Raw genomic sequence first — 137,273 nt, forward strand, 5'->3', positions numbered from 1 at the left:
AAGCTCATTACTCCTCAAACCTTCTCTCACACTTTCTTCCAGGCTCAGAGGACAGAAGCTCTCCTCAAAAGGGACGTGTTTTTGGAAGGAGGAAAGGGGGATTTCTTCCATTCTTTCCTCTTGAGAGAATTTTTTAAATTCCCCCCGTGAGGGAGGCTCTTCTTCCCTCAGGATTATCTCATAAATCTGAGCAAAAGTTCAGCTTCTATGTCTTTGAATTCAATTTTTCCCCACTGGGGCTCCTTGGTCTCTGTGGCAATTTCTTCCAGCCCTCCTTAGGGTATCCTACGGAGCTCACTTTCCAGCTTTTAGATTTTTTTAAAGTGGGCTTTGTGACTTCTTGGTGTCCGCGTGTGGTGTACACACGGGCAGGCCTTCCATGCCACCCTGTTTAGACACCCACCGTGCCTCAGGTGAAAAGCCAGAGGAGTCTTGGAAAGAGAGCTGGATTCTGCCACAGAAAAAAATGGCTCCTGGTTGTGTGTTTTTCCGCTTGCTTTCCTCCCTGCAGTCAGGTGGGAGAAGAGCTCGGAGGCGGTTTTTGTGTGTGAATATTCATTCTTTGTATTCATGCCATTCTTCCAAGTGGTCCTTGAATCCCACCCCATCCCAAGGCTCACCTGCTCACCCACCAAGGAGATTCAGGATCAAAATGGCATTACACCAACATGCAGGCCTTTAGGGTTGCCACTTGTGTGCCTCACTCGGCTTCCAGTCCACGGGTGATCTTACACTCTACTCAGGGGTTGTGGACATAATGCTTCCACATCCCACCCTCCATGTCCTCACAAATCAATTACAGGTGTGGCCAACTTGGCTTCTCGCCCACTGGGGGGGGTGAAGAGGTCGCCGGCCCCTCATGACCCCCTGCCCCCTTCTCTCTCTCTCTCTCTCTCTCTCTCTCTCCATTTTTTTCCCGTTCCCTCAGCAGGGATCTGGGAGAGGCAACCCATTTAATCAGCACTGGGGCCCTCCTATAGTGGAACAGACTGGGATTTTCTCTCCTGTATTGGAGGTGTGTAAAGAGAGGAGCTATTGCTTCTACCCAGGGATGACTTGGGGTGGATTTGTCACCTTTCGATTAGGCATCCTTCAGTCTCGAGAGACTACAGTAACGTGCTCTGAATAGAGGACTTGGAACAGCATCTAGTCTGGCTGAGAAGGCCAATTCGAGAGTGACAATCTCTTCCACACTGAAGACAAATCCAATTTGTCCCCTGAAAAGCTTCCTGATTTTGCTGCTTTCGGGACTGCCTCTTTGCCTTGGCCTGCTGAACAATTGGGAGAGGCCATGATGCACCACCTGCCTCCAGGCTGAACGCTCAGAGGTCAGGGTCTCCCATCTGTTGAGGTCCATTCAGATCCCACTTGCAGATATCCTTGTATCGCAGCTGTGGTCTTCCTCTGGGGCAATTTCCCTGCACTAATTCTCTGTACAGGAGATCCTTTGGAATCTGACCGTCAACCATTCTCACAACATGCCCAAGCCAACGTAGACATCGCTGTTTCAGTAATGTATTCATGCTGAATAATCCAGCTCGTTCTAGGACTACTCTATTTGGAACTTTGTCCTGCCAGGTGATACCAAAAATGTATTGGAGGCAACGCATATGGAGCGTGTTCAGCTTCCTCTCCTGCCATGCACAAAGGGCCCAGGACTCGCTGCAGTACAGGAGTGTGCTCAGGACATGGGCTCTATAGACTTTGATCTTGGTATATGCCGTCATCCTCTTATTAAGCCATACTCTCTTTGTGAGTCTAGAGAATATGGTATCTACTTTCCCAATGCGTTTATCCAAAACACACACACATACACACAAACACACACACAGGAAGGGAGGGAGGCAGGAAATCCCTCTATTCAACCACCCCACCTCCTTCCTGCAGGGGATCCCCAGCCTGGGATCTGGTCGGGAGAGGGATCCGGTCGGCCCTTCCCTCTTCCCTCTTCCCAATCCAGAACCACTGAACCAAGTGCTTCTGAAGAGTCTCCTTCAAATACCAGAGAGGGAGGGGGATCCAGAAGAGGCTCAGGATGGCAGGCCAGGCATGATGGGCAGGAAGGGAGCCTCATTGCCCCCAGCTGCCCCCCTTATCCCCCAAAGCTCCATTTCTGGGACTCCCCCCTTTGCAACCCCCCACCCCCTGCCTCCTTCCCCCTACATCTCATAGTCCGCTTCCCACTTGGGGGTGAGGTTTGGGGGGTTTCCTAAAGGAAGAAGAAACTGATTTGGATAAAGGGCTCTGAGCGACGCTCCTTCCTTTCCCCCTCTGCCCCCCCCCACAAAAGGGTGCCTGCAGAATCTCAGGAAAGAGGGGGTTTCATCACGGGAAAGCCTAGGAATTCCCACTGACTGGGACACAGAGAAAGTGTATTTCTGTATTCTCTGTACAGGAGATTTTTTGGAATCCGACCAGCAGCCATTCTTACAACATGCCCAAGCCAACATAGACGTTGTTGTTTCAGTAATGTATAGATGCTGAAAATTCCAGCTCGATCTAGGACTTCTCTATTTGGAACTTTGTCCTGCCAGGTGATACCAAAAATCCGTCGGAGACGACACATATGGAACATGTTCAGCTTCCTCTCCTGCCGAGCCCAAAGGGTCCAGGACTCACTGCAGTACAGGAGTGTACTCGGGACACAGGTTCTATACACCTGGATCTTGGTACATGCCGTCAGCTTCTTATTGAGCCATACTCTCTTTGTGAGTCTTGAGAACATGGTGGCTGCTTTGCCAATGTGTTTATCCAGCTCGACATCTAGGGAGAGGGTGTCAAAGATCATTGAGCCGAGGTACACAAAGTCACGAAGAACCTCCAATTCTTGTGTGGAGATGGTAGAAGATGGTCACCTCCCTGCTATATGCTGTAGACATATTCTTTGTTATCTTCAGTAAAGCTTTTGACCAAGTGGTCCACAATCTTCTAATTAATACACAGTTGGCTACATAATCGTACTCAGAGGATGATGATTAATGGCTCCTTCACTAATTGGGAGGAGGTCACAAGTGGGTTACCCAAGCCTCAGTCCTCGGCCCGGTGCTCTTCAACATTTTTATTAATGATGTGGATTGGGGATGCAGGGGATGCTAATCAAACTTGCAAATGCTGTATGACAAAATTGGGTGGAGTAGCTAATACACTGGACGACAGAAGAAATTCAAAATGAACTTGATAGGCTGGAGCCCTGGGCCGAAAGCAACAGAAGGAAATTGGACCAGGAGAAGTGCAAGAGAAGGCGCAGGACGGGGGGGGGGAGGGTTTCCGAGCCCTCTTTGGGGGGGGTTCTCTCGGCGGGGGGGGGGGAGGGCTTGGAGAGGAGGAAGGGGGGCGGGGGGGGGCTCTCTTCCCATCATCCTGAGAAGCCGGGAGAGGATTCAGGGGGGGGAGGGGGAGGGCTGTCCATGGGCTCTTCTCTCTCTCTCTCTCTCTCTCTCTCTATCACACACACACACACAGACACACCATCTCCTGGGGGGCCCCCCTCTCCCGGCGCCCCCCCTCGTGGACTAAACGGGGGATGGACGGGCAGGAGGAGGAGCTACGAAAGGGGGCGAGGAGGAGAAGGAGGGGCTGCTTCCGGCGCTGTGTCCTTCCCCCCCACCGGAACCGGAAGTGGGGGCCGTGCCCCCTCCCTCCCCTCTTCCCCCCCCTCGATGTTCCTTCCGCCCTCTTTCCCGCCCGAGGATCCGGACGCAGGTGGGGGTGAATTGGGGGGGGCTTTATTTGGGAGGGGGGGCAGAAGGAGGGAGGGAGGGAGGGGGGAGAGCAGTGGGGCGAGGTTGGGGCGCCGTAGCAAGATATTCCCCACCAAAAGTAGAAAAATAGACCCCCGCTCCCCCCCCACTCCTCGGGGGGGGGGCTGGCAGGCAGGAGGGGCCTTTCCGTTCCTTCTCTCTCTGTGTGTGTGTATCTGGAAAGAGAGATGGGAAGTCAGGGCGGGGGGCCGAGATCCAGATAATCCGAGCCCCCCCCTCCCAGCAAGGCACCTGGGCCCTCTTTGTGTGTGCGTGTGTGTGTGTGTGTGTGTGTGTGCGTTTGGTTTCCCCCCCCCCCCCGGAGTCCCCTCAGGCTCGCCTCTCCTTCCCCCCCCCCTCGGACCTTCTCCAGCCGAAGTCTGAACTTGAGCCCCCCCCCCCCCGGAACCCTCTTTTGTTGGAAAGCTTGGGGGGGGGAAGTTCCTGGAAAGTCCCAAGTGGGAATTGGGGGCCTTTTCTGGGGGGGGGGAAGAGAAGGGGAAAGGGGGGGGCTGCAAGGGGGTGGGGGGGATAGGAGGAAGCCCAAAGAAACGGGGCTTGGAGGGAGGGATGCTGATGATGGTGATTCATTTCTATGCGGCCCATCTGGCAGCCAAGGCAGTTGATGCCCCTGCAAAGGAGGGAAGATCCGGGCCCTGACCTGAACCCAGACCCTCAACACACACACACCCCCGCTCTTCCCACTCAGGAAATTGTCTGAATCTTCCTCTTGGTTTCCAGGAAGAGACTTTCTTAGAGGCAGGAAATTCAGTCATTAGATTCTTAATTAGCTTAGAAGTCATTTATTTATTCAAAATTACTTTTATCCTGCCTTTCCCCGCTTTGCTTCTTTATGTCTTAACTGTTTTCGTTGGCGCAAGGGATGGTGGTCGGCTGGATGGCCGGACCTTGGGGCTTGAGGGGCTGAGCAAAGGTCCTCCTGGAAGGTCTTAGAAAGCAGGCGGAAGTTGTGTGTCATCATCACATGGGGGGGGCTGCCGGACCACCACATTCTTCTCCATAGCCTCTTTCCGGTTTTTCATACTTCTGTGCAATAGTACGGGGAATTAATGGAAACCTGAAACCCTCCACAGGCTGAGGGTCGAGGGGTTGAACAGGAGTCCCCCCCCAGCACCCCCGCCGTTCCCAGAGTGACACCACGCGAGGGACCATCCCAGAAGCTGACTCCTCTTTTCGTCAAGTGACCACTCCTCCCCCAGGCACAAAGCCACGGTCAGGGCTGTGAAGGGCAAAGAGCAGAAGAGGGTCTCCCGCAGAGTCCAGGGGTCCCCAACTTCATGCCTCCAGAGGTTCTCGGACTGCAACTCCCAGAAGCCCTCACCTCCGCCTCTCCTGGCCAGGATTTCTGGGAGCAGAAGTCCAAGAACATCCGGAGGCCCAAGGTTGGGGGGACCCCCTGCTTTAGACCCTCTGGGCGGCTGCCTTGGGTGTGGCCACCCTTCAGCTGCCCTTTGCTCTGTCTGGCTCGGCCTCCTTTTTCCAGCTGGCAAGGCGGGCACGAGATTGTGCAGCAGTTTTGGGCTATTTCCTGGCTTTTGGAATCGTGGGCATAGAAGCACACAATCTCCCCCCCCCCCCACATTCATAAACCAGAGGATATTATTTAAAAGAATTGCATTCTCCAGATTGTCAGAAAGACAAAGGCTTCTGTGCTAAGGGAAAGCTTTTAGTTTTGTCTATCCGAGAAGCCTCCAGAATGATTATTTTTTCCTTTTCTCCCAGGGACGGGGTGAGGTTCAGCTGATGCTCTCCCAACTTTTCTCTGGACAAAAAAGAGAAACCCAAAGCCCCCCCTTTAAAGCAGGTAAGATCTCTTTCATTCTTTGAGATCAGATGCGACGCTGTGTTTGTTTATTCATTAAATTATAACCCTATGATTAGCAGGACGTGAGATGTTGTAAAGCTGACATCAGTATTTCAGAGAATTTTAGCCCAATCGCAGGAGGCATCGGGAGCGTTTGGAGGGCGCCTTCCACCAGACCTTCCGTGGCGCCTGGTGAGGGCAAGAGGGGCCACCGAGATGGGCGTGACAGTGCAAAGGAGACTGAGTTGGTGTGAAATGACAGGGTTTGAAGCGTTATTTAAATACATAAACGGTTGATCTCAATGGGATTTGCTTCCTGTGATGGACTCCGTTTATTCCCAACCAATCATTTAAGCCCGCCCTGATGAATGAACTGAATGCGTTTGTTCACTGGTCTGTCCCTGAATTGATTGGTGTTTAATTTAAAACATCTGGTGGCCTTTGGAGGAGGAGGAGGAGGAGGAAGCAGCTGGCATCTTTGTGAGGAACCAGAAAGAGTGTTCAGTCGTTTAGTCGTGTCCGACTCTTCGTGACCCCATGGATCAGAGCACGCCAGGCCCTCCTATCTTCCACCGCCTCCCAGAGTTTTGTCAAATTCATGTTGGTTGCTTCGATGACACTGTCCAACCATCTCATCCTCGGTCGTCCCCTTCTCCTCTTGCCTTCACACTTGCCCAGCATCAAAGTCTTTTCCAAGGAGTCTTCTCTTCTTATGAGATGGCCAAAGTACTGGAGCCTCAGCTTCAGCATCTGTCCTTCCAATGAGCACTCGGGGTTGATTTCCTTTAGAATTGATAGGTTTGTTCTCTTTGCAGTCCAGGGAACTCTCAAGAGTCTCCTCCAGCACCACAATTCAAAGGCATCAATTCTTCGGCGGTCAGCTTTCTTTATGGTCCAGCTCTCACTTCCATACAACACTACAGGAAAAACCATAGCTTTGACTATTCGGACTTTTGTTGGCAAGGTGATGTCTCTGCTTTTTAAGATGCTGTCAAGGTTTGTCATAGCTTTCCTCCCAAGAAGCAGGCGTCTTTTAATTTCGTGGCTGCTGCCTCCATCTGCAGTGATCATGGAGCCCAAGAAAGTAAAATCTGTCACTGCCTCCATATCTTCCCCTTCTGTTTCCCAGGAGGTGATGGGACCAGTGGCCATGATCTTACTTTTTTTGATGTTGAGTTTCAGACCGTTTTTTGCACTCTCGTCTTTCACCCTCATTACAAGGTTCTTTAGTTCCTCCTCACTTTCTGCCATCAGAGTGGTATCATCTGCATATCGGAGGTTGTTGATATTTCTTCCTGCAATCTTAATTCCAGCTTGGGATTCCTCCAGTCCAGCTTTCCGCATGATGTATTCTGCATATAAGTTAAATAAGCAGGGTGAGATGAGTGCAATTGTCCGGTAGTTGGAGCATTCTTTGGCACTGCCCTTCTTTGGTATTGGGATGTAGACTGATCTTTTCCAGTCCTCTGGCCACTGTTGAGTTTTCCAAACTTGTTGGCATATTCAATGTAGCACCTTAACAGCATCATCCTTTAAGATTTTAAATAGTTCAACTGGAATGCCATCACCTCCACTGGCCTTGTTGTTAGCCAGGCTTTCTAAGGCCCACTTGACCTCACTCTCCAGGATGTCTGGCTCTAGGTCAGCAACTATATTGTCTGGGTTGTCCGGGATATCCAAAACTTTCTGATATAATTCCTCTGTGTATTCTTGCCACCTCTTCTTGATGTCTTCTGCTTCTGTTAGATCCCTTCCATTTTTGTCTTTTATCATGTCCATCTTTGCACAAAATTTTCCTCTAATATCTCCAATTTTCTTGAACAGATCTCTGGTTTTTCCTTTTCTGTTATTTTCCTCTATTTCTTTGCATTGTTCATTTAAGAAGGCCCTCTTTTCTCTCCTTGCTATTTTTTGGAAGTCTGCATTCAATTTTCTGTAACTTTCCTTATCTCCCCTGCATTTTGTTTCCCTTCTCTTTTCTGCTATTTGTAAGGCCTCGTTGGACACCCACTTTGCTTTCTTGCATTTCCTTTTCTTTGGGATGGTTTTTGTTGCTTCCTCCTGTACAATGTTATGAGCCTCTATCCAAAGTTCTTCAGGCACTCTGTCCACCAAATGAAGTTCCTTAAATCTGTTCTTCACTTCTACTGTGTATTCGTAAGGGATTTGGTTTAGATTATACCTGAGTAGCCCAGTGGTTTTTCCTACTCTCTTCAGTTTAAGCTTGAATTTTGCTATAAGAAGCTGATGATCAGAGCCACAATCGGCTACAGATCTTGTTTATGCTGACTGTATAGAGCTTCTCCTTCTTTGGCTGCAGAGAATACAATCAATCTGATTTCGATATTGCCCGTCTGGTGATTTCCATGTATAGAGTCGCCTCTTGTGTTGTTGGAAAAGAGTGTTTGTGATGACCAGCTTATTCTCTTGACAAAACTCTATTAGCCTTTGTCCTGCTTCGTTCTGAACTCCAAGGCCAAACTTCCCTGTTGTTCCTTTTATCTCTTGGCTCCCTACTTTGGCATTCCAATGCCCTGTGATGAGAAGAACATCTTTCTTTGGTGTCAGTTCTAGAAGGTGTTGTAAATCTTCATAAAACTGTTCAATTTCAGTCTCCTCAGCAATGCTGGTTGGTGCATAAACTTGGATTATTGTGATGTTGAAAGGTCTGCCTTGGATTCATATTGACATCATTCTATCATTTTTGAGATTATATCCCATTACGGCTTTTCCCACTCTTTTGTTGACTATGAGGGCTACTCCATTCCTTCTACGGGATTCTTGCCCACAAGAGTAGACATGAAAGAAAGAAAAGAAAGAAAAGAAAGTCCTCAAAGACTGAGTCGCCTCAGGCTGGAGAAGGTGCGGGGGGGCGGGGAGGAGGGAGAGGCGAGCCTGAGGGGACTCCGTGAGAAACACACGCAAAGGGGGCCCCCGGAGGGGGGGAGGCCTTGCTCGGGGGGGGAGTCCCTCCTGTCCCTTTGGAGTATTGGGATCTCGGACCCCACCCTGACTTCCCGCCCCTCTTTCCCCACACAAACACACACACACCACACACACAAAGGAAGCCCCATTAAAGATCCCCCCTCCCGCCGAAGATTCCACAGAAAGGCCCCCCTCCTGCACCCCCACCGAGTATTTTTCTCCCCTTCAGGGGGAATGTATTTCTAGGGACACCCCTTCCCCCTCCCTCTTCCCCCCCAAAAAGGCCCCCAAATCGCCCCCCCTCCATTGGGATCCTCAGGCGGGGAAAGAGGTCGGGGAGGGGACGGAGCGAGAGAGGAAAAGTGGGGGCAGGGAGGGGGCACGGTCCCCCACTTCCGGTTCTATTGGGGGAACGCAGCGCCGGAAGCAGCCCCTCCTCCCCCTCCTCTAAAACTTTCGTAGCTCTACGTCCTTCCGGAGGATGGAGACTAAAAGTTACCGAATCTATGCCCCTCCCACTCCTGCTCCCCCCTCCTCTTCTCAACGGTGATTCGTTGAGAGGAAAGGGAGGGGGGAGAACGTAGAGCTACAAAAGCTGTAGAGGAGGGGCTGTTTCCGGAAGCCGAGGCCGTGCAAGGGAGTGGGAGGAGGGGGTGGGGGGAGGAGGGGGCACAGAGAAATGGGGCTTGGAGGAGGGAGAAGACAGGGGGTCAGCTGGGAGGGAGGGGTGTGGATGATGAGGATGATATTTCTATGGCAGCCAAGGGGGCTGCTGAACCCCTGCAAAGGAGGGAAGTTCCTGTCACGAGAACCAGGCCCTGACCTGAACCCAGACCCTCCACCCCCCCTTCCATGCTTTTCCCACCCACAGGAATGGGGGCAGGAGAGCCCCTGGGGGGGAGGGGCAGCACGATTCCTACACTGGGAAAAGTGTGTGTGTATGTGTGCGTGCGTGGAGTCTTGTGTGAGGTTTGCTGATGATGATTTTGGGTTTATAAAAATATTCTCAGGAAATTGTCTGAATCTCCTCTTGGTTTCCAGGAAGAGACTTTCTTAGAGGCAGGAAATTCAGTCATTAGATTCTTAATTAGCTTAGAAGTCATTTATTTATTCAAAATTACTTTTATCCTGCCTTTCCCCTCTTTGCTTCTTTATGTCTTAACTGTTTTTGTTGGCGCAAGGGATGGTGGTCGCCTGGATGGCCAGACCTTGGGGCTTGAGGGGCTGAGCAAAGGTCCTCCTGGAAGGTCTTAGAAAGCAGGCGGAGGTTGTGTATCATCATCACACGGGGGGTGCCGGACCACCACATTCTTCTCCATAGCCTCTTTCCGGTTTTTCATGCCTCTGTGAAATAGTACGGGGAATTAATGGAAACCTGAAACACTCCACAGGCTGAGGGTGGAGGGGTGAACAGGAGTCCCCCCCCAGCACCCCCGCCATTCCCAGAGTGACACCACGCGAGGGACCATCCCAGAATCTGACTCCCCTTTTTCATCAAGTGACCACTCCTCCCCCAGACACAAAGCCACGGTCAGGGCTGTGAAGGGCAAAGAGCAGAAGAGGGTCTCCTGCAGAGTCCCAGGGGTCCCCAACCTCTGGCCTCCAGATGTTCTTGGACTGCAACTCACAGAAGCCTCCACCACCCCCTTTATTGGACAGGATTTCTGGGAGCGGAAGTCCAAGAACATCCGGAGGCCCAAGGTTGGGGGGGGGACCCCCTGATGTAGACCCCCTGGATGGCTGCCTTGGGTGTGGCCACTCTTCAGCCACCCTTTGCTCTGTTAGGCTTGGCCTCCTTTTTCCTGCTGGCAAGGCGGGCACGAGATTGTACAGCAGTTTTGGGCTATATCCTGGCTTTTGGAATCATGGGTACAGAAGCACACAACCCCCCTCACATACACATTCATAAACTAAAGGGTATTTTTTGAAGAATTGAATTCTCCAGATTGTCAAAAAGACAAAGGCTTTTATGCTAAGGGAAGGCTTTTGGTTTTGTCCATCCGAGAAGGCTCCAGAATGATTTATTTTTATTTTTCTCTCCCAAGGACGAGGTGAGACTCAGCTGATGCTCTCCGGCTTTTCTCTGGATGAAAAGACAAGAATCAAACTCCAAAGCCCCCAAAAAACTTGAATAGCAGGTGAGATCTCTTTCGTTCTTTGGGACTAGAAGCACCACTGTGTTTGTTTATTTATTAAATGATAACCCTATGATTAACAGGATGCTAATCCTGAATTACATCAGTATTTCAGAGAATTTTAGCCCAATCACAGAAAGCATCAGGAGCGTTTGGAGGGCGCCTTCTACCAGACCTTCCATGGTGCCTGGTGAGTGCAAGAGTTGCCACCAAGATGGGCGTGACAGTGCAAAGGAGACTGAGTTGGTGGGTGTTTGTGCATTTATCGGGCCCCAGGCATGGATTTTAGAGATGGTGCCACTTGCTTTAAGCAAGTGGTAGATGGAGCACGTGCACACACAGAAACACACACACACACACATACATGCATACGTACATAAATGTGGGTTGAGGATTTCTCCCCTAAGGTTCCCAAAGAGTTTTTTAAAAACATTGTCAAGATCTTTGTCCACCATTTCCCCAAAACTTACTGAATCTGTGGCAGAAACGTCATTGAAATAAAGTTTGCGGATGATCTTTGGTCATAAGAGGACATCAAAAGAAAAAGTTTCCATTTTGAGTCCCAGCATCAGATGAAGGGGTGAAAGATACATGGAGACAGAGAGTATAGGATCCGATGGACCTCTTCATTATTGAGGAAAAAAATGAGAGAAGGAAAATAAAATAGGATGCAAGTCATTTCATTTATGATCCCCTTTCTGTTTTTCATTGCCTCTAGCTTCAGTCTTTTTTCAATGGTCTCCTCATTTTTCCTAATTTTTTACCTTCTTCCTTTCTTTACTATTCTTTTGCCCATTTTTCTGATGGAATTATGTTTAGTCGTGACATCCTCTCTTCTCCCACTGTCTTTCCTATTTGCTTGCTATCTTGTATCTGTTTCATCCAAATTTTTATAAACCCATTAAAAATTTTCTGGATAATTTCTCAACCACTTTGGTCAGAGGGGAGATTGGTGGACTTAATACTTCCCTACCAACTTCCTAACATGCTGTAATTTTCCATGTATAAGATGGTATTTTTTCCACACCTCACTGGTTACACAGAAGTAAGCTGAGAGGATGGAGAAAACAAAAAAGGGCACGTATGTTGCCTCTGTAAACAGGCTTCCTTCAATCATGAGGCTTAACTTCCTACAGTCAGTAAACTTAGCTTGATCCAATCACGAGTCTTGTGGAACTAACGTCAGCTGATGCTCTATAAACCGATTGGGACACACCTCATTGGAGGTGGAGACTGCAGGCTCAGAAGCAACAGGGACTACTAATGTCCGAGTATTCTGAACCCAGAGGCTGAATACTCAAAGCTACATTTTTTTAATTTTGGGGTTAGAAAAGAGTCTGTGTGGGTCTTATGAACAAAGGTGTCTTATAAATGGAAAAATACAGTATTTTGTAAGAACAGGATTATCAGTCTTTTTAACCAATTCCCCAATGTTTTCTTTGAAAAAAAAAATATTATCCAAAATTCCCTCCCTTCCATGCATTTCTAATTGTTTTCATATTAAATATTTATTGTTGGTTATAAGCCTAGAGTGGTCGTTTTGACCAGATAGGCGGGGTATAACTAAAATAAATAAATAAATAAATAAATAAATAAATAATACCTGAAATATATCCTATTTGATTTGCTATATTTGATATTGGTTATCTGACAACCTTCTTTTTGTAATATTTACCGACATATTAATCCTAGCTTTCTTACTATTATTGCAATATGTATTATTCATCACTCGCCATTATTTTAACTACTGTATTTTTCGCTCCATAAGACACACCTTTCCATAAGACGCACCAAATTTTTAGGAGAAGAAAACAGGAAGAAAACAATCTGCTTTCTTCTCCTAAAATTTGGTGAGCCTTATGGAGAGGTCCATCTTATGGAACACACCCTAGGGTCCTAGGGTGTGTTCCAGGACCCTTTGGAGACTCACCCTGCCCCCCCAGGGGCCAGAGGGGGTGAAATTGCCACCTTCTGGGACTCTTCTGAAGCTTTCCAAGCCTCAGAAGAGCCGCAGAAGGTGGCAATTTTGCCCCCTCTGGTCCCCGGGGGGGGGCGAGGGTGAGTCTCCAAAGGGTCCTAGGGTGTGTTCCAGGACCCTTTAGAGACTAACCTTGTCCCCCCACAGGTCAGAGGGGGCAAAATCGCCACCTTTTGGGGCTCTTCTGAAGCTTCCCAAGCCTCAGAAGAGCCCCAGAAGGTGGTGATTTTGCCCCCTCTGGCCCCCAGGGGGCAGAGGGAGTCTCCAAAGGGTCCTAGGGTGTGTTCCAGGGTCCCTTGGAGACTCGCCCTGCCCCCCGGGGTCCAAAGGGGGCAAAATCACCACCATTTGGGGCTCTTTTGAGAGTTGTGAGACTTCAGAAGAACCCCAAAAGGTGGCAATTTCACCAGCGCTGACCCCGTGCAGGGGTGGGGGTAGCGTCGCAAGGGTCCTGAAAGGCTGACCCGGATCCTTGGGACGCTCCCGCCACATCCCCCACGGGGCCAGGGGGGTGAAACTGCCAGGTTCTGGGAGTCTTTTGAGGCTTCCCAAGCCTCAAAAGATGCCCAGAATCTGGCGATTTCACCGGCACTGGCCCTGTGCGGGGGTGGGGGTACCGTCGCAAGGGACCGGGTGAGCCTTCCAGGACCCTTGCGACGCTCCCCCCACCTGGAAGCTGGTGATTTTGCCCACGCTGGCCCCGTGGGGTGGGGGGAGCATCGTATGGGTCCTGGAAGGCTCACCTGGACCCTTGCGACGCTCCCCTCCATGGGGCCAGCTGGGACCGAATTGCTGCCTTCGCTCCATAAGACTAATGGACTTTCCTACCCACATTTTGGGGGGGAGTGCGTCTTATGGAGCAAAAGATACGGTACTTACCCATAATCTTTATTGGTAGCATCCAGAATAGGAAATATAATTTAGGGATCTATTTCATTTTAAGTAATGCATTTCTGCCAAACTACAAAATGTTTCATGTTTTATATTCCTTTATCTTTTTACTTATCTTGTTCTTCAACCTATCCGAATTGATTTTAATTTCACCTTGTAATTTCCAAGTAATCTTTACCCAAGTGTGCTAGGGAAGAAAATAAATAAAAAAGGTCTGTTCCATGGACAGAGTGTTGGTGGTTGGTCGGGTAAGCTTTTCTTCATTCCAGCCTGGTGTGCAACCTTTGGAGTCCTCCAGAACTCTTCATCAGCTTCAGTAGTGCTTATGTCAGAGTGTCGCAGTTTTTAGCAGTGACTGTTGCCGAAGCCCCATGTTGCAGTCCCAGAGACACTAGACTTCTAGCAACTAAGTCTATTGACATTTATATACAGCAGCAACAGCATAACAGTCCACAATCATCTCCATTAGCCAAGAGAAAGAAGTTATTACCCAGTGTCCATATAGACTATCACACTGTCCAGTCTGTGGTCAGAGACCTGACGTTATCTTCACCCTTAAGTTGTGTGTTCCCGTGTCCTTGTCGGGCACACCTGCTGAACACTTTGGACATGATCTCTATGCTGAGTGTTCATGGCTATAAAATTCAGGTTCTGTTTTCTTTGGCTTATTTTATATAACTTTACAGCATGAATCTGGGATATTTGCTTCTGTAGCCGGGATTCAAAAAAAAAAGTTCCAGTATTGCTGCACAATGTTGTGCCTGTGTTGCCAGCAGGAGAAAAAGTTGCCAAGATTCCCATAGGTTTAAATATCTGGTTGCAGAACCAGAGGATGCCTGCTGTTTCTCCCACGGATAAGGTCAGCCTGTATGGCCTTTGGAAAACAGGGAATGGGGAACGACTTTTGAGTATTCTCTACCTAGAAACCCCCCAAAAAAGGGTTGCCATCAGTCAGAATTGACTTGATGGCCCATGTTTAATAGTATTTTGGATAGTGGTTAATATTAATCAACTATATTTTCCCGTCACTGGCCCTTTGGGAAGTATCAATTCAGGCAAGGGGAGTCCAATGTTGTTTGCACAATACGGCAAATTTTTCAAATGTTGCCAGTCAAGCCTTCAGGAGACATATGCCTTTCAAAGGAGTCAAAGACAGAGCAAATTTTTGGTTTGACCTCCAGTTAGATTCTGCTCTCTGCTATATTCTCAAGACATCTCCTTTTTTCTCTATCAGGTAACACACGATGGCCAGAATTATACTTCTTCTGGCCCCGAAAACAGTCAAGTGTGAAGCTAGGAAGAAAAGCTTGGAAAAACCCATGAGCTAAAGGAGAAATGGCTTAAACGCCTGAAGTGTGGAGAAAGCTTCAGACCAGTGCCACTAGTTCAGTTTAAAGAACTCACCCTGGGGAGAAATGATACAAAAACATGAAATGTGAAAAGAGTTTCAGCGGGAGAAGAAATCTGCGTTCACATCAAAGGACCCATACTGGGGAGAAACCACATAAATGCATCGAATGTGGAAAGAACTATAGTCACAGTGGTAATCTTAGGTTACATCAAAGGACCCACACTGGGGAGAAACCACATGAATGCATGGAATGTGGAAAGAGCTTTAGTCGCAGTGGCAACCTTACGTCACATCAAAGGACCCACACGGGGGAGAAACCACATAAATGCACGTAATGTGGAAAGACCTTTAGTCACAGCGGTCATTTTAGGATACATGAAAGAACCCACACTGGGGAGAAACCACATAAATGCATTGAATGTGGAAAGAGCTTTAGTCACAGTATTCCGCTTAGGTCACATCAAAGAACCCACACTGGGGAGAAACCACATAAATGCATGGAATGTGGAAAGAGCTTTTGTCGCAGTGGTGACCTTACGTTACATCTAAGGACCCACACTGGGGAGAAACCATATAAATGCATGGAATGTGGAAAGAGCTTTAGTCGCAGTGGTGACCTTACGCCGCATCTAAGGACCCACACTGGGGAGAAACCACATAAATGCACGGAATGTGGAAAGAGCTTTAGTCAGAGTGGTAACCTTAGGGTACATCAAAGGACCCACACTGGGGAGAAACCACATAAATGCATCGAATGTGGAAAGAGCTTTAGTCGCAGTGGTGACCTTACGTCACATCTAAGGACCCACACTGGGGAGAAACCACATAAATGCACGGAATGTGGAAAGAGCTTTATTCACAGTGGTCATCTTAGGTCACATCAAAGGACTCACACTGGGGAGAAACCACATAAATGCATGGAATGTGGAAAGAGCTTTAGTCGCAGTGATGCACTTACGTCACATCAAAGGTCTCACAATGGGGAGAAACCACATAAATGCATGGAATGTGGAAAGAGCTTTAGTTGCAGTGGTCAGCTTAGGTTACATCAAAGGACCCATACTGGGGAGAAACCACATAAATGCATGGAATGTGGAAAGAGCTTTAGTCACAGTGGTAATCTTAGGTTACATCAAAGGACCCACACTGGAGAGAAACCACATAAATGCATGGAATGTGGAAAGAGCTTTAGTCTCAGTGGTTACCTTACATCACATCAAAGGACCCACACTGGAGAGAAACCACATATATGCATGGAATGTGGAAAGAGCTTTAGTCGCAGTGATGCCCTTACATCACATCAAAGGTCTCACACAGGGGAGAAACCACACAAATGCATGGAATGTGGAAAGAGCTTTAGTGACAGGGGTCAGCTTAGGATACATCAAAGGACCCACACTGGGGAGAAACCACATAAATGCATGGAATGTGGAAAGAGCTTTAGTCTCAGTGGTCACCTTAGGGTACATCAAAGGTCTCACATTCGGGAGAAACCACATAAATGAATGGAATGAGATTTAGTCGCGGTGATGCCCTTAGGTTACATCAAGGAATCTGCACTGGGGAGAAACCACATGAATGCATGGAAAGTGGAAAGAGCTTTGTCATGGTTTACCATTTGTTTTAAAAAATGCCGGTGCTTCATTTCAGAGGATAGACAAGCTTTTGCATGGTCTTACATTTGCTAGTGTTTATCTTGATGATATTGCAGTTTTCAGTTCTGATTTTGAATCTCACATGTCACACATTGAAAGTGTGTTGTCTAGAATCCAGCAAGCAGGATTGACAGTCAAAGCGACTAAATGTCAGTGGATGCAGGGAAAAGTCATGTACTTGGGTCATTTAATTGGACAAGGAGAAATCCAGCCTTTGCAAGCCATAAATGATTGGCCTATTCCTACAACTAAAAAGCAAGTTCAATCCTTTTTGGGCCTATTTGGCTATTAAAGAAAATTCATTCCTGATTTCAGTTATTTGGCAACGCCTTTGACGGAGCTAACTAAGAAAAGACAGCCTGTCAAGGTAAAATGGACACCTGAGTGTCAAGGTGCTTTTGAAGCCTTAAAGGCAAAGATTAGTGCTGCACCTATACTAAAATCACCTGACTTTGACATACCATTCATTCTACAAACAGATGCTTTAGATTTGAGTCTTGGAGCTGTACTGTTACAGAAAGGGGAAGATGGGATTCCTAATCCAATCTCATATTTCTCCAGAAAACTCTTAGAAAGAGAAAGAAATTACTCAGTTCCAGAAAAAGAGGCCTTATCTATTATCTGGTCTCTTAATCTTCTTAGGCCTTATCTGTGAGGATGTAAATTCACTCTGCAGACAGATCATAGAGCTTTGGTTTGGTTGCAGAAGATGAAATCTCACAATCAGAAATTGCTGAGATGGCATTTGGCATTACAAGATTTTGATTTTGAAGTTCAGCACATTCTTGGAAAGTTGAATGTTGTGGCAGATGGTCTTTCCAGAATGTATTGTGAAGATCAAGATGTGACAGACCGTTGAAACACTGTTAATGTTTCACTGTTTCACTACTGATATGTTCCTGAGCACATGTAGAGTGCGTACTGTATTGAGTATTACTAACATGACTGTTTTTCTATTTTTCAGATAGTAGAAGTGCTTAACCTAAAGAATGTATTTACATGTTGCTGTTAGAATGTTTTTCTACCTCAATGCTTTGCTAGATTAAATGCTATTTTGAATGTGTTAAAGTTCATCATTAATATTTGCACTATGTAACCAGCTAATTACTGCTTATTATTGTAATTAGTAGCCAAAAATGGAAACTAGATTTCCTGTTTCAGATTTTTGGAACTCCCAGAGGTGGCATGTCATGGTTTAGGTTATTAAGACTAAAATGTGATTTACTAATGGGATTTGAAGTCATGGAATTTTGTAGAAGGAATCCATATTGGTCTGTGTTAGCATAACTGGATGCTTCGCGAAGCTGTTTCTCCTAGAGCTAACTGGAATTTTCCATGAAGCTGCCTTGGCCAGAGACAATAAGGAGCCAAGACACATCATCAGGACAAAGGACAACAACACCTGCACATCCCATGGGAAATGAAGGTGGAGTGTGAAGAGACAGCCCTTTATGCTGATTGGTTAACATCACAGAACAGTGGAGAAGAAGGGTGGTCCCAGCATGAAAGAAAAATGGCGAATGGAGACGGAGAGAGCTTGGATTTTTGGAATGATTTTAGTATTGATTTTAGGATGGAGTTTTGAGTTCCAAATGCTAGTTTTTGCTGTTATGCTAGGATGTAGTTCAGAGAAAGCATACAGAAAAGGGGACTATGCCTAGCTTACTTTCTAAGCTAGTTTTAGAGTTTTTTATTTTATTTTTGTAGCTGGAATTTGCTAAGATTCTAACTGCTGTTATTCATGGAAATCTACTGGAATGCTATGCTTTTGCAACAAACTGAATATCTCTAAATTCTTTATTTTTCTAATAAAACAATAATTCTTAAAATCCTAAATTTGGTCTCTTGAACAGCAAATCTGAAATACTAAGTGACAGGCCACAGAGATGCTACTTGAGTCCATTACCACCGTGAGTTTTGTTTGTCTTGACAGACTTTAAAACTCATGATTTCTAGCTTTGGTTGTTCTCAATTAATTGCTCATTAGAACAGACTTGGGAAAAGGGTAAGTGGTACTGCCTGGCTGGGTTGCCTGGACTCTGCTCAAATGTTTTAGGAGTACACTTACACCTGGAACCTCTCTGTTCAAGCATCAGGTGTTCTTTTAGAAGCCCCTGGGTGCTCGCAAACTTTATTCAGAGTGGTAAGCTTAGGTTACATCTGTCATGATGTACAGTAGGTTATTGAAGCTAGAATGTAATTTCTAAATGGGATTTGCAGTCATGGAATGATGTAGAAGGAATCCATTTTCGGTCTGTGTCATTTTTACTAGAAGCATCGAGATGCTGTTTTTCTTCACAGCCAGCTAGCAATGTTATCTTGCAGTTAGCTTGGCCAAGGCCAAAGAAAGAGCCAAAACGTAGGGAAAATGGAAACAGCACCTGCAGTCCCATGCGAAAGGAAGGCGGAGAGAGAGACGAGCAGTCCTTTGTCCTGATTGGTGAGCAGAGTGAAGAGAGAAGAAGGGGGGTTTCTTATGGGAGTTTCCAGTATTTTGCTAGGATGTAGTTCTTAGTAGGAGAATGGAAAGGAGGGCTCTGCCTTACCTATTCCTTATCTAGTGAGTATTTTTCTTAGATAGTGATTTTATTATTTTATTTTTGTAGCTGGAGTTTGCTAAGTTTCTAATTGCCTTAGTTATGGAAATGATTTTGAATGCTATGCTTTGCAATAAACTGAATTCAACTAAATATTTTTCTAATAAAACAATTATACTTAAGAACTTTTGTTTGGTGTCTTGAACAGACAACCTGTTACCATACTTAATTTGATTTTCTAACAGGCCACAAACTATGGTGCTTTGAGTCCAGTATTTTCTTGAGTTCTCGGAGTTCTGAATGACTCTAAGACTCATGATTATATTTTGGTTTCTCAATGATTTTAAATTGGGAATATGTAATGAATTTGATTATGAAAATAGAATAGAGTTGTATTTCATAGGATTTATTTCAGAGCTGCAACGAAAAAGCTAGAAATCTGCTTGTGTCCAGGTGCTAATTAGAGAAAAAGTTGCCAAGATTCCCATAGGAGAGAGCATCCTGAATATTGACAGCAGGACTGGCAGTTCTTCTCCAGCTAAAGAAAAAAAAAAGTCAAGATGACCGTTATCTTATCAAAACTCCAACTAACAAGGACACAAAGGCTTAATTTAAGAAAGATGGGCGAAGAAGGACTGAGAAGGAGAGGACGGAGAAGAGAGATGGGGGAGAGTTTGCTTTCACGACAGCCAGAGACGACACACGGAGAGAGACGCGTCTGGCAGAACTTTAAACAGAAGACTGTGTAAGAATGTTTATTTAAGATATAGCTAGACTGTTTATTATTTTCACTTTATAGAGGAAATGACTGGTGGCTAAGGCTGGGGGTTATTTTGGAAATAATTTGGAAATACTGAATGACGTTAAAATGAGCTTGTTGAAATGATACCTTTTGTAATAAAATATAAAAAGACAAATTGTCTGTAAGCTGTCTCCTTGTTTAGACCAAGCTACTGTAGTAAATTGGATATTTTAGAACTAGGATTGTTTTGATCTGGCCACATTACGCTACCAAATGAGGGTCCTAAAGTAATAAAAGAGGAAGAGCAGACCTTCCAGATTGTTTAATTAAAATCGAGACAGACTTGGGTGAAGGAGTGAGAAGTCGCCTAGAGCAAAATTACAGGACCCGATTTTGCAGGCAATAGGGACTGATCATTCTGAATCCCTCTCTGTCTCATGTAAAGGCAGTTCTAAGGAACGCTTTTACCACATGGTGGCATCTTGGGATCTGAGTCTCACGTGCCGTGTTTACAGTATAGTAGCAGATGGGATTTGATTTACAAGCCATCATGGCTGTGTTTGGATACAAATCCATGTGCTGTGTTTATGCCATGCTGACAGCTTAAATATTTGCAGCTTGGGTTGCGCTTTGCTCAAGGGCTGAATTAGCGCTGGTAATTGTTTTATGAAGGCAGATGTGTGAGCAAGCAGATACACACTGCTAAATAAAGGACAAGAGAAACTTCTCTGGCGTGAGCTTCAGAGCAAAGCAGGGAAGGTTGTAAATTATTGTGACTGGAGAAGACTCCTATGCAGAAAGCTCAGGCTAAAGTGATGCAAGGAGAGATTCTGCCAGTGGCTTAAGAGTTCTAAGGAACAAGCATTGTGCTGTTTAAAAAGTGCCAGCTCGTTTCACTCAGGTGACAGAGTGGCAAAATTATTTTGAGTGTAGCAGGAGTCTATAAGGAGCAGCCAGGATAATAAAAGTAATTTAAAAGTGATTAAATAAAGTTTAAAAAGGAAAATTTCCTACCCCAAGCCAGAGCCAAAAGGATTTCCTGAAGGGAAAGTAGGATTAGTCAAAGCTGACAGTTTAATTGTTTTATTGCTCCTCCCGTGCTTTGGTGGATAAGGAGATGTTGGAAGCAGTGGAACACTGGGAAGTAGATAACCCAGAGGATGAAGAAGATGCCCAAAGAATAATAGAAGCAAATCCAGAAGTTGTTAAACCTAAAGTGAAGCCAAGAAAGGCACAGCAGTACACTGGGGCGGAACAAGTTCCAACTCAGTAGGACCTGCTAACAGGAGAAATAACCATGCAGAGGGGAACAGCTGGAGCAGAGGCCAGCAGCAGTCCAGTAGATGCAAAGGATATAAGTCTCAGGTTGCAAGAATAGCTTACCCTGATGATGGCAGACTTCCTGAGTTGCCAGAAACAATGGGTGAATGCACACACAGCTAGTGAACTTCAAGCAAGAAGAGACCACGAAATGAAACTACAGATTTTAAAGACGGAAATTGCTGAGAAACAACAAGCCAGAGACTCAATATCTAACATTGACAGGAGAAACCTACCATATTACCAAGAGGGCGATGACATTTTTTCATTTTTATCACTTTTTGAATTTTTGTGTGCTGATCTGAATGTGCCAACACAATTATATTTAAAACTTCTACGATCTCAAGTTTCCTTGGAGTTAGCCACCATTTTAGCAAGAAGTTCCAGCCAAAATTTAACTTGGGAACAGTTTAAAATTTTGGTTTACCAAAGAGAAGGTTTTACACCAGAACTGCTAAGGCAACAGTTTAGAAAATTGAGGAAGACCCCTCAAATGAGTTATTCTGCCCTTGCTGATCAAATAGAGGTGTTAGGCGACCGTTGGTTAGAGGCTGCCAAGGTCAATACATTCAAGGACTTAAGAATGCTACTGTATATAGAACATTTTCTAAATTTAGTACCACCAGAGTTAAAGAGTAGCTTATTGGAGAAAAATTGCACAGACCTCCAAACGTTGGCGCTCAAAACCGATGAATTAATTTCCTTCAAGAAGAGTGAACCTATTACCAGAGTTAGGCCTATTCCAGAAGTGCCTAGGAGGCAGAGCCTATATGAAGCTAAGAAAACAGTGGTTCCTGAACCAAGACAGTCTTTTGCTGGAGAGCAAAGAAGCATGGACACTAGCCAGATTAGTTTACCCTTGGCTTGTTTCCATTGTGGAGGAGCCCATTTAAAGAAAGATTGTCCAAGACTGTCCATATCAGATAACCAAGACGGGAAGCAAGTTGGTAAACCACCCTTACCTGCCCCACGAAAATTCCGACAGACACCCTTACCCACACCAAGAAAATTCAAGAAGGCACCCATACCCACTCCACGGAAATTCAAGCCAACGACCCCTAAAGTGATTTATCTCAGTGCAACATCTCTAGAAATACCAGAAGAACAACCAGCAGAACCACATGTAATTAATCAACTATGTAATGTGCCACCCCAGAGACAAGGAGTCGATCCAAATTTTTCTGAAACCAGTGAAATGCAAGCAACGGAGCCAAGGTTTGTGCCAAGGATAATGGGATTACGAGTAGCTCAAGTCTCTACAACAGTAAACCAACAGACATCCTCAGGGGAGAAATTTTCAGTTATAGAGCCCAGTAGCATCCTACCGGAAGAACAGTTATATTGGTCACTGAAAAGTTTTTCGGAACCGGTAACCCTACATTTTTCTACAGGAGATTTGACCATAATCGCCTCTAGGGATACCGCCTGTCGCGACTGCCACCTCCTCCTACGTCACCACAAGAGATGACAGGTCACGATCCTTCACACACACACACACAACTTCGCTGCCACCAACCACACATAAACCTGACACTTCAGACTTAGTATGGATTTCAAAATAAAAATGATGATTTATTGAATACAAAAATAAAATGGAAATCACTGAGTAAAAGAATCACTTGTCACACTATATTTCTCAGACCTTAACCCTGCACAGTTCTTGGTTACTTAACACTCTATTACTCAATTACCTAACCTATATCTAACCCTGTCTACAGATCTTCTTTCAAGCCCTCTCTCAACCCTCTCTCTCTCTCTCTAACTCTCCAACTCTCCCAACTAACTTTCCCCTCTTTGCACTCCCCCCTTATATACAAAAACTCCACCCCTTTAAGACCCACCTCCTGCCCTGCCATAGGCTAGGAAACTCCAGCCTTAGCCAAGACAGGCAGGTGACGTCATGGCACACATCACATACCTTCCCCCTTTAATAAGTTGTTTTGTGGGGGAAAGCTAAGGTGCTTTTTCCCCAAAACAACTGCAACCAACATCAAGCATTACATTTATTAACACAGTTTAATATAACTACAGTATTCAAATATACTTACACTTCCGCCATACAGGTATATAAAAACATGCAATGCATAACATTTATCATAACACAACACATAACTGTCCAAACATTTTACATTGCCATATACCATGCACAGAGTCCATAAGTTCTTCAGATGTCGTCTTCCGGTCTTCTGGATAAGGCGTCAGCCACACAGTTTATAGTCCCTCTGACCACCTTAACCTCGAAATCATAGTCCTGCAAAAGAAGCGCCCACCTCATCGGTTTACTGTTCTGTGATTTCATAGTCCGCAACCACGACAGAGGTGAGTGATCAGTGCACAAGGTAAAATGTCGACCCCAGACATAAGCCTTCAACTTCCGGATCGCGAAGATGATCGCCAAACATTCTTTCTCGATGGTAGAAAGATTCTTCTCCCTGGGAAGCAACTTCTTGCTCAGGTACGCCACCGGATGTTGGTCTCCGCTGTCATCCTGTTGGCACAGTACCGCTCCCACACCGGCATTAGACGCATCCGTGTAGATGATGAACTCTCTGTTGAAGTCAGGAGCATGCAGCACTGGATGGTTGGTTAGAGCATCTTTCAGCTGTCCAAACGCCATCTCGCACTTTTCCGACCAGGAAACGCTGTTGCTGCTCTGCTTCTTTGTCAGGTCTGATAAAGGTGCCGCAATCTCACTGAAACCGGGTATAAACTTTCTGTAATACCCTGCCAGACCTAAAAAGGACCTCACTTTCTTTTTAGTGGTAGGTCTGGGCCAATTCAGGATTGCTTCTACCTTGGCCTCTAAAGGTTTGATTAGGCCTCCTCCCACTATGTGACCTAGGTACTTCATCTCTGAGTTACCTAGCTGACACTTACTAGCTTTAACAGGGTATACCAACAGATATGGCTAGGCTTGTTACTGTAATCTCTAATGGCTTCTGCCCCTTCACCGGGCCTCTTGCCAGATTTAGAGCTACTTTAATTTTCTGCCCTTGGCTCTACTTCCAAAATCCACCACAGCTTCACCTTCTCTCAGGTTCTGTAGTTCACTAGAGAAATCCCAAATCTTCGCTGCCCTTGGTCTGTCTGTCTCTTCCGAGTTCTCCCAACTCTGGACTCTCAGACCAAGTCACAACAGCCTCCTCCTTTGGGCCAATCTCCCTCACAAAATGGACCTTCTAGAGCTCATAGTTCCCTCACTCTGAAGTTTAGGTGCCTCTCTACTAGATCTGCTCCCCCCTGGAGACAAATCCTAGAGAGTTACCCACACCCCACTTCAGGTGCACCTAACTGAAATCCTTTTGCTCTGGTCACACTAGCCAAGGCTTTTCTGGGCAACTGGGCTACTGGACAACTCGTATCCCACACGCTGGCACCAGTTTTGTCGCGACTGCCACCTCTTCCTACGTCACCACAAGAGATGACAGGTCACGATCCTTCACACACACAACTTCGCTGCCACCAACCACACATAAACCTGACACTTCAGACTTAGTATGGATTTCAAAATAAAAATGATGATTTATTGAATACAAAAATAAAATGGAAATCACTGAGTAAAAGAATCACTTGTCACACTATATTTCTCAGACCTTAACCCTGCACAGTTCTTGGTTACTTAACACTCTATTACTCAATTACCTAACCTATATCTAACCCTGTCTACAGATCTTCTTTCAAGCCCTCTCTCAACCCTCTCTCTCTCTCTCTAACTCTCCAACTCTCCCAACTAACTTTCCCCTCTTTGCACTCCCCCCTTATATACAAAAACTCCACCCCTTTAAGACCCACCTCCTGCCCTGCCATAGGCTAGGAAACTCCAGCCTTAGCGAAGACAGGCAGGTGACGTCATGGCACACGTCACACCACCGCAGATATCTCATCAATCAACAAACCGTTTGTAGATTCGGAACTAATCTTAAATAACCTGAGATGTCCAGTAAAAACTTATGGATCCGTAGAAATAATCGAGAGATTCGTACCATTAGTCTACGTGCAAATTAGCTACAAAAATTGGAAAGGCGCAAAATATCTATTAATGCATGAAGGTAAACCCGATTTCTTGATAGGCAACGACCTGGGGTTTCTTAATCACCAACATACTGAAAAATCCACATCAATACAAGCTGTAACAAGGTCTCAAAGCAAAACAATGCAACATGTACCAACTGAAGAAGACTCGGAGGATGACTCAGAGGAACAATTAACACAGCTGCAGCAGCACCTTGAGAACGAACTAGATAGTACAACCAAAACAATAACAGAACCAGAGGATCTACCTGTAACAATGGGATCCGAAGTATTCAAACAGAAGCAGATGGTAGACCCTACGTTGGATTCTTTGAGGTCACAAGCCGACGATTATGCCAGACAACCGGTACAACAAAAAGTATCCTTTTTGTGGGGGGAAAATGGATTGTTATACCGGGAATATTCCCCAAAATCGAACGAACAGGCGGAACCAGTACAACAACTAGTCATTCCAAGAGAGTACAGGGGAAAAATTCTACAAATGGCTCACGATAATCCAAGTAGCGGACATCTGGGAATCCAAAAAACGTTAAGCCGGATTTCACAACATTTTTATTGGCCCGGAATTTCTAAAACCGTCAAGGACTGTGTTAGTACCTGTGATTACTGTCAAAGAACAGGGAAACAGACTGATTGTACAAAAGCTAATATGCAACTAACTGAAATTCCCGATCAAGTGTTCCAAATTCTTCAAATGGACGTACTAGGACCTTTTGTACCCACGAAGTCGAAGAAAAAATACATAATATCGTTCATCTGTCAAGCCAGCAGATGGATCGAGGCATACGCCATCAGCAATCTTTCGGCCCAAACTATTGCTAGAGTTGTAGTGGATTTATGCTCTAGAATAGGGATACCAACTCAAATTATTTGCGATCAAGCCGGTGCTTTTAAAAGCGAATTGATGAGCCGAATTTGTGAGATTAGCGGAATTAAATTTAACTTTAGCATTCCTTATCATCCAGAATCTCACGGAATGGTGGAAAGAGGACAACAAACCTTGTTGAGGATGATTAAAACCCTAGTCCAAGAATATGGGAACATTTGGGACGAACTATTACCTTTTGTTTTGTTTGCATACAGAAGTGCACCTCATGTTTCTCTGGGAGGTTTTTCGCCGAGTGAGGTAGTGTTTGGGAAAAACCTACAAGGACCATTAGATCTACTGCGATCAGACTGGGAAGGTGTGGTCAGAAGTAGCACGGTTCCAGTTGCGGATTTCGTCCGGAAACTACAAGAAAAACTCCTAGCAGTGCAAGAATTAGCAAGAGACAATTTGCTGAAAGCCGAAACAAAACAAAAATACTATCATGACAAGAAGGCCCGTCACCGAGAGTTTGCAGTGGGTGATTTGGTATTGGTACTAAACCCGCTCAGACCTTCAAAATTGGAAGTAGTTTGGGAAGGTCCAGGGGAAATCATACAAAAAGTGGGAAATTTGAATTATCTTGTGAAAATGTTAAATTCATCCAAGAAACCAATTATGTATCATGTAAATTGTTTAAAAATGTATAGAGACAGATCAGCAATGGTGTATCAGTGTCAGGTGGCGTGTTTTAAACCAGATAATGAACCTACGGACATGGTAACTAAATGGGGTAAAAGTCAAAAGATTGTTCCTAATAATTCTAATTGTAACAATGTGGGGAGAAAAATCGAACATAATGTAACAGATCGTTGAAAAATGGTATGCTGTTATATGGTTACCTTGAATCTATGGTTAAAATTAACTAACTTGCTTATTTTTCTGTATACTCATAGAGAACAAATGTGTTACTGGTTACTATTAATCAACTTATTTACTTGTCTATATATTGATAGAGATAGGCATTACTGTTATGAATTTAATACTTTGTTAAGATAGATTTAAGTTCACATGTAGTCTTGTTAACCTTTCATAATCAAATGTTAAGTTAGTAGCAAAATAAGAACTCTAATAGTTCTGTATTTTCTATATTTAAGGGGGGGCGTGTCATGAATTTGATTATGAAAATAGAATAGAGTTGTATTTCATAGGATTTATTTCAGAGCTGCAACGAAAAAGCTAGAAATCTGCTTGTGTCCAGGTGCTAATTAGAGAAAAAGTTGCCAAGCTTCCCATAGGAGAGAGCAGCCTGAATATTGACAGCAGGACTGGCAGTTCTTCTCCAGCTAAAGAAAAAAAAAAGTCAAGATGACCGTTATCTTATCAAAACTCCAACTAACAAGGACACAAATGCTTAATTTAAGAAAGATGGGTGAAGAAGGACTGAGAAGGAGAGGACGGAGAAGAGAGATGGGCGAGAGTTTGCTTTCACGACAGCCAGAGACGACACACGGAGAGAGACGCGTCTGGCAGAACTTTAAACAGAAGACTGTGTAAGAATGTTTAAGATATAGCTAGACTGTTTATTATTTTCACTTTATAGAGGAAATGACTGGTGGCTAAGGCTGGGGGTTATTTTGGAAATAATTTGGAAATACTGAATGACGTTAAAATGAGCTTGTTGAAATGATACCTTTTGTAATAAAATATAAAAAGACAAATTGTCTGTAAGCTGTCTCCTTGTTTAGACCAAGCTACTGTAGTAAATTGGATATTTTAGAACTAGGATTGTTTTGATCTGGCCACATTACGCTACCAAATGAGGGTCCTAAAGTAATAAAAGAGGAAGAGCAGACCTTCCAGATTGTTTAATTAAAATCGAGACAGACTTGGGTGAAGGAGTGAGAAGTCGCCTAGAGCAAAATTACAGGACCCGATTTTGCAGGCAATAGGGACTGATCATTCTGAATCCCTCCCTGTCTCGTGTAAAGGCAGTTCTAAGGAATGCTTTTACCACAGAATAGACTTGGTGTATGAGTGCCAGTGGGACACCCTGGGTGAGACAAGGACTCATCTCAATCCAAATAGGGGTACATTGGACTTATAACCTCTCTATTCCGGCTTTCAGATTCTCTTAGGAGGACTGTTGAAGCTTACAACATCCAAGAACCCGCATTGGGGCGAAACCACATAAATGCATGGAATGTGGAAAGAGCTTTAGTCAGAGCTCCTGATAAGTTAAGAAGCCATAAGGAGCTCATTCAATTTTGTGCTGGTTTCCACTGGAAAGAATAAACAACAAAATGCTGAAGTAATGCAAAACAGAGAAAAAAGAGAATAAATGGAGTACATTTTGAAGTGCCTCTTGTGATGTCATCTTCACTCTTAAGTTGCGTGTTCCCGTGTCCCTGTCGGGCACACCTGTTGGACATGATCTCTATGCTGAGTGTTCATGGCTGTAAAATTCAGGTTCTGTTTGCTTTGGCTTATTTTATATAACTTTACAGCATGAATGTGGGGTATTTGCTTCTGTAGCCGGGATTCAAAAAAAAAAAAGTTCCAGTATTGCTGCACAATGTTGTGCCTGTGTTGCCAGCAGGAGAAAAAGTTGCCAAGCTTCCCATAGGAGAGGGCAGCCTGAATATTGACAGCAGGACTGGGAGCAGTGAAGATGGTCTACCCAGGACACTCTCTCTTCTGTTCACTGCCACCCACACTTGCTGAAAAACAGCCATGACCTTTGAACTTGGGTTTGGGAGAGAATCGGTGGACTGTCAGACTGTCAGCTTCTGGGATTTCCCCTTGTGGGATGTCACTCTGTGAACGGTAGTGGTGCTGGAGGACTCCTGCTCCACCTCTTGGCCACTGGAGTGTACAGAACATATGAGTGTTTGCTCACGAGTCCACTCTCAGCCTGACCACCCTTAAGCAAAGGGGCAGCAACGAATGCTCTGCCTGACCTGCTTTTATACCAACTTCAGCCCCTACAATCCCAGGCGCCTGCCCGTGGCTACAGCAGCCTCAAACTTTCCCAGTGAATCAGCTTCAGGGTTTTGGCTGACCTACACGCAGTTTGTTTCTCTGGCTTTCCTATGTGAGTACGTTGAAGAATTAAATTTACTGAATTTCTCAGTGACCTGATCTATACGAACATTTTGACATAAAATTCCTGTACGTAACCTCCACCTCCTAGCTTCTTTATAATCACATGTACCCTTAAAATTCATATTTACCAATATGTGATCTGCTACTTTTATTAACCCTACGTCTGTCTTACAAACTCTAAATCACAATCACTAGATGCAAATATATATAATCTATCCTAAAATAACATAGATGCTGATGAATAAAAAGTAAACTAATTTACATCTCCTTTCACTTCTCTCCAAAAATCCTGCATGTCAGTTCTATTTATCAGTTTATTTCATATGATAATATTATACCTTGTTTCATTCTTGGTAGGGTTTAATTTATCTTCCTCTTCATCCATTAACATTTATCTTTATTTATCAAGACTTTAAACCATTCCATTTTAGCATCCTATCTCCATTTGGTCCCATACTCTGATGACATACCCCAGCAAAGCAACACCCAATTTTCCTTTAAAAAAACCCTAATCCATAAACCCTCACTGCAACATTTAATAATATTTCCCCTCTCTTTTTGGCAGGATCCTACCTGGCCACGGTCAAGTGCAAAGTCCTGCACCTTGGAAAAAGAAACCACTTGCACACTTGGCTCAGAAAAACTATGAGCGAGAGGGATGTTGGAATTGTTGTAGATCTCAAGCTAAATATGAGCCAACAGTGGCTTTTTATTAATCCAGGTTCTCCAGCTCTTCCTTCCCTTTCTCTTTTCATGGGTTCACCATTTTCAATATATTTATGGATTTGCAATGCCTTTAAATAAAGTACTGTACAGTGGAAGAAATTTGCAAGTAAACCATGGAACTTTTCCAGTAAAACCTCAATTCTAATCAAACCCTCTCCTTGTATTTCTGAGTAAGCTGGCTGGATAGCTCTGTGGTTTAAATATCTGGTTGCAGAACCAGAGGTTCCTTGCTGTGTCTCCCACGGATAAGGTCAGCTTGTGTGGCCTTTGGAAAACTGCAAGGTCCCAGAACCAGGGAATGGGGAACGACTTTTGAGTATTCTCTACCTAGAAACCCCCGAAAAAAGGGTTGCCATCAGTCAGAATTGACTTGATGGCCCATGTTTAATAGTATTTTGGATAGTGGTTAATATTAATCAACTATATTTTCCCGTCACTGGCCCTTTGGGAAGTATCAATTCAGGCAAGGGGAGTCCAATGTTGTTTGCACAATACGGCAAATTTTTCAAATGTTGCCAGTCAAGCCTTCAGGAGACATATGCCTTTCAAAGGAGTCAAAGACAGAGCAAATTTTTGGTTTGACCTCCAGTTAGATTCTGCTCTCTGCTATATTCTCAAGACATCTCCTTTTTTCTCTATCAGGTAACACACGATGGCCAGAATTATACTTCTTCTGGCCCCGAAAACAGTCAAGGGTGAAGCTGGGAAGAAAAGCTTGGAAAAACCCATGAGCTAAAGGAGAAATGGCTTAAACGCCTGAAGTGTGGAGAAAGATTCAGACCAGTGCCACTAGTTCAGTTTAAAGAACTCACCCTGGGGAGAAATGATACAAAAACAGTCCCGATTTGTCACAGATTTTACCTTCATCCAAACAGCTGCGGTTGGACTCATATTTTTCACCCCGTCCTTCAACACCGACTACAACACCGTCGTCACGAAGAGCTCCTTCTACCAACATGGCCCAGAAGGACCATATCCTTTCATCTACTCTTCCTCCCAAACAATCCTGTACCAAGCAGCTGCCTAGTGAGAATTCTCTCCTGGACTGTGATGTTATAGAACTTGTGAAACATTACTCTACATTAACTGCAAGAACGGTTTCCCAGATTTTTTCTCAGCTTACTTTTCTTACAGATTTCTTAAAGGGCCCACGCCCTAGTTTTCCACAGTCTCCATCTTGCCTCCATAGAACATCGGACAAACCTAACTCTGACGTTTGCAAGGCAATTCCTCCTTGCCTCCTTCCTGATGGATGTCTTCCTCAAGCTCCTCCTAAATCCACAATGCACTTGGTCTATGTTCCTTATGCTGCTGTTATTACAGTCTGTCCCCCTAGCGGTTTCACAAGCTGTCCACGCTGGTCTAGAACCTTCCTGGCGAAGAGACATCTCGCCTTCCTTTTAAAAGTGAATACCCGGAACATCGATCTCTCCAGGATTGAGACTTTGTCAACATCCTATCACTCAACTAGACTACTGCTGACCTTTCATTCGAATTATGTTCCTGGGATGCTATTCTCGTCTGTGAACCTATTACGACATTGGGGTGTTACCCCTCACCGCTTCTTCAAGAATACCATCACTGCCAAGCTTATTTCAACGAAAGCTTCTCTGCAATCTCCTTCCATTGGCGCCTCTCCCTCGCCCAAGAGGACAAACTCGTCTCGAACTCTCAGATCTATTCACCCTCCCTCGGATTCCTTGCTGCTTGCCTTTACTTCGCCGATCCCTCCATCTCCAACGAGTGATGAAGCACCCCATGCCTCTAGGCTGATGGACCACCTGACATCTCCCTTGATCCCCTCTTCCTCCATCCTGCAACACTCCTCTATTTCTCAGGAGAAGCCTCAAGACCTCATCTCAGATCTCCAGCCGGACACTGTGTCTGCCTCAATCCAACTGGAAGCTTGTGACTGCCTTCCTGCATGCTCCAATCCTCCTGCTGCTTCTCCTCCCCATATTCCCCTATCTCCCGCATGTATTGTCAACCGGGGTGCCTCAACCAGCTCTTTCGCATTGGTCGACGCTATGTCCCAGAAACCCCCTCCACTTAATTTTGATTTTACCAACCTTATTCCTGCACTAGATGCTCCAGCCTCACCCTCTGACCCTGCCCGTCCTCTAGTCCCTGACCCCATTCTGCCTTCTGTGAATTCCTCCCCTCTTCTAGACTCTAACACTGCCTCCTGCTGACTGACTGTTCCCCCCCTGGCCCCCCCATCTCCCCAACCCTCCCTCCAACTGATCTCTTGGAATATAGGTGGCTGGAGAAAAAAAGCCTCGGATAAAGATCTGCTTAAGTTTCTCTCTAGCTTTGATATTATTCTCCTACAGGAGACCTGGTTATTAGCCCCTCCATCTATCCCGCGTTTTTCTACTTACCATCTCCCGGCTGTTAAATCTAAATCAAGTGGGCGCCCCTCCCCAGGTCTTTGTTGCTTTTTTAAACCCTCCTCCCTATTTAACCTCATTTCCATCCCTTCCCCCTCATCCTATATTCAAATTTTCCTCCTTCAGTACGGCGAATTTAAAATTCTACTTCTTAACCTTTATTTCCCGCCTCCATCCTCTTCTCTGAATAGCACCTGGATGGAGGTAGAGAATCTTTTCAATCTTAATCTGGAAGCTAATCCATCTGCCCATATTTTGATCTTGGGGGACTTTAATACCCGGTTAGGACCCAATAATTCTGCTCTAACCAAACAAATAAATTTGGAGTTTGATGAGTCGTTTCCCCCCTGGCTCAATTGCCCAAGGACTTCCAGAGACAAGATTATCACTCCTCATGCTACCTTTTTAATCAATCTCTGCCTCAACCTTCATATTGCCATCCTCAATGGCACATGGGGTAAGGACATTCCTGGGGAATATACCCATCTTTCTATTAGGGGACCAAGCGTAATTGATTACGCCATTGCTTCTCCAGCCCTCCTCCCTTTTCTCTCTGATTTCTCTGTTGGAGCCCGTGCCGACAGTGATCACTTGCCTCTTCTTTTGTCCCTAACCTTTCCCTCTTCGCTTCCCTCCCCTCTAACCCCCCCTTCACAACTTTCCTCCCGTCTTCAATGGTCTCCTAAAACAGAAACTGACTTCTTTTCTTGGACTCTACTACCAGAGATTTCCAATCTTAACCGTACCATTGCTACAACTGACTCTATCTCTACAGCTATTACCTCCTACAACACTCTTCTTGACTCCTTAGTTATCTCTCTTAGCAGTCCAACTAACCTCCCTTCTCATAACCGAGCTACCTCTTGGTTTGATTCTCACTGTTGGCAGGCTAAGAAGCAAGTTAGGTCCCTCTTTCACTCCTTCCGCCTTAACCCTACCCCAGCCTCTTTACATCTCTACCTTATTGCCAGAAGATCCTGCTTATTATTCCTAGACTCAAAAAAACATCTTTCCGCCCAACGCAAGTGGTCTGACCTGCTTCAAGCAATTCTATCACATAATTACAAGTCCTTCTGGTCTCTGGTTTCTTCCTCCACTACTTCCTTTTCTCCCGATCCTTCCTCCTCTATCTCTTTGGAGGTATGGATAGCCCACTTCTCTACAATTTTTTTCTCCCCGAATTCTAACCCCTCTCCCGATTCCTCACTGCAGGCCCTCTCTGATTGGCCTCCCGTTACCTCTGATGAAATATTGGATTTAATCAGCTCATTGAAATCTGGTAAGGCTCCAGGCCCAGATCAAATCCTCACTGAGATTCTGACCAGTAACCCTCACTGGTGGTCTCACTACTTGGCCAATCTCTTCACTTTAGTTAACCACTCTGGTATCTTTCCCAACTCCTGGTTAATTTCCACCCTGATCCCAATATTTAAAAAAGGTGATCCCTCCCTACCCAGTAACTACCGTCCAATCAGTCTTTTATCCTATATTGGCAAACTCTATTCAAAACTTCTTCTTTCCAAACTTTCTGCTTGGGCCTCTTCCATCAATCTTCCGGGGAAAGAGCAAATAGGCTTTCGCTCTGGAGCCTCCACCCTTGATCACGCTCTTCTTTTGTCTCATCTAGCAGAAAAATACTCCATCCACCATAAATCTAGACTGTTCGCCGCTTTTGTAGATCTTCAAGGTGCCTTTGACTCCGTTAACAGATCTCTTTTATGGGACAAACTATCCCAATGGGGCATTGACCCTCGACTACTCTTTCTGCTTAGGCGCCTTCATTCTTCAAACTCATGCCAGATCCGTCTTCCAAACTCCAATATTCTATCTGATAGGTTTCAAGTCAACAGGGGTGTCCGTCAAGGGTGCATATTAGCCCCCTTAATGTTTAACTTGTTCTTAGCAGATCTTCCCCCTTTCTTATCTAAAGCTGCCAACTCTTCCCCTTCTCTTAATGGTGCCCCTCTTTCAGTCCTCCTTTACGCAGATGATGCAGTCCTGCTCTCCCTTTCCAAAGCCGGCCTGCGTCTCCTTTTAGCCAAATTTCAAGATTACTGTTCCGTTAATGATCTTTGTATAAATTCCTCCAAAACAAAAATAGTTGTTTTTTCTAAATCTAGTCCTTTGTCTTTTTGGTCAGTCGGTACACACTCCTACCAGCAAGTGCCAACATTTAAATACCTTGGGCTCACTTTTCACCACAAACTAAACTGGACTCCACATAAAAAACTGGTTATTTCCACATCAACTACCCAACTCAATGCAATTTCAAAATTTCATTATCTTTCGGGCAACCAATTTATCCCAGCAGCCATGCATATTTTTCAGTGTAAGCTCCTATCCCACCTTTTTTATGGGGTGCCCATCTGGATAGAGGCCGTAAACCATGACATTGATTCCATTGCTGCTGCTTTTTTCAGAAAGATCTTAGGTGTTCCCAATATGATCCGCCTCTCCACCATGGTACTCGAATTGGGAACCCACCTTCCGTCTACCCTTGCCTGGGTTACCACCTTCAAATACTGGCTCCGCATCCATCTCCACTCTAACTCTCTCCTTTTTGATCTTCTTAGTGATTCTTACACATCGAAATGGTTCCAACTGATCGATTCTAAACTTCTCTCTTTAGGACTGAATCTAGAATCCCTTTTCGATCTTGGATTACAACAGGCCCATTCCTTGATCAAACACAAACTTTGGCAGCTCGAGTATGAGACACTTTCAGCCGATTTGAACCCCACCTGTTCTCCCCTTTTTTTCAGTCTTCCTCCTTCCCTAGGACGTCCTTCCAACTACTTCTCTTTACTGACTAATCCTGACCAGAGAAGAGCATTTATGCAAGCTCGTCTGAATATCTTCCCATCGGCGGTCCATGTAGGCCGTTTCTCCAAGATTCCCCGTGCAAATAGGCTCTGTTTCTTCTGTCATACTTTACCAGATTCCCTGGATCATATTTTATTTCACTGCCCGGCTCATTCTTCTTTGAGAAAGCTCTGTCTTGAACCGTGGCTTTCTCTTTTTCCCAACTCCCTAGTTTTTTTCCTGAGCGATTCTTGTCCTTTGATTACATCTGCCGTTGCTGGCTATCTATTGGAAATTTCTGTTTTAACCCATAATCTATGATATTCCCCGTTGCTTTGAGAGTATTTTTCACCTTACTTTTCCCTTTGATTATTGTTTGTTTGTACCTATGTTTTCCTGTCGTCTGTTCATATGCCAATAAAGGTATCGAAATCGAAATCGAATCGATACAAAAACATGAAATGTGAAAAGAGTTTCAGCGGGAGAAGAAATCTGCGTTCACATCAAAGGACCCATACTGGGGAGAAACCACATAAATGCATGGAATGTGGAAAGAGCTTTAGTTGCAGTGGTAACCTTACATCACATCAAAGGACCCACACTGGGGAGAAACCACATAAGTGCATGGAATGTGGAAAGAGCTTTAGTCACAGTAGTGACCTTAAGGTACATCAAAGGACCCACACTGGGGAGAAACCACATAAATGCAAGGAATGTGGAAAGAGCTTTAGTCACAGTGGTGACCTTAAGGTACATCAAAGGACCCACACTGGGGAGAAACCACATAAATACATGGAATGTGGAAAGAGCTTTAGTCACAGTGGTAATCTTAGGTTACATCAAAGGACCCACACTGGGGAGAAACCACATAAATGCATCGAATGTGGAAAGAGCTTTAGTCGCAGTGGTGACCTTACGTCACATCAAAGGACCCACACTGGGGAGAAACCACATAAATGCATGGAATGTGGAAAGAGCTTTAGTCGCAGTGGTAATCTTAGGTTACATCAAAGGACCCACACTGGAGAGAAACCATATTAATGCATGGAATGTGGAAAGAGCTTTAGTCTCAGTGGTTACCTTACGTCACATCAAAGGACCCACACTGGGGAGAAACCACATATATGCATGGAATGTGGAAAGAGGTTTAGTCGCAGTGATGCCCTTACGTCACATCAAAGGTCTCACACTGGGGAGAAACCACATAAATGCATGGAATGTGGAAAGAGCTTTAGTGACAGGGGTCAGCTTAGGATACATCAAAGGACCCACACTGGGGAGAAACCACATAAATGCATGGAATGTGGAAAGAGCTTTTCTCAGAGTGGTCAGCATAGGGTACAACAAAGGACCCACAATGGGGAGAAAACATATAAATGCATGGAATGTGGAAAGAGCTTTAGTCGCAGTGGTGACCTTACGCCGCATCTAAGGACCCACACTGGGGAGAAACCACATAAATGCATGGAATGTGGAAAGAGCTTTAGTCAGAGTGGTAACCTTAGGGTACATCAAAGGACCCACACTGGGGAGAAACCACATAAATGCATGGAATGTGGAAAGAGCTTTAGTCTCAGTGGTCACCTTAGGGTACATCAAAGGTCTCACACTAGGGAGAAACCACATAAATGAATGGAATGAGCTTTAGTCGCGGTGATGCCCTTAGGTTACATCAAGGAACCTGCACTGGGGAGAAACCACATGAATGCATGGAATGTGGAAAGAGCTTTGTCATGTTTTACCATTTGTTTTAAAAAACGCCGGTGCTTCATTTCAGAGGATAGACAAGCTTTTGCATGGTCTTACATTTGCTAGTGTTTATCTTGATGATATTGCAGTTTTCAGTTCTGATTTTGAATCTCACATGTCACACATTGAAAGTGTGTTGTCTAGAATCCAGCAAGCAGGATTGACAGTCAAAGCGACTAAATGTCAGTGGATGCAGGGAAAAGTCATGTACTTGGGTCATTTAATTGGACAAGGAGAAATCCAGCCTTTGCAAGCCATAAATGATTGGCCTATTCCTACAACTAAAAAACAAGTTCAATCCTTTTTGGGCCTATTTGGCTATTAAAGAAAATTCATTCCTGATTTCAGTTATTTGGCAACGCCTTTGACAGAGCTAACTAAGAAAAGACAGCCTGTCAAGGAAAAATGGACACCTGAGTGTCAAGGTGCTTTTGAAGCCTTAAAGGCAAAGTTTAGTGCTGCACCTATACTAAAATCACCTGACTTTGACATACCATTCATTCTACAAACAGATGCTTTAGATTTGAGTCTTGGAGCTGTACTGTTACAGAAAGGGGAAGATGGGATTCCTAATCCAATCTCATATTTCTCCAGAAAACTCTTAGAAAGAGAAAGAAATTACTCAGTTCCAGAAAAAGAGGCCTTATCTATTATCTGGTCTCTTAATCTTCTTAGGCCTTATCTGTGGGGATGTAAATTCACTCTGCAGACAGATCATAGAGCTTTGGTTTGGTTGCAGAAGATGAAATCTCACAATCAGAAATTGCTGAGATGGCATTTGGCATTACAAGATTTTGATTTTGAAGTTCAGCACATTCTTGGAAAGTTGAATGTTGTGGCAGATGGTCTTTCCAGAATGTATTGTGAAGATCAAGATGTGACAGACCGTTGAAACACTGTTAATGTTTCACTGTTTCACTACTGATATGTTCCTGAGCACATGTAGAGTGCGTACTGTATTGAGTATTACTAACATGACTGTTTTTCTATTTTTCAGATAGTAGAAGTGCTTAACCTAAAGAATGTATTTACATGTTGCTGTTAGAATGTTTTTCTACCTCAATGCTTTGCTAGATTAAATGCTATTTTGAATGTGTTAAAGTTCATCATTAGTATTTGCACTATGTAACCAGCTAATTACTGCTTATTATTGTAATTAGTAGCCAAAAATGGAAACTAGATTTCCTGTTTCAGATTTTTGGAACTCCCAGAGGTGGCATGTCATGGTTTAGGTTATTAAGACTAAAATGTGATTTACTAATGGGATTTGAAGTCATGGAATTTTGTAGAAGGAATCCATATTGGTCTGTGTTAGCATAACTGGATGCTTCGCGAAGCTGTTTCTCCTAGAGCTAACTGGAATTTTCCATGAAGCTGCCTTGGCCAGAGACAATAAGGAGCCAAGACACATCATCAGGACAAAGGACAACAACACCTGCACATCCCGTGGGAAATGAAGGTGGAGTGTGAAGAGACAGCCCTTTATGCTGATTGGTTAACATCACAGAACAGTGGAGAAGAAGGGTGGTCCCAGCATGAAAGAAAAATGGCGAATGGAGACGGAGAGAGCTTGGATTTTTGGAATGATTTTAGTATTGATTTTAGGATGGAGTTTTGAGTTCCAAATGCTAGTTTTTGCTGTTATGCTAGGATGTAGTTCAGAGAAAGCATACAGAAAAGGGGACTATGCCTAGCTTACTTTCTAAGCTAGTTTTAGAGTTTTTTATTTTATTTTTGTAGCTGGAATTTGCTAAGATTCTAACTGCTGTTATTCATGGAAATCTACTGGAATGCTATGCTTTTGCAACAAACTGAATATCTCTAAATTCTTTATTTTTCTAATAAAACAATAATTCTTAAAATCCTAAATTTGGTCTCTTGAACAGCAAATCTGAAATACTAAGTGACAGGCCACAGAGATGCTACTTGAGTCCATTACCACCGTGAGTTTTGTTTGTCTTGACAGACTTTAAAACTCATGATTTCTAGCTTTGGTTGTTCTCAATTAATTGCTCATTAGAACAGACTTGGGAAAAGGGTAAGTGGTACTGCCTGGCTGGGTTGCCTGGACTCTGCTCAAATGTTTTAGGAGTACACTTACACCTGGAACCTCTCTGTTCAAGCATCAGGTGTTCTTTTAGAAGCCCCTGGGTGCTCGCAAACTTTATTCAGAGTGGTAAGCTTAGGTTACATCTGTCATGATGTACAGTAGGTTATTGAAGCTAGAATGTAATTTCTAAATGGGATTTGCAGTCATGGAATGATGTAGAAGGAATCCATTTTCGGTCTGTGTCATTTTTACTAGAAGCATCGAGATGCTGTTTTTCTTCACAGCCAGCTAGCAATGTTATCTTGCAGTTAGCTTGGCCAAGGCCAAAGAAAGAGCCAAAACGTAGGGAAAATGGAAACAGCACCTGCAGTCCCATGCGAAAGGAAGGCGGAGAGAGAGACGAGCAGTCCTTTGTCCTGATTGGTGAGCAGAGTGAAGAGAGAAGAAGGGGGGTTTCTTATGGGAGTTTCCAGTATTTTGCTAGGATGTAGTTCTTAGTAGGAGAATGGAAAGGAGGGCTCTGCCTTACCTATTCCTTATCTAGTGAGTATTTTTCTTAGATAGTGATTTTATTATTTTATTTTTGTAGCTGGAGTTTGCTAAGTTTCTAATTGCCTTAGTTATGGAAATGATTTTGAATGCTATGCTTTGCAATAAACTGAATTCAACTAAATATTTTTCTAATAAAACAATTATACTTAAGAACTTTTGTTTGGTGTCTTGAACAGACAACCTGTTACCATACTTAATTTGATTTTCTAACAGGCCACAAACTATGGTGCTTTGAGTCCAGTATTTTCTTGAGTTCTCGGAGTTCTGAATGACTCTAAGACTCATGATTATATTTTGGTTTCTCAATGATTTTAAATTGGGAATATGTAATGAATTTGATTATGAAAATAGAATAGAGTTGTATTTCATAGGATTTATTTCAGAGCTGCAACGAAAAAGCTAGAAATCTGCTTGTGTCCAGGTGCTAATTAGAGAAAAAGTTGCCAAGATTCCCATAGGAGAGAGCATCCTGAATATTGACAGCAGGACTGGCAGTTCTTCTCCAGCTAAAGAAAAAAAAAAGTCAAGATGACCGTTATGTTATCAAAACTCCAACTAACAAGGACACAAAGGCTTAATTTAAGAAAGATGGGCGAAGAAGGACTGAGAAGGAGAGGACGGAGAAGAGAGATGGGGGAGAGTTTGCTTTCACGACAGCCAGAGACGACACACGGAGAGAGACGCGTCTGGCAGAACTTTAAACAGAAGACTGTGTAAGAATGTTTATTTAAGATATAGCTAGACTGTTTATTATTTTCACTTTATAGAGGAAATGACTGGTGGCTAAGGCTGGGGGTTATTTTGGAAATAATTTGGAAATACTGAATGACGTTAAAATGAGCTTGTTGAAATGATACCTTTTGTAATAAAATATAAAAAGACAAATTGTCTGTAAGCTGTCTCCTTGTTTAGACCAAGCTACTGTAGTAAATTGGATATTTTAGAACTAGGATTGTTTTGATCTGGCCACATTACGCTACCAAATGAGGGTCCTAAAGTAATAAAAGAGGAAGAGCAGACCTTCCAGATTGTTTAATTAAAATCGAGACAGACTTGGGTGAAGGAGTGAGAAGTCGCCTAGAGCAAAATTACAGGACCCGATTTTGCAGGCAATAGGGACTGATCATTCTGAATCCCTCTCTGTCTCATGTAAAGGCAGTTCTAAGGAACGCTTTTACCACATGGTGGCATCTTGGGATCTGAGTCTCACGTGCCGTGTTTACAGTATAGTAGCAGATGGGATTTGATTTACAAGCCATCATGGCTGTGTTTGGATACAAATCCATGTGCTGTGTTTATGCCATGCTGACAGCTTAAATATTTGCAGCTTGGGTTGCGCTTTGCTCAAGGGCTGAATTAGCGCTGGTAATTGTTTTATGAAGGCAGATGTGTGAGCAAGCAGATACACACTGCTAAATAAAGGACAAGAGAAACTTCTCTGGCGTGAGCTTCAGAGCAAAGCAGGGAAGGTTGTAAATTATTGTGACTGGAGAAGACTCCTATGCAGAAAGCTCAGGCTAAAGTGATGCAAGGAGAGATTCTGCCAGTGGCTTAAGAGTTCTAAGGAACAAGCATTGTGCTGTTTAAAAAGTGCCAGCTCGTTTCACTCAGGTGACAGAGTGGCAAAATTATTTTGAGTGTAGCAGGAGTCTATAAGGAGCAGCCAGGATAATAAAAGTAATTTAAAAGTGATTAAATAAAGTTTAAAAAGGAAAATTTCCTACCCCAAGCCAGAGCCAAAAGGATTTCCTGAAGGGAAAGTAGGATTAGTCAAAGCTGACAGTTTAATTGTTTTATTGCTCCTCCCGTGCTTTGGTGGATAAGGAGATGTTGGAAGCAGTGGAACACTGGGAAGTAGATAACCCAGAGGATGAAGAAGATGCCCAAAGAATAATAGAAGCAAATCCAGAAGTTGTTAAACCTAAAGTGAAGCCAAGAAAGGCACAGCAGTACACTGGGGCGGAACAAGTTCCAACTCAGTAGGACCTGCTAACAGGAGAAATAACCATGCAGAGGGGAACAGCTGGAGCAGAGGCCAGCAGCAGTCCAGTAGATGCAAAGGATATAAGTCTCAGGTTGCAAGAATAGCTTACCCTGATGATGGCAGACTTCCTGAGTTGCCAGAAACAATGGGTGAATGCACACACAGCTAGTGAACTTCAAGCAAGAAGATACCACGAAATGAAACTACAGATTTTAAAGACGGAAATTGCTGAGAAACAACAAGCCAGAGACTCAATATCTAACATTGACAGGAGAAACCTACCATATTACCAAGAGGGCGATGACATTTTTTCATTTTTATCACTTTTTGAATTTTTGTGTGCTGATCTGAATGTGCCAACACAATTATATTTAAAACTTCTACGATCTCAAGTTTCCTTGGAGTTAGCCACCATTTTAGCAAGAAGTTCCAGCCAAAATTTAACTTGGGAACAGTTTAAAATTTTGGTTTACCAAAGAGAAGGTTTTACACCAGAACTGCTAAGGCAACAGTTTAGAAAATTGAGGAAGACCCCTCAAATGAGTTATTCTGCCCTTGCTGATCAAATAGAGGTGTTAGGCGACCGTTGGTTAGAGGCTGCCAAGGTCAATACATTCAAGGACTTAAGAATGCTACTGTATATAGAACATTTTCTAAATTTAGTACCACCAGAGTTAAAGAGTAGCTTATTGGAGAAAAATTGCACAGACCTCCAAACGTTGGCGCTCAAAACCGATGAATTAATTTCCTTCAAGAAGAGTGAACCTATTACCAGAGTTAGGCCTATTCCAGAAGTGCCTAGGAGGCAGAGCCTATATGAAGCTAAGAAAACAGTGGTTCCTGAACCAAGACAGTCTTTTGCTGGAGAGCAAAGAAGCATGGACACTAGCCAGATTAGTTTACCCTTGGCTTGTTTCCATTGTGGAGGAGCCCATTTAAAGAAAGATTGTCCAAGACTGTCCATATCAGATAACCAAGACGGGAAGCAAGTTGGTAAACCACCCTTACCTGCCCCACGAAAATTCCGACAGACACCCTTACCCACACCAAGAAAATTCAAGAAGGCACCCATACCCACTCCACGGAAATTCAAGCCAACGACCCCTAAAGTGATTTATCTCAGTGCAACATCTCTAGAAATACCAGAAGAACAACCAGCAGAACCACATGTAATTAATCAACTATGTAATGTGCCACCCCAGAGACAAGGAGTCGATCCAAATTTTTCTGAAACCAGTGAAATGCAAGCAACGGAGCCAAGGTTTGTGCCAAGGATAATGGGATTACGAGTAGCTCAAGTCTCTACAACAGTAAACCAACAGACATCCTCAGGGGAGAAATTTTCAGTTATAGAGCCCAGTAGCATCCTACCGGAAGAACAGTTATATTGGTCACTGAAAAGTTTTTCGGAACCGGTAACCCTACATTTTTCTACAGGAGATTTGACCATAATCGCCTCTAGGGATACCGCCTGTCGCGACTGCCACCTCCTCCTACGTCACCACAAGAGATGACAGGTCACGATCCTTCACACACACACACACAACTTCGCTGCCACCAACCACACATAAACCTGACACTTCAGACTTAGTATGGATTTCAAAATAAAAATGATGATTTATTGAATACAAAAATAAAATGGAAATCACTGAGTAAAAGAATCACTTGTCACACTATATTTCTCAGACCTTAACCCTGCACAGTTCTTGGTTACTTAACACTCTATTACTCAATTACCTAACCTATATCTAACCCTGTCTACAGATCTTCTTTCAAGCCCTCTCTCAACCCTCTCTCTCTCTCTCTAACTCTCCAACTCTCCCAACTAACTTTCCCCTCTTTGCACTCCCCCCTTATATACAAAAACTCCACCCCTTTAAGACCCACCTCCTGCCCTGCCATAGGCTAGGAAACTCCAGCCTTAGCCAAGACAGGCAGGTGACGTCATGGCACACATCACATACCTTCCCCCTTTAATAAGTTGTTTTGTGGGGGAAAGCTAAGGTGCTTTTTCCCCAAAACAACTGCAACCAACATCAAGCATTACATTTATTAACACAGTTTAATATAACTACAGTATTCAAATATACTTACACTTCCGCCATACAGGTATATAAAAACATGCAATGCATAACATTTATCATAACACAACACATAACTGTCCAAACATTTTACATTGCCATATACCATGCACAGAGTCCATAAGTTCTTCAGATGTCGTCTTCCGGTCTTCTGGATAAGGCGTCAGCCACACAGTTTATAGTCCCTCTGACCACCTTAACCTCGAAATCATAGTCCTGCAAAAGAAGCGCCCACCTCATCGGTTTACTGTTCTGTGATTTCATAGTCCGCAACCACGACAGAGGTGAGTGATCAGTGCACAAGGTAAAATGTCGACCCCAGACATAAGCCTTCAACTTCCGGATCGCGAAGATGATCGCCAAACATTCTTTCTCGATGGTAGAAAGATTCTTCTCCCTGGGAAGCAACTTCTTGCTCAGGTACGCCACCGGATGTTGGTCTCCGCTGTCATCCTGTTGGCACAGTACCGCTCCCACACCGGCATTAGACGCATCCGTGTAGATGATGAACTCTCTGTTGAAGTCAGGAGCATGCAGCACTGGATGGTTGGTTAGAGCATCTTTCAGCTGTCCAAACGCCATCTCGCACTTTTCCGACCAGGAAACGCTGTTGCTGCTCTGCTTCTTTGTCAGGTCTGATAAAGGTGCCGCAATCTCACTGAAACCGGGTATAAACTTTCTGTAATACCCTGCCAGACCTAAAAAGGACCTCACTTTCTTTTTAGTGGTAGGTCTGGGCCAATTCAGGATTGCTTCTACCTTGGCCTCTAAAGGTTTGATTAGGCCTCCTCCCACTATGTGACCTAGGTACTTCATCTCTGAGTTACCTAGCTGACACTTACTAGCTTTAACAGGGTATACCAACAGATATGGCTAGGCTTGTTACTGTAATCTCTAATGGCTTCTGCCCCTTCACCGGGCCTCTTGCCAGATTTAGAGCTACTTTAATTTTCTGCCCTTGGCTCTACTTCCAAAATCCACCACAGCTTCACCTTCTCTCAGGTTCTGTAGTTCACTAGAGAAATCCCAAATCTTCGCTGCCCTTGGTCTGTCTGTCTCTTCCGAGTTCTCCCAACTCTGGACTCTCAGACCAAGTCACAACAGCCTCCTCCTTTGGGCCAATCTCCCTCACAAAATGGACCTTCTAGAGCTCATAGTTCCCTCACTCTGAAGTTTAGGTGCCTCTCTACTAGATCTGCTCCCCCCTGGAGACAAATCCTAGAGAGTTACCCACACCCCACTTCAGGTGCACCTAACTGAAATCCTTTTGCTCTGGTCACACTAGCCAAGGCTTTTCTGGGCAACTGGGCTACTGGACAACTCGTATCCCACACGCTGGCACCAGTTTTGTCGCGACTGCCACCTCTTCCTACGTCACCACAAGAGATGACAGGTCACGATCCTTCACACACACAACTTCGCTGCCACCAACCACACATAAACCTGACACTTCAGACTTAGTATGGATTTCAAAATAAAAATGATGATTTATTGAATACAAAAATAAAATGGAAATCACTGAGTAAAAGAATCACTTGTCACACTATATTTCTCAGACCTTAACCCTGCACAGTTCTTGGTTACTTAACACTCTATTACTCAATTACCTAACCTATATCTAACCCTGTCTACAGATCTTCTTTCAAGCCCTCTCTCAACCCTCTCTCTCTCTCTCTAACTCTCCAACTCTCCCAACTAACTTTCCCCTCTTTGCACTCCCCCCTTATATACAAAAACTCCACCCCTTTAAGACCCACCTCCTGCCCTGCCATAGGCTAGGAAACTCCAGCCTTAGCGAAGACAGGCAGGTGACGTCATGGCACACGTCACACCACCGCAGATATCTCATCAATCAACAAACCGTTTGTAGATTCGGAACTAATCTTAAATAACCTGAGATGTCCAGTAAAAACTTATGGATCCGTAGAAATAATCGAGAGATTCGTACCATTAGTCTACGTGCAAATTAGCTACAAAAATTGGAAAGGCGCAAAATATCTATTAATGCATGAAGGTAAACCCGATTTCTTGATAGGCAACGACCTGGGGTTTCTTAATCACCAACATACTGAAAAATCCACATCAATACAAGCTGTAACAAGGTCTCAAAGCAAAACAATGCAACATGTACCAACTGAAGAAGACTCGGAGGATGACTCAGAGGAACAATTAACACAGCTGCAGCAGCACCTTGAGAACGAACTAGATAGTACAACCAAAACAATAACAGAACCAGAGGATCTACCTGTAACAATGGGATCCGAAGTATTCAAACAGAAGCAGATGGTAGACCCTACGTTGGATTCTTTGAGGTCACAAGCCGACGATTATGCCAGACAACCGGTACAACAAAAAGTATCCTTTTTGTGGGGGGAAAATGGATTGTTATACCGGGAATATTCCCCAAAATCGAACGAACAGGCGGAACCAGTACAACAACTAGTCATTCCAAGAGAGTACAGGGGAAAAATTCTACAAATGGCTCACGATAATCCAAGTAGCGGACATCTGGGAATCCAAAAAACGTTAAGCCGGATTTCACAACATTTTTATTGGCCCGGAATTTCTAAAACCGTCAAGGACTGTGTTAGTACCTGTGATTACTGTCAAAGAACAGGGAAACAGACTGATTGTACAAAAGCTAATATGCAACTAACTGAAATTCCCGATCAAGTGTTCCAAATTCTTCAAATGGACGTACTAGGACCTTTTGTACCCACGAAGTCGAAGAAAAAATACATAATATCGTTCATCTGTCAAGCCAGCAGATGGATCGAGGCATACGCCATCAGCAATCTTTCGGCCCAAACTATTGCTAGAGTTGTAGTGGATTTATGCTCTAGAATAGGGATACCAACTCAAATTATTTGCGATCAAGCCGGTGCTTTTAAAAGCGAATTGATGAGCCGAATTTGTGAGATTAGCGGAATTAAATTTAACTTTAGCATTCCTTATCATCCAGAATCTCACGGAATGGTGGAAAGAGGACAACAAACCTTGTTGAGGATGATTAAAACCCTAGTCCAAGAATATGGGAACATTTGGGACGAACTATTACCTTTTGTTTTGTTTGCGTACAGAAGTGCACCTCATGTTTCTCTGGGAGGTTTTTCGCCGAGTGAGGTAGTGTTTGGGAAAAACCTACAAGGACCATTAGATCTACTGCGATCAGACTGGGAAGGTGTGGTCAGAAGTAGCACGGTTCCAGTTGCGGATTTCGTCCGGAAACTACAAGAAAAACTCCTAGCAGTGCAAGAATTAGCAAGAGACAATTTGCTGAAAGCCGAAACAAAACAAAAATACTATCATGACAAGAAGGCCCGTCACCGAGAGTTTGCAGTGGGTGATTTGGTATTGGTACTAAACCCGCTCAGACCTTCAAAATTGGAAGTAGTTTGGGAAGGTCCAGGGGAAATCATACAAAAAGTGGGAAATTTGAATTATCTTGTGAAAATGTTAAATTCATCCAAGAAACCAATTATGTATCATGTAAATTGTTTAAAAATGTATAGAGACAGATCAGCAATGGTGTATCAGTGTCAGGTGGCGTGTTTTAAACCAGATAATGAACCTACGGACATGGTAACTAAATGGGGTAAAAGTCAAAAGATTGTTCCTAATAATTCTAATTGTAACAATGTGGGGAGAAAAATCGAACATAATGTAACAGATCGTTGAAAAATGGTATGCTGTTATATGGTTACCTTGAATCTATGGTTAAAATTAACTAACTTGCTTATTTTTCTGTATACTCATAGAGAACAAATGTGTTACTGGTTACTATTAATCAACTTATTTACTTGTCTATATATTGATAGAGATAGGCATTACTGTTATGAATTTAATACTTTGTTAAGATAGATTTAAGTTCACATGTAGTCTTGTTAACCTTTCATAATCAAATGTTAAGTTAGTAGCAAAATAAGAACTCTAATAGTTCTGTATTTTCTATATTTAAGGGGGGGCGTGTCATGAATTTGATTATGAAAATAGAATAGAGTTGTATTTCATAGGATTTATTTCAGAGCTGCAACGAAAAAGCTAGAAATCTGCTTGTGTCCAGGTGCTAATTAGAGAAAAAGTTGCCAAGCTTCCCATAGGAGAGAGCAGCCTGAATATTGACAGCAGGACTGGCAGTTCTTCTCCAGCTAAAGAAAAAAAAAAGTCAAGATGACCGTTATCTTATCAAAACTCCAACTAACAAGGACACAAATGCTTAATTTAAGAAAGATGGGTGAAGAAGGACTGAGAAGGAGAGGACGGAGAAGAGAGATGGGCGAGAGTTTGCTTTCACGACAGCCAGAGACGACACACGGAGAGAGACGCGTCTGGCAGAACTTTAAACAGAAGACTGTGTAAGAATGTTTAAGATATAGCTAGACTGTTTATTATTTTCACTTTATAGAGGAAATGACTGGTGGCTAAGGCTGGGGGTTATTTTGGAAATAATTTGGAAATACTGAATGACGTTAAAATGAGCTTGTTGAAATGATACCTTTTGTAATAAAATATAAAAAGACAAATTGTCTGTAAGCTGTCTCCTTGTTTAGACCAAGCTACTGTAGTAAATTGGATATTTTAGAACTAGGATTGTTTTGATCTGGCCACATTACGCTACCAAATGAGGGTCCTAAAGTAATAAAAGAGGAAGAGCAGACCTTCCAGATTGTTTAATTAAAATCGAGACAGACTTGGGTGAAGGAGTGAGAAGTCGCCTAGAGCAAAATTACAGGACCCGATTTTGCAGGCAATAGGGACTGATCATTCTGAATCCCTCCCTGTCTCGTGTAAAGGCAGTTCTAAGGAATGCTTTTACCACAGAATAGACTTGGTGTATGAGTGCCAGTGGGACACCCTGGGTGAGACAAGGACTCATCTCAATCCAAATAGGGGTACATTGGACTTATAACCTCTCTATTCCGGCTTTCAGATTCTCTTAGGAGGACTGTTGAAGCTTACAACATCCAAGAACCCGCATTGGGGCGAAACCACATAAATGCATGGAATGTGGAAAGAGCTTTAGTCAGAGCTCCTGATAAGTTAAGAAGCCATAAGGAGCTCATTCAATTTTGTGCTGGTTTCCACTGGAAAGAATAAACAACAAAATGCTGAAGTAATGCAAAACAGAGAAAAAAGAGAATAAATGGAGTACATTTTGAAGTGCCTCTTGTGATGTCATCTTCACTCTTAAGTTGCGTGTTCCCGTGTCCCTGTCGGGCACACCTGTTGGACATGATCTCTATGCTGAGTGTTCATGGCTGTAAAATTCAGGTTCTGTTTGCTTTGGCTTATTTTATATAACTTTACAGCATGAATGTGGGGTATTTGCTTCTGTAGCCGGGATTCAAAAAAAAAAAAGTTCCAGTATTGCTGCACAATGTTGTGCCTGTGTTGCCAGCAGGAGAAAAAGTTGCCAAGCTTCCCATAGGAGAGGGCAGCCTGAATATTGACAGCAGGACTGGGAGCAGTGAAGATGGTCTACCCAGGACACTCTCTCTTCTGTTCACTGCCACCCACACTTGCTGAAAAACAGCCATGACCTTTGAACTTGGGTTTGGGAGAGAATCGGTGGACTGTCAGACTGTCAGCTTCTGGGATTTCCCCTTGTGGGATGTCACTCTGTGAACGGTAGTGGTGCTGGAGGACTCCTGCTCCACCTCTTGGCCACTGGAGTGTACAGAACATATGAGTGTTTGCTCACGAGTCCACTCTCAGCCTGACCACCCTTAAGCAAAGGGGCAGCAACGAATGCTCTGCCTGACCTGCTTTTATACCAACTTCAGCCCCTACAATCCCAGGCGCCTGCCCGTGGCTACAGCAGCCTCAAACTTTCCCAGTGAATCAGCTTCAGGGTTTTGGCTGACCTACACGCAGTTTGTTTCTCTGGCTTTCCTATGTGAGTACGTTGAAGAATTAAATTTACTGAATTTCTCAGTGACCTGATCTATACGAACATTTTGACATAAAATTCCTGTACGTAACCTCCACCTCCTAGCTTCTTTATAATCACATGTACCCTTAAAATTCATATTTACCAATATGTGATCTGCTACTTTTATTAACCCTACGTCTGTCTTACAAACTCTAAATCACAATCACTAGATGCAAATATATATAATCTATCCTAAAATAACATAGATGCTGATGAATAAAAAGTAAACTAATTTACATCTCCTTTCACTTCTCTCCAAAAATCCTGCATGTCAGTTCTATTTATCAGTTTATTTCATATGATAATATTATACCTTGTTTCATTCTTGGTAGGGTTTAATTTATCTTCCTCTTCATCCATTAACATTTATCTTTATTTATCAAGACTTTAAACCATTCCATTTTAGCATCCTATCTCCATTTGGTCCCATACTCTGATGACATACCCCAGCAAAGCAACACCCAATTTTCCTTTAAAAAAACCCTAATCCATAAACCCTCACTGCAACATTTAATAATATTTCCCCTCTCTTTTTGGCAGGATCCTACCTGGCCACGGTCAAGTGCAAAGTCCTGCACCTTGGAAAAAGAAACCACTTGCACACTTGGCTCAGAAAAACTATGAGCGAGAGGGATGTTGGAATTGTTGTAGATCTCAAGCTAAATATGAGCCAACAGTGGCTTTTTATTAATCCAGGTTCTCCAGCTCTTCCTTCCCTTTCTCTTTTCATGGGTTCACCATTTTCAATATATTTATGGATTTGCAATGCCTTTAAATAAAGTACTGTACAGTGGAAGAAATTTGCAAGTAAACCATGGAACTTTTCCAGTAAAACCTCAATTCTAATCAAACCCTCTCCTTGTATTTCTGAGTAAGCTGGCTGGATAGCTCTGTGGTTTAAATATCTGGTTGCAGAACCAGAGGTTCCTTGCTGTGTCTCCCACGGATAAGGTCAGCTTGTGTGGCCTTTGGAAAACTGCAAGGTCCCAGAACCAGGGAATGGGGAACGACTTTTGAGTATTCTCTACCTAGAAACCCCCGAAAAAAGGGTTGCCATCAGTCAGAATTGACTTGATGGCCCATGTTTAATAGTATTTTGGATAGTGGTTAATATTAATCAACTATATTTTCCCGTCACTGGCCCTTTGGGAAGTATCAATTCAGGCAAGGGGAGTCCAATGTTGTTTGCACAATACGGCAAATTTTTCAAATGTTGCCAGTCAAGCCTTCAGGAGACATATGCCTTTCAAAGGAGTCAAAGACAGAGCAAATTTTTGGTTTGACCTCCAGTTAGATTCTGCTCTCTGCTATATTCTCAAGACATCTCCTTTTTTCTCTATCAGGTAACACACGATGGCCAGAATTATACTTCTTCTGGCCCCGAAAACAGTCAAGGGTGAAGCTGGGAAGAAAAGCTTGGAAAAACCCATGAGCTAAAGGAGAAATGGCTTAAACGCCTGAAGTGTGGAGAAAGATTCAGACCAGTGCCACTAGTTCAGTTTAAAGAACTCACCCTGGGGAGAAATGATACAAAAACAGTCCCGATTTGTCACAGATTTTACCTTCATCCAAACAGCTGCGGTTGGACTCATATTTTTCACCCCGTCCTTCAACACCGACTACAACACCGTCGTCACGAAGAGCTCCTTCTACCAACATGGCCCAGAAGGACCATATCCTTTCATCTACTCTTCCTCCCAAACAATCCTGTACCAAGCAGCTGCCTAGTGAGAATTCTCTCCTGGACTGTGATGTTATAGAACTTGTGAAACATTACTCTACATTAACTGCAAGAACGGTTTCCCAGATTTTTTCTCAGCTTACTTTTCTTACAGATTTCTTAAAGGGCCCACGCCCTAGTTTTCCACAGTCTCCATCTTGCCTCCATAGAACATCGGACAAACCTAACTCTGACGTTTGCAAGGCAATTCCTCCTTGCCTCCTTCCTGATGGATGTCTTCCTCAAGCTCCTCCTAAATCCACAATGCACTTGGTCTATGTTCCTTATGCTGCTGTTATTACAGTCTGTCCCCCTAGCGGTTTCACAAGCTGTCCACGCTGGTCTAGAACCTTCCTGGCGAAGAGACATCTCGCCTTCCTTTTAAAAGTGAATACCCGGAACATCGATCTCTCCAGGATTGAGACTTTGTCAACATCCTATCACTCAACTAGACTACTGCTGACCTTTCATTCGAATTATGTTCCTGGGATGCTATTCTCGTCTGTGAACCTATTACGACATTGGGGTATTACCCCTCACCGCTTCTTCAAGAATACCATCACTGCCAAGCTTATTTCAACGAAAGCTTCTCTGCAATCTCCTTCCATTGGCGCCTCTCCCTCGCCCAAGAGGACAAACTCGTCTCGAACTCTCAGATCTATTCACCCTCCCTCGGATTCCTTGCTGCTTGCCTTTACTTCGCCGATCCCTCCATCTCCAACGAGTGATGAAGCACCCCATGCCTCTAGGCTGATGGACCACCTGACATCTCCCTTGATCCCCTCTTCCTCCATCCTGCAACACTCCTCTATTTCTCAGGAGAAGCCTCAAGACCTCATCTCAGATCTCCAGCCGGACACTGTGTCTGCCTCAATCCAACTGGAAGCTTGTGACTGCCTTCCTGCATGCTCCAATCCTCCTGCTGCTTCTCCTCCCCATATTCCCCTATCTCCCGCATGTATTGTCAACCGGGGTGCCTCAACCAGCTCTTTCGCATTGGTCGACGCTATGTCCCAGAAACCCCCTCCACTTAATTTTGATTTTACCAACCTTATTCCTGCACTAGATGCTCCAGCCTCACCCTCTGACCCTGCCCGTCCTCTAGTCCCTGACCCCATTCTGCCTTCTGTGAATTCCTCCCCTCTTCTAGACTCTAACACTGCCTCCTGCAGACTGACTGTTCCCCCCCTGGCCCCCCCATCTCCCCAACCCTCCCTCCAACTGATCTCTTGGAATATAGGTGGCTGGAGAAAAAAAGCCTCGGATAAAGATCTGCTTAAGTTTCTCTCTAGCTTTGATATTATTCTCCTACAGGAGACCTGGTTATTAGCCCCTCCATCTATCCCGCGTTTTTCTACTTACCATCTCCCGGCTGTTAAATCTAAATCAAGTGGGCGCCCCTCCCCAGGTCTTTGTTGCTTTTTTAAACCCTCCTCCCTATTTAACCTCATTTCCATCCCTTCCCCCTCATCCTATATTCAAATTTTCCTCCTTCAGTACGGCGAATTTAAAATTCTACTTCTTAACCTTTATTTCCCGCCTCCATCCTCTTCTCTGAATAGCACCTGGATGGAGGTAGAGAATCTTTTCAATCTTAATCTGGAAGCTAATCCATCTGCCCATATTTTGATCTTGGGGGACTTTAATACCCGGTTAGGACCCAATAATTCTGCTCTAACCAAACAAATAAATTTGGAGTTTGATGAGTCGTTTCCCCCCTGGCTCAATTGCCCAAGGACTTCCAGAGACAAGATTATCACTCCTCATGCTACCTTTTTAATCAATCTCTGCCTCAACCTTCATATTGCCATCCTCAATGGCACATGGGGTAAGGACATTCCTGGGGAATATACCCATCTTTCTATTAGGGGACCAAGCGTAATTGATTACGCCATTGCTTCTCCAGCCCTCCTCCCTTTTCTCTCTGATTTCTCTGTTGGAGCCCGTGCCGACAGTGATCACTTGCCTCTTCTTTTGTCCCTAACCTTTCCCTCTTCGCTTCCCTCCCCTCTAACCCCCCCTTCACAACTTTCCTCCCGTCTTCAATGGTCTCCTAAAACAGAAACTGACTTCTTTTCTTGGACTCTACTACCAGAGATTTCCAATCTTAACCGTACCATTGCTACAACTGACTCTATCTCTACAGCTATTACCTCCTACAACACTCTTCTTGACTCCTTAGTTATCTCTCTTAGCAGTCCAACTAACCTCCCTTCTCATAACCGAGCTACCTCTTGGTTTGATTCTCACTGTTGGCAGGCTAAGAAGCAAGTTAGGTCCCTCTTTCACTCCTTCCGCCTTAACCCTACCCCAGCCTCTTTACATCTCTACCTTATTGCCAGAAGATCCTGCTTATTATTCCTAGACTCAAAAAAACATCTTTCCGCCCAACGCAAGTGGTCTGACCTGCTTCAAGCAATTCTATCACATAATTACAAGTCCTTCTGGTCTCTGGTTTCTTCCTCCACTACTTCCTTTTCTCCCGATCCTTCCTCCTCTATCTCTTTGGAGGTATGGATAGCCCACTTCTCTACAATTTTTTTCTCCCCGAATTCTAACCCCTCTCCCGATTCCTCACTGCAGGCCCTCTCTGATTGGCCTCCCGTTACCTCTGATGAAATATTGGATTTAATCAGCTCATTGAAATCTGGTAAGGCTCCAGGCCCAGATCAAATCCTCACTGAGATTCTGACCAGTAACCCTCACTGGTGGTCTCACTACTTGGCCAATCTCTTCACTTTAGTTAACCACTCTGGTATCTTTCCCAACTCCTGGTTAATTTCCACCCTGATCCCAATATTTAAAAAAGGTGATCCCTCCCTACCCAGTAACTACCGTCCAATCAGTCTTTTATCCTATATTGGCAAACTCTATTCAAAACTTCTTCTTTCCAAACTTTCTGCTTGGGCCTCTTCCATCAATCTTCCGGGGAAAGAGCAAATAGGCTTTCGCTCTGGAGCCTCCACCCTTGATCACGCTCTTCTTTTGTCTCATCTAGCAGAAAAATACTCCATCCACCATAAATCTAGACTGTTCGCCGCTTTTGTAGATCTTCAAGGTGCCTTTGACTCCGTTAACAGATCTCTTTTATGGGACAAACTATCCCAATGGGGCATTGACCCTCGACTACTCTTTCTGCTTAGGCGCCTTCATTCTTCAAACTCATGCCAGATCCGTCTTCCAAACTCCAATATTCTATCTGATAGGTTTCAAGTCAACAGGGGTGTCCGTCAAGGGTGCATATTAGCCCCCTTAATGTTTAACTTGTTCTTAGCAGATCTTCCCCCTTTCTTATCTAAAGCTGCCAACTCTTCCCCTTCTCTTAATGGTGCCCCTCTTTCAGTCCTCCTTTACGCAGATGATGCAGTCCTGCTCTCCCTTTCCAAAGCCGGCCTGCGTCTCCTTTTAGCCAAATTTCAAGATTACTGTTCCGTTAATGATCTTTGTATAAATTCCTCCAAAACAAAAATAGTTGTTTTTTCTAAATCTAGTCCTTTGTCTTTTTGGTCAGTCGGTACACACTCCTACCAGCAAGTGCCAACATTTAAATACCTTGGGCTCACTTTTCACCACAAACTAAACTGGACTCCACATAAAAAACTGGTTATTTCCACATCAACTACCCAACTCAATGCAATTTCAAAATTTCATTATCTTTCGGGCAACCAATTTATCCCAGCAGCCATGCATATTTTTCAGTGTAAGCTCCTATCCCACCTTTTTTATGGGGTGCCCATCTGGATAGAGGCCGTAAACCATGACATTGATTCCATTGCTGCTGCTTTTTTCAGAAAGATCTTAGGTGTTCCCAATATGATCCGCCTCTCCACCATGGTACTCGAATTGGGAACCCACCTTCCGTCTACCCTTGCCTGGGTTACCACCTTCAAATACTGGCTCCGCATCCATCTCCACTCTAACTCTCTCCTTTTTGATCTTCTTAGTGATTCTTACACATCGAAATGGTTCCAACTGATCGATTCTAAACTTCTCTCTTTAGGACTGAATCTAGAATCCCTTTTCGATCTTGGATTACAACAGGCCCATTCCTTGATCAAACACAAACTTTGGCAGCTCGAGTATGAGACACTTTCAGCCGATTTGAACCCCACCTGTTCTCCCCTTTTTTTCAGTCTTCCTCCTTCCCTAGGACGTCCTTCCAACTACTTCTCTTTACTGACTAATCCTGACCAGAGAAGAGCATTTATGCAAGCTCGTCTGAATATCTTCCCATCGGCGGTCCATGTAGGCCGTTTCTCCAAGATTCCCCGTGCAAATAGGCTCTGTTTCTTCTGTCATACTTTACCAGATTCCCTGGATCATATTTTATTTCACTGCCCGGCTCATTCTTCTTTGAGAAAGCTCTGTCTTGAACCGTGGCTTTCTCTTTTTCCCAACTCCCTAGTTTTTTTCCTGAGCGATTCTTGTCCTTTGATTACATCTGCCGTTGCTGGCTATCTATTGGAAATTTCTGTTTTAACCCATAATCTATGATATTCCCCGTTGCTTTGAGAGTATTTTTCACCTTACTTTTCCCTTTGATTATTGTTTGTTTGTACCTATGTTTTCCTGTCGTCTGTTCATATGCCAATAAAGGTATCGAAATCGAAATCGAATCGATACAAAAACATGAAATGTGAAAAGAGTTTCAGCGGGAGAAGAAATCTGCGTTCACATCAAAGGACCCATACTGGGGAGAAACCACATAAATGCATGGAATGTGGAAAGAGCTTTAGTTGCAGTGGTAACCTTACATCACATCAAAGGACCCACACTGGGGAGAAACCACATAAGTGCATGGAATGTGGAAAGAGCTTTAGTCACAGTAGTGACCTTAAGGTACATCAAAGGACCCACACTGGGGAGAAACCACATAAATGCAAGGAATGTGGAAAGAGCTTTAGTCACAGTGGTGACCTTAAGGTACATCAAAGGACCCACACTGGGGAGAAACCACATAAATACATGGAATGTGGAAAGAGCTTTAGTCACAGTGGTAATCTTAGGTTACATCAAAGGACCCACACTGGGGAGAAACCACATAAATGCATCGAATGTGGAAAGAGCTTTAGTCGCAGTGGTGACCTTACGTCACATCAAAGGACCCACACTGGGGAGAAACCACATAAATGCATGGAATGTGGAAAGAGCTTTAGTCGCAGTGGTAATCTTAGGTTACATCAAAGGACCCACACTGGAGAGAAACCATATTAATGCATGGAATGTGGAAAGAGCTTTAGTCTCAGCGGTTACCTTACGTCACATCAAAGGACCCACACTGGGGAGAAACCACATATATGCATGGAATGTGGAAAGAGGTTTAGTCGCAGTGATGCCCTTACGTCACATCAAAGGTCTCACACTGGGGAGAAACCACATAAATGCATGGAATGTGGAAAGAGCTTTAGTGACAGGGGTCAGCTTAGGATACATCAAAGGACCCACACTGGGGAGAAACCACATAAATGCATGGAATGTGGAAAGAGCTTTTCTCAGAGTGGTCAGCATAGGGTACAACAAAGGACCCACAATGGGGAGAAAACATATAAATGCATGGAATGTGGAAAGAGCTTTAGTCGCAGTGGTGACCTTACGCCGCATCTAAGGACCCACACTGGGGAGAAACCACATAAATGCATGGAATGTGGAAAGAGCTTTAGTCAGAGTGGTAACCTTAGGGTACATCAAAGGACCCACACTGGGGAGAAACCACATAAATGCATGGAATGTGGAAAGAGCTTTAGTCTCAGTGGTCACCTTAGGGTACATCAAAGGTCTCACACTAGGGAGAAACCACATAAATGAATGGAATGAGCTTTAGTCGCGGTGATGCCCTTAGGTTACATCAAGGAACCTGCACTGGGGAGAAACCACATGAATGCATGGAATGTGGAAAGAGCTTTGTCATGTTTTACCATTTGTTTTAAAAAACGCCGGTGCTTCATTTCAGAGGATAGACAAGCTTTTGCATGGTCTTACATTTGCTAGTGTTTATCTTGATGATATTGCAGTTTTCAGTTCTGATTTTGAATCTCACATGTCACACATTGAAAGTGTGTTGTCTAGAATCCAGCAAGCAGGATTGACAGTCAAAGCGACTAAATGTCAGTGGATGCAGGGAAAAGTCATGTACTTGGGTCATTTAATTGGACAAGGAGAAATCCAGCCTTTGCAAGCCATAAATGATTGGCCTATTCCTACAACTAAAAAACAAGTTCAATCCTTTTTGGGCCTATTTGGCTATTAAAGAAAATTCATTCCTGATTTCAGTTATTTGGCAACGCCTTTGACAGAGCTAACTAAGAAAAGACAGCCTGTCAAGGAAAAATGGACACCTGAGTGTCAAGGTGCTTTTGAAGCCTTAAAGGCAAAGTTTAGTGCTGCACCTATACTAAAATCACCTGACTTTGACATACCATTCATTCTACAAACAGATGCTTTAGATTTGAGTCTTGGAGCTGTACTGTTACAGAAAGGGGAAGATGGGATTCCTAATCCAATCTCATATTTCTCCAGAAAACTCTTAGAAAGAGAAAGAAATTACTCAGTTCCAGAAAAAGAGGCCTTATCTATTATCTGGTCTCTTAATCTTCTTAGGCCTTATCTGTGGGGATGTAAATTCACTCTGCAGACAGATCATAGAGCTTTGGTTTGGTTGCAGAAGATGAAATCTCACAATCAGAAATTGCTGAGATGGCATTTGGCATTACAAGATTTTGATTTTGAAGTTCAGCACATTCTTGGAAAGTTGAATGTTGTGGCAGATGGTCTTTCCAGAATGTATTGTGAAGATCAAGATGTGACAGACCGTTGAAACACTGTTAATGTTTCACTGTTTCACTACTGATATGTTCCTGAGCACATGTAGAGTGCGTACTGTATTGAGTATTACTAACATGACTGTTTTTCTATTTTTCAGATAGTAGAAGTGCTTAACCTAAAGAATGTATTTACATGTTGCTGTTAGAATGTTTTTCTACCTCAATGCTTTGCTAGATTAAATGCTATTTTGAATGTGTTAAAGTTCATCATTAGTATTTGCACTATGTAACCAGCTAATTACTGCTTATTATTGTAATTAGTAGCCAAAAATGGAAACTAGATTTCCTGTTTCAGATTTTTGGAACTCCCAGAGGTGGCATGTCATGGTTTAGGTTATTAAGACTAAAATGTGATTTACTAATGGGATTTGAAGTCATGGAATTTTGTAGAAGGAATCCATATTGGTCTGTGTTAGCATAACTGGATGCTTCGCGAAGCTGTTTCTCCTAGAGCTAACTGGAATTTTCCATGAAGCTGCCTTGGCCAGAGACAATAAGGAGCCAAGACACATCATCAGGACAAAGGACAACAACACCTGCACATCCCGTGGGAAATGAAGGTGGAGTGTGAAGAGACAGCCCTTTATGCTGATTGGTTAACATCACAGAACAGTGGAGAAGAAGGGTGGTCCCAGCATGAAAGAAAAATGGCGAATGGAGACGGAGAGAGCTTGGATTTTTGGAATGATTTTAGTATTGATTTTAGGATGGAGTTTTGAGTTCCAAATGCTAGTTTTTGCTGTTATGCTAGGATGTAGTTCAGAGAAAGCATACAGAAAAGGGGACTATGCCTAGCTTACTTTCTAAGCTAGTTTTAGAGTTTTTTATTTTATTTTTGTAGCTGGAATTTGCTAAGATTCTAACTGCTGTTATTCATGGAAATCTACTGGAATGCTATGCTTTTGCAACAAACTGAATATCTCTAAATTCTTTATTTTTCTAATAAAACAATAATTCTTAAAATCCTAAATTTGGTCTCTTGAACAGCAAATCTGAAATACTAAGTGACAGGCCACAGAGATGCTACTTGAGTCCATTACCACCGTGAGTTTTGTTTGTCTTGACAGACTTTAAAACTCATGATTTCTAGCTTTGGTTGTTCTCAATTAATTGCTCATTAGAACAGACTTGGGAAAAGGGTAAGTGGTACTGCCTGGCTGGGTTGCCTGGACTCTGCTCAAATGTTTTAGGAGTACACTTACACCTGGAACCTCTCTGTTCAAGCATCAGGTGTTCTTTTAGAAGCCCCTGGGTGCTCGCAAACTTTATTCAGAGTGGTAAGCTTAGGTTACATCTGTCATGATGTACAGTAGGTTATTGAAGCTAGAATGTAATTTCTAAATGGGATTTGCAGTCATGGAATGATGTAGAAGGAATCCATTTTCGGTCTGTGTCATTTTTACTAGAAGCATCGAGATGCTGTTTTTCTTCACAGCCAGCTAGCAATGTTATCTTGCAGTTAGCTTGGCCAAGGCCAAAGAAAGAGCCAAAACGTAGGGAAAATGGAAACAGCACCTGCAGTCCCATGCGAAAGGAAGGCGGAGAGAGAGACGAGCAGTCCTTTGTCCTGATTGGTGAGCAGAGTGAAGAGAGAAGAAGGGGGGTTTCTTATGGGAGTTTCCAGTATTTTGCTAGGATGTAGTTCTTAGTAGGAGAATGGAAAGGAGGGCTCTGCCTTACCTATTCCTTATCTAGTGAGTATTTTTCTTAGATAGTGATTTTATTATTTTATTTTTGTAGCTGGAGTTTGCTAAGTTTCTAATTGCCTTAGTTATGGAAATGATTTTGAATGCTATGCTTTGCAATAAACTGAATTCAACTAAATATTTTTCTAATAAAACAATTATACTTAAGAACTTTTGTTTGGTGTCTTGAACAGACAACCTGTTACCATACTTAATTTGATTTTCTAACAGGCCACAAACTATGGTGCTTTGAGTCCAGTATTTTCTTGAGTTCTCGGAGTTCTGAATGACTCTAAGACTCATGATTATATTTTGGTTTCTCAATGATTTTAAATTGGGAATATGTAATGAATTTGATTATGAAAATAGAATAGAGTTGTATTTCATAGGATTTATTTCAGAGCTGCAACGAAAAAGCTAGAAATCTGCTTGTGTCCAGGTGCTAATTAGAGAAAAAGTTGCCAAGATTCCCATAGGAGAGAGCATCCTGAATATTGACAGCAGGACTGGCAGTTCTTCTCCAGCTAAAGAAAAAAAAAAGTCAAGATGACCGTTATGTTATCAAAACTCCAACTAACAAGGACACAAAGGCTTAATTTAAGAAAGATGGGCGAAGAAGGACTGAGAAGGAGAGGACGGAGAAGAGAGATGGGGGAGAGTTTGCTTTCACGACAGCCAGAGACGACACACGGAGAGAGACGCGTCTGGCAGAACTTTAAACAGAAGACTGTGTAAGAATGTTTATTTAAGATATAGCTAGACTGTTTATTATTTTCACTTTATAGAGGAAATGACTGGTGGCTAAGGCTGGGGGTTATTTTGGAAATAATTTGGAAATACTGAATGACGTTAAAATGAGCTTGTTGAAATGATACCTTTTGTAATAAAATATAAAAAGACAAATTGTCTGTAAGCTGTCTCCTTGTTTAGACCAAGCTACTGTAGTAAATTGGATATTTTAGAACTAGGATTGTTTTGATCTGGCCACATTACGCTACCAAATGAGGGTCCTAAAGTAATAAAAGAGGAAGAGCAGACCTTCCAGATTGTTTAATTAAAATCGAGACAGACTTGGGTGAAGGAGTGAGAAGTCGCCTAGAGCAAAATTACAGGACCCGATTTTGCAGGCAATAGGGACTGATCATTCTGAATCCCTCTCTGTCTCATGTAAAGGCAGTTCTAAGGAACGCTTTTACCACATGGTGGCATCTTGGGATCTGAGTCTCACGTGCCGTGTTTACAGTATAGTAGCAGATGGGATTTGATTTACAAGCCATCATGGCTGTGTTTGGATACAAATCCATGTGCTGTGTTTATGCCATGCTGACAGCTTAAATATTTGCAGCTTGGGTTGCGCTTTGCTCAAGGGCTGAATTAGCGCTGGTAATTGTTTTATGAAGGCAGATGTGTGAGCAAGCAGATACACACTGCTAAATAAAGGACAAGAGAAACTTCTCTGGCGTGAGCTTCAGAGCAAAGCAGGGAAGGTTGTAAATTATTGTGACTGGAGAAGACTCCTATGCAGAAAGCTCAGGCTAAAGTGATGCAAGGAGAGATTCTGCCAGTGGCTTAAGAGTTCTAAGGAACAAGCATTGTGCTGTTTAAAAAGTGCCAGCTCGTTTCACTCAGGTGACAGAGTGGCAAAATTATTTTGAGTGTAGCAGGAGTCTATAAGGAGCAGCCAGGATAATAAAAGTAATTTAAAAGTGATTAAATAAAGTTTAAAAAGGAAAATTTCCTACCCCAAGCCAGAGCCAAAAGGATTTCCTGAAGGGAAAGTAGGATTAGTCAAAGCTGACAGTTTAATTGTTTTATTGCTCCTCCCGTGCTTTGGTGGATAAGGAGATGTTGGAAGCAGTGGAACACTGGGAAGTAGATAACCCAGAGGATGAAGAAGATGCCCAAAGAATAATAGAAGCAAATCCAGAAGTTGTTAAACCTAAAGTGAAGCCAAGAAAGGCACAGCAGTACACTGGGGCGGAACAAGTTCCAACTCAGTAGGACCTGCTAACAGGAGAAATAACCATGCAGAGGGGAACAGCTGGAGCAGAGGCCAGCAGCAGTCCAGTAGATGCAAAGGATATAAGTCTCAGGTTGCAAGAATAGCTTACCCTGATGATGGCAGACTTCCTGAGTTGCCAGAAACAATGGGTGAATGCACACACAGCTAGTGAACTTCAAGCAAGAAGATACCACGAAATGAAACTACAGATTTTAAAGACGGAAATTGCTGAGAAACAACAAGCCAGAGACTCAATATCTAACATTGACAGGAGAAACCTACCATATTACCAAGAGGGCGATGACATTTTTTCATTTTTATCACTTTTTGAATTTTTGTGTGCTGATCTGAATGTGCCAACACAATTATATTTAAAACTTCTACGATCTCAAGTTTCCTTGGAGTTAGCCACCATTTTAGCAAGAAGTTCCAGCCAAAATTTAACTTGGGAACAGTTTAAAATTTTGGTTTACCAAAGAGAAGGTTTTACACCAGAACTGCTAAGGCAACAGTTTAGAAAATTGAGGAAGACCCCTCAAATGAGTTATTCTGCCCTTGCTGATCAAATAGAGGTGTTAGGCGACCGTTGGTTAGAGGCTGCCAAGGTCAATACATTCAAGGACTTAAGAATGCTACTGTATATAGAACATTTTCTAAATTTAGTACCACCAGAGTTAAAGAGTAGCTTATTGGAGAAAAATTGCACAGACCTCCAAACGTTGGCGCTCAAAACCGATGAATTAATTTCCTTCAAGAAGAGTGAACCTATTACCAGAGTTAGGCCTATTCCAGAAGTGCCTAGGAGGCAGAGCCTATATGAAGCTAAGAAAACAGTGGTTCCTGAACCAAGACAGTCTTTTGCTGGAGAGCAAAGAAGCATGGACACTAGCCAGATTAGTTTACCCTTGGCTTGTTTCCATTGTGGAGGAGCCCATTTAAAGAAAGATTGTCCAAGACTGTCCATATCAGATAACCAAGACGGGAAGCAAGTTGGTAAACCACCCTTACCTGCCCCACGAAAATTCCGACAGACACCCTTACCCACACCAAGAAAATTCAAGAAGGCACCCATACCCACTCCACGGAAATTCAAGCCAACGACCCCTAAAGTGATTTATCTCAGTGCAACATCTCTAGAAATACCAGAAGAACAACCAGCAGAACCACATGTAATTAATCAACTATGTAATGTGCCACCCCAGAGACAAGGAGTCGATCCAAATTTTTCTGAAACCAGTGAAATGCAAGCAACGGAGCCAAGGTTTGTGCCAAGGATAATGGGATTACGAGTAGCTCAAGTCTCTACAACAGTAAACCAACAGACATCCTCAGGGGAGAAATTTTCAGTTATAGAGCCCAGTAGCATCCTACCGGAAGAACAGTTATATTGGTCACTGAAAAGTTTTTCGGAACCGGTAACCCTACATTTTTCTACAGGAGATTTGACCATAATCGCCTCTAGGGATACCGCCTGTCGCGACTGCCACCTCCTCCTACGTCACCACAAGAGATGACAGGTCACGATCCTTCACACACACACACACAACTTCGCTGCCACCAACCACACATAAACCTGACACTTCAGACTTAGTATGGATTTCAAAATAAAAATGATGATTTATTGAATACAAAAATAAAATGGAAATCACTGAGTAAAAGAATCACTTGTCACACTATATTTCTCAGACCTTAACCCTGCACAGTTCTTGGTTACTTAACACTCTATTACTCAATTACCTAACCTATATCTAACCCTGTCTACAGATCTTCTTTCAAGCCCTCTCTCAACCCTCTCTCTCTCTCTCTAACTCTCCAACTCTCCCAACTAACTTTCCCCTCTTTGCACTCCCCCCTTATATACAAAAACTCCACCCCTTTAAGACCCACCTCCTGCCCTGCCATAGGCTAGGAAACTCCAGCCTTAGCCAAGACAGGCAGGTGACGTCATGGCACACATCACATACCTTCCCCCTTTAATAAGTTGTTTTGTGGGGGAAAGCTAAGGTGCTTTTTCCCCAAAACAACTGCAACCAACATCAAGCATTACATTTATTAACACAGTTTAATATAACTACAGTATTCAAATATACTTACACTTCCGCCATACAGGTATATAAAAACATGCAATGCATAACATTTATCATAACACAACACATAACTGTCCAAACATTTTACATTGCCATATACCATGCACAGAGTCCATAAGTTCTTCAGATGTCGTCTTCCGGTCTTCTGGATAAGGCGTCAGCCACACAGTTTATAGTCCCTCTGACCACCTTAACCTCGAAATCATAGTCCTGCAAAAGAAGCGCCCACCTCATCGGTTTACTGTTCTGTGATTTCATAGTCCGCAACCACGACAGAGGTGAGTGATCAGTGCACAAGGTAAAATGTCGACCCCAGACATAAGCCTTCAACTTCCGGATCGCGAAGATGATCGCCAAACATTCTTTCTCGATGGTAGAAAGATTCTTCTCCCTGGGAAGCAACTTCTTGCTCAGGTACGCCACCGGATGTTGGTCTCCGCTGTCATCCTGTTGGCACAGTACCGCTCCCACACCGGCATTAGACGCATCCGTGTAGATGATGAACTCTCTGTTGAAGTCAGGAGCATGCAGCACTGGATGGTTGGTTAGAGCATCTTTCAGCTGTCCAAACGCCATCTCGCACTTTTCCGACCAGGAAACGCTGTTGCTGCTCTGCTTCTTTGTCAGGTCTGATAAAGGTGCCGCAATCTCACTGAAACCGGGTATAAACTTTCTGTAATACCCTGCCAGACCTAAAAAGGACCTCACTTTCTTTTTAGTGGTAGGTCTGGGCCAATTCAGGATTGCTTCTACCTTGGCCTCTAAAGGTTTGATTAGGCCTCCTCCCACTATGTGACCTAGGTACTTCATCTCTGAGTTACCTAGCTGACACTTACTAGCTTTAACAGGGTATACCAACAGATATGGCTAGGCTTGTTACTGTAATCTCTAATGGCTTCTGCCCCTTCACCGGGCCTCTTGCCAGATTTAGAGCTACTTTAATTTTCTGCCCTTGGCTCTACTTCCAAAATCCACCACAGCTTCACCTTCTCTCAGGTTCTGTAGTTCACTAGAGAAATCCCAAATCTTCGCTGCCCTTGGTCTGTCTGTCTCTTCCGAGTTCTCCCAACTCTGGACTCTCAGACCAAGTCACAACAGCCTCCTCCTTTGGGCCAATCTCCCTCACAAAATGGACCTTCTAGAGCTCATAGTTCCCTCACTCTGAAGTTTAGGTGCCTCTCTACTAGATCTGCTCCCCCCTGGAGACAAATCCTAGAGAGTTACCCACACCCCACTTCAGGTGCACCTAACTGAAATCCTTTTGCTCTGGTCACACTAGCCAAGGCTTTTCTGGGCAACTGGGCTACTGGACAACTCGTATCCCACACGCTGGCACCAGTTTTGTCGCGACTGCCACCTCTTCCTACGTCACCACAAGAGATGACAGGTCACGATCCTTCACACACACAACTTCGCTGCCACCAACCACACATAAACCTGACACTTCAGACTTAGTATGGATTTCAAAATAAAAATGATGATTTATTGAATACAAAAATAAAATGGAAATCACTGAGTAAAAGAATCACTTGTCACACTATATTTCTCAGACCTTAACCCTGCACAGTTCTTGGTTACTTAACACTCTATTACTCAATTACCTAACCTATATCTAACCCTGTCTACAGATCTTCTTTCAAGCCCTCTCTCAACCCTCTCTCTCTCTCTCTAACTCTCCAACTCTCCCAACTAACTTTCCCCTCTTTGCACTCCCCCCTTATATACAAAAACTCCACCCCTTTAAGACCCACCTCCTGCCCTGCCATAGGCTAGGAAACTCCAGCCTTAGCGAAGACAGGCAGGTGACGTCATGGCACACGTCACACCACCGCAGATATCTCATCAATCAACAAACCGTTTGTAGATTCGGAACTAATCTTAAATAACCTGAGATGTCCAGTAAAAACTTATGGATCCGTAGAAATAATCGAGAGATTCGTACCATTAGTCTACGTGCAAATTAGCTACAAAAATTGGAAAGGCGCAAAATATCTATTAATGCATGAAGGTAAACCCGATTTCTTGATAGGCAACGACCTGGGGTTTCTTAATCACCAACATACTGAAAAATCCACATCAATACAAGCTGTAACAAGGTCTCAAAGCAAAACAATGCAACATGTACCAACTGAAGAAGACTCGGAGGATGACTCAGAGGAACAATTAACACAGCTGCAGCAGCACCTTGAGAACGAACTAGATAGTACAACCAAAACAATAACAGAACCAGAGGATCTACCTGTAACAATGGGATCCGAAGTATTCAAACAGAAGCAGATGGTAGACCCTACGTTGGATTCTTTGAGGTCACAAGCCGACGATTATGCCAGACAACCGGTACAACAAAAAGTATCCTTTTTGTGGGGGGAAAATGGATTGTTATACCGGGAATATTCCCCAAAATCGAACGAACAGGCGGAACCAGTACAACAACTAGTCATTCCAAGAGAGTACAGGGGAAAAATTCTACAAATGGCTCACGATAATCCAAGTAGCGGACATCTGGGAATCCAAAAAACGTTAAGCCGGATTTCACAACATTTTTATTGGCCCGGAATTTCTAAAACCGTCAAGGACTGTGTTAGTACCTGTGATTACTGTCAAAGAACAGGGAAACAGACTGATTGTACAAAAGCTAATATGCAACTAACTGAAATTCCCGATCAAGTGTTCCAAATTCTTCAAATGGACGTACTAGGACCTTTTGTACCCACGAAGTCGAAGAAAAAATACATAATATCGTTCATCTGTCAAGCCAGCAGATGGATCGAGGCATACGCCATCAGCAATCTTTCGGCCCAAACTATTGCTAGAGTTGTAGTGGATTTATGCTCTAGAATAGGGATACCAACTCAAATTATTTGCGATCAAGCCGGTGCTTTTAAAAGCGAATTGATGAGCCGAATTTGTGAGATTAGCGGAATTAAATTTAACTTTAGCATTCCTTATCATCCAGAATCTCACGGAATGGTGGAAAGAGGACAACAAACCTTGTTGAGGATGATTAAAACCCTAGTCCAAGAATATGGGAACATTTGGGACGAACTATTACCTTTTGTTTTGTTTGCGTACAGAAGTGCACCTCATGTTTCTCTGGGAGGTTTTTCGCCGAGTGAGGTAGTGTTTGGGAAAAACCTACAAGGACCATTAGATCTACTGCGATCAGACTGGGAAGGTGTGGTCAGAAGTAGCACGGTTCCAGTTGCGGATTTCGTCCGGAAACTACAAGAAAAACTCCTAGCAGTGCAAGAATTAGCAAGAGACAATTTGCTGAAAGCCGAAACAAAACAAAAATACTATCATGACAAGAAGGCCCGTCACCGAGAGTTTGCAGTGGGTGATTTGGTATTGGTACTAAACCCGCTCAGACCTTCAAAATTGGAAGTAGTTTGGGAAGGTCCAGGGGAAATCATACAAAAAGTGGGAAATTTGAATTATCTTGTGAAAATGTTAAATTCATCCAAGAAACCAATTATGTATCATGTAAATTGTTTAAAAATGTATAGAGACAGATCAGCAATGGTGTATCAGTGTCAGGTGGCGTGTTTTAAACCAGATAATGAACCTACGGACATGGTAACTAAATGGGGTAAAAGTCAAAAGATTGTTCCTAATAATTCTAATTGTAACAATGTGGGGAGAAAAATCGAACATAATGTAACAGATCGTTGAAAAATGGTATGCTGTTATATGGTTACCTTGAATCTATGGTTAAAATTAACTAACTTGCTTATTTTTCTGTATACTCATAGAGAACAAATGTGTTACTGGTTACTATTAATCAACTTATTTACTTGTCTATATATTGATAGAGATAGGCATTACTGTTATGAATTTAATACTTTGTTAAGATAGATTTAAGTTCACATGTAGTCTTGTTAACCTTTCATAATCAAATGTTAAGTTAGTAGCAAAATAAGAACTCTAATAGTTCTGTATTTTCTATATTTAAGGGGGGGCGTGTCATGAATTTGATTATGAAAATAGAATAGAGTTGTATTTCATAGGATTTATTTCAGAGCTGCAACGAAAAAGCTAGAAATCTGCTTGTGTCCAGGTGCTAATTAGAGAAAAAGTTGCCAAGCTTCCCATAGGAGAGAGCAGCCTGAATATTGACAGCAGGACTGGCAGTTCTTCTCCAGCTAAAGAAAAAAAAAAGTCAAGATGACCGTTATCTTATCAAAACTCCAACTAACAAGGACACAAATGCTTAATTTAAGAAAGATGGGTGAAGAAGGACTGAGAAGGAGAGGACGGAGAAGAGAGATGGGCGAGAGTTTGCTTTCACGACAGCCAGAGACGACACACGGAGAGAGACGCGTCTGGCAGAACTTTAAACAGAAGACTGTGTAAGAATGTTTAAGATATAGCTAGACTGTTTATTATTTTCACTTTATAGAGGAAATGACTGGTGGCTAAGGCTGGGGGTTATTTTGGAAATAATTTGGAAATACTGAATGACGTTAAAATGAGCTTGTTGAAATGATACCTTTTGTAATAAAATATAAAAAGACAAATTGTCTGTAAGCTGTCTCCTTGTTTAGACCAAGCTACTGTAGTAAATTGGATATTTTAGAACTAGGATTGTTTTGATCTGGCCACATTACGCTACCAAATGAGGGTCCTAAAGTAATAAAAGAGGAAGAGCAGACCTTCCAGATTGTTTAATTAAAATCGAGACAGACTTGGGTGAAGGAGTGAGAAGTCGCCTAGAGCAAAATTACAGGACCCGATTTTGCAGGCAATAGGGACTGATCATTCTGAATCCCTCCCTGTCTCGTGTAAAGGCAGTTCTAAGGAATGCTTTTACCACAGAATAGACTTGGTGTATGAGTGCCAGTGGGACACCCTGGGTGAGACAAGGACTCATCTCAATCCAAATAGGGGTACATTGGACTTATAACCTCTCTATTCCGGCTTTCAGATTCTCTTAGGAGGACTGTTGAAGCTTACAACATCCAAGAACCCGCATTGGGGCGAAACCACATAAATGCATGGAATGTGGAAAGAGCTTTAGTCAGAGCTCCTGATAAGTTAAGAAGCCATAAGGAGCTCATTCAATTTTGTGCTGGTTTCCACTGGAAAGAATAAACAACAAAATGCTGAAGTAATGCAAAACAGAGAAAAAAGAGAATAAATGGAGTACATTTTGAAGTGCCTCTTGTGATGTCATCTTCACTCTTAAGTTGCGTGTTCCCGTGTCCCTGTCGGGCACACCTGTTGGACATGATCTCTATGCTGAGTGTTCATGGCTGTAAAATTCAGGTTCTGTTTGCTTTGGCTTATTTTATATAACTTTACAGCATGAATGTGGGGTATTTGCTTCTGTAGCCGGGATTCAAAAAAAAAAAAGTTCCAGTATTGCTGCACAATGTTGTGCCTGTGTTGCCAGCAGGAGAAAAAGTTGCCAAGCTTCCCATAGGAGAGGGCAGCCTGAATATTGACAGCAGGACTGGGAGCAGTGAAGATGGTCTACCCAGGACACTCTCTCTTCTGTTCACTGCCACCCACACTTGCTGAAAAACAGCCATGACCTTTGAACTTGGGTTTGGGAGAGAATCGGTGGACTGTCAGACTGTCAGCTTCTGGGATTTCCCCTTGTGGGATGTCACTCTGTGAACGGTAGTGGTGCTGGAGGACTCCTGCTCCACCTCTTGGCCACTGGAGTGTACAGAACATATGAGTGTTTGCTCACGAGTCCACTCTCAGCCTGACCACCCTTAAGCAAAGGGGCAGCAACGAATGCTCTGCCTGACCTGCTTTTATACCAACTTCAGCCCCTACAATCCCAGGCGCCTGCCCGTGGCTACAGCAGCCTCAAACTTTCCCAGTGAATCAGCTTCAGGGTTTTGGCTGACCTACACGCAGTTTGTTTCTCTGGCTTTCCTATGTGAGTACGTTGAAGAATTAAATTTACTGAATTTCTCAGTGACCTGATCTATACGAACATTTTGACATAAAATTCCTGTACGTAACCTCCACCTCCTAGCTTCTTTATAATCACATGTACCCTTAAAATTCATATTTACCAATATGTGATCTGCTACTTTTATTAACCCTACGTCTGTCTTACAAACTCTAAATCACAATCACTAGATGCAAATATATATAATCTATCCTAAAATAACATAGATGCTGATGAATAAAAAGTAAACTAATTTACATCTCCTTTCACTTCTCTCCAAAAATCCTGCATGTCAGTTCTATTTATCAGTTTATTTCATATGATAATATTATACCTTGTTTCATTCTTGGTAGGGTTTAATTTATCTTCCTCTTCATCCATTAACATTTATCTTTATTTATCAAGACTTTAAACCATTCCATTTTAGCATCCTATCTCCATTTGGTCCCATACTCTGATGACATACCCCAGCAAAGCAACACCCAATTTTCCTTTAAAAAAACCCTAATCCATAAACCCTCACTGCAACATTTAATAATATTTCCCCTCTCTTTTTGGCAGGATCCTACCTGGCCACGGTCAAGTGCAAAGTCCTGCACCTTGGAAAAAGAAACCACTTGCACACTTGGCTCAGAAAAACTATGAGCGAGAGGGATGTTGGAATTGTTGTAGATCTCAAGCTAAATATGAGCCAACAGTGGCTTTTTATTAATCCAGGTTCTCCAGCTCTTCCTTCCCTTTCTCTTTTCATGGGTTCACCATTTTCAATATATTTATGGATTTGCAATGCCTTTAAATAAAGTACTGTACAGTGGAAGAAATTTGCAAGTAAACCATGGAACTTTTCCAGTAAAACCTCAATTCTAATCAAACCCTCTCCTTGTATTTCTGAGTAAGCTGGCTGGATAGCTCTGTGGTTTAAATATCTGGTTGCAGAACCAGAGGTTCCTTGCTGTGTCTCCCACGGATAAGGTCAGCTTGTGTGGCCTTTGGAAAACTGCAAGGTCCCAGAACCAGGGAATGGGGAACGGCTTTTGAGTATTCTCTACCTAGAAACCCCCGAAAAAAAGGGTTGCCATCAGTCAGAATTGACTTGATGGCCCATGTTTAATAGTATTTTGGATAGTGGTTAATATTAATCAACTATATTTTCCCGTCACTGGCCCTTTGGGAAGTATCAATTCAGGCAAGGGGAGTCCAATGTTGTTTGCACAATACGGCAAATTTTTCAAATGTTGCCAGTCAAGCCTTCAGGAGACATATGCCTTTCAAAGGAGTCAAAGACAGAGCAAATTTTTGGTTTGACCTCCAGTTAGATTCTGCTCTCTGCTATATTCTCAAGACATCTCCTTTTTTCTCTATCAGGTAACACACGATGGCCAGAATTATACTTCTTCTGGCCCCGAAAACAGTCAAGGGTGAAGCTGGGAAGAAAAGCTTGGAAAAACCCATGAGCTAAAGGAGAAATGGCTTAAACGCCTGAAGTGTGGAGAAAGATTCAGACCAGTGCCACTAGTTCAGTTTAAAGAACTCACCCTGGGGAGAAATGATACAAAAACAGTCCCGATTTGTCACAGATTTTACCTTCATCCAAACAGCTGCGGTTGGACTCATATTTTTCACCCCGTCCTTCAACACCGACTACAACACCGTCGTCACGAAGAGCTCCTTCTACCAACATGGCCCAGAAGGACCATATCCTTTCATCTACTCTTCCTCCCAAACAATCCTGTACCAAGCAGCTGCCTAGTGAGAATTCTCTCCTGGACTGTGATGTTATAGAACTTGTGAAACATTACTCTACATTAACTGCAAGAACGGTTTCCCAGATTTTTTCTCAGCTTACTTTTCTTACAGATTTCTTAAAGGGCCCACGCCCTAGTTTTCCACAGTCTCCATCTTGCCTCCATAGAACATCGGACAAACCTAACTCTGACGTTTGCAAGGCAATTCCTCCTTGCCTCCTTCCTGATGGATGTCTTCCTCAAGCTCCTCCTAAATCCACAATGCACTTGGTCTATGTTCCTTATGCTGCTGTTATTACAGTCTGTCCCCCTAGCGGTTTCACAAGCTGTCCACGCTGGTCTAGAACCTTCCTGGCGAAGAGACATCTCGCCTTCCTTTTAAAAGTGAATACCCGGAACATCGATCTCTCCAGGATTGAGACTTTGTCAACATCCTATCACTCAACTAGACTACTGCTGACCTTTCATTCGAATTATGTTCCTGGGATGCTATTCTCGTCTGTGAACCTATTACGACATTGGGGTATTACCCCTCACCGCTTCTTCAAGAATACCATCACTGCCAAGCTTATTTCAACGAAAGCTTCTCTGCAATCTCCTTCCATTGGCGCCTCTCCCTCGCCCAAGAGGACAAACTCGTCTCGAACTCTCAGATCTATTCACCCTCCCTCGGATTCCTTGCTGCTTGCCTTTACTTCGCCGATCCCTCCATCTCCAACGAGTGATGAAGCACCCCATGCCTCTAGGCTGATGGACCACCTGACATCTCCCTTGATCCCCTCTTCCTCCATCCTGCAACACTCCTCTATTTCTCAGGAGAAGCCTCAAGACCTCATCTCAGATCTCCAGCCGGACACTGTGTCTGCCTCAATCCAACTGGAAGCTTGTGACTGCCTTCCTGCATGCTCCAATCCTCCTGCTGCTTCTCCTCCCCATATTCCCCTATCTCCCGCATGTATTGTCAACCGGGGTGCCTCAACCAGCTCTTTCGCATTGGTCGACGCTATGTCCCAGAAACCCCCTCCACTTAATTTTGATTTTACCAACCTTATTCCTGCACTAGATGCTCCAGCCTCACCCTCTGACCCTGCCCGTCCTCTAGTCCCTGACCCCATTCTGCCTTCTGTGAATTCCTCCCCTCTTCTAGACTCTAACACTGCCTCCTGCAGACTGACTGTTCCCCCCCTGGCCCCCCCATCTCCCCAACCCTCCCTCCAACTGATCTCTTGGAATATAGGTGGCTGGAGAAAAAAAGCCTCGGATAAAGATCTGCTTAAGTTTCTCTCTAGCTTTGATATTATTCTCCTACAGGAGACCTGGTTATTAGCCCCTCCATCTATCCCGCGTTTTTCTACTTACCATCTCCCGGCTGTTAAATCTAAATCAAGTGGGCGCCCCTCCCCAGGTCTTTGTTGCTTTTTTAAACCCTCCTCCCTATTTAACCTCATTTCCATCCCTTCCCCCTCATCCTATATTCAAATTTTCCTCCTTCAGTACGGTGAATTTAAAATTCTACTTCTTAACCTTTATTTCCCGCCTCCATCCTCTTCTCTGAATAGCACCTGGATGGAGGTAGAGAATCTTTTCAATCTTAATCTGGAAGCTAATCCATCTGCCCATATTTTGATCTTGGGGGACTTTAATACCCGGTTAGGACCCAATAATTCTGCTCTAACCAAACAAATAAATTTGGAGTTTGATGAGTCGTTTCCCCCCTGGCTCAATTGCCCAAGGACTTCCAGAGACAAGATTATCACTCCTCATGCTACCTTTTTAATCAATCTCTGCCTCAACCTTCATATTGCCATCCTCAATGGCACATGGGGTAAGGACATTCCTGGGGAATATACCCATCTTTCTATTAGGGGACCAAGCGTAATTGATTACGCCATTGCTTCTCCAGCCCTCCTCCCTTTTCTCTCTGATTTCTCTGTTGGAGCCCGTGCCGACAGTGATCACTTGCCTCTTCTTTTGTCCCTAACCTTTCCCTCTTCGCTTCCCTCCCCTCTAACCCCCCCTTCACAACTTTCCTCCCGTCTTCAATGGTCTCCTAAAACAGAAACTGACTTCTTTTCTTGGACTCTACTACCAGAGATTTCCAATCTTAACCGTACCATTGCTACAACTGACTCTATCTCTACAGCTATTACCTCCTACAACACTCTTCTTGACTCCTTAGTTATCTCTCTTAGCAGTCCAACTAACCTCCCTTCTCATAACCGAGCTACCTCTTGGTTTGATTCTCACTGTTGGCAGGCTAAGAAGCAAGTTAGGTCCCTCTTTCACTCCTTCCGCCTTAACCCTACCCCAGCCTCTTTACATCTCTACCTTATTGCCAGAAGATCCTGCTTATTATTCCTAGACTCAAAAAAACATCTTTCCGCCCAACGCAAGTGGTCTGACCTGCTTCAAGCAATTCTATCACATAATTACAAGTCCTTCTGGTCTCTGGTTTCTTCCTCCACTACTTCCTTTTCTCCCGATCCTTCCTCCTCTATCTCTTTGGAGGTATGGATAGCCCACTTCTCTACAATTTTTTTCTCCCCGAATTCTAACCCCTCTCCCGATTCCTCACTGCAGGCCCTCTCTGATTGGCCTCCCGTTACCTCTGATGAAATATTGGATTTAATCAGCTCATTGAAATCTGGTAAGGCTCCAGGCCCAGATCAAATCCTCACTGAGATTCTGACCAGTAACCCTCACTGGTGGTCTCACTACTTGGCCAATCTCTTCACTTTAGTTAACCACTCTGGTATCTTTCCCAACTCCTGGTTAATTTCCACCCTGATCCCAATATTTAAAAAAGGTGATCCCTCCCTACCCAGTAACTACCGTCCAATCAGTCTTTTATCCTATATTGGCAAACTCTATTCAAAACTTCTTCTTTCCAAACTTTCTGCTTGGGCCTCTTCCATCAATCTTCCGGGGAAAGAGCAAATAGGCTTTCGCTCTGGAGCCTCCACCCTTGATCACGCTCTTCTTTTGTCTCATCTAGCAGAAAAATACTCCATCCACCATAAATCTAGACTGTTCGCCGCTTTTGTAGATCTTCAAGGTGCCTTTGACTCCGTTAACAGATCTCTTTTATGGGACAAACTATCCCAATGGGGCATTGACCCTCGACTACTCTTTCTGCTTAGGCGCCTTCATTCTTCAAACTCATGCCAGATCCGTCTTCCAAACTCCAATATTCTATCTGATAGGTTTCAAGTCAACAGGGGTGTCCGTCAAGGGTGCATATTAGCCCCCTTAATGTTTAACTTGTTCTTAGCAGATCTTCCCCCTTTCTTATCTAAAGCTGCCAACTCTTCCCCTTCTCTTAATGGTGCCCCTCTTTCAGTCCTCCTTTACGCAGATGATGCAGTCCTGCTCTCCCTTTCCAAAGCCGGCCTGCGTCTCCTTTTAGCCAAATTTCAAGATTACTGTTCCGTTAATGATCTTTGTATAAATTCCTCCAAAACAAAAATAGTTGTTTTTTCTAAATCTAGTCCTTTGTCCTTTTGGTCAGTCGGTACACACTCCTACCAGCAAGTGCCAACATTTAAATACCTTGGGCTCACTTTTCACCACAAACTAAACTGGACTCCACATAAAAAACTGGTTATTTCCACATCAACTACCCAACTCAATGCAATTTCAAAATTTCATTATCTTTCGGGCAACCAATTTATCCCAGCAGCCATGCATATTTTTCAGTGTAAGCTCCTATCCCACCTTTTTTATGGGGTGCCCATCTGGATAGAGGCCGTAAACCATGACATTGATTCCATTGCTGCTGCTTTTTTCAGAAAGATCTTAGGTGTTCCCAATATGATCCGCCTCTCCACCATGGTACTCGAATTGGGAACCCACCTTCCGTCTACCCTTGCCTGGGTTACCACCTTCAAATACTGGCTCCGCATCCATCTCCACTCTAACTCTCTCCTTTTTGATCTTCTTAGTGATTCTTACACATCGAAATGGTTCCAACTGATCGATTCTAAACTTCTCTCTTTAGGACTGAATCTAGAATCCCTTTTCGATCTTGGATTACAACAGGCCCATTCCTTGATCAAACACAAACTTTGGCAGCTCGAGTATGAGACACTTTCAGCCGATTTGAACCCCACCTGTTCTCCCCTTTTTTTCAGTCTTCCTCCTTCCCTAGGACGTCCTTCCAACTACTTCTCTTTACTGACTAATCCTGACCAGAGAAGAGCATTTATGCAAGCTCGTCTGAATATCTTCCCATCGGCGGTCCATGTAGGCCGTTTCTCCAAGATTCCCCGTGCAAATAGGCTCTGTTTCTTCTGTCATACTTTACCAGATTCCCTGGATCATATTTTATTTCACTGCCCGGCTCATTCTTCTTTGAGAAAGCTCTGTCTTGAACCGTGGCTTTCTCTTTTTCCCAACTCCCTAGTTTTTTTCCTGAGCGATTCTTGTCCTTTGATTACATCTGCCGTTGCTGGCTATCTATTGGAAATTTCTGTTTTAACCCATAATCTATGATATTCCCCGTTGCTTTGAGAGTATTTTTCACCTTACTTTTCCCTTTGATTATTGTTTGTTTGTACCTATGTTTTCCTGTCGTCTGTTCATATGCCAATAAAGGTATCGAAATCGAAATCGAATCGATACAAAAACATGAAATGTGAAAAGAGTTTCAGCGGGAGAAGAAATCTGCGTTCACATCAAAGGACCCATACTGGGGAGAAACCACATAAATGCATGGAATGTGGAAAGAGCTTTAGTTGCAGTGGTAACCTTACATCACATCAAAGGACCCACACTGGGGAGAAACCACATAAGTGCATGGAATGTGGAAAGAGCTTTAGTCACAGTAGTGACCTTAAGGTACATCAAAGGACCCACACTGGGGAGAAACCACATAAATGCAAGGAATGTGGAAAGAGCTTTAGTCACAGTGGTGACCTTAAGGTACATCAAAGGACCCACACTGGGGAGAAACCACATAAATACATGGAATGTGGAAAGAGCTTTAGTCACAGTGGTAATCTTAGGTTACATCAAAGGACCCACACTGGGGAGAAACCACATAAATGCATCGAATGTGGAAAGAGCTTTAGTCGCAGTGGTGACCTTACGTCACATCAAAGGACCCACACTGGGGAGAAACCACATAAATGCATGGAATGTGGAAAGAGCTTTAGTCGCAGTGGTAATCTTAGGTTACATCAAAGGACCCACACTGGAGAGAAACCATATTAATGCATGGAATGTGGAAAGAGCTTTAGTCTCAGTGGTTACCTTACGTCACATCAAAGGACCCACACTGGGGAGAAACCACATATATGCATGGAATGTGGAAAGAGGTTTAGTCGCAGTGATGCCCTTACGTCACATCAAAGGTCTCACACTGGGGAGAAACCACATAAATGCATGGAATGTGGAAAGAGCTTTAGTGACAGGGGTCAGCTTAGGATACATCAAAGGACCCACACTGGGGAGAAACCACATAAATGCATGGAATGTGGAAAGAGCTTTTCTCAGAGTGGTCAGCATAGGGTACAACAAAGGACCCACAATGGGGAGAAAACATATAAATGCATGGAATGTGGAAAGAGCTTTAGTCGCAGTGGTGACCTTACGCCGCATCTAAGGACCCACACTGGGGAGAAACCATATAAATGCATGGAATGTGGAAAGAGCTTTAGTCAGAGTGGTAACCTTAGGGTACATCAAAGGACCCACACTGGGGAGAAACCACATAAATGCATGGAATGTGGAAAGAGCTTTAGTCTCAGTGGTCACCTTAGGGTACATCAAAGGTCTCACACTAGGGAGAAACCACATAAATGAATGGAATGAGCTTTAGTCGCGGTGATGCCCTTAGGTTACATCAAGGAACCTGCACTGGGGAGAAACCACATGAATGCATGGAATGTGGAAAGAGCTTTGTCATGTTTTACCATTTGTTTTAAAAAACGCCGGTGCTTCATTTCAGAGGATAGACAAGCTTTTGCATGGTCTTACATTTGCTAGTGTTTATCTTGATGATATTGCAGTTTTCAGTTCTGATTTTGAATCTCACATGTCACACATTGAAAGTGTGTTGTCTAGAATCCAGCAAGCAGGATTGACAGTCAAAGCGACTAAATGTCAGTGGATGCAGGGAAAAGTCATGTACTTGGGTCATTTAATTGGACAAGGAGAAATCCAGCCTTTGCAAGCCATAAATGATTGGCCTATTCCTACAACTAAAAAACAAGTTCAATCCTTTTTGGGCCTATTTGGCTATTAAAGAAAATTCATTCCTGATTTCAGTTATTTGGCAACGCCTTTGACGGAGCTAACTAAGAAAAGACAGCCTGTCAAGGAAAAATGGACACCTGAGTGTCAAGGTGCTTTTGAAGCCTTAAAGGCAAAGTTTAGTGCTGCACCTATACTAAAATCACCTGACTTTGACATACCATTCATTCTACAAACAGATGCTTTAGATTTGAGTCTTGGAGCTGTACTGTTACAGAAAGGGGAAGATGGGATTCCTAATCCAATCTCATATTTCTCCAGAAAACTCTTAGAAAGAGAAAGAAATTACTCAGTTCCAGAAAAAGAGGCCTTATCTATTATCTGGTCTCTTAATCTTCTTAGGCCTTATCTGTGGGGATGTAAATTCACTCTGCAGACAGATCATAGAGCTTTGGTTTGGTTGCAGAAGATGAAATCTCACAATCAGAAATTGCTGAGATGGCATTTGGCATTACAAGATTTTGATTTTGAAGTTCAGCACATTCTTGGAAAGTTGAATGTTGTGGCAGATGGTCTTTCCAGAAAGTATTGTGAAGATCAAGATGTGACAGACCGTTGAAACACTGTTAATGTTTCACTGTTTCACTACTGATATGTTCCTGAGCACATGTAGAGTGCGTACTGTATTGAGTATTACTAACATGACTGTTTTTCTATTTTTCAGATAGTAGAAGTGCTTAACCTAAAGAATGTATTTACATGTTGCTGTTAGAATGTTTTTCTACCTCAATGCTTTGCTAGATTAAATGCTATTTTGAATGTGTTAAAGTTCATCATTAGTATTTGCACTATGTAACCAGCTAATTACTGCTTATTATTGTAATTAGTAGCCAAAAATGGAAACTAGATTTCCTGTTTCAGATTTTTGGAACTCCCAGAGGTGGCATGTCATGGTTTAGGTTATTAAGACTAAAATGTGATTTACTAATGGGATTTGAAGTCATGGAATTTTGTAGAAGGAATCCATATTGGTCTGTGTTAGCATAACTGGATGCTTCGCGAAGCTGTTTCTCCTAGAGCTAACTGGAATTTTCCATGAAGCTGCCTTGGCCAGAGACAATAAGGAGCCAAGACACATCATCAGGACAAAGGACAACAACACCTGCACATCCCGTGGGAAATGAAGGTGGAGTGTGAAGAGACAGCCCTTTATGCTGATTGGTTAACATCACAGAACAGTGGAGAAGAAGGGTGGTCCCAGCATGAAAGAAAAATGGCGAATGGAGACGGAGAGAGCTTGGATTTTTGGAATGATTTTAGTATTGATTTTAGGATGGAGTTTTGAGTTCCAAATGCTAGTTTTTGCTGTTATGCTAGGATGTAGTTCAGAGAAAGCATACAGAAAAGGGGACTATGCCTAGCTTACTTTCTAAGCTAGTTTTAGAGTTTTTTATTTTATTTTTGTAGCTGGAATTTGCTAAGATTCTAACTGCTGTTATTCATGGAAATCTACTGGAATCCTATGCTTTTGCAACAAACTGAATATCTCTAAATTCTTTATTTTTCTAATAAAACAATAATTCTTAAAATCCTAAATTTGGTCTCTTGAACAGCAAATCTGAAATACTAAGTGACAGGCCACAGAGATGCTACTTGAGTCCATTACCACCGTGAGTTTTGTTTGTCTTGACAGACTTTAAAACTCATGATTTCTAGCTTTGGTTGTTCTCAATTAATTGCTCATTAGAACAGACTTGGGAAAAGGGTAAGTGGTACTGCCTGGCTGGGTTGCCTGGACTCTGCTCAAATGTTTTAGGAGTACACTTACACCTGGAACCTCTCTGTTCAAGCATCAGGTGTTCTTTTAGAAGCCCCTGGGTGCTCGCAAACTTTATTCAGAGTGGTAAGCTTAGGTTACATCTGTCATGATGTACAGTAGGTTATTGAAGCTAGAATGTAATTTCTAAATGGGATTTGCAGTCATGGAATGATGTAGAAGGAATCCATTTTCGGTCTGTGTCATTTTTACTAGAAGCATCGAGATGCTGTTTTTCTTCACAGCCAGCTAGCAATGTTATCTTGCAGTTAGCTTGGCCAAGGCCAAAGAAAGAGCCAAAACGTAGGGAAAATGGAAACAGCACCTGCAGTCCCATGCGAAAGGAAGGCGGAGAGAGAGACGAGCAGTCCTTTGTCCTGATTGGTGAGCAGAGTGAAGAGAGAAGAAGGGGGGTTTCTTATGGGAGTTTCCAGTATTTTGCTAGGATGTAGTTCTTAGTAGGAGAATGGAAAGGAGGGCTCTGCCTTACCTATTCCTTATCTAGTGAGTATTTTTCTTAGATAGTGATTTTATTATTTTATTTTTGTAGCTGGAGTTTGCTAAGTTTTTAATTGCCTTAGTTATGGAAATGATTTTGAATGCTATGCTTTGCAATAAACTGAATTCAACTAAATCTTTATTTTTCTAATAAAACAATTATACTTAAGAACTTTTGTTTGGTGTCTTGAACAGACAACCTGTTACCATACTTAATTTGATTTTCTAACAGGCCACAAACTATGGTGCTTTGAGTCCAGTATTTTCTTGAGTTCTCGGAGTTCTGAATGACTCTAAGACTCATGATTATATTTTGGTTTCTCAATGATTTTAAATTGGGAATAGACTTGGTGTATGAGTGCCAGTGGGACACCCTGGGTGAGACAAGGACTCATCTCAATCCAAATAGGGGTACATTGGACTTATAACCTCTCTATTCCGGCTTTCAGATTCTCTTAGGAGGACTGTTGAAGCTTACAACATCCAAGAACCCGCATTGGGGCGAAACCACATAAATGCATGGAATGTGGAAAGAGCTTTAGTCAGAGCTCCTGATAAGTTAAGAAGGCATAAGGAGCTCATTCAATTTTGTGCTGGTTTCCACTGGAAAGAATAAACAACAAAGTAATGCAAAACAGAGAAAAAAGAGAATAAATGGAGTACATTTTGAAGTGCCTCTTGTGATGTCATCTTCACCCTTAAGTTGCGTGTTCCCGTGTCCTTGTCGGGCACACCTGCTGAACACTTTGGACATGATCTCTATGCTGAGTGTTCATTTCTGTAAAATTCAGGTTCTGTTTTCTTTGGCTTATTTTATATAACTTTACAGCATGAATGTGGGATATTTGCTTCTGTAGCCGGGATTCAAAAAAAAAAAAGTTCCAGTATTGCTGCACAATGTTGTGCCTGTGTTGCCAGCAGGAGAAAAAGTTGCCAAGATTCCCATAGGAGAGGGCAGCCTGAATATTGACAGCAGGACTGGGAGCAGTGAAGATGGTCTACCCGGGACACCCTCTCTTCTGTTCACTGCCACCCACACTTGCTGAAAAACAGCCCTGACCTTTGCCTTGGGTTTGGGAGAGAAGCGGTGGACTGTCAAACTGTCAGCTTCTGGGATTTCCCCATGTGGGATGTCACTCTGTGAACGGTAGTGGTGCTGGAGGACTCCTGCTCCACCTCTTGGCCACTGGAGTGTACAGAACATATGAGTGTTTGCTCACGAGTCCACTCTCAGCCTGACCACCCTTAAGCAAAGGGGCAGCAACGAATGCTCTGCCTGACCTGCTTTTATACCAACTTCAGCCCCTACAATCCCAGGCGCCTGCCCGTGGCTACAGCAGCCTCAAACTTTCCCAGTGAATCAGCTTCAGGGTTTTGGCTGACCTACACGCAGTTTGTTTCTCTGGCTTTCCTATGTGAGTACGTTGAAGAATTAAATTTACTGAATTTCTCAGTGACCTGATCTATACGAACATTTTGACATAAAATTCCTGTACGTAACCTCCACCTCCTAGCTTCTTTATAATCACATGTACCCTTAAAATTCATATTTACCAATATGTGATCTGCTACTTTTATTAACCCTACGTCTGTCTTACAAACTCTAAATCACAATTATTAGATGCAAATATATATAATCTATCCTAAAATAACATAGATGCTGATGAATAAAAAGTAAACTAATTTACATCTCCTTTCACTTCTCTCCAAAAATCCTGCATGTCAGTTCTATTTATCAGTTTATTTCATATGATAATATTATACCTTGTTTCATTCTTGGTAGGGTTTAATTTATCTTCCTCTTCATCCATTAACATTTATCTTTATTTATCAAGACTTTAAACCATTCCATTTTAGCATCCTATCTCCATTTGGTCCCATACTCTGATGACATACCCCAGCAAAGCAACACCCAATTTTCCTTTAAAAAAACCCTAATCCATAAACCCTCACTGCAACATTTAATAATATTTCCCCTCTCTTTTTGGCAGGATCCTACCTGGCCACGGTCAAGTGCAAAGTCCTGCACCTTGGAAAAAGAAACCACTTGCACACTTGGCTCAGAAAAACTATGAGCGAGAGGGATGTTGGAATTGTTGTAGATCTCAAGCTAAATATGAGCCAACAGTGGCTTTTTATTAATCCAGGTTCTCCAGCTCTTCCTTCCCTTTCTCTTTTCATGGGTTCACCATTTTCAATATATTTATGGATTTGCAATGCCTTTAAATAAAGTACTGTACAGTGGAAGAAATTTGCAAGTAAACCATGGAACTTTTCCAGTAAAACCTCAATTCTAATCAAACCCTCTCCTTGTATTTCTGAGTAAGCTGGCTGGATAGCTCTGTGGTTTAAATATCTGGTTGCAGAACCAGAGGTTCCTTGCTGTGTCTCCCACGGATAAGGTCAGCTTGTGTGGCCTTTGGAAAACTGCAAGGTCCCAGAACCAGGGAATGGGGAACGACTTTTGAGTATTCTCTACCTAGAAACCCCCGAAAAAAGGGTTGCCATCAGTCAGAATTGACTTGATGGCCCATGTTTAATAGTATTTTGGATAGTGGTTAATATTAATCAACTATATTTTCCCGTCACTGGCCCTTTGGGAAGTATCAATTCAGGCAAGGGGAGTCCAATGTTGTTTGCACAATACGGCAAATTTTTCAAATGTTGCCAGTCAAGCCTTCAGGAGACATATGCCTTTCAAAGGAGTCAAAGACAGAGCAAATTTTTGGTTTGACCTCCAGTTAGATTCTGCTCTCTGCTATATTCTCAAGACATCTCCTTTTTTCTCTATCAGGTAACACACGATGGCCAGAATTATACTTCTTCTGGCCCCGAAAACAGTCAAGGGTGAAGCTGGGAAGAAAAGCTTGGAAAAACCCATGAGCTAAAGGAGAAATGGCTTAAACGCCTGAAGTGTGGAGAAAGATTCAGACCAGTGCCACTAGTTCAGTTTAAAGAACTCACCCTGGGGAGAAATGATACAAAAACAGTCCCGATTTGTCACAGATTTTACCTTCATCCAAACAGCTGCGGTTGGACTCATATTTTTCACCCCGTCCTTCAACACCGACTACAACACCGTCGTCACGAAGAGCTCCTTCTACCAACATGGCCCAGAAGGACCATATCCTTTCATCTACTCTTCCTCCCAAACAATCCTGTACCAAGCAGCTGCCTAGTGAGAATTCTCTCCTGGACTGTGATGTTATAGAACTTGTGAAACATTACTCTACATTAACTGCAAGAACGGTTTCCCAGATTTTTTCTCAGCTTACTTTTCTTACAGATTTCTTAAAGGGCCCACGCCCTAGTTTTCCACAGTCTCCATCTTGCCTCCATAGAACATCGGACAAACCTAACTCTGACGTTTGCAAGGCAATTCCTCCTTGCCTCCTTCCTGATGGATGTCTTCCTCAAGCTCCTCCTAAATCCACAATGCACTTGGTCTATGTTCCTTATGCTGCTGTTATTACAGTCTGTCCCCCTAGCGGTTTCACAAGCTGTCCACGCTGGTCTAGAACCTTCCTGGCGAAGAGACATCTCGCCTTCCTTTTAAAAGTGAATACCCGGAACATCGATCTCTCCAGGATTGAGACTTTGTCAACATCCTATCACTCAACTAGACTACTGCTGACCTTTCATTCGAATTATGTTCCTGGGATGCTATTCTCGTCTGTGAACCTATTACGACATTGGGGTATTACCCCTCACCGCTTCTTCAAGAATACCATCACTGCCAAGCTTATTTCAACGAAAGCTTCTCTGCAATCTCCTTCCATTGGCGCCTCTCCCTCGCCCAAGAGGACAAACTCGTCTCGAACTCTCAGATCTATTCACCCTCCCTCGGATTCCTTGCTGCTTGCCTTTACTTCGCCGATCCCTCCATCTCCAACGAGTGATGAAGCACCCCATGCCTCTAGGCTGATGGACCACCTGACATCTCCCTTGATCCCCTCTTCCTCCATCCTGCAACACTCCTCTATTTCTCAGGAGAAGCCTCAAGACCTCATCTCAGATCTCCAGCCGGACACTGTGTCTGCCTCAATCCAACTGGAAGCTTGTGACTGCCTTCCTGCATGCTCCAATCCTCCTGCTGCTTCTCCTCCCCATATTCCCCTATCTCCCGCATGTATTGTCAACCGGGGTGCCTCAACCAGCTCTTTCGCATTGGTTGACGCTATGTCCCAGAAACCCCCTCCACTTAATTTTGATTTTACCAACCTTATTCCTGCACTAGATGCTCCAGCCTCACCCTCTGACCCTGCCCGTCCTCTAGTCCCTGACCCCATTCTGCCTTCTGTGAATTCCTCCCCTCTTCTAGACTCTAACACTGCCTCCTGCAGACTGACTGTTCCCCCCCTGGCCCCCCCATCTCCCCAACCCTCCCTCCAACTGATCTCTTGGAATATAGGTGGCTGGAGAAAAAAAGCCTCGGATAAAGATCTGCTTAAGTTTCTCTCTAGCTTTGATATTATTCTCCTACAGGAGACCTGGTTATTAGCCCCTCCATCTATCCCGCGTTTTTCTACTTACCATCTCCCGGCTGTTAAATCTAAATCAAGTGGGCGCCCCTCCCCAGGTCTTTGTTGCTTTTTTAAACCCTCCTCCCTATTTAACCTCATTTCCATCCCTTCCCCCTCATCCTATATTCAAATTTTCCTCCTTCAGTACGGCGAATTTAAAATTCTACTTCTTAACCTTTATTTCCCGCCTCCATCCTCTTCTCTGAATAGCACCTGGATGGAGGTAGAGAATCTTTTCAATCTTAATCTGGAAGCTAATCCATCTGCCCATATTTTGATCTTGGGGGACTTTAATACCCGGTTAGGACCCAATAATTCTGCTCTAACCAAACAAATAAATTTGGAGTTTGATGAGTCGTTTCCCCCCTGGCTCAATTGCCCAAGGACTTCCAGAGACAAGATTATCACTCCTCATGCTACCTTTTTAATCAATCTCTGCCTCAACCTTCATATTGCCATCCTCAATGGCACATGGGGTAAGGACATTCCTGGGGAATATACCCATCTTTCTATTAGGGGACCAAGCGTAATTGATTACGCCATTGCTTCTCCAGCCCTCCTCCCTTTTCTCTCTGATTTCTCTGTTGGAGCCCGTGCCGACAGTGATCACTTGCCTCTTCTTTTGTCCCTAACCTTTCCCTCTTCGCTTCCCTCCCCTCTAACCCCCCCTTCACAACTTTCCTCCCGTCTTCAATGGTCTCCTAAAACAGAAACTGACTTCTTTTCTTGGACTCTACTACCAGAGATTTCCAATCTTAACCGTACCATTGCTACAACTGACTCTATCTCTACAGCTATTACCTCCTACAACACTCTTCTTGACTCCTTAGTTATCTCTCTTAGCAGTCCAACTAACCTCCCTTCTCATAACCGAGCTACCTCTTGGTTTGATTCTCACTGTTGGCAGGCTAAGAAGCAAGTTAGGTCCCTCTTTCACTCCTTCCGCCTTAACCCTACCCCAGCCTCTTTACATCTCTACCTTATTGCCAGAAGATCCTGCTTATTATTCCTAGACTCAAAAAAACATCTTTCCGCCCAACGCAAGTGGTCTGACCTGCTTCAAGCAATTCTATCACATAATTACAAGTCCTTCTGGTCTCTGGTTTCTTCCTCCACTACTTCCTTTTCTCCCGATCCTTCCTCCTCTATCTCTTTGGAGGTATGGATAGCCCACTTCTCTACAATTTTTTTCTCCCCGAATTCTAACCCCTCTCCCGATTCCTCACTGCAGGCCCTCTCTGATTGGCCTCCCGTTACCTCTGATGAAATATTGGATTTAATCAGCTCATTGAAATCTGGTAAGGCTCCAGGCCCAGATCAAATCCTCACTGAGATTCTGACCAGTAACCCTCACTGGTGGTCTCACTACTTGGCCAATCTCTTCACTTTAGTTAACCACTCTGGTATCTTTCCCAACTCCTGGTTAATTTCCACCCTGATCCCAATATTTAAAAAAGGTGATCCCTCCCTACCCAGTAACTACCGTCCAATCAGTCTTTTATCCTATATTGGCAAACTCTATTCAAAACTTCTTCTTTCCAAACTTTCTGCTTGGGCCTCTTCCATCAATCTTCCGGGGAAAGAGCAAATAGGCTTTCGCTCTGGAGCCTCCACCCTTGATCACGCTCTTCTTTTGTCTCATCTAGCAGAAAAATACTCCATCCACCATAAATCTAGACTGTTCGCCGCTTTTGTAGATCTTCAAGGTGCCTTTGACTCCGTTAACAGATCTCTTTTATGGGACAAACTATCCCAATGGGGCATTGACCCTCGACTACTCTTTCTGCTTAGGCGCCTTCATTCTTCAAACTCATGCCAGATCCGTCTTCCAAACTCCAATATTCTATCTGATAGGTTTCAAGTCAACAGGGGTGTCCGTCAAGGGTGCATATTAGCCCCCTTAATGTTTAACTTGTTCTTAGCAGATCTTCCCCCTTTCTTATCTAAAGCTGCCAACTCTTCCCCTTCTCTTAATGGTGCCCCTCTTTCAGTCCTCCTTTACGCAGATGATGCAGTCCTGCTCTCCCTTTCCAAAGCCGGCCTGCGTCTCCTTTTAGCCAAATTTCAAGATTACTGTTCCGTTAATGATCTTTGTATAAATTCCTCCAAAACAAAAATAGTTGTTTTTTCTAAATCTAGTCCTTTGTCTTTTTGGTCAGTCGGTACACACTCCTACCAGCAAGTGCCAACATTTAAATACCTTGGGCTCACTTTTCACCACAAACTAAACTGGACTCCACATAAAAAACTGGTTATTTCCACATCAACTACCCAACTCAATGCAATTTCAAAATTTCATTATCTTTCGGGCAACCAATTTATCCCAGCAGCCATGCATATTTTTCAGTGTAAGCTCCTATCCCACCTTTTTTATGGGGTGCCCATCTGGATAGAGGCCGTAAACCATGACATTGATTCCATTGCTGCTGCTTTTTTCAGAAAGATCTTAGGTGTTCCCAATATGATCCGCCTCTCCACCATGGTACTCGAATTGGGAACCCACCTTCCGTCTACCCTTGCCTGGGTTACCACCTTCAAATACTGGCTCCGCATCCATCTCCACTCTAACTCTCTCCTTTTTGATCTTCTTAGTGATTCTTACACATCGAAATGGTTCCAACTGATCGATTCTAAACTTCTCTCTTTAGGACTGAATCTAGAATCCCTTTTCGATCTTGGATTACAACAGGCCCATTCCTTGATCAAACACAAACTTTGGCAGCTCGAGTATGAGACACTTTCAGCCGATTTGAACCCCACCTGTTCTCCCCTTTTTTTCAGTCTTCCTCCTTCCCTAGGACGTCCTTCCAACTACTTCTCTTTACTGACTAATCCTGACCAGAGAAGAGCATTTATGCAAGCTCGTCTGAATATCTTCCCATCGGCGGTCCATGTAGGCCGTTTCTCCAAGATTCCCTGTGCAAATAGGCTCTGTTTCTTCTGTCATACTTTACCAGATTCCCTGGATCATATTTTATTTCACTGCCCGGCTCATTCTTCTTTGAGAAAGCTCTGTCTTGAACCGTGGCTTTCTCTTTTTCCCAACTCCCTAGTTTTTTTCCTGAGCGATTCTTGTCCTTTGATTACATCTGCCGTTGCTGGCTATCTATTGGAAATTTCTGTTTTAACCCATAATCTATGATATTCCCCGTTGCTTTGAGAGTATTTTTCACCTTACTTTTCCCTTTGATTATTGTTTGTTTGTACCTATGTTTTCCTGTCGTCTGTTCATATGCCAATAAAGGTATCGAAATCGAAATCGAATCGATACAAAAACATGAAATGTGAAAAGAGTTTCAGCGGGAGAAGAAATCTGCGTTCACATCAAAGGACCCATACTGGGGAGAAACCACATAAATGCATGGAATGTGGAAAGAGCTTTAGTTGCAGTGGTAACCTTACATCACATCAAAGGACCCACACTGGGGAGAAACCACATAAGTGCATGGAATGTGGAAAGAGCTTTAGTCACAGTAGTGACCTTAAGGTACATCAAAGGACCCACACTGGGGAGAAACCACATAAATGCAAGGAATGTGGAAAGAGCTTTAGTCACAGTGGTGACCTTAAGGTACATCAAAGGACCCACACTGGGGAGAAACCACATAAATACATGGAATGTGGAAAGAGCTTTAGTCACAGTGGTAATCTTAGGTTACATCAAAGGACCCACACTGGGGAGAAACCACATAAATGCATCGAATGTGGAAAGAGCTTTAGTCGCAGTGGTGACCTTACGTCACATCAAAGGACCCACACTGGGGAGAAACCACATAAATGCATGGAATGTGGAAAGAGCTTTAGTCGCAGTGGTAATCTTAGGTTACATCAAAGGACCCACACTGGAGAGAAACCATATTAATGCATGGAATGTGGAAAGAGCTTTAGTCTCAGTGGTTACCTTACGTCACATCAAAGGACCCACACTGGGGAGAAACCACATATATGCATGGAATGTGGAAAGAGGTTTAGTCGCAGTGATGCCCTTATGTCACATCAAAGGTCTCACACTGGGGAGAAACCACATAAATGCATGGAATGTGGAAAGAGCTTTAGTGACAGGGGTCAGCTTAGGATACATCAAAGGACCCACACTGGGGAGAAACCACATAAATGCATGGAATGTGGAAAGAGCTTTTCTCAGAGTGGTCAGCATAGGGTACAACAAAGGACCCACAATGGGGAGAAAACATATAAATGCATGGAATGTGGAAAGAGCTTTAGTCGCAGTGGTGACCTTACGCCGCATCTAAGGACCCACACTGGGGAGAAACCACATAAATGCATGGAATGTGGAAAGAGCTTTAGTCAGAGTGGTAACCTTAGGGTACATCAAAGGACCCACACTGGGGAGAAACCACATAAATGCATGGAATGTGGAAAGAGCTTTAGTCTCAGTGGTCACCTTAGGGTACATCAAAGGTCTCACACTAGGGAGAAACCACATAAATGAATGGAATGAGCTTTAGTCGCGGTGATGCCCTTAGGTTACATCAAGGAACCTGCACTGGGGAGAAACCACATGAATGCATGGAATGTGGAAAGAGCTTTGTCATGTTTTACCATTTGTTTTAAAAAACGCCGGTGCTTCATTTCAGAGGATAGACAAGCTTTTGCATGGTCTTACATTTGCTAGTGTTTATCTTGATGATATTGCAGTTTTCATTTCTGATTTTGAATCTCACATGTCACACATTGAAAGTGTGTTGTCTAGAATCCAGCAAGCAGGATTGACAGTCAAAGCGACTAAATGTCAGTGGATGCAGGGAAAAGTCATGTACTTGGGTCATTTAATTGGACAAGGAGAAATCCAGCCTTTGCAAGCCATAAATGATTGGCCTATTCCTACAACTAAAAAACAAGTTCAATCCTTTTTGGGCCTATTTGGCTATTAAAGAAAATTCATTCCTGATTTCAGTTATTTGGCAACGCCTTTGACGGAGCTAACTAAGAAAAGACAGCCTGTCAAGGAAAAATGGACACCTGAGTGTCAAGGTGCTTTTGAAGCCTTAAAGGCAAAGTTTAGTGCTGCACCTATACTAAAATCACCTGACTTTGACATACCATTCATTCTACAAACAGATGCTTTAGATTTGAGTCTTGGAGCTGTACTGTTACAGAAAGGGGAAGATGGGATTCCTAATCCAATCTCATATTTCTCCAGAAAACTCTTAGAAAGAGAAAGAAATTACTCAGTTCCAGAAAAAGAGGCCTTATCTATTATCTGGTCTCTTAATCTTCTTAGGCCTTATCTGTGGGGATGTAAATTCACTCTGCAGACAGATCATAGAGCTTTGGTTTGGTTGCAGAAGATGAAATCTCACAATCAGAAATTGCTGAGATGGCATTTGGCATTACAAGATTTTGATTTTGAAGTTCAGCACATTCTTGGAAAGTTGAATGTTGTGGCAGATGGTCTTTCCAGAATGTATTGTGAAGATCAAGATGTGACAGACCGTTGAAACACTGTTAATGTTTCACTGTTTCACTACTGATATGTTCCTGAGCACATGTAGAGTGCGTACTGTATTGAGTATTACTAACATGACTGTTTTTCTATTTTTCAGATAGTAGAAGTGCTTAACCTAAAGAATGTATTTACATGTTGCTGTTAGAATGTTTTTCTACCTCAATGCTTTGCTAGATTAAATGCTATTTTGAATGTGTTAAAGTTCATCATTAGTATTTGCACTATGTAACCAGCTAATTACTGCTTATTATTGTAATTAGTAGCCAAAAATGGAAACTAGATTTCCTGTTTCAGATTTTTGGAACTCCCAGAGGTGGCATGTCATGGTTTAGGTTATTAAGACTAAAATGTGATTTACTAATGGGATTTGAAGTCATGGAATTTTGTAGAAGGAATCCATATTGGTCTGTGTTAGCATAACTGGATGCTTCGCGAAGCTGTTTCTCCTAGAGCTAACTGGAATTTTCCATGAAGCTGCCTTGGCCAGAGACAATAAGGAGCCAAGACACAACATCAGGACAAAGGACAACAACACCTGCACATCCCGTGGGAAATGAAGGTGGAGTGTGAAGAGACAGCCCTTTATGCTGATTGGTTAACATCACAGAACAGTGGAGAAGAAGGGTGGTCCCAACATGAAAGAAAAATGGCGAATGGAGACGGAGAGAGCTTGGATTTTTGGAATGATTTTAGTATTGATTTTAGGATGGAGTTTTGAGTTCCAAATGCTAGTTTTTGCTGTTATGCTAGGATGTAGTTCAGAGAAAGCATACAGAAAAGGGGACTATGCCTAGCTTACTTTCTAAGCTAGTTTTAGAGTTTTTTATTTTATTTTTGTAGCTGGAATTTGCTAAGATTCTAACTGCTGTTATTCATGGAAATCTACTGGAATCCTATGCTTTTGCAACAAACTGAATATCTCTAAATTCTTTATTTTTCTAATAAAACAATAATTCTTAAAATCCTAAATTTGGTCTCTTGAACAGCAAATCTGAAATACTAAGTGACAGGCCACAGAGATGCTACTTGAGTCCATTACCACCGTGAGTTTTGTTTGTCTTGACAGACTTTAAAACTCATGATTTCTAGCTTTGGTTGTTCTCAATTAATTGCTCATTAGAACAGACTTGGGAAAAGGGTAAGTGGTACTGCCTGGCTGGGTTGCCTGGACTCTGCTCAAATGTTTTAGGAGTACACTTACACCTGGAACCTCTCTGTTCAAGCATCAGGTGTTCTTTTAGAAGCCCCTGGGTGCTCGCAAACTTTATTCAGAGTGGTAAGCTTAGGTTACATCTGTCATGATGTACAGTAGGTTATTGAAGCTAGAATGTAATTTCTAAATGGGATTTGCAGTCATGGAATGATGTAGAAGGAATCCATTTTCGGTCTGTGTCATTTTTACTAGAAGCATCGAGATGCTGTTTTTCTTCACAGCCAGCTAGCAATGTTATCTTGCAGTTAGCTTGGCCAAGGCCAAAGAAAGAGCCAAAACGTAGGGAAAATGGAAACAGCACCTGCAGTCCCATGCGAAAGGAAGGCGGAGAGAGAGACGAGCAGTCCTTTGTCCTGATTGGTGAGCAGAGTGAAGAGAGAAGAAGGGGGGTTTCTTATGGGAGTTTCCAGTATTTTGCTAGGATGTAGTTCTTAGTAGGAGAATGGAAAGGAGGGCTCTGCCTTACCTATTCCTTATCTAGTGAGTATTTTTCTTAGATAGTGATTTTATTATTTTATTTTTGTAGCTGGAGTTTGCTAAGTTTCTAATTGCCTTAGTTATGGAAATGATTTTGAATGCTATGCTTTGCAATAAACTGAATTCAACTAAATCTTTATTTTTCTAATAAAACAATTATACTTAAGAACTTTTGTTTGGTGTCTTGAACAGACAACCTGTTACCATACTTAATTTGATTTTCTAACAGGCCACAAACTATGGTGCTTTGAGTCCAGTATTTTCTTGAGTTCTCGGAGTTCTGAATGACTCTAAGACTCATGATTATATTTTGGTTTCTCAATGATTTTAAATTGGGAATAGACTTGGTGTATGAGTGCCAGTGGGACACCCTGGGTGAGACAAGGACTCATCTCAATCCAAATAGGGGTACATTGGACTTATAACCTCTCTATTCCGGCTTTCAGATTCTCTTAGGAGGACTGTTGAAGCTTACAACATCCAAGAACCCGCATTGGGGCGAAACCACATAAATGCATGGAATGTGGAAAGAGCTTTAGTCAGAGCTCCTGATAAGTTAAGAAGGCATAAGGAGCTCATTCAATTTTGTGCTGGTTTCCACTGGAAAGAATAAACAACAAAGTAATGCAAAACAGAGAAAAAAGAGAATAAATGGAGTACATTTTGAAGTGCCTCTTGTGATGTCATCTTCACTCTTAAGTTGCGTGTTCCCGTGTCCCTGTCGGGCACACCTGTTGGACATGATCTCTATGCTGAGTGTTCATGGCTGTAAAATTCAGGTTCTGTTTGCTTTGGCTTATTTTATATAACTTTACAGCATGAATGTGGGGTATTTGCTTCTGTAGCCGGGATTCAAAAAAAAAAAAGTTCCAGTATTGCTGCACAATGTTGTGCCTGTGTTGCCAGCAGGAGAAAAAGTTGCCAAGATTCCCATAGGAGAGGGCAGCCTGAATATTGACAGCAGGACTGGGAGCAGTGAAGATGGTCTACCCGGGACACCCTCTCTTCTGTTCACTGCCACCCACACTTGCTGAAAAACAGCCCTGACCTTTGCCTTGGGTTTGGGAGAGAAGCGGTGGACTGTCAAACTGTCAGCTTCTGGGATTTCCCCATGTGGGATGTCACTCTGTGAACGGTAGTGGTGCTGGAGGACTCCTGCTCCACCTCTTGGCCACTGGAGTGTACAGAACATATGAGTGTTTGCTCACGAGTCCACTCTCAGCCTGACCACCCTTAAGCAAAGGGGCAGCAACGAATGCTCTGCCTGACCTGCTTTTATACCAACTTCAGCCCCTACAATCCCAGGCGCCTGCCCGTGGCTACAGCAGCCTCAAACTTTCCCAGTGAATCAGCTTCAGGGTTTTGGCTGACCTACACGCAGTTTGTTTCTCTGGCTTTCCTATGTGAGTACGTTGAAGAATTAAATTTACTGAATTTCTCAGTGACCTGATCTGTACGAACATTTTGACATAAAATTCCTGTACGTAACCTCCACCTCCTAGCTTCTTTATAATCACATGTACCCTTAAAATTCATATTTACCAATATGTGATCTGCTACTTTTATTAACCCTTCGTCTGTCTTACAAACTCTAAATCACAATTATTAGATGCAAATATATATAATCTATCCTAAAATAACATAGATGCTGATGAATAAAAAGTAAACTAATTTACATCTCCTTTCACTTCTCTCCAAAAATCCTGCATGTCAGTTCTATTTATCAGTTTATTTCATATGATAATATTATACCTTGTTTCATTCTTGGTAGGGTTTAATTTATCTTCCTCTTCATCCATTAACATTTATCTTTATTTATCAAGACTTTAAACCATTCCATTTTAGCATCCTATCTCCATTTGGTCCCATACTCTGATGACATACCCCAGCAAAGCAACACCCAATTTTCCTTTAAAAAAACCCTAATCCATAAACCCTCACTGCAACATTTAATAATATTTCCCCTCTCTTTTTGGCAAGATCCTACCTGGCCATGGTCAAGTGCAAAGTCCTGCACCTTGGAAAAAGAAACCACTTGCACACTTGGCTCAGAAAAACTATGAGCGAGAGGGATGTTGGAATTGTTGTAGATCTCAAGCTAAATATGAGCCAACAGTGGCTTTTTATTAATCCAGGTTCTCCAGCTCTTCCTTCCCTTTCTCTTTTCATGGGTTCACCATTTTCAATATATTTATGGATTTGCAATGCCTTTAAATAAAGTACTGTACAGTGGAAGAAATTTGCAAGTAAACCATGGAACTTTTCCAGTAAAACCTCAATTCTAATCAAACCCTCTCCTTGTATTTCTGAGTAAGCTGGCTGGATAGCTCTGTGGTTTAAATATCTGGTTGCAGAACCAGAGGTTCCTTGCTGTGTCTCCCACGGATAAGGTCAGCTTGTGTGGCCTTTGGAAAACTGCAAGGTCCCAGAACCAGGGAATGGGGAACGACTTTTGAGTATTCTCTACCTAGAAACCCCCGAAAAAAGGGTTGCCATCAGTCAGAATTGACTTGATGGCCCATGTTTAATAGTATTTTGGATAGTGGTTAATATTAATCAACTATATTTTCCCGTCACTGGCCCTTTGGGAAGTATCAATTCAGGCAAGGGGAGTCCAATGTTGTTTGCACAATACGGCAAATTTTTCAAATGTTGCCAGTCAAGCCTTCAGGAGACATATGCCTTTCAAAGGAGTCAAAGACAGAGCAAATTTTTGGTTTGACCTCCAGTTAGATTCTGCTCTCTGCTATATTCTCAAGACATCTCCTTTTTTCTCTATCAGGTAACACACGATGGCCAGAATTATACTTCTTCTGGCCCCGAAAACAGTCAAGGGTGAAGCTGGGAAGAAAAGCTTGGAAAAACCCATGAGCTAAAGGAGAAATGGCTTAAACGCCTGAAGTGTGGAGAAAGATTCAGACCAGTGCCACTAGTTCAGTTTAAAGAACTCACCCTGGGGAGAAATGATACAAAAACAGTCCCGATTTGTCACAGATTTTACCTTCATCCAAACAGCTGCGGTTGGACTCATATTTTTCACCCCGTCCTTCAACACCGACTACAACACCGTCGTCACGAAGAGCTCCTTCTACCAACATGGCCCAGAAGGACCATATCCTTTCATCTACTCTTCCTCCCAAACAATCCTGTACCAAGCAGCTGCCTAGTGAGAATTCTCTCCTGGACTGTGATGTTATAGAACTTGTGAAACATTACTCTACATTAACTGCAAGAACGGTTTCCCAGATTTTTTCTCAGCTTACTTTTCTTACAGATTTCTTAAAGGGCCCACGCCCTAGTTTTCCACAGTCTCCATCTTGCCTCCATAGAACATCGGACAAACCTAACTCTGACGTTTGCAAGGCAATTCCTCCTTGCCTCCTTCCTGATGGATGTCTTCCTCAAGCTCCTCCTAAATCCACAATGCACTTGGTCTATGTTCCTTATGCTGCTGTTATTACAGTCTGTCCCCCTAGCGGTTTCACAAGCTGTCCACGCTGGTCTAGAACCTTCCTGGCGAAGAGACATCTCGCCTTCCTTTTAAAAGTGAATACCCGGAACATCGATCTCTCCAGGATTGAGACTTTGTCAACATCCTATCACTCAACTAGACTACTGCTGACCTTTCATTCGAATTATGTTCCTGGGATGCTATTCTCGTCTGTGAACCTATTACGACATTGGGGTGTTACCCCTCACCGCTTCTTCAAGAATACCATCACTGCCAAGCTTATTTCAACGAAAGCTTCTCTGCAATCTCCTTCCATTGGCGCCTCTCCCTCGCCCAAGAGGACAAACTCGTCTCGAACTCTCAGATCTATTCACCCTCCCTCGGATTCCTTGCTGCTTGCCTTTACTTCGCCGATCCCTCCATCTCCAACGAGTGATGAAGCACCCCATGCCTCTAGGCTGATGGACCACCTGACATCTCCCTTGATCCCCTCTTCCTCCATCCTGCAACACTCCTCTATTTCTCAGGAGAAGCCTCAAGACCTCATCTCAGATCTCCAGCCGGACACTGTGTCTGCCTCAATCCAACTGGAAGCTTGTGACTGCCTTCCTGCATGCTCCAATCCTCCTGCTGCTTCTCCTCCCCATATTTCCCTATCTCCCGCATGTATTGTCAACCGGGGTGCCTCAACCAGCTCTTTCGCATTGGTCGACGCTATGTCCCAGAAACCCCCTCCACTTAATTTTGATTTTACCAACCTTATTCCTGCACTAGATGCTCCAGCCTCACCCTCTGACCCTGCCCGTCCTCTAGTCCCTGACCCCATTCTGCCTTCTGTGAATTCCTCCCCTCTTCTAGACTCTAACACTGCCTCCTGCAGACTGACTGTTCCCCCCCTGGCCCCCCCATCTCCCCAACCCTCCCTCCAACTGATCTCTTGGAATATAGGTGGCTGGAGAAAAAAAGCCTCGGATAAAGATCTGCTTAAGTTTCTCTCTAGCTTTGATATTATTCTCCTACAGGAGACCTGGTTATTAGCCCCTCCATCTATCCCGCGTTTTTCTACTTACCATCTCCCGGCTGTTAAATCTAAATCAAGTGGGCGCCCCTCCCCAGGTCTTTGTTGCTTTTTTAAACCCTCCTCCCTATTTAACCTCATTTCCATCCCTTCCCCCTCATCCTATATTCAAATTTTCCTCCTTCAGTACGGCGAATTTAAAATTCTACTTCTTAACCTTTATTTCCCGCCTCCATCCTCTTCTCTGAATAGCACCTGGATGGAGGTAGAGAATCTTTTCAATCTTAATCTGGAAGCTAATCCATCTGCCCATATTTTGATCTTGGGGGACTTTAATACCCGGTTAGGACCCAATAATTCTGCTCTAACCAAACAAATAAATTTGGAGTTTGATGAGTCGTTTCCCCCCTGGCTCAATTGCCCAAGGACTTCCAGAGACAAGATTATCACTCCTCATGCTACCTTTTTAATCAATCTCTGCCTCAACCTTCATATTGCCATCCTCAATGGCACATGGGGTAAGGACATTCCTGGGGAATATACCCATCTTTCTATTAGGGGACCAAGCGTAATTGATTACGCCATTGCTTCTCCAGCCCTCCTCCCTTTTCTCTCTGATTTCTCTGTTGGAGCCCGTGCCGACAGTGATCACTTGCCTCTTCTTTTGTCCCTAACCTTTCCCTCTTCGCTTCCCTCCCCTCTAACCCCCCCTTCACAACTTTCCTCCCGTCTTCAATGGTCTCCTAAAACAGAAACTGACTTCTTTTCTTGGACTCTACTACCAGAGATTTCCAATCTTAACCGTACCATTGCTACAACTGACTCTATCTCTACAGCTATTACCTCCTACAACACTCTTCTTGACTCCTTAGTTATCTCTCTTAGCAGTCCAACTAACCTCCCTTCTCATAACCGAGCTACCTCTTGGTTTGATTCTCACTGTTGGCAGGCTAAGAAGCAAGTTAGGTCCCTCTTTCACTCCTTCCGCCTTAACCCTACCCCAGCCTCTTTACATCTCTACCTTATTGCCAGAAGATCCTGCTTATTATTCCTAGACTCAAAAAAACATCTTTCCGCCCAACGCAAGTGGTCTGACCTGCTTCAAGCAATTCTATCACATAATTACAAGTCCTTCTGGTCTCTGGTTTCTTCCTCCACTACTTCCTTTTCTCCCGATCCTTCCTCCTCTATCTCTTTGGAGGTATGGATAGCCCACTTCTCTACAATTTTTTTCTCCCCGAATTCTAACCCCTCTCCCGATTCCTCACTGCAGGCCCTCTCTGATTGGCCTCCCGTTACCTCTGATGAAATATTGGATTTAATCAGCTCATTGAAATCTGGTAAGGCTCCAGGCCCAGATCAAATCCTCACTGAGATTCTGACCAGTAACCCTCACTGGTGGTCTCACTACTTGGCCAATCTCTTCACTTTAGTTAACCACTCTGGTATCTTTCCCAACTCCTGGTTAATTTCCACCCTGATCCCAATATTTAAAAAAGGTGATCCCTCCCTACCCAGTAACTACCGTCCAATCAGTCTTTTATCCTATATTGGCAAACTCTATTCAAAACTTCTTCTTTCCAAACTTTCTGCTTGGGCCTCTTCCATCAATCTTCCGGGGAAAGAGCAAATAGGCTTTCGCTCTGGAGCCTCCACCCTTGATCACGCTCTTCTTTTGTCTCATCTAGCAGAAAAATACTCCATCCACCATAAATCTAGACTGTTCGCCGCTTTTGTAGATCTTCAAGGTGCCTTTGACTCCGTTAACAGATCTCTTTTATGGGACAAACTATCCCAATGGGGCATTGACCCTCGACTACTCTTTCTGCTTAGGCGCCTTCATTCTTCAAACTCATGCCAGATCCGTCTTCCAAACTCCAATATTCTATCTGATAGGTTTCAAGTCAACAGGGGTGTCCGTCAAGGGTGCATATTAGCCCCCTTAATGTTTAACTTGTTCTTAGCAGATCTTCCCCCTTTCTTATCTAAAGCTGCCAACTCTTCCCCTTCTCTTAATGGTGCCCCTCTTTCAGTCCTCCTTTACGCAGATGATGCAGTCCTGCTCTCCCTTTCCAAAGCCGGCCTGCGTCTCCTTTTAGCCAAATTTCAAGATTACTGTTCCGTTAATGATCTTTGTATAAATTCCTCCAAAACAAAAATAGTTGTTTTTTCTAAATCTAGTCCTTTGTCCTTTTGGTCAGTCGGTACACACTCCTACCAGCAAGTGCCAACATTTAAATACCTTGGGCTCACTTTTCACCACAAACTAAACTGGACTCCACATAAAAAACTGGTTATTTCCACATCAACTACCCAACTCAATGCAATTTCAAAATTTCATTATCTTTCGGGCAACCAATTTATCCCAGCAGCCATGCATATTTTTCAGTGTAAGCTCCTATCCCACCTTTTTTATGGGGTGCCCATCTGGATAGAGGCCGTAAACCATGACATTGATTCCATTGCTGCTGCTTTTTTCAGAAAGATCTTAGGTGTTCCCAATATGATCCGCCTCTCCACCATGGTACTCGAATTGGGAACCCACCTTCCGTCTACCCTTGCCTGGGTTACCACCTTCAAATACTGGCTCCGCATCCATCTCCACTCTAACTCTCTCCTTTTTGATCTTCTTAGTGATTCTTACACATCGAAATGGTTCCAACTGATCGATTCTAAACTTCTCTCTTTAGGACTGAATCTAGAATCCCTTTTCGATCTTGGATTACAACAGGCCCATTCCTTGATCAAACACAAACTTTGGCAGCTCGAGTATGAGACACTTTCAGCCGATTTGAACCCCACCTGTTCTCCCCTTTTTTTCAGTCTTCCTCCTTCCCTAGGACGTCCTTCCAACTACTTCTCTTTACTGACTAATCCTGACCAGAGAAGAGCATTTATGCAAGCTCGTCTGAATATCTTCCCATCGGCGGTCCATGTAGGCCGTTTCTCCAAGATTCCCCGTGCAAATAGGCTCTGTTTCTTCTGTCATACTTTACCAGATTCCCTGGATCATATTTTATTTCACTGCCCGGCTCATTCTTCTTTGAGAAAGCTCTGTCTTGAACCGTGGCTTTCTCTTTTTCCCAACTCCCTAGTTTTTTTCCTGAGCGATTCTTGTCCTTTGATTACATCTGCCGTTGCTGGCTATCTATTGGAAATTTCTGTTTTAACCCATAATCTATGATATTCCCCGTTGCTTTGAGAGTATTTTTCACCTTACTTTTCCCTTTGATTATTGTTTGTTTGTACCTATGTTTTCCTGTCGTCTGTTCATATGCCAATAAAGGTATCGAAATCGAAATCGAATCGATACAAAAACATGAAATGTGAAAAGAGTTTCAGCGGGAGAAGAAATCTGCGTTCACATCAAAGGACCCATACTGGGGAGAAACCACATAAATGCATGGAATGTGGAAAGAGCTTTAGTTGCAGTGGTAACCTTACATCACATCAAAGGACCCACACTGGGGAGAAACCACATAAGTGCATGGAATGTGGAAAGAGCTTTAGTCACAGTAGTGACCTTAAGGTACATCAAAGGACCCACACTGGGGAGAAACCACATAAATGCAAGGAATGTGGAAAGAGCTTTAGTCACAGTGGTGACCTTAAGGTACATCAAAGGACCCACACTGGGGAGAAACCACATAAATACATGGAATGTGGAAAGAGCTTTAGTCACAGTGGTAATCTTAGGTTACATCAAAGGACCCACACTGGGGAGAAACCACATAAATGCATCGAATGTGGAAAGAGCTTTAGTCGCAGTGGTGACCTTACGTCACATCAAAGGACCCACACTGGGGAGAAACCACATATATGCATGGAATGTGGAAAGAGGTTTAGTCGCAGTGATGCCCTTACGTCACATCAAAGGTCTCACACTGGGGAGAAACCACATAAATGCATGGAATGTGGAAAGAGCTTTAGTGACAGGGGTCAGCTTAGGATACATCAAAGGACCCACACTGGGGAGAAACCACATAAATGCATGGAATGTGGAAAGAGCTTTTCTCAGAGTGGTCAGCATAGGGTACAACAAAGGACCCACAATGGGGAGAAAACATATAAATGCATGGAATGTGGAAAGAGCTTTAGTCGCAGTGGTGACCTTACGCCGCATCTAAGGACCCACACTGGGGAGAAACCACATAAATGCATGGAATGTGGAAAGAGCTTTAGTCAGAGTGGTAACCTTAGGGTACATCAAAGGACCCACACTGGGGAGAAACCACATAAATGCATGGAATGTGGAAAGAGCTTTAGTCGCGGTGATGCCCTTAGGTTACATCAAGGAACCTGCACTGGGGAGAAACCACATGAATGCATGGAATGTGGAAAGAGCTTTGTCATGTTTTACCATTTGTTTTAAAAAACGCCGGTGCTTCATTTCAGAGGATAGACAAGCTTTTGCATGGTCTTACATTTGCTAGTGTTTATCTTGATGATATTGCAGTTTTCATTTCTGATTTTGAATCTCACATGTCACACATTGAAAGTGTGTTGTCTAGAATCCAGCAAGCAGGATTGACAGTCAAAGCGACTAAATGTCAGTGGATGCAGGGAAAAGTCATGTACTTGGGTCATTTAATTGGACAAGGAGAAATCCAGCCTTTGCAAGCCATAAATGATTGGCCTATTCCTACAACTAAAAAGCAAGTTCAATCCTTTTTGGGCCTATTTGGCTATTAAAGAAAATTCATTCCTGATTTCAGTTATTTGGCAACGCCTTTGACGGAGCTAACTAAGAAAAGACAGCCTGTCAAGGAAAAATGGACACCTGAGTGTCAAGGTGCTTTTGAAGCCTTAAAGGCAAAGTTTAGTGCTGCACCTATACTAAAATCACCTGACTTTGACATACCATTCATTCTACAAACAGATGCTTTAGATTTGAGTCTTGGAGCTGTACTGTTACAGAAAGGGGAAGATGGGATTCCTAATCCAATCTCATATTTCTCCAGAAAACTCTTAGAAAGAGAAAGAAATTACTCAGTTCCAGAAAAAGAGGCCTTATCTATTATCTGGTCTCTTAATCTTCTTAGGCCTTATCTGTGGGGATGTAAATTCACTCTGCAGACAGATCATAGAGCTTTGGTTTGGTTGCAGAAGATGAAATCTCACAATCAGAAATTGCTGAGATGGCATTTGGCATTACAAGATTTTGATTTTGAAGTTCAGCACATTCTTGGAAAGTTGAATGTTGTGGCAGATGGTCTTTCCAGAATGTATTGTGAAGATCAAGATGTGACAGACCGTTGAAACACTGTTAATGTTTCACTGTTTCACTACTGATATGTTCCTGAGCACATGTAGAGTGCGTACTGTATTGAGTATTACTAACATGACTGTTTTTCTATTGTTTAGAAAGTAGAAGTGCTTAACCTAAAGAATGTATTTACATGCTGCTGTCAGAATGTTTTTCTACCTCAGTGCTTTGCTAGATTAAATGCTATTTTGAATGTGTTAAAGTTCATCATTAGTATTTGCACTATGTAACCAGCTAATTACTGCTTATTATTGTAATTAGTAGCCAAAAATGGAAACTAGATTTCCTGTTTCAGATTTTTGGAACTCCCAGAGGTGGCATGTCATGGTTTAGGTTATGAAGACTAAAATGTGATTTACTAATGGGATTTGAAGTCATGGAATTTTGTAGAAGGAATCCATATTGGTCTGTGTTAGCATAACTGGATGCTTCGCGAAGCTGTTTCTCCTAGAGCTAACTGGAATTTTCCATGAAGCTGCCTTGGCCAGAGACAATAAGGAGCCAAGACACATCATCAGGACAAAGGACAACAACACCTGCACATCCCGTGGGAAATGAAGGTGGAGTGTGAAGAGACAGCCCTTTATGCTGATTGGTTAACATCACAGAACAGTGGAGAAGAAGGGTGGTCCCAGCATGAAAGAAAAATGGCGAATGGAGACGGAGAGAGCTTGGATTTTTGGAATGATTTTAGTATTGATTTTAGGATGGAGTTTTGAGTTCCAAATGCTAGTTTTTGCTGTTATGCTAGGATGTAGTTCAGAGAAAGCATACAGAAAAGGGGACTATGCCTAGCTTACTTTCTAAGCTAGTTTTAGAGTTTTTTATTTTATTTTTGTAGCTGGAATTTGCTAAGATTCTAACTGCTGTTATTCATGGAAATCTACTGGAATCCTATGCTTTTGCAACAAACTGAATATCTCTAAATTCTTTATTTTTCTAATAAAACAATAATTCTTAAAATCCTAAATTTGGTCTCTTGAACAGCAAATCTGAAATACTAAGTGACAGGCCACAGAGATGCTACTTGAGTCCATTACCACCGTGAGTTTTGTTTGTCTTGACAGACTTTAAAACTCATGATTTCTAGCTTTGGTTGTTCTCAATTAATTGCTCATTAGAACAGACTTGGGAAAAGGGTAAGTGGTACTGCCTGGCTGGGTTGCCTGGACTCTGCTCAAATGTTTTAGGAGTACACTTACACCTGGAACCTCTCTGTTCAAGCATCAGGTGTTCTTTTAGAAGCCCCTGGGTGCTCGCAAACTTTATTCAGAGTGGTAAGCTTAGGTTACATCTGTCATGATGTACAGTAGGTTATTGAAGCTAGAATGTAATTTCTAAATGGGATTTGCAGTCATGGAATGATGTAGAAGGAATCCATTTTCGGTCTGTGTCATTTTTACTAGAAGCATCGAGATGCTGTTTTTCTTCACAGCCAGCTAGCAATGTTATCTTGCAGTTAGCTTGGCCAAGGCCAAAGAAAGAGCCAAAATGTAGGGAAAATGGAAACAGCACCTGCAGTCCCATGCGAAAGGAAGGCGGAGAGAGAGACGAGCAGTCCTTTGTCCTGATTGGTGAGCAGAGTGAAGAGAGAAGAAGGGGGGTTTCTTATGGGAGTTTCCAGTATTTTGCTAGGATGTAGTTCTTAGTAGGAGAATGGAAAGGAGGGCTCTGCCTTACCTATTCCTTATCTAGTGAGTATTTTTCTTAGATAGTGATTTTATTATTTTATTTTTGTAGCTGGAGTTTGCTAAGTTTCTAATTGCCTTAGTTATGGAAATGATTTTGAATGCTATGCTTTGCAATAAACTGAATTCAACTAAATCTTTATTTTTCTAATAAAACAATTATACTTAAGAACTTTTGTTTGGTGTCTTGAACAGACAACCTGTTACCATACTTAATTTGATTTTCTAACAGGCCACAAACTATGGTGCTTTGAGTCCAGTATTTTCTTGAGTTCTCGGAGTTCTGAATGACTCTAAGACTCATGATTATATTTTGGTTTCTCAATGATTTTAAATTGGGAATAGACTTGGTGTATGAGTGCCAGTGGGACACCCTGGGTGAGACAAGGACTCATCTCAATCCAAATAGGGGTACATTGGACTTATAACCTCTCTATTCCGGCTTTCAGATTCTCTTAGGAGGACTGTTGAAGCTTACAACATCCAAGAACCCGCATTGGGGCGAAACCACATAAATGCATGGAATGTGGAAAGAGCTTTAGTCAGAGCTCCTGATAAGTTAAGAAGGCATAAGGAGCTCATTCAATTTTGTGCTGGTTTCCACTGGAAAGAATAAACAACAAAGTAATGCAAAACAGAGAAAAAAGAGAATAAATGGAGTACATTTTGAAGTGCCTCTTGTGATGTCATCTTCACCCTTAAGTTGCGTGTTCCCGTGTCCTTGTCGGGCACACCTGCTGAACACTTTGGACATGATCTCTATGCTGAGTGTTCATTTCTGTAAAATTCAGGTTCTGTTTTCTTTGGCTTATTTTATATAACTTTACAGCATGAATGTGGGATATTTGCTTCTGTAGCCGGGATTCAAAAAAAAAAAAGTTCCAGTATTGCTGCACAATGTTGTGCCTGTGTTGCCAGCAGGAGAAAAAGTTGCCAAGATTCCCATAGGAGAGGGCAGCCTGAATATTGACAGCAGGACTGGGAGCAGTGAAGATGGTCTACCCGGGACACCCTCTCTTCTGTTCACTGCCACCCACACTTGCTGAAAAACAGCCCTGACCTTTGCCTTGGGTTTGGGAGAGAAGCGGTGGACTGTCAAACTGTCAGCTTCTGGGATTTCCCCATGTGGGATGTCACTCTGTGAACGGTAGTGGTGCTGGAGGACTCCTGCTCCACCTCTTGGCCACTGGAGTGTACAGAACATATGAGTGTTTGCTCACGAGTCCACTCTCAGCCTGACCACCCTTAAGCAAAGGGGCAGCAACGAATGCTCTGCCTGACCTGCTTTTATACCAACTTCAGCCCCTACAATCCCAGGCGCCTGCCCGTGGCTACAGCAGCCTCAAACTTTCCCAGTGAATCAGCTTCAGGGTTTTGGCTGACCTACACGCAGTTTGTTTCTCTGGCTTTCCTATGTGAGTACGTTGAAGAATTAAATTTACTGAATTTCTCAGTGACCTGATCTATACGAACATTTTGACATAAAATTCCTGTATGTAACCTCCACCTCCTAGCTTCTTTATAATCACATGTACCCTTAAAATTCATATTTACCAATATGTGATCTGCTACTTTTATTAACCCTTCGTCTGTCTTACAAACTCTAAATCACAATTATTAGATGCAAATATATATAATCTATCCTAAAATAACATAGATGCTGATGAATAAAAAGTAAACTAATTTACATCTCCTTTCACTTCTCTCCAAAAATCCTGCATGTCAGTTCTATTTATCAGTTTATTTCATATGATAATATTATACCTTGTTTCATTCTTGGTAGGGTTTAATTTATCTTCCTCTTCATCCATTAACATTTATCTTTATTTATCAAGACTTTAAACCATTCCATTTTAGCATCCTATCTCCATTTGGTCCCATACTCTGATGACATACCCCAGCAAAGCAACACCCAATTTTCCTTTAAAAAAACCCTAATCCATAAACCCTCACTGCAACATTTAATAATATTTCCCCTCTCTTTTTGGCAAGATCCTACCTGGCCACGGTCAAGTGCAAAGTCCTGCACCTTGGAAAAAGAAACCACTTGCACACTTGGCTCAGAAAAACTATGAGCGAGAGGGATGTTGGAATTGTTGTAGATCTCAAGCTAAGTATGAGCCAACAGTGGCTTTTTATTAATCCAGGTTCTCCAGCTCTTCCTTCCCTTTCTCTTTTCATGGGTTCACCATTTTCAATATATTTATGGATTTGCAATGCCTTTAAATAAAGTACTGTACAGTGGAAGAAATTTGCAAGTAAACCATGGAACTTTTCCAGTAAAACCTCAATTCTAATGAAACCCTCTCCTTGTATTTCTGAGTAAGCTGGCTGGATAGCTCTGTGGTTTAAATATCTGGTTGCAGAACCAGAGGTTCCTTGCTGTGTCTCGCACGGATAAGGTCAGCTTGTGTGGCCTTTGGAAAACTGCAAGGTCCCAGAACCAGGGAATGGGGAACGACTTTTGAGTATTCTCTACCTAGAAACCCCCGAAAAAAGGGTTGCCATCAGTCAGAATTGACTTGATGGCCCATGTTTAATAGTATTTTGGATAGTGGTTAATATTAATCAACTATATTTTCCCGTCACTGGCCCTTTGGGAAGTATCAATTCAGGCAAGGGGAGTCCAATGTTGTTTGCACAATACGGCAAATTTTTCAAATGTTGCCAGTCAAGCCTTCAGGAGACATATGCCTTTCAAAGGAGTCAAAGACAGAGCAAATTTTTGGTTTGACCTCCAGTTAGATTCTGCTCTCTGCTATATTCTCAAGACATCTCCTTTTTTCTCTATCAGGTAACACACGATGGCCAGAATTATACTTCTTCTGGCCCCGAAAACAGTCAAGGGTGAAGCTGGGAAGAAAAGCTTGGAAAAACCCATGAGCTAAAGGAGAAATGGCTTAAACGCCTGAAGTGTGGAGAAAGATTCAGACCAGTGCCACTAGTTCAGTTTAAAGAACTCACCCTGGGGAGAAATGATACAAAAACAGTCCCGATTTGTCACAGATTTTACCTTCATCCAAACAGCTGCGGTTGGACTCATATTTTTCACCCCGTCCTTCAACACCGACTACAACACCGTCGTCACGAAGAGCTCCTTCTACCAACATGGCCCAGAAGGACCATATCCTTTCATCTACTCTTCCTCCCAAACAATCCTGTACCAAGCAGCTGCCTAGTGAGAATTCTCTCCTGGACTGTGATGTTATAGAACTTGTGAAACATTACTCTACATTAACTGCAAGAACGGTTTCCCAGATTTTTTCTCAGCTTACTTTTCTTACAGATTTCTTAAAGGGCCCACGCCCTAGTTTTCCACAGTCTCCATCTTGCCTCCATAGAACATCGGACAAACCTAACTCTGACGTTTGCAAGGCAATTCCTCCTTGCCTCCTTCCTGATGGATGTCTTCCTCAAGCTCCTCCTAAATCCACAATGCACTTGGTCTATGTTCCTTATGCTGCTGTTATTACAGTCTGTCCCCCTAGCGGTTTCACAAGCTGTCCACGCTGGTCTAGAACCTTCCTGGCGAAGAGACATCTCGCCTTCCTTTTAAAAGTGAATACCCGGAACATCGATCTCTCCAGGATTGAGACTTTGTCAACATCCTATCACTCAACTAGACTACTGCTGACCTTTCATTCGAATTATGTTCCTGGGATGCTATTCTCGTCTGTGAACCTATTACGACATTGGGGTGTTACCCCTCACCGCTTCTTCAAGAATACCATCACTGCCAAGCTTATTTCAACGAAAGCTTCTCTGCAATCTCCTTCCATTGGCGCCTCTCCCTCGCCCAAGAGGACAAACTCGTCTCGAACTCTCAGATCTATTCACCCTCCCTCGGATTCCTTGCTGCTTGCCTTTACTTCGCCGATCCCTCCATCTCCAACGAGTGATGAAGCACCCCATGCCTCTAGGCTGATGGACCACCTGACATCTCCCTTGATCCCCTCTTCCTCCATCCTGCAACACTCCTCTATTTCTCAGGAGAAGCCTCAAGACCTCATCTCAGATCTCCAGCCGGACACTGTGTCTGCCTCAATCCAACTGGAAGCTTGTGACTGCCTTCCTGCATGCTCCAATCCTCCTGCTGCTTCTCCTCCCCATATTCCCCTATCTCCCGCATGTATTGTCAACCGGGGTGCCTCAACCAGCTCTTTCGCATTGGTCGACGCTATGTCCCAGAAACCCCCTCCACTTAATTTTGATTTTACCAACCTTATTCCTGCACTAGATGCTCCAGCCTCACCCTCTGACCCTGCCCGTCCTCTAGTCCCTGACCCCATTCTGCCTTCTGTGAATTCCTCCCCTCTTCTAGACTCTAACACTGCCTCCTGCTGACTGACTGTTCCCCCCCTGGCCCCCCCATCTCCCCAACCCTCCCTCCAACTGATCTCTTGGAATATAGGTGGCTGGAGAAAAAAAGCCTCGGATAAAGATCTGCTTAAGTTTCTCTCTAGCTTTGATATTATTCTCCTACAGGAGACCTGGTTATTAGCCCCTCCATCTATCCCGCGTTTTTCTACTTACCATCTCCCGGCTGTTAAATCTAAATCAAGTGGGCGCCCCTCCCCAGGTCTTTGTTGCTTTTTTAAACCCTCCTCCCTATTTAACCTCATTTCCATCCCTTCCCCCTCATCCTATATTCAAATTTTCCTCCTTCAGTACGGCGAATTTAAAATTCTACTTCTTAACCTTTATTTCCCGCCTCCATCCTCTTCTCTGAATAGCACCTGGATGGAGGTAGAGAATCTTTTCAATCTTAATCTGGAAGCTAATCCATCTGCCCATATTTTGATCTTGGGGGACTTTAATACCCGGTTAGGACCCAATAATTCTGCTCTAACCAAACAAATAAATTTGGAGTTTGATGAGTCGTTTCCCCCCTGGCTCAATTGCCCAAGGACTTCCAGAGACAAGATTATCACTCCTCATGCTACCTTTTTAATCAATCTCTGCCTCAACCTTCATATTGCCATCCTCAATGGCACATGGGGTAAGGACATTCCTGGGGAATATACCCATCTTTCTATTAGGGGACCAAGCGTAATTGATTACGCCATTGCTTCTCCAGCCCTCCTCCCTTTTCTCTCTGATTTCTCTGTTGGAGCCCGTGCCGACAGTGATCACTTGCCTCTTCTTTTGTCCCTAACCTTTCCCTCTTCGCTTCCCTCCCCTCTAACCCCCCCTTCACAACTTTCCTCCCGTCTTCAATGGTCTCCTAAAACAGAAACTGACTTCTTTTCTTGGACTCTACTACCAGAGATTTCCAATCTTAACCGTACCATTGCTACAACTGACTCTATCTCTACAGCTATTACCTCCTATAACACTCTTCTTGACTCCTTAGTTATCTCTCTTAGCAGTCCAACTAACCTCCCTTCTCATAACCGAGCTACCTCTTGGTTTGATTCTCACTGTTGGCAGGCTAAGAAGCAAGTTAGGTCCCTCTTTCACTCCTTCCGCCTTAACCCTACCCCAGCCTCTTTACATCTCTACCTTATTGCCAGAAGATCCTGCTTATTATTCCTAGACTCAAAAAAACATCTTTCCGCCCAACGCAAGTGGTCTGACCTGCTTCAAGCAATTCTATCACATAATTACAAGTCCTTCTGGTCTCTGGTTTCTTCCTCCACTACTTCCTTTTCTCCCGATCCTTCCTCCTCTATCTCTTTGGAGGTATGGATAGCCCACTTCTCTACAATTTTTTTCTCCCCGAATTCTAACCCCTCTCCCGATTCCTCACTGCAGGCCCTCTCTGATTGGCCTCCCGTTACCTCTGATGAAATATTGGATTTAATCAGCTCATTGAAATCTGGTAAGGCTCCAGGCCCAGATCAAATCCTCACTGAGATTCTGACCAGTAACCCTCACTGGTGGTCTCACTACTTGGCCAATCTCTTCACTTTAGTTAACCACTCTGGTATCTTTCCCAACTCCTGGTTAATTTCCACCCTGATCCCAATATTTAAAAAAGGTGATCCCTCCCTACCCAGTAACTACCGTCCAATCAGTCTTTTATCCTATATTGGCAAACTCTATTCAAAACTTCTTCTTTCCAAACTTTCTGCTTGGGCCTCTTCCATCAATCTTCCGGGGAAAGAGCAAATAGGCTTTCGCTCTGGAGCCTCCACCCTTGATCACGCTCTTCTTTTGTCTCATCTAGCAGAAAAATACTCCATCCACCATAAATCTAGACTGTTCGCCGCTTTTGTAGATCTTCAAGGTGCCTTTGACTCCGTTAACAGATCTCTTTTATGGGACAAACTATCCCAATGGGGCATTGACCCTCGACTACTCTTTCTGCTTAGGCGCCTTCATTCTTCAAACTCATGCCAGATCCGTCTTCCAAACTCCAATATTCTATCTGATAGGTTTCAAGTCAACAGGGGTGTCCGTCAAGGGTGCATATTAGCCCCCTTAATGTTTAACTTGTTCTTAGCAGATCTTCCCCCTTTCTTATCTAAAGCTGCCAACTCTTCCCCTTCTCTTAATGGTGCCCCTCTTTCAGTCCTCCTTTACGCAGATGATGCAGTCCTGCTCTCCCTTTCCAAAGCCGGCCTGCGTCTCCTTTTAGCCAAATTTCAAGATTACTGTTCCGTTAATGATCTTTGTATAAATTCCTCCAAAACAAAAATAGTTGTTTTTTCTAAATCTAGTCCTTTGTCCTTTTGGTCAGTCGGTACACACTCCTACCAGCAAGTGCCAACATTTAAATACCTTGGGCTCACTTTTCACCACAAACTAAACTGGACTCCACATAAAAAACTGGTTATTTCCACATCAACTACCCAACTCAATGCAATTTCAAAATTTCATTATCTTTCGGGCAACCAATTTATCCCAGCAGCCATGCATATTTTTCAGTGTAAGCTCCTATCCCACCTTTTTTATGGGGTGCCCATCTGGATAGAGGCCGTAAACCATGACATTGATTCCATTGCTGCTGCTTTTTTCAGAAAGATCTTAGGTGTTCCCAATATGATCCGCCTCTCCACCATGGTACTCGAATTGGGAACCCACCTTCCGTCTACCCTTGCCTGGGTTACCACCTTCAAATACTGGCTCCGCATCCATCTCCACTCTAACTCTCTCCTTTTTGATCTTCTTAGTGATTCTTACACATCGAAATGGTTCCAACTGATCGATTCTAAACTTCTCTCTTTAGGACTGAATCTAGAATCCCTTTTCGATCTTGGATTACAACAGGCCCATTCCTTGATCAAACACAAACTTTGGCAGCTCGAGTATGAGACACTTTCAGCCGATTTGAACCCCACCTGTTCTCCCCTTTTTTTCAGTCTTCCTCCTTCCCTAGGACGTCCTTCCAACTACTTCTCTTTACTGACTAATCCTGACCAGAGAAGAGCATTTATGCAAGCTCGTCTGAATATCTTCCCATCGGCGGTCCATGTAGGCCGTTTCTCCAAGATTCCCCGTGCAAATAGGCTCTGTTTCTTCTGTCATACTTTACCAGATTCCCTGGATCATATTTTATTTCACTGCCCGGCTCATTCTTCTTTGAGAAAGCTCTGTCTTGAACCGTGGCTTTCTCTTTTTCCCAACTCCCTAGTTTTTTTCCTGAGCGATTCTTGTCCTTTGATTACATCTGCCGTTGCTGGCTATCTATTGGAAATTTCTGTTTTAACCCATAATCTATGATATTCCCCGTTGCTTTGAGAGTATTTTTCACCTTACTTTTCCCTTTGATTATTGTTTGTTTGTACCTATGTTTTCCTGTCGTCTGTTCATATGCCAATAAAGGTATCGAAATCGAAATCGAATCGATACAAAAACATGAAATGTGAAAAGAGTTTCAGCGGGAGAAGAAATCTGCGTTCACATCAAAGGACCCATACTGGGGAGAAACCACATAAATGCATGGAATGTGGAAAGAGCTTTAGTTGCAGTGGTAACCTTACATCACATCAAAGGACCCACACTGGGGAGAAACCACATAAGTGCATGGAATGTGGAAAGAGCTTTAGTCACAGTGGTAATCTTAGGTTACATCAAAGGACCCACACTGGGGAGAAACCACATAAATGCATCGAATGTGGAAAGAGCTTTAGTCGCAGTGGTGACCTTACGTCACATCAAAGGACCCACACGGGGGAGAAACCACATAAATGCACGGAATGTGGAAAGACCTTTACTCACAGTGGTCATCTTAGGATACATGAAAGAACCCACACTGGGGAGAAACCACAAAAATGCATGGAATGTGGAAAGAGCTTTTGTCGCAGTGGTGACCTTACGACACATCTAAGGAAGCACACTGGGGAGAAACCACATAAATGCATGGAATGTGGAAAGAGCTTTAGTCGCAGTGGTAATCTTAGGTTACATCAAAGGACCCACACTGGACAGAAACCATATAAATGCATGGAATGTGGAAAGAGTTTTAGTCTCAGTGGTTACCTTACGTCACATCAAAGGACCCACACTGGGGAGAAACCACATATATGCATGGAATGTGGAAAGAGCTTTAGTAGCAGTGATGCCCTTACGTCACATCAAAGGTCTCACACTGGGGAGAAACCACATAAATGCATGGAATGTGGAAAGAGCTTTAGTGACAGGGGTCAGCTTAGGATACATCAAAGGACCCACACTGGGGAGAAACCACATAAATGCATGGAATGTGGAAAGAGCTTTTGTCAGAGTGGTCAGCTTAGGGTACATCAAAGGACCCACAATGGGGAGAAACCATATAAATGCATGGAATGTGGAAAGAGCTTTAGTTTCAGTAGTTACCTTACGTCACATCAAAGGACCCACACGGGGGAGAAACCACATAAATGCACGGAATGTGGAAAGACCTTTACTCACAGTGGTCACCTTAAGATACATGAAAGGACCCACACTGGGGAGTAACCACATACATGCATGGAATGTGGAAAGAGCTTTAGTCTCAGTGGTCACCTTAGGGTACATCAAAGGTCTCACACTCGGGAGAAACCACGTAAATGAATGGAATGAGCTTTAGTAGCAGTGATGCCCTTAGGTTACATCAAGGAACCTGCACTGGGGAGAACCCCCATGTATGCATGGAATGTGGAAAGAGCTTTGTCATGGTTTACCATTTGTTTTAAAAAATGCCGGTGCTTCATTTCAGAGGATAGACAAGCTTTTGCATGGTCTTACATTTGCTAGTGTTTATCTTGATGATATTGCAGTTTTCAGTTCTGATTTTGAATCTCACATGTCACACATTGAAAGTGTGTTGTCTAGAATCCAGCAAGCAGGATTGACAGTCAAAGCGACTAAATGTCAGTGGATGCAGGGAAAAGTCATGTACTTGGGTCATTTAATTGGACAAGGAGAAATCCAGCCTTTGCAAGCCATAAATGATTGGCCTATTCCTACAACTAAAAAGCAAGTTCAATCCTTTTTGGGCCTATTTGGCTATTAAAGAAAATTCATTCCTGATTTCAGTTATTTGGCAACGCCTTTGACGGAGCTAACTAAGAAAAGACAGCCTGTCAAGGAAAAATGGACACCTGAGTGTCAAGGTGCTTTTGAAGCCTTAAAGGCAAAGTTTAGTGCTGCACCTATACTAAAATCACCTGACTTTGACATACCATTCATTCTACAAACAGATGCTTTAGATTTGAGTCTTGGAGCTGTACTGTTACAGAAAGGGGAAGATGGGATTCCTAATCCAATCTCATATTTCTCCAGAAAACTCTTAGAAAGAGAAAGAAATTACTCAGTTCCAGAAAAAGAGGCCTTATCTATTATCTGGTCTCTTAATCTTCTTAGGCCTTATCTGTGGGGATGTAAATTCACTCTGCAGACAGATCATAGAGCTTTGGTTTGGTTGCAGAAGATGAAATCTCACAATCAGAAATTGCTGAGATGGCATTTGGCATTACAAGATTTTGATTTTGAAGTTCAGCACATTCTTGGAAAGTTGAATGTTGTGGCAGATGGTCTTTCCAGAATGTATTGTGAAGATCAAGATGTGACAGACCGTTGAAACACTGTTAATGTTACACTGTTTCACTACTGATATGTTCCTGAGCACATGTAGAGTGCGTACTGTATTGCGTATTACTAACATGACTGTTTTTCTATTTTTCAGATAGTAGAAGTGGTTAACCTAAAGAATGTATTTACATGTCGCTGTTAGAATGTTTTTCTACCTCAATGCTTTGCTAGATTAAATGCTATTTTGAATGTGTTAAAGTTAATCATTAGTATTTGCACTATGTAACCAGCTAATTACAGCTTATTATTGTAATTAGTAGCCAAAAATGGAAACTAGATTTCCTGTTTCAGATTTTTGGAACTCCCAGAGGTGGCATGTCATGGTTTAGGTTATTAAGACTAAAATGTGATTTACTAATGGGATTTGAAGTCATGGAATTTTGTAGAAGGAATCCATATTGGTCTGTGTTAGCATAACTGGATGCTTCGAGAAGCTGTTTCTCCTAGAGCTAACTGGAATTTTCCATGAAGCTGCCTTGGCCAGAGACAATAAGGAGCCAAGACACATCATCAGGACAAAGGACAACAACACTTTGTAGTTCAGAGAAAGCATACAGAAAAGGGGACTATGCCTAGCTTACTTTCTAAGCTAGTTTTAGAGTTTTTTATTTTATTTTTGTAGCTGGAATTTGCTAAGATTCTAACTGCTGTTATTCATGGAAATCTACTGGAATCCTATGCTTTTGCAACAAACTGAATATCTCTAAATTCTTTATTTTTCTAATAAAACAATAATTCTTAAAATCCTAAATTTGGTCTCTTGAACAGCAAATCTGAAATACTAAGTGACAGGCCACAGAGATGCTACTTGAGTCCATTACTACCGTGAGTTTTGTTTGTCTTGACAGACTTTAAAACTCATGATTTCTAGCTTTGGTTGTTCTCAATTAATTGCTCATTAGAACAGACTTGGGAAAAGGGTAAGTGGTACTGCCTGGCTGGGTTGCCTGGACTCTGCTCAAATGTTTTAGGAGTACACTTACACCTGGAACCTCTCTGTTCAAGCATCAGGTGTTCTTTTAGAAGCCCCTGGGTGCTCACAAACTTTATTCAGAGTGGTAAGCTTAGGTTACATCTGTCATGATGTACAGTAGGTTATTGAAGCTAGAATGTAATTTCTAAATGGGATTTGCAGTCATGGAATGATGTAGAAGGAATCCATTTTCGGTCTGTGTCATTTTTACTAGAAGCATCGAGATGCTGTTTTTCTTCACAGTTAGCTTGGCCAAGGCCAAAGAAAGAGCCAAAACGTAGGGAAAATGGAAACAGCACCTGCAGTCCCATGCGAAAGGAAGGCGGAGAGAGAGAGAGACGAGCAGTCCTTTGTCCTGATTGGTGAGCAGAGTGAAGAGAGAAGAAGGGGGGTTTCTTATGGGAGTTTCCAGTATTTTGCTAGGATATAGTTCTTAGTAGGAGAATGGAAAGGAGGGCTCTGCCTTACCTATTCCTTATCTAGTGAGTATTTTTCTTAGATAGTGATTTTATTATTTTATTTTTGTAGCTGGAGTTTGCTAAGTTTCTAATTGCCTTAGTTATGGAAATGATTTTGAATGCTATGCTTTGCAATAAACTGAATTCAACTAAATCTTTATTTTTCTAATAAAACAATTATACTTAAGAACTTTTGTTTGGTGTCTTGAACAGACAACCTGTTACCATACTTAATTTGATTTTCTAACAGGCCACAAACTATGGTGCTTTGAGTCCAGTATTTTCTTGAGTTCTCGGAGTTCTGAATGACTCTAAGACTCATGATTATATTTTGGTTTCTCAATGATTTTAAATTGGGAATAGACTTGGTGTATGAGTGCCAGTGGGACACCCTGGGTGAGACAAGGACTCATCTCAATCCAAATAGGGGTACATTGGACTTATAACCTCTCTATTCCGGCTTTCAGATTCTCTTAGGAGGACTGTTGAAGCTTACAACATCCAAGAACCCGCATTGGGGCGAAACCACATAAATGCATGGAATGTGGAAAGAGCTTTGGTCAGAGCTCCTGATAAGTTAAGAAGGCATAAGGAGCTCATTCAATTTTGTGCTGGTTTCCACTGGAAAGAATAAACAGCAAAATGCTGAAGTAATGCAAAACAGAGAAAAAAGAGAATAAATGGAGTACATTTTGAAGTGCCTCTTGTGATGTCATCTTCACCCTTAAGTTGCGTGTTCCCGTGTCCTTGTCGGGCACACCTGCTGAACACTTTGGACATGATCTCTATGCTGAGTGTTCATGGCTGTAAAATTCAGGTTCTGTTTTCTTTGGCTTATTTTATATAACTTTACAGCATGAATGTGGGATATTTGCTTCTGTAGCCGGGATTCAAAAAAAAAAGTTCCAGTATTGCTGCACAATGTTGTGCCTGTGTTGCCAGCAGGAGAAAAAGTTGCCAAGCTTCCCATAGGAGAGGGCAGCTTGAATATTGACAGCAGGACTGGGAGCAGTGAAGATGGTCTGCAAAGGACACCCTCTCTTCTGTTCACTGCCACCCACACTTGCTGAAAGACAGCCCTGACCTTTGCCTTGGGTTTGAGAGAGTAGCGGTGGACTGTCGGACTGTCAGCTTCTGGGATTTCCCCTTGTGGGATGTCACTCTGTGAACGGTAGTGGTGCTGGAGGACTCCTGCTCCACCTCTTGGCCACTGGAGTGTACAGAACATATGAGTGTTTGCTCACGAGTCCACTCTCAGCCTGACCACCCTTAAGCAAAGGGGCAGCAACGAATGCTCTGCCTGACCTGCTTTTATACCATCTTCAGCCCCTACAATCCCAGGCGCCTGCCCGTGGCTACAGCAGCCTCAAACTTCCCCAGTGAATCAGCTTCAGGGGTTTGGCTGACCTACATGCAGTTTGTTTCTCTGGCTTTCCTATGTGAGTACGTTGAAGAATTAAATTTACTGAATTTCTCAGTGACCTGATCTGTACGAACATTTTGACATAAAATTCCTGTACGTAACCTCCACCTCCTAGCTTCTTTATAATCACATGTACCCTTAAAATTCATATTTACCAATATGTGATCTGCTACTTTTATTAACCCTTCGTCTGTCTTACAAACTCTAAATCTCAATCACTAGATGCAAATATATATAATCTATCCTAAAATAACATAAATGCTGATGAATAAAAAGTAATCTTATTTACATCTCCTTTCACTTCTCTCCAAAAATCCTCCATGTCAGTTCTATGTATCAGTTTATTTCATATGATAATATTATACCTTGTTTCATTCTTGGTAGGGTTTAATTTATCTTCCTCTTCATCCATTAACATTTATCTTTATTTATCTAGACTTTAAACCATTCCATTTTAGCATCCTATCTCCATTTGGTCCCATACTCTGACGACATACCCCAGCAAAGCAACACCCAATTTTCCTTTAAAAAAACCCTAATCCATAAACCCTCACCGCAACATTTAATAATATTTCCCCTCTCTTTTTGGCAAGATCCTACCTGGCCACGGTCAAGTGCAAAGTCCTGCACCTTGGAAAAAGAAACCATTTGCACACTTACAAGATGGGGGATACTTGGCTCAGAAAAACTACGAGCGAGAGGGATGTTGGAATTGTTGTAGATCTCAAGCTAAATATGAGCCAACAGTGGCTTTTTCTTAATCCAGGTTCTCCAGCTCTTCCTTCCCTTTCTCTTTTCATGGGTTCACCATTTTCAATATATTTATGGATTTGCAATGCCTTTAAATAAAGTACTGTACAGTGGAAGAAATTTGCAAGTAAACCATGGAACTTTTCCAGTAAAACCTCAATTCTAATCAAACCCTCTCCTTGTATTTCTGAGTAAGCTGGCTGGATAGCTCTGTGGTTTAAATATCTGGTTGCAGAACCAGAGGTTCCTTGCTGTGTCTCGCACGGATAAGGTCAGCTTGTGTGGCCTTTGGAAAACTGCAAGGTCCCAGAACCAGGAAATGGGGAACGACTTTTGAGTATTCTCTACCTAGAAACCCCCGAAAAAAGGGTTGCCATCAGTCAGAATTGACTTGATGGCCCATGTTTAATAGTATTTTGGATAGTGGTTAATATTAATCAACTATATTTTCCCGTCACTGGCCCTTTGGGAAGTATCAATTCAGGCAAGGGGAGTCCAATGTTGTTTGCACAATACGGCAAATTTTTCAAATGTTGCCAGACAAGCTTTCAGGAGACATATGCCTTTCAAAGGAGTCAAAGACAGAGCAAATTTTTGGTTTGACCTCCAGTTAGATTCTGCTCTCTGCTATATTCTCAAGACATCTCCTTTTTTCTCTATCAGGTAACACACGATGGCCAGAATTATACTTCTTCTGGCCCCGAAAACAGTCAAGGGTGAAGCTGGGAAGAAAAGCTTGGAAAAACCCATGAGCTAAAGGAGAAATGGCTTAAACGCCTGAAGTGTGGAGAAAGATTCAGACCAGTGCCACTAGTTCAGTTTAAAGAACTCACCCTGGGGAGAAATGATACAAAAACAGTCCCGATTTGTCACAGATTTTACCTTCATCCAAACAGCTGCGGTTGGACTCATATTTTTCACCCCGTCCTTCAACACCGACTACAACACCTGTTACATACAGCACTGATGTTACCTGTCTGTCATGGGTTTGGAGGGAATGTTCCATCCTATGGGGAGTGGAAGGCGGGACATCAGGGGGAGGAGCTGTACTGTATATATATGTGGAGCTTGTGTGGAGAAGTTGAGAAGCTTGGAAGAAGAAGCTGGAGTGGGAGTCTGTGTGTCAGACAGGGTACAACTGTGTGTCAGTCAGTACCTACCTGATAGGTTCAGGTCTCTTTATAGGTAGCCAGAACTGATAGGTTCAGGGTCTGTGCTTTATTTTACAGTGTTCTGTGTGAACCAAACTGTTGTGTGTATGATTGAGACTAAGCCACGTTACTGTATCTTATTTACTTGATCTTTTTATTTACCCTGTTTGTCATTTAAATAAACCTTGTTCTTTTATTTGTTAAAAATCCATTCCTGGTCTGTGTGACTCCTTATAGGGAATGGTTGGTGGCAGCTTAGTGAAAGTGTGGCATCCCCCAGTAGGTCTGGTGTTTGTCACATTGATTGGTGTCCAGAGTGTGGGATACGACTGGTACAGTTGTCCAGTGGTCCAGCAAAGCCGTGGCAAGTGTGCCCAGAGCAAGGGGGTTCTAGTCAGGGACAATCTGAGAGCGCGTAGGTAATCTTCTATTCTTACCTCACGGGGAGGTACGCTAGTGGAAGAACGTGTAACCTCAGACTGGGGACTAGATTAGGGAGCTCTGAGGCAACCTGTTTTGGCAGGAAAAGGCTGAGGCAAAGCTGTGTGAAGTAACAGTGATCTAGCCTGTCTGCTGAGAGGCCTAGCAGAGGGGGTGCATTCTGCGTGGCAACAGTTGCAAGTTAGTGCTGAAGGAACAGCAGCAATCTATAGAAGGCTGTTCTGAGGCAAAAGGAAAAAAGTCGTCGCTTTATTTTGAGGCTTGACTTTTGAAAGCAGCCTGTTCTGGGGGGGATTATGCCCTTGACTCGAAGCCAAATGGCAGAAATGGGTGAAGTGAAAGACCCACAGGTAGACCGAGGATCTGAGGAAGAATTTGGCTCAGTGCAGGATGAGAGCACGGGAGAACAGAACCCAGAACTCAGAAAAATGGTCCTAACCCAACAGCATGAACTGAGGGTGAGGGAAATGGAGGAAAGGGAAAGAGAGAGGCAAAGACAATTTGAATTGGAGAGAGAGAGAATGGCGTTTGAGCTGAGGAAGCTGGAGATAATGAGTAGAAATAATAATAATAATAATAATAATAATGAGGGGAACCCAGGGAAAGGGGGAAGGCAGTCTGTCTAAAACTGACCTGAAGAAATTCCCTGTGTACCACAAGGGAGATTGCCCTGAGGTGTTCTTTTCCCTAGTGGAAAGAGCGTTTGTGGACTTCTCAGTAAGGGAAACTGAGACGATGACCATTATGCGATCTTTAATCAGTGGCAGCCTGGCAGAAGTCTATGCAGAGATGCCAGAGGAACTGCTCAAAGACTTCGCTGAGTTTAAAAAACTGGTGTTTGCCAGACATGGGATAAATTCGGAACAGCTGAAGCAAAGATTCAGGTCACTCACAAAGAAACCAGAGCAGACTTTTACCCAAGTGGGGGCCCAACTGGTGAGGTTGCTAGAGAAATGGCTGTCTCAGGAGGGGACAGAGACCTTCCAGCAGCTCAAAGACCTGATAGCGCTGGAACAATTTTATTCAGTCCTGCATGGGGAACTAAAGTTCCAGGTGAGGGAGAGGAAACCGAAATCGGTGACAGAAGCGGCAGAGATCGCAGATTTTATTTACCAAATAAGGAAGCCCTTAGGTGCTGAGGGGAAATCTGTAGGTAAACCCAAAGAAACCTACAGCAAGTACTCTCAAGGACCAGGGAAAAACCAGCAAGGGGGAGGGGCCCATGTTGAAGGGAAGCCCTCAGACATGAAACCACCAAGACCTCAGATTTTGGAGGGAAAACCAAAACCAGATGAGAAAGACTCCAAGTACAGCAGAAAATGTTATTTCTGTCAAGGAAAGGGCCATCTAATCTCAGAGTGTGAGAAATTAAAGCAGCTAAAAGGAAATGTGCCTCATGATTTGAGTGGAACCAAGCCAAAAGCTGTGTTCTGTGTCCAGACAGAGCAAAGCTCCTTGCAACTGAGGGAGCCTGTTGCCATGGCTACTCAATCTGGAACAGTTACATCTGCTGATCAGGCTGAGGAAAATGGTCCTCTTGTGGAGGTCAAGCGCTGCTTACTAGTGAGAACAGATTCGCAGTTGTTTGAAACCGCAGGGGTGGACGTAGGAATACTTGACCATCAGTATAGGGGGCTAAGGGATACTTGTTCCCAGGTGACCCTGTGCCATCCAGATATTATTCCTAGGGAGTATATAATCCCAAATGAGAGACTAAAGGTGACAGGGATTGAGGGACAGGTGATCTCACTGCCAGTAGCTGAGGTACCTGTGACCTTTCAAGGCTGGAGGGGAGTTTGGCGGCTAGCGATTTCATCGACTCTGCCAGCAGCCGTGCTCATGGGAAATGACCTGGCTGAACATGTGAAACGGGTGCTAGTGATTACACGCTCACAAGCTACCATGGGGACAGTTCAGGGGGGTACTGAAGAGCCCGAGACGGAAGCAGGTGGGGGGAGTTCAGAAGCTGTGGTGGAAACCTTAACCACAGACAGCAGATTTGGCCAAGAGCAAAAGGCAGACGCCACTCTCCAAAAGTGTTTTGAACAGGTGACAGACACCCAGCTAACACCTGAAACCCCAGTGAGATTTCGTGAGGAAAAGGGAATTTTATATAGAGAGACCCTGATGAATATCTCAAAAGGGGGAGATGGGATCAGAAGTCAGCTAGTGGTACCTGAAAAGTATCGCCCCATGATCGTACAAAGGGGGCACTCTGACATGTTTGCTGCGCACTTAGGGGTGAACAAAACACAGCAGAGAATCACACAGAATTTTTACTGGCCTGAAATAGGGAAGCAGATCAAGGAGTTCTGTAAACAATGTGATGTGTGTCAGAGGCAGGGGAATAACCGTGACAGGACCAAAGCAAAGTTGTGCCCTTTGCCTGTGATTGACACTCCGTTCAAATGTATAGGAGTGGATATTGTGGGACCTTTGCCCAAGGCCACAAAGAGGGGGAACAGGTTCATTCTCACCATTGTGGACCATGCCACAAGGTACCCTGAAGCCATACCCTTAACTAACATTGAAACTAACACAGTGGCAGATGCCTTGGTGGGGTATATGTCCAGGATGGGATTTGCCTCAGAAATAATCACAGATTTGGGCACATCGTTTACATCGAAGCTCATGAAACTGTTATGGCAAATCTGTGGAATTAAACACAAGGAAACCACTGCCTATCACCCTGAAAGTAATGGGTTAACGGAGAAGTTCAATGGGACTTTAATGCGCATGATTAGGGCTTACTTGGCAGAGAATCCAAACAATTGGGACCAGAAGCTGCAATCCCTTTTGTTTGCTTATCGATCAGTGCCACAAGCCAGTACCGGTTAGTCCGTTTGAACTTTTGTTTGGGAGAAGGGTGAAAGGGCCACTTGATTTAATCAAACAAAATTGGGAACAGATCACCCAGGATGACCCACAAGACGTTGTGACATATATAGACACCTTAATAAATGACCTAAAGAGAAACCTGGAGCTAGCAGCAGAGAACCTGCAAGCTCAAAAGGTCAGACAGAAAACCTGGTATGACCAGAAAGCCAGGGGGAGGCACTTTAACCCAGGGGAGGAAGTGCTTTGGCCTAAACCCTGCAAAGAGAGCAAGTGTCAGCTGGGTAGCCCAGAAATAAAATACTTGGGTCACATAGTAGGGGGAGGAGTGATCAAACCCCTAGAGGCCAAGATAGAAGCAGTTCGTGATTGGCCCAGACCCAACACCAAGAAAAAAGTCAAATCATTTCTTGGGTTGGTGGGCTACTACAGAAAGTTCATCCCAAGGTTTAGCGAGATAGCGACTCCGCTGACCGATCTGACGCGGAAGAAGACTGATGACCGCATCCCGTGGACCAGCGACTGTGAGGAGGCGTTCCAGAGGTTGAAGGAGGTGCTCATCAATTATCCAGTGCTGCGTGCTCCAGACTTCGACCGGGAGTTCGTCATATACACCGATGCGTCTAACAGCGGGGTAGGAGCAGTTCTTTGCCAGGAGGATGAAAATGGTGACCAGCATCCAGTGTCCTACCTGAGTAGGAAACTCCAGAAAGGTGAGAGACATTTGGCAACCGTAGAAAAGGAGTGCCTGGCCATAGTCTACGCGATCCAGAAGGCCAAACCTTACATCTGGGGAAGACATTTTATTCTGTGCACTGACCACTCACCACTGCAGTGGTTAAAGACAATGAAAACCCACAATAGTAAACTTATGAGGTGGGCTTTAAACCTGCAAGACTATGTCTTTGAAGTGAAGGTGGTCAGAGGGTCAGTTAACTGTGTTGCTGACGCCTTGTCAAGAAGACCCGAAGAATGAAGACGGCGAAAGAAACCATGGACTATGTGTATTTTGGTGACCAAAAGTTGAATGTACTTGTATATTAAACATGCTTGGTTTGTATCAATAAAGGTGACTTAATGTATTGTAAATGTTATTGTTTAAATGCCTAATTGATATGTTTAACTTAGAGTGTAAGTACAAGTAAGTATGGGATTGTATGTTATTGTATAACTGTTTTTGTGTGTTTTGGATCCAGGTTGTTTTTTGGAGAAAAGCACCTTAGCTTTCCCCCTACAAAACAACTTATAAAGAGGGGAGGTGTTACATACAGCACTGATGTTACCTGTCTGTCATGGGTTTGGAGGGAAAGTTCCATCCTATGGGGAGTGGAAGGCGGGACATCAGGGGGAGGAGCTGTACTGTATATATATGTGGAGCTTGTGTGGAGAAGTTGAGAAGCTTGGAAGAAGAAGCTGGAGTGGGAGTCTGTGTGTCAGACAGGGTACAACTGTGTGTCAGTCAGTACCTACCTGATAGGTTCAGGTCTCTTTATAGGTAGCCAGAACTGATAGGTTCAGGGTCTGTGCTTTATTTTACAGTGTTCTGTGTGAACCAAACTGTTGTGTGTATGATTGAGACTAAGCCACGTTACTGTATCTTATTTACTTGATCTTTTTATTTACCCTGTTTGTCATTTAAATAAACCTTGTTCTTTTATTTGTTAAAAATCCATTCCTGGTCTGTGTGACTCCTTATAGGGAATGGTTGGTGGCAGCTTAGTTATAGTGTGGCACATCCCAGTAGGTCTGGGGTTGTCACAACACCGTCGTCACGAAGAGCTCCTTCTACCAACATGGCCCAGAAGGACCATATCCTTTCATCTACTCTTCCTCCCAAACAATCCTGTACCAAGCAGCTGCCTAGTGAGAATTCTCTCCTGGACTGTGATGTTATAGAACTTGTGAAACATTACTCTACATTAACTGCAAGAACGGTTTCCCAGATTTTTTCTCAGCTTACTTTTCTTACAGATTTCTTAAAGGGCCCACGCCCTAGTTTTCCACAGTCTCCATCTTGCCTCCATAGAACATCGGACAAACCTAACTCTGACGTTTGCAAGGCAATTCCTCCTTGCCTCCTTCCTGATGGATGTCTTCCTCAAGCTCCTCCTAAATCCACAATGCACTTGGTCTATGTTCCTTACGCTGCTGTTATTACAGTCTGTCCCCCTAGCGGTTTCACAAGCTGTCCACGCTGGTCTAGAACCTTCCTGGCGAAGAGACATCTCGCCTTCCTTTTAAAAGTGAATACCCGGAACATCGATCTCTCCAGGATTGAGACTTTGTCAACATCCTATCACTCAACTAGACTACTGCTGACCTTTCATTCGAATTATGTTCCTGGGATGCTATTCTCGTCTGTGAACCTATTACGACATTGGGGTGTTACCCCTCACCGCTTCTTCAAGAATACCATCACTGCCAAGCTTATTTCAACGAAAGCTTCCCTGCAATCTCCTTCCATTGGCGCCTCTCCCTCGCCCAAGAGGACAAACTCGTCTCGAACTCTCAGATCTATTCACCCTCCCTCGGATTCCTTGCTGCTTGCCTTTACTTCGCCGATCCCTCCATCTCCAACGAGTGATGAAGCACCCCATGCCCCTAGGCTGATGGACCACCTGACATCTCCCTTGATCCCCTCTTCCTCCATCCTGCAACACTCCTCTATTTCTCAGGAGAAGCCTCAAGACCTCATCTCAGATCTCCAGCCGGACACTGTGTCTGCCTCAATCCAACTGGAAGCTTGTGACTGCCTTCCTGCATGCTCCAATCCTCCTGCTGCTTCTCCTCCCCATATTCCCCTATCTCCCGCATGTATTGTCAACCGGGGTGCCTCAACCAGCTCTTTCGCATTGGTTGACGCTATGTCCCAGAAACCCCCTCCACTTAATTTTGATTTTACCAACCTTATTCCTGCACTAGATGCTCCAGCCTCACCCTCTGACCCTGCCCGTCCTCTAGTCCCTGACCCCATTCTGCCTTCTGTGAATTCCTCCCCTCTTCTAGACTCTAACACTGCCTCCTGCTGACTGACTGTTCCCCCCCTGGCCCCCCCATCTCCCCAACCCTCCCTCCAACTGATCTCTTGGAATATAGGTGGCTGGAGAAAAAAAGCCTCGGATAAAGATCTGCTTAAGTTTCTCTCTAGCTTTGATATTGTCACATACAGCACTCATGGTACCTGTCTGTCATGGGTTTGGAGGGAAAGTTCCATCCTATGGGGAGTGGAAGGCGGGACATCAGGGGGGAGGAGCTGTACTGTATATATATTTGGAGCTGGTGTGGAGAAGTAGAGTTGGAGTCTGTGTGTCAGACTGGGTACAACTGTTCGTCAGATAGTACATACCTGATAGGTTCAGGCCTCTATCTAGGTAGCCAGAACTGATAGGTTCAGGGTCTGTGCGTTACCTTAAAGTATTCCCTGGGAACCAAGCTGTTGTATGTGTATGATTGGGACTATACCAAGTTCCAATTTCTTATTTACCTGATCCTTTTATTTACCCTGTTTGTTGTTTCAATAAACCTTGTTCTTTTGTTTATTAAAATCCATTCCTGGTCTGTGTGACTCCTTATAGGGAATGGTTGGTGGCAGCATAACTAAAGGGTGGTATACTCCAGTAGGTCTGGGGTTGCCACATTTATTGGTGTCCAGCGTGTGGGATACGACTGGTCCAGTTGTCCAGTGGTCCAGCAAAGCCTTGGCAAGTGTGCCCAGAGCAAGGGGGGTCTAGTCAGGGAAAATCTGAGGGCGTGTAGGTAATCCTCTAGGCTTACCTGACGGGGAGGTAGGCTAGTGGAAGAACGTGCAAACTCAGATTGGGGGACTAGATTAGGGAGCTCTGAGGCAACCCGTTTTGGCGGGAAAGGGCTGAGGCAAAGCTGCGTGAAGTAACAGTGATCTAGCCTGTCTGCTGAGAGGCCTAGCAGAGGGGGTGGATTCTGCCTGGCAACAGTTGCAAGTTGGTGCTGGAGGGACAGCAGCAGTCTATAGAAGGCTGTTCCTGAGGCAAAAGGAAAAAAGTCGTCGTTTTATTTTGAGGCGTGACTTTTGAAGGCAGCCTGTTCTGGGGGGATTATGCCCTTGACTCGAAGCCAAATGGCAGAAATGGAGGAAGTGAGAGAACCACAGGGAGACCAAGGTTCTGAGGAGGAATTTGGCTCAGTGCAGGATGAGAGCACGGGAGAACTGACCTCAGAACTCAGAAGAATGCTCCTAGCCCAACAGCATGAGCTGAGGGTGAGGGAAATGGAGGAAAGGGAAAGGGAGAAACAAAGACAATTTGAGTTAGAAAGAATGGCATTTGAAAGGGAAGAGAAACAAAAACAATTAGAAATGGAAAAAGAAGAAAGATTAGAGAGAGAGAGAATGGAAAGAGAAGAAAGGTTGGAGAGAGAGAGGATGGCGTTTGAGTTAAGAAATTTGGAAATGATGAACCAGAACAATAATAACAATAGAGATTCTGAAGTGGGCCAATTGTCTAAAACTGACCTGAAGAAATTCCCTGTGTACAACAAGGGAGATTGCCCTGAGGTGTTCTTTTCCCTAGTGGAAAGAGCGTTTGTGGACTTCTCAGTAAGGGAAACTGAGAAGATGACCATTATGCGATCTTTAATCAGTGGCAGCCTGGCAGAAGTCTATGCAGAGATGCCAGTGGAACTGCTGAAGGACTTCGCTGAGTTTAAAAAACTGGTGTTTGCCCGGCATGGAATAAATGCTGAACAGCTGAGGCAAAAATTCAGGATACTCACAAAAAAACCAGAGCAGACTTTTACCCAAGTGGGGGCCCAACTGGTGAGGTTGCTAGAGAAATGGCTGTCTCAGGAGGGGACAGAGACCTTCCAGCAGCTCAAAGACCTGATAGCGCTGGAACAATTTTATTCAGTCCTGCATGGGGAACTAAAGTTCCAGGTGAGGGAGAGGAAACCGAAATCGGTGACAGAAGCGGCAGAGATCGCAGATTTTATTTACCAAATAAGGAAGCCCTTAGGTGCTGAGGGGAAATCTGTAGGTAAACCCAAAGAAACCTACAGCAAGTACTCTCAAGGACCAGGGAAAAACCAGCAAGGGGGAGGGGCCCATGTTGAAGGGAAGCCCTCAGACATGAAACCACCAAGACCTCAGATTTTGGAGGGAAAACCAAAACCAGATGAGAAAGACTCCAAGTACAGCAGAAAATGTTATTTCTGTCAAGGAAAGGGCCATCTAATCTCAGAGTGTGAGAAATTAAAGCAGCTAAAAGGAAATGTGCCTCATGATTTGAGTGGAACCAAGCCAAAAGCTGTGTTCTGTGTCCAGACAGAGCAAAGCTCCTTGCAACTGAGGGAGCCTGTTGCCATGGCTACTCAATCTGGAACAGTTACATCTGCTGATCAGGCTGAGGAAAATGGTCCTCTTGTGGAGGTCAAGCGCTGCTTACTAGTGAGAACAGATTCGCAGTTGTTTGAAACCGCAGGGGTGGACGTAGGAATACTTGACCATCAGTATAGGGGGCTAAGGGATACTTGTTCCCAGGTGACCCTGTGCCATCCAGATATTATTCCTAGGGAGTATATAATCCCAAATGAGAGACTAAAGGTGACAGGGATTGAGGGACAGGTGATCTCACTGCCAGTAGCTGAGGTACCTGTGACCTTTCAAGGCTGGAGGGGAGTTTGGCGGCTAGCGATTTCATCGACTCTGCCAGCAGCCGTGCTCATGGGAAATGACCTGGCTGAACATGTGAAACGGGTGCTAGTGATTACACGCTCACAAGCTACCATGGGGACAGTTCAGGGGGGTACTGAAGAGCCCGAGACGGAAGCAGGTGGGGGGAGTTCAGAAGCTGTGGTGGAAACCTTAACCACAGACAGCAGATTTGGCCAAGAGCAAAAGGCAGACGCCACTCTCCAAAAGTGTTTTGAACAGGTGACAGACACCCAGCTAACACCTGAAACCCCAGTGAGATTTCGTGAGGAAAAGGGAATTTTATATAGAGAGACCCTGATGAATATCTCAAAAGGGGGAGATGGGATCAGAAGTCAGCTAGTGGTACCTGAAAAGTATCGCCCCATGATCGTACAAAGGGGGCACTCTGACATGTTTGCTGCGCACTTAGGGGTGAACAAAACACAGCAGAGAATCACACAGAATTTTTACTGGCCTGAAATAGGGAAGCAGATCAAGGAGTTCTGTAAACAATGTGATGTGTGTCAGAGGCAGGGGAATAACCGTGACAGGACCAAAGCAAAGTTGTGCCCTTTGCCTGTGATTGACACTCCGTTCAAATGTATAGGAGTGGATATTGTGGGACCTTTGCCCAAGGCCACAAAGAGGGGGAACAGGTTCATTCTCACCATTGTGGACCATGCCACAAGGTACCCTGAAGCCATACCCTTAACTAACATTGAAACTAACACAGTGGCAGATGCCTTGGTGGGGTATATGTCCAGGATGGGATTTGCCTCAGAAATAATCACAGATTTGGGCACATCGTTTACATCGAAGCTCATGAAACTGTTATGGCAAATCTGTGGAATTAAACACAAGGAAACCACTGCCTATCACCCTGAAAGTAATGGGTTAACGGAGAAGTTCAATGGGACTTTAATGCACATGATTAGGGCTTACTTGGCAGAGAATCCAAACAATTGGGACCAGAAGCTGCAATCCCTTTTGTTTGCTTATCGATCAGTGCCACAAGCCAGTACCGGTTAGTCCGTTTGAACTTTTGTTTGGGAGAAGGGTGAAAGGGCCACTTGATTTAATCAAACAAAATTGGGAACAGATCACCCAGGATGACCCACAAGACGTTGTGACATATATAGACACCTTAATAAATGACCTAAAGAGAAACCTGGAGCTAGCAGCAGAGAACCTGCAAGCTCAAAAGGTCAGACAGAAAACCTGGTATGACCAGAAAGCCAGGGGGAGGCACTTTAACCCAGGGGAGGAAGTGCTTTGGCCTAAACCCTGCAAAGAGAGCAAGTGTCAGCTGGGTAGCCCAGAAATAAAATACTTGGGTCACATAGTAGGGGGAGGAGTGATCAAACCCCTAGAGGCCAAGATAGAAGCAGTTCGTGATTGGCCCAGACCCAACACCAAGAAAAAAGTCAAATCATTTCTTGGGTTGGTGGGCTACTACAGAAAGTTCATCCCAAGGTTTAGCGAGATAGCGACTCCGCTGACCGATCTGACGCGGAAGAAGACTGATGACCACATCCCGTGGACCAGCGACTGTGAGGAGGCGTTCCAGAGGTTGAAGGAGGTGCTCATCAATTATCCAGTGCTGCGTGCTCCAGACTTCGACCGGGAGTTCGTCATATACACCGATGCGTCTAACAGCGGGGTAGGAGCAGTTCTTTGCCAGGAGGATGAAAATGGTGACCAGCATCCAGTGTCCTACCTGAGTAGGAAACTCCAGAAAGGTGAGAGACATTTGGCAACCGTAGAAAAGGAGTGCCTGGCCATAGTCTACACGATCCAGAAGGCCAAACCTTACATCTGGGGAAGACATTTTATTCTGTGCACTGACCACTCACCACTGCAGTGGTTAAAGACAATGAAAACCCACAATAGTAAACTTATGAGGTGGGCTTTAAACCTGCAAGACTATGTCTTTGAAGTGAAGGTGGTCAGAGGGTCAGTGAACTGTGTTGCTGACGCCTTGTCAAGAAGACCCGAAGAATGAAGACGGCGAAAGAAACCATGGACTATGTGTATTTTGGTGACCAAAAGTTGAATGTACTTGTATATTAAACATGCTTGGTTTGTATCAATAAAGGTGACTTAATGTATTGTAAATGTTATTGTTTAAATGCCTAATTGATATGTTTAACTTAGAGTGTAAGTACAAGTAAGTATGGGATTGTATGTTATTGTATAACTGTTTTTGTGTGTTTTGGATCCAGGTTGTTTTTTGGAGAAAAGCACCTTAGCTTTCCCCCTACAAAACAACTTATAAAGAGGGGAGGTGTTACATACAGCACTGATGTTACCTGTCTGTCATGGGTTTGGAGGGAAAGTTCCATCCTATGGGGAGTGGAAGGCGGGACATCAGGGGGAGGAGCTGTACTGTATATATATGTGGAGCTTGTGTGGAGAAGTTGAGAAGCTTGGAAGAAGAAGCTGGAGTGGGAGTCTGTGTGTCAGACAGGGTACAACTGTGTGTCAGTCAGTACCTACCTGATAGGTTCAGGTCTCTTTATAGGTAGCCAGAACTGATAGGTTCAGGGTCTGTGCTTTATTTTACAGTGTTCTGTGTGAACCAAACTGTTGTGTGTATGATTGAGACTAAGCCACGTTACTGTATCTTATTTACTTGATCTTTTTATTTACCCTGTTTGTCATTTAAATAAACCTTGTTCTTTTATTTGTTAAAAATCCATTCCTGGTCTGTGTGACTCCTTATAGGGAATGGTTGGTGGCAGCTTAGTTATAGTGTGGCACATCCCAGTAGGTCTGGGGTTGTCACAACACCGTCGTCACGAAGAGCTCCTTCTACCAACATGGCCCAGAAGGACCATATCCTTTCATCTACTCTTCCTCCCAAACAATCCTGTACCAAGCAGCTGCCTAGTGAGAATTCTCTCCTGGACTGTGATGTTATAGAACTTGTGAAACATTACTCTACATTAACTGCAAGAACGGTTTCCCAGATTTTTTCTCAGCTTACTTTTCTTACAGATTTCTTAAAGGGCCCACGCCCTAGTTTTCCACAGTCTCCATCTTGCCTCCATAGAACATCGGACAAACCTAACTCTGACGTTTGCAAGGCAATTCCTCCTTGCCTCCTTCCTGATGGATGTCTTCCTCAAGCTCCTCCTAAATCCACAATGCACTTGGTCTATGTTCCTTACGCTGCTGTTATTACAGTCTGTCCCCCTAGCGGTTTCACAAGCTGTCCACGCTGGTCTAGAACCTTCCTGGCGAAGAGACATCTCGCCTTCCTTTTAAAAGTGAATACCCGGAACATCGATCTCTCCAGGATTGAGACTTTGTCAACATCCTATCACTCAACTAGACTACTGCTGACCTTTCATTCGAATTATGTTCCTGGGATGCTATTCTCGTCTGTGAACCTATTACGACATTGGGGTGTTACCCCTCACCGCTTCTTCAAGAATACCATCACTGCCAAGCTTATTTCAACGAAAGCTTCCCTGCAATCTCCTTCCATTGGCGCCTCTCCCTCGCCCAAGAGGACAAACTCGTCTCGAACTCTCAGATCTATTCACCCTCCCTCGGATTCCTTGCTGCTTGCCTTTACTTCGCCGATCCCTCCATCTCCAACGAGTGATGAAGCACCCCATGCCCCTAGGCTGATGGACCACCTGACATCTCCCTTGATCCCCTCTTCCTCCATCCTGCAACACTCCTCTATTTCTCAGGAGAAGCCTCAAGACCTCATCTCAGATCTCCAGCCGGACACTGTGTCTGCCTCAATCCAACTGGAAGCTTGTGACTGCCTTCCTGCATGCTCCAATCCTCCTGCTGCTTCTCCTCCCCATATTCCCCTATCTCCCGCATGTATTGTCAACCGGGGTGCCTCAACCAGCTCTTTCGCATTGGTTGACGCTATGTCCCAGAAACCCCCTTCCACTTAATTTTGATTTTACCAACCTTATTCCTGCACTAGATGCTCCAGCCTCACCCTCTGACCCTGCCCGTCCTCTAGTCCCTGACCCCATTCTGCCTTCTGTGAATTCCTCTCCTCTTCTAGACTCTAACACTGCCTCCTGCTGACTGACTGTTCCCCCCCTGGCCCCCCCATCTCCCCAACCCTCCCTCCAACTGATCTCTTGGAATATAGGTGGCTGGAGAAAAAAAGCCTCGGATAAAGATCTGCTTAAGTTTCTCTCTAGCTTTGATATTGTCACATACAGCACTCATGGTACCTGTCTGTCATGGGTTTGGAGGGAAAGTTCCATCCTATGGGGAGTGGAAGGCGGGACATCAGGGGGGAGGAGCTGTACTGTATATATATTTGGAGCTGGTGTGGAGAAGTAGAGTTGGAGTCTGTGTGTCAGACTGGGTACAACTGTTCGTCAGATAGTACATACCTGATAGGTTCAGGCCTCTATCTAGGTAGCCAGAACTGATAGGTTCAGGGTCTGTGCGTTACCTTAAAGTATTCCCTGGGAACCAAGCTGTTGTATGTGTATGATTGGGACTATACCAAGTTCCAATTTCTTATTTACCTGATCCTTTTATTTACCCTGTTTGTTGTTTCAATAAACCTTGTTCTTTTGTTTATTAAAATCCATTCCTGGTCTGTGTGACTCCTTATAGGGAATGGTTGGTGGCAGCATAACTAAAGGGTGGTATACTCCAGTAGGTCTGGGGTTGCCACATTTATTGGTGTCCAGCGTGTGGGATACGACTGGTCCAGTTGTCCAGTGGTCCAGCAAAGCCTTGGCAAGTGTGCCCAGAGCAAGGGGGGTCTAGTCAGGGAAAATCTGAGGGCATGTAGGTAATCCTCTAGGCTTACCTGACGGGGAGGTAGGCTAGTGGAAGAACGTGCAAACTCAGATTGGGGGACTAGATTAGGGAGCTCTGAGGCAACCCGTTTTGGCGGGAAAGGGCTGAGGCAAAGCTGCGTGAAGTAACAGTGATCTAGCCTGTCTGCTGAGAGGCCTAGCAGAGGGGGTGGATTCTGCCTGGCAACAGTTGCAAGTTGGTGCTGGAGGGACAGCAGCAGTCTATAGAAGGCTGTTCCTGAGGCAAAAGGAAAAAAGTCGTCGTTTTATTTTGAGGCGTGACTTTTGAAGGCAGCCTGTTCTGGGGGGATTATGCCCTTGACTCGAAGCCAAATGGCAGAAATGGAGGAAGTGAGAGAACCACAGGGAGACCAAGGTTCTGAGGAGGAATTTGGCTCAGTGCAGGATGAGAGCACGGGAGAACTGACCTCAGAACTCAGAAGAATGCTCCTAGCCCAACAGCATGAGCTGAGGGTGAGGGAAATGGAGGAAAGGGAAAGGGAGAAACAAAGACAATTTGAGTTAGAAAGAATGGCATTTGAAAGGGAAGAGAAACAAAAACAATTAGAAATGGAAAAAGAAGAAAGATTAGAGAGAGAGAGAATGGAAAGAGAAGAAAGGTTGGAGAGAGAGAGGATGGCGTTTGAGTTAAGAAATTTGGAAATGATGAACCAGAACAATAATAACAATAGAGATTCTGAAGTGGGCCAATTGTCTAAAACTGACCTGAAGAAATTCCCTGTGTACAACAAGGGAGATTGCCCTGAGGTGTTCTTTTCCCTAGTGGAAAGAGCGTTTGTGGACTTCTCAGTAAGGGAAACTGAGAAGATGACCATTATGCGATCTTTAATCAGTGGCAGCCTGGCAGAAGTCTATGCAGAGATGCCAGTGGAACTGCTGAAGGACTTCGCTGAGTTTAAAAAACTGGTGTTTGCCCGGCATGGAATAAATGCTGAACAGCTGAGGCAAAAATTCAGGATACTCACAAAAAAACCAGAGCAGACTTTTACCCAAGTGGGGGCCCAACTGGTGAGGTTGCTAGAGAAATGGCTGTCTCAGGAGGGGACAGAGACCTTCCAGCAGCTCAAAGACCTGATAGCGCTGGAACAATTTTATTCAGTCCTGCATGGGGAACTAAAGTTCCAGGTGAGGGAGAGGAAACCGAAATCGGTGACAGAAGCGGCAGAGATCGCAGATTTTATTTACCAAATAAGGAAGCCCTTAGGTGCTGAGGGGAAATCTGTGGGTAAGCCCAAAGAAACCTACAGCAGGTACTCTCAGGGACCAGGGAAAAACCAGCAAGGGGGAGGGGCCCATGTTGAAGGGAAGCCCTCGGATATGAAACTACCAAGACCTCAGATTTTGGAGGGAAAACCAAAACCAGTTGAGAAAGACTCCAAGTACAGAGGAAATGTTATTTCTGTCAAGGAAAGGGCCATCTAATCTCAGAGTGTGAGAAATTAAAGTAGCTAAAGGGAAATTTGCCTCATGATTTGAGTGGAACCAAGCCAAAAGCTGTGTTCTGTGTCCAGACAGAGCAAAGCTCCTTGCCACTGAGGGAGCCTGTTGCCATGGCTACTCACTCTGGACCAGTTACATCTGCTGATCAGGCTGGGGAAAATGGTCCTCTTGTGGAGGTCAAGCGCTGCTTACTAGTTAGGACAGATTCGCAATTGTTTGAGACCGCAGGGGTGGACGTAGGAATACTTGACCATCAGTATAGGGGGCTAAGGGATACTTGTTCCCAGGTGACCCTGTGCCATCCAGACATTATTCCTAGGAAGTATATAATCCCAAATGAGAGCCTGAAGGTGGCAGGGATTGAGGGGCAGGTGATCTCACTGCCAGTAGCTGAGGTACCTGTGACCTTTCAAGGCTGGAGGGGAGTTTGGCGGCTAGCGATTTCATCGACTCTGCCAGCAGCCGTGCTCGTGGGAAATGACCTGGCTGAACATGTGAAACGGGTGCTAGTGATTACACGCTCACAAGCTACCACGGGGACAGTTCAGGGGGGTACTGAAGAGCCCGAGGCTGAAGCAGATGAGGGTAGTCCCGAAGCTGTGGCAGAAACCTTAACCACGGACAGCAAATTTGGCCAAGAGCAAAAGGCAGACGCCACTCTCTGAAAGTGTTTTGAAAAGGTGACAGACACCCAGCTAACACCTGAAACCCCAGCGAGATTTCGCGAGAAAAAGGGAATTTTATATAGAGAGACCCTGAGGAATATCTCAAAAGGGGGAGATGGGATCAGAAGTCAGCTAGTGGTACCTGAAAAGTATCGCCCCCTGATCTTACAAAGGGGGCACTCTGACATGTTTGCTGCGCACTTAGGGGTGAACAAAACACAGCAGAGAATCACACAAAATTTTTACTGGCCTGAAATAGGGAAGCAGATCAAGGAGTTCTGTAAACAATGTGATGTGTGTTAGAGGCAGGGGAATAACCGTGACAGGACCAAAGCGAAGTTGTGCCCTTTGCCTGTGATTGACACCCCGTTCAAATGTATAGGGGTGGATATTGTGGGACCTTTGCCCAAGGCCACAAAGAGGGGGAACCGGTTCATTCTCACCATTGTGGACCATGCCACGAGGTACCCCGAAGCCATTCCCTTGACTAACATCGAAACTAACACAGTGGCAGATGCCTTGGTGGGGTATATGTCCAGGATGGGATTTGCCTCAGAAATAATCACAGATTTGGGCACATCGTTTACATCAGAGCTCATGAAACGGTTATGGCAAATCTGTGGAATTAAACACAAGGAAACCACTGCCTATCACCCCGAAAGTAATGGGTTAACGGAGAAGTTCAATGGGACTCTGATGCGCATGATTAGGGCTTACTTGGCAGAGAATCCAAACAATTGGGACCAGAAGCTGCAATCCCTTTTGTTTGCTTATCGATCAGTGCCCCAAGCCAGTACCGGGTTCAGTCCGTTTGAACTTTTGTTTGGGAGAAAAGTAAAAGGTCCACTTGATTTAATCAAACAAAATTGGGAGCAGATCACCCAGGATGACCCACAAGATGTTGTGACGTATATAGACACTTTAATGAATGACCTGAAGAGAAACCTAGAGCTAGCAGCAGAAAACCTGCAAGCTCAGAAGGTCAGACAGAAAACCTGGTATGACCAGAAAGCCAGGGAGAGGCACTTTAACCCAGGGGAGGAAGTGCTTTGGCTTAGGCCCTGCAAAGAGAACAAACTGCAGCTCAAATGGGCAGGACCATACAGGGTCAGTTCCAAGATGTCGGATCTGAACTACCTTATAGTAGGGGGAGGAGTGATCAAACCCCTAGAGGCCAAAATAGAAGCCGTTCGTGATTGGCCCAGACCCAACACCAAGAAAAAAGTCAAATCATTTCTTGGGTTGGTGGGCTACTACAGAAAGTTCATCCCGAGGTTTAGCGAGATGGCGACTCCGCTGACCGATCTGACGCGGAAGAAGACTGATGACCGCATCCCGTGGACCAGCGACTGTGAGGAGGCGTTCCAGAGGTTGAAGGAGGCGCTCATCAATTATCCAGTGCTGCGTGCTCCCGACTTCGACCGGGAGTTCATCATCTACACCGATGCGTCTAACAGCGGGGTAGGAGCAGTTCTTTGCCAGGAGGATGAAAATGGTGACCAGCATCCAGTGTCCTACCTGAGTAGGAAATTCCAGAAAGGTGAGAGACATTTGGCAACCGTGGAAAAGGAGTGCCTGGCCATAGTATACGGATTCAGAAGGCCAAACCTTACATCTGGGGAAGACATTTTGTTTTGTGCACTGACCACTCACCACTGCAGTGGTTAAAGACAATGAAAACCCATAATAGTAAACCTATGAGGTGGGCTTTAAACCTGCAAGATTTTGACTTTGAAGTGAAGGTGGTCAGAGGGTCAATGAACTGTGTTGCTGACGCCTTGTCAAGAAGACCCGACGAGTGCAGACGGCGAAGAAACCGGGGTTGTCACAGATATTATTCTCCTACAGGAGACCTGGTTATTAGCCCCTCCATCTATCCCGCGTTTTTCTACTTACCATCTCCCGGCTGTTAAATCTAAATCAAGTGGGCGCCCCTCCCCAGGTCTTTGTTGCTTTTTTAAACCCTCCTCCCTATTTAACCTCATTTCCATCCCTTCCCCCTCATCCTATATTCAAATTTTCCTCCTTCAGTACGGCGAATTTAAAATTCTACTTCTTAACCTTTATTTCCCGCCTCCATCCTCTTCTCTGAATAGCACCTGGATGGAGGTAGAGAATCTTTTCAATCTTAATCTGGAAGCTAATCCATCTGCCCATATTTTGATCCTGGGGGACTTTAATACCCGGTTAGGACCCAATAATTCTGCTCTAACCAAACAAATAAATTTGGAGTTTGATGAGTCGTTTCCCCCCTGGCTCAATTGCCCAAGGACTTCCAGAGACAAGATTATCACTCCTCATGCTACCTTTTTAATCAATCTCTGCCTCAACCTTCATATTGCCATCCTCAATGGCACATGGGGTAAGGACATTCCTGGGGAATATACCCATCTTTCTATTAGGGGACCAAGCGTAATTGATTACGCCATTGCTTCTCCAGCCCTCCTCCCTTTTCTCTCTGATTTCTCTGTTGGAGCCCGTGCCGACAGTGATCACTTGCCTCTTCTTTTGTCCCTAACCTTTCCCTCTTCGCTTCCCTCCCCTCTAACCCCCCCTTCACAACTTTCCTCCCCTCTTCAATGGTCTCCTAAAACAGAAACTGACTTCTTTTCTTGGACTCTACTACCAGAGATTTCCAATCTTAACCGTACCATTGCTACAACTGACTCTATCTCTACAGCTATTACCTCCTACAACACTCTTCTTGACTCCTTAGTTATCTCTCTTAGCAGTCCAACTAACCTCCCTTCTCATAACCGAGCTACCTCTTGGTTTGATTCTCACTGTTGGCAGGCTAAGAAGCAAGTTAGGTCCCTCTTTCACTCCTTCCGCCTTAACCCTACCCCAGCCTCTTTACATCTCTACCTTATTGCCAGAAGATCCTGCTTATTATTCCTAGACTCAAAAAAACATCTTTCCGCCCAACGCAAGTGGTCTGACCTGCTTCAAGCAATTCTATCACATAATTACAAGTCCTTCTGGTCTCTGGTTTCTTCCTCCACTACTTCCTTTTCTCCCGATCCTTCCTCCTCTATCTCTTTGGAGGTATGGATAGCCCACTTCTCTACAATTTTTTTCTCCCCGAATTCTAACCCCTCTCCCGATTCCTCACTGCAGGCCCTCTCTGATTGGCCTCCCGTTACCTCTGATGAAATATTGGATTTAATCAGCTCATTGAAATCTGGTAAGGCTCCAGGCCCAGATCAAATCCTCACTGAGATTCTGACCAGTAACCCTCACTGGTGGTCTCACTACTTGGCCAATCTCTTCACTTTAGTTAACCACTCTGGTATCTTTCCCAACTCCTGATTAATTTCCACCCTGATCCCAATATTTAAAAAAGGTGATCCCTCCCTACCCAGTAACTACCGTCCAATCAGTCTTTTATCCTATATTGGCAAACTCTATTCAAAACTTCTTCTTTCCAAACTTTCTGCTTGGGCCTCTTCCATCAATCTTCCGGGGAAAGAGCAAATAGGCTTTCGCTCTGGAGCCTCCACCCTTGATCACGCTCTTCTTTTGTCTCATCTAGCAGAAAAATACTCCATCCACCATAAATCTAGACTGTTCGCCGCTTTTGTAGATCTTCAAGGTGCCTTTGACTCCGTTAACAGATCTCTTTTATGGGACAAACTATCCCAATGGGGCATTGACCCTCGACTACTCTTTCTGCTTAGGCGCCTTCATTCTTCAAACTCATGCCAGATCCGTCTTCCAAACTCCAATATTCTATCTGATAGGTTTCAAGTCAACAGGGGTGTCCGTCAAGGGTGCATATTAG

General features: G+C 43.6%; 3 protein-coding genes across 3 annotated transcripts; all 3 read left to right on the forward strand.

The window, feature by feature from the left end:
- The first annotated feature begins 15,320 nt into the window (after positions 1 to 15,320).
- LOC144585013 (uncharacterized) lies at positions 15,321 to 19,954 on the forward strand. Its single transcript, XM_078382445.1, has one exon. The coding sequence runs from the start codon at positions 15,343 to 15,345 to the stop codon at positions 16,348 to 16,350; it is 1,008 nt and encodes a 335-aa protein (XP_078238571.1). The 5' UTR covers positions 15,321 to 15,342; the 3' UTR covers positions 16,351 to 19,954.
- A 15,461-nt stretch (positions 19,955 to 35,415) lies between these two features.
- LOC144585039 (uncharacterized) lies at positions 35,416 to 77,074 on the forward strand. The gene is given in 5 exon segments (XM_078382479.1): positions 35,416 to 36,531; positions 55,669 to 56,770; positions 65,953 to 65,959; positions 76,012 to 76,704; positions 76,873 to 77,074. Coding segments are annotated over 5 exon segments (3,120 nt in total).
- Positions 77,075 to 87,578: 10,504 nt separating this feature from the next.
- LOC144585040 (uncharacterized) lies at positions 87,579 to 106,063 on the forward strand. Its single transcript, XM_078382480.1, is given in 4 exon segments — positions 87,579 to 88,723; positions 88,789 to 88,869; positions 99,282 to 100,027; positions 105,912 to 106,063. Coding segments are annotated over 4 exon segments (2,124 nt in total).
- The last annotated feature ends 31,210 nt before the right edge of the window (positions 106,064 to 137,273 follow it).

Source organism: Pogona vitticeps, chromosome W (genome assembly GCF_051106095.1).
Source record: "Pogona vitticeps strain Pit_001003342236 chromosome W, PviZW2.1, whole genome shotgun sequence".
Lineage (NCBI taxonomy): Eukaryota > Metazoa > Chordata > Lepidosauria > Squamata > Agamidae > Pogona > Pogona vitticeps.

Bases quoted from the DNA above. Each gene is read 5' to 3' on its own strand.
- LOC144585013 (XM_078382445.1), top strand. From the start codon at position 15,343: ATGGAATGTGGAAAGAGCTTTTGTCGCAGTGGTGACCTTACGTTACAT.